Raw genomic sequence first — 144,179 nt, 5'->3', positions numbered from 1 at the left:
ATTTCATATGTTCATACCATAAAAATTATTTTCTAGGCCGGGCGGTGGTGGCGCATGCCTTTAATCCCAGCACTTGGGAGGCAGAGGCAGGCGGATCTCTATGAGTTCGAGGACAGCCTGGTCTCCAAAGCGAGTTCCAGGAAAGGTGCAAAGCTACACAGAGAAACCCTGTCTCGAAAAACAAAAAAACAAAAAACAAAAAAAAAATTATTTTCTATAAAAGTGTATTGTTGAGTATTTCCAGAAGAATGTTATACATTATTTACAAATGAATAGGAAATGATTAGTATTTATTTCATGTCTAAGTTCTCTCTACTTATTAAATTCTTCCTGAGCCCTGATAAATTAGAAGTGCGTAGAAAGCACATTAAATTACATCTTATTAATTTAGTGCTTCTGGGCTTATGTCAGCATTTTAATGATCTTATATATCTACAAAACTAAAACATGGCTAGATGACATTATTTCTTGGATTGCAAAACTATATTATAGTGAAAAAATGTTATTTTAGTGTCTATAATTCCTCACAAATCTAAGACCTGATTTATTAAGTTTGCATGTGATATGAATTTATTTTTAAATGTAAAGTACAATATTTAATTATAAATGCACAAAATGAATAATGAGAAATAACTGTAGTAGTTATTAAATATATATTAAATTATTAAAAATACACAGGCAATTTTGTATATAAATATATTTGTAAGTACTTTTTCCTTTTTAAATTTGTATCAATTGACATATAGAAATAGAAACTTGAAATATTTGGGAGTCCTATGTGATATTTTGATACATGGTCAAAACTCTCAACGCCTTTATTATTTTTTTTTTTTTTTTTTTTTTTTTTTTTTGGTTTTTCGAGACAGGGTTTCTCTGTGTAGCTTTGCGCCTTTCCTGGAACTCACTTGGTAGCCCAGGCTGGCCTCGAACTCACAGAGATCCGCCTGGCTCTGCCTCCCGAGTGCTGGGATTAAAGGCGTGCGCCACCACCGCCCGGCCTGCCTTTATTATTTAAAGTATGCAATGTCCCAAACCAAATTCAAATTCAAAATTAAAACAATTTTTGAGAGAAAATGAAGGAGAAAGAATGTGAAGTTGGGTGGATATGTGGATGGGAATAAGGGAGGAGTTGAGAGAGAGGCAAGAAAATATAATATTCTTGCAAGAATATATAATATATATAATAATATATAATGTCAAATACATTATATAAAATATTAATAAATAAAAAACTCAAAAGTATGTAATATATTATTTTTGTCACTCTTTCTTGTACTAACACACTGGAACCTTCTACTCTTATCTATCAACGTAGTACTGAATGATCAGCCTTTCCCCATTTCTCCATTTGCCGGTTAAATATTTTAATAGTCTTATACCCCAAATTTCATGCATTATATTAACAAAGTAAGTAACAGATTTTCTGGGGTAACTTGATTAAATTCTCTTTTGCACATCAACTTTATTTTTTTATTCATTTGACACAGGAAGGCTTCCTCTTTTGTGGCTTGAGTGTAACCTCCTGCTCTCTCTCCTCTTCCTGTCCTGGGTCACCTGTTAGCTTGCACACACTGATTCTAGAATCCAGTTCTGGTAAGTGGTGTGCTTTCTCAGGACCAACTATTTGAACAGTTTTATTTATTTATCCTTTTTCTGGTGCTGAGGATTAAACCCAGAGCCTCCTGAGTGTTAGACAAGTGTTCTGCTCTGGGCTAACTCCTCAGCTCTCAGCATTGACCATTTTTAGAGATCTCGATTGCAGGGAAGATAGACTATGACCTACAGCTTTCTCTGCCTTTCCAATAAAAGAATTTTGCACTTAATTGTACAAAATTCAGAATAGAGAAATAAAATGTCCAGTTTTTCTCTTGGCATGAATGAACAAGAGCTCTTAGGTAAGGAAAATTAATGTAGGGGATTTGAGACCCAGGTCCTGGAGGAATACTGAGACAAACCACATAAAGAAATAGCAGGAATTAGCTACAGTCCCCACTGCTGAAAATAAGTGGAAGAGATTAGGATAACCAGAGACTCAAACAGCAGACCACAAGGCAGGACACTGCCTGACTGCCATTGATATCACTGAGTGGAAGCAGGAAGTAGAAAAGGCTGAATGACAAAGTCAACTACAGTGCTGAGTATTGATGGCAGAGGAGAGTTAACCAGAGGGCAGAAGTCCTTCCTACTTTCTAGACTCCCTCTAGATTCTTCCCTTTGCTGAATCTAGTGGGAAGTTACTGGCCAGGAAGTCTTAGCTAAATACATCGAAACATTTCAGCTCCAGCTTCACAAGGCCCATTGTTGAGGGGCTAATTTGGAGCTCATTGAAAGATAAAACTTTAACACACTCACAATGTGTATTAATTCTATTATTTGAATTTCATGTCAAATTGAGATGAGAAATATAGAGATAGTGTTGCATGGACAAAAGAACCTCATATCTTGCAACCAATTAGCTAGTTTTTAATTTAATTTTGATCATTGGTTTTGGACAAATCTCTTGAAAATTGCCTAAACTTCACATTACTCATTGTGTTCTTTTATTTGATGACTGCCAATGTAGTTTAAGCTTCATGGGTTTATTTGATTCCACGATTTTTAGATGAGCAATCGAACACATTTTGGTTTTAGAACTGTGTAATATGCTTTAGAATTTACATGCAGAAACTTAGGAAATAGTCAAGGGTATTAAGCAATGTTGGATCAATCTGTTTGCTTCTAGACATGTAAGCTAAGAGGAAAGGTTTTCTTTAGTAGTAGCATATTGTAGAAAGAGTGTTTTCAGTAGAGTTCTTATAGCACATTGTAAGATGAGTGTTTTCATTCAAGTTGTTCTCATAGCACATTGTAGGGAGAAGCAGAATTGTTCTTTGTCTTGTGCAAAATTATTGCATTTTTACTGAAGTGGGAGAAAATATAATTACTTTTTGCCAGAACCAGAAGAACATTGTTAAGTATTGTTTTCATGATGCTTTTCTCCATGAGAGTTATGATATAGTTGGAAAAATAAACAGTAGTTATTATAAAACTCAGTATTGAAATTACTGAATAATTAGTCTAGCACATACACAGGGGATTGAGTGTTGGGTACATTAGCATCTGGAAATCTTGGCTTTATTCTTGGATGTTCAAATAACAATCAAAGTTGACATTAACAAAAATACTGGTTTCTGAAACAAAATAGAATGTAGTAAAGGAATAAAAAACATTGGAAGTTGTGACTATGGACACAGAACAGAGAGACCTGGAGGCTGACACTAAACTCCAACCCTGTGATTCTGGAATTTATTAAACAGAACAATGCGTGGAGCATTTGGAAGCAATCTGTGTGCTATATTATGCATTCGAGAGCTAGTTATTTAGATATTGTGGCTACTTTTGGTCACTGCACTTTTTAAAAGATGTAGAAAAACTGAAATTGATCAGGGAAGAATGAGAACAATGAAGGAGAGGTTAGATAATTGAGGCCTGGAGGAAGTTTAAAGAATCCCGACTCTAACACAGAGAAAAGCCCCGAGGAACAGTCTGGTTGCTATGATTGGATACATGCAGTGATTTTCTAATATTAGAACCAATTAATACTTTCCCCATTGGCAATGGTACCTAGAATAAAAAGGAATTTAATAAAAGAGCAGTTTATTTGTTTTTGATTCTGCCTTTCTTTGTTCTGTGATGGAAATGCTAGGAAGTATGTAATCCTTGGGAGAATAAATCTCTCTAGAAATTGGAAAGCACGTCCCCAGGTCTTTCCGAAGACTATTTTTTCTCCTTAGCAGCAAATGGGCTACACAGATATCATCTATGCTTGGCTGGTATTAGAAACCAGACACTTAGTTAATCATCTCTTACCAGGGTAAGCAATGAACTGGAAAGAAATAGTACCCAGGATCCTCAGAGTCTCAAGAAATCCAAGAAGATCCAGCTAAATCTCTACATAGGTCTATAAACAATGGTTCTAGGCTGCTAAGACACTGCTAGAAATATTTTGAAAAAGTATTCACAGAGTCTGGGCCATGGCTGCCAACAGCTGAGGCACATAATGACAAGTAGCTAGATTGCATAATCCCTGCAATGAGGATTTCAAAATGCCATCCTTCTTGGGAGGCACAAGGCTCAGTCACTTTCATGGCTATGGCTGTCCAGTTGTCAACAGAGACACCATGTGGTAGCGAGAAGCAATGGCAACCAAGATAGTGAAACCAACTGTTCCACCTACAAGACACCCAGGGGCCTCAGAAAATGGGGTTTTTCTTGTAATCAGGGTATTTTGTCCTGAACTAGAGATACGATTGCATTACAGCCCAAGTAGAAGAGTAGCCATGGAGAGGAGCCACTGCATTAAGAGTACATTTTTAAAGACAGAAGGATTGGCTTAAATTCAAAAACATAATAATCTACAAATTACTCATAAAAAAGCATTCCTAATATGCTTAGATTAGATCAAAGTGCCCAATTTTCAACTCCCGTGGCACTAGAAACCTCTACTTAGAATTAATCAGAACTGAATTTTGGGATTTATTGCTGGAAACTCTGTTTTCCCTCCAAAATGTGAATTTCACAAGAACACACATTTCTCACCTTGTTCCTTTATTGTAAACTCAGGCTAAAGTGGGAATATAGACATATTCAATAATTATCCATGGACCAAGGGCCAACCTCTAACCCATTTAACAAGAAAAATTAAACATAGTGTTCAAATACCTTCTCACAATGAAAATCCTATCCCAAAATATTATTACTAGCATATCTTTACAAACATTCAGAGAATTAATAAAAATAAGAACCAACACCAGTTAGACATAGTTCTGTCAGAAAACAGAAAAAGAGGTGTCTTAGTCAGGGTTCTCTACAGGAAAAGAAATGACAGAATGACTGTGGCCCAGCTTGTCTATCAATGGCATGGTATCTTCTACCCATGGAAGGTCCAAGAATCCAGTAACTGTTTAGTCCATGAGGCTGGATGTCTCAGGTGGTCTTCAGGAATGCTGAAATTCTGGACAAGTAGGCTTTTATGCCAGTGAAGAAATAAAACTTGCCAACATGAGTTTGGACAAAAAGCAGGCAAAGCAATCAAGCTTCCTCTTCCATGTCCTTTATACAGGCTGCCAGTGGAAGGTGTGGTCCAGATTAAATGCATATCTTTCCACCTCAGAAGATCTGGATTAAAGGTGTATCTTCTCACTTCAAAAGATTCTGATTCAAAGTGGGTCTTACCACTTCAACTAGTTTAATTAAGAAAAAAAAAAAATCACTCACTAGTGTACCCAGTATCTTGGATTTTAGTTAATTCCAGATGTAGTCAAGTTCACAACCAAGAACAGCCATCACAGCAGGCAAGGTTCCTGTTTTTATTAGGCTAATATTCAAATCTTGATTCCAAATCCTAGTAAGGAAATTACAAAGGAAGTTACAGACCACTCTTGGGCATAAATGCAATTCAGTATGTTTTTACAATTATATAAATTCTAATACCAGATGCAGTCTTTCCGTATGTAAAGTCAGCTTAACATTTACAAAAATAATTTATCACTGCAATGTACTACCTGAAAGGAGAAAAGGGAGTGAGGAAAAGTATTTGAACAAATTCAATACTTATCCATGATGAAAGTTCCAAAATATTAGGAATAAAGAAAAAGGTATCTGCTTAAAACAAAATAGATTCACATAAAATTAGCCTGTAATATTTGTAGACATGTTATAAAACCATAAAAAAATTTAAAGAGTTGTGAAAAATGACTTTCCCTTAAAAGCAGGAAGTTACAATTAATTAACTAATTGAAATTTAAAAATTCACTTTCAATGTACCACTCAATATTTTGCTTGAAGCCACTGAAGCTACAGTTATTAAAATAAGGCAAGAAAAATGACACATCAATCAGAAAAAATGGAAATAAACAAAACAATTATTCATAAATATAATAATCACAGGGCCAGAAAGCATCAAGAACTTACTATTATAATTAAATGGTGAATTTTTTAAGTATTTTGGATAGAAGTTCAATATACAGAAATTATTTGCATTCCAGAAACAAAACAACAAAAGTAAAATGAAAAAATAATAAATGATAATATTACATCATCATCAATAAACATCAAATATCTATATTAAAATCTATCAAAGCCTGTACACTAAATAAGTACAGGCATGATATATATTTATTGGATGGTACAGTGTTTGAAGTCACAATAATGAAAATAAGAGTCAATTTTCTCCTAACTTTGCATAGATTCTATGCAACCACAACAAAATCCCAATGATTCTATTTTCAATCTTAAATTGAAATTGGTGATAGGGTGTAGTGATGTACACCTTTAATCTCAGCATTTGGGAGGCTGAGGCAGAAAAACAGGCAAATATCTGTGATTTTGAGGTCAGGCTGGTATACATAGTGAGTTCTGGGGCTACGTACAGAGATCCTCACTAAAAAAAAAAAAAAAAAAAAAAAATTGATGAGCCAATTTAAAGCATATACAGAAGACTTCAATAAACACAAAAGCAGTACTGGTGAAGACAAATAAAACTAGAAACCAGATCCTCCTAATTACCAAGTACCATTCTAAAGATAGAGTAAGTAAATCAATGTAATGTCTATGCAAAGATAGCCTAGTTGGGACCTTGGAACAAGACAGGTCTAAAATCACCCCCTCCTCTGCTTATTGGATTGCAGTAAATGTTCTGAGGTACAAGAGTCCATTTGCCCTCAAAATAATGGACAGCTTATTCTCCCTTCTAACAATGTTGTTTGAAGCTGATCTGCAGTTCTCCTCCTCCTTTGTGCATCATTATAGTTGAACACAAGCGGTCACACCTACCTCTGAGTTAGCCTGCACCTGTCATGAGGATAGAAAGACACAGCCGCTCACTAGTTCTAGATAACTCTGGAAGGCTCCAAATCTATTCATGGAACCCATAGAAGCTTTTGTGGAGATAGGCATTCAGATTAACGTCTTCTCTGTCCAGTGCCCTTTCTTTTCAGTCTATTCTACACTGTGGAATCCTGAGTACTTTATAAACGTCTGGCAATTTCATCTTTGTCTCAGTGTCTGCTCCACATAAAAGCAAAATTGCAGCAGTTAGTGCCAGAAATCTGCAAAAAAAAACAGATGTTAGAATGTGTTTCTAGCGCCAAGTCATCTGTTATCTGAGGGAGGACAGCAGGTTACTGCAGCGTCAACCACATAGTAGTTCCATTTGCACCTGCAGGGCCAGAGGAGATGATCTTCAGTAGGGCAAAGTCGCAGGTGAATGATATGTGGCCCTTGACTTCATCTGTGCGTTCTTTCCCAGTCTTACCTACAGGAGGGTCATAAACACCTTGCAATTAATTAGAATCATCAGAACATCCACAAACATTTACAGTTTTGTTGGACTGTGTTAACTTTCTTGCACTGTTCCATGATACAATTCAAGAAGATCTGCACCCATAGATATCCCACAGAACAGAATTTATGCTTTTCAAGTGCTTTAAAGTCATTATGTTAATTAGAATGCATGCCAGAAGGGACTAATGGTTGGGGGCCTTGGTACCATCCATATATTCCAATAAAACTCACAAACATTGACATTTTAAAGGGTCAAGAGGGCCTTCATGCCTAGAAGTGAGAGAAAGACTATTGTTTTCCTTATCTCATATTATAAGCAAAGACAATCCTAGACAAGTCTATTTGAACTAAGGAGACATTATGTGTTAAACCTGGAAATGATTATGACCATTTTTTTTTACAATTGTGTTACCACACAATAATCTTCTACCGTGTGAGTAGAACCTAGAGGGTTCTTCAGAAAATCCAGTGTTCTTTAGATGTAGTCTGTGATTTTTCACCCTTAAGTTAGTTAATGCATCAGTAGTTAAAAAAATACAGTGAGGAGTTTGTGAGACGCCTCAGAGGGGACAATATCACATGAAGCCTCAAAGTTCTATAACAGAGCCATATCATTTCTATTGAATTAACTGAAGCCTTTTGAAGAGTAGTTCCTATCCTGGTGTATTAATGCTTATTAGCATTCTAGACAGGCCCTGGAGCATTGTAAGTGATTATGTGATTAAATAAAAAAAACTGCACATGATAAGCCAGATTCTTCCAAATCGGCCGTGAAATGAAGTCTGCTATGCTTACCAACAATCCTTTTGTGTCAGAACCAGTACATCTTGCAGACCAAGTATGGGCATATCTAAGAGCCCAAGCTTGTACTTAAGGGTTACCCTAGCTAGCTTGAACTGTCAATTTGACACAGCCTAAAGTTGCTTGAGAAGGGAGTCTGAACTGAGTGATTGTCCTGGTCAGATTGGTCTGTGGGTATGGCTGTTAGAGACTGCCTTAATATTAATTTATTTAGGATAGGCCAGACCACCACTACAGGTGGTACCATTCCCCAGGAAGGTGGTCCTAGACTATATAAAAAAGCTTTAAAAATGTGGGTCTGAAAGTGAACCGGAAAGCAGCATTCCTGCAAGGTTTCTGCTCTAAGTTTCTTCTGTGACTTCATTTGGTGATAGACTGTGACCTGAAGGTATAAGCCAAAAAATACTTTCTTCCTGTGAATTGCCTTTAGTGATGGTGTTTGTCACAAAACAGAATGAAGCTAGAACAATGATAAAGCTGAAAACTCTACGTATATCTATCACTTGTGTACACCTCTTTCTGCTCACACTCATTGCTAAATTGATGGTCCAGAGGAATTAAAAGTTTCAAGGCTTATTCTGGGGTGGGCTGGATTGGGATACGAAGGAAAATCATTCTAATGAGCAGAGCTTTGAGTACCTGCTCATCAACTTTATGTAACGGGGGAATTATCTAAAAGTGAGAAATGTATGAACTAATGGTCAGCAGCAAATTGCTTGTTCAGCTAGTCAGTAGTTTAGAAAGGAAAGGACTGGAAATTTGAGACAAGTCATTCTGGAGAAGCATTTGAGATGATCCCACAGAGATGGGCACCGTGTGTGAAATATCTCTGTAGCACATGTGAGTCTCTGTTAGAGAACACCCACGAAGAAAGAGGAAGCAAGCAAGTGGACAGGATTTTTCATCCAGTCAATTCTAGCCAGTTTCTGTCACCATTGTATCCCAGGGCTTCAAAGTACATTCATGAAAGAAACAGTCGTGGTGACTGAGTGATGGTGTTTGTCACAAAACAGAATGAAGCTAGAACTGCCCAGAGGTTTGGGCTCCATTTACCAGGATTAAATTACTCTTTCTATCAAATTGTTATTGGAAAAACAAATAAACAAACAGACAAAAAAAACCCAAAACAGAAGCTGCCCACCCTCTTCCAAGCCAACCAGCCTCAGCAGCACCAGTGACCACCAGAGCCATATGCCCACCCTGCATGCCCACCTGCACCAATTGGGAACAAGTAAGGCTCCAATCTCCAGACTGGTCAGCCTAGTTCTCTAGCCCTAGGCCCCATGGACACATTTTGTGCCCCTCCCCGCCAACCAGTGCAGCCCCAGAGACCTGGTAATAGTCTTTTCCCACCCCAATCCCCTCACCAACCATCCTCTGCAGTACTAGTGACCAACGGAGCCATACGCCCCCTCCTGGACCTAATTGGGAAGAAGAACAACCACAGGAGCCAGAGACCCCACCTGTACCAATTGGAAGAGTGACCTGGAGCTCCACCTGTTCAGATTAAAGGAAGAGATGGATAGACACCAGTGTAAGAACACATTTAACAACATAAAGAAAAATATGGTACCATCAGAACCTAGTAATCCTACAACAGCAAGACCTGAACATTCCAAAGCAGATGATCCAGAAGAAAATGACCTTAAAAACAACTTTCTGAAGATGATAGAGGCCCTAAAAGAGGAAATGAAACATTCCCTTAAAAAATGGAGGAAAAGATCAACAAAGAAATTGGAGGAAATCAAGAAATATCTTAAAGAAAATCAAGAAATCCAAGAAAGAACAGTCAAACAGGTGAAAGAAATAGTACAAGTCTTCAACATTGAAATAGAGGCAATAAAGAGAACACAAACTGAGAGACTTCAGGAAATGGAAAATCTGAGTAAATGAACAGAAACTACAGAGGCAAGTATAACCAACAGAATACAAAAAAAAATGCAAGAGAGAGTCTCAGGCATTGAGGATATGGTAGAGGAAATAGATTCATCGGTCAAAGAAAATGTTAAATCCAGTAAATTTTTAAGACAAAACATCCAGGAAATCTGGGAAACCATGAAAAGACCAAACCTAAGAATAATAGGTATAGAAGAAGGAGAAGAAATCCATCTCAAAGGCACAGAAAATATATTCAACAAAATTATAGAAGAAAACTTTCCCAACCTAAGGAAAGACATGCCTATGAAGGTACAGGAAGTGTACAGAACACCAAATAGACTGGGCCACAAAAAAGTCCCCTTGCCACATAATAGTCAAAACACTAAGCATACAGAATAAAGAAAGAATATTAAGAGCAGCAAAAGAAAAAGGTTAAGCAACATATAAAGGCAGACCTATCAGAATTACATCTGTTTTCTCAAGGGAAACACTGAAAGCCAGAAAGTCCTAGATAGACATTCTTCAGATACTAAGAGACTACAGATGCTAGCCCAGATTACTATACCCAGCAAAGATTTCAATCACCATAGATGGAGAAAACAAGATATTCCATGACAAAATCAGAATTAATTATATGTCTACAAATCCAGCCCTACAGAAAGTACTAGAAGGAAAACTCCAACCCAAGGAAGTTAGCTGCAACCATCAAAACACAGGCAATAGATAACCTCACACAAGCAAATCCCAGAGAAGGGAAGAACACACACACTACCACCAAAAAAATGACGAGAATTAATAATCACTGGCCATTAATATCCCTCAATATTAATAGATTTAATTTGCCTATAAAAAGACACAATCAAACAGAAAGGATACGAAAACAGGATCCATCCTTCTGCTGCATACAAGAAACATACCTCAACCTCAAAGACAGACATTACCTTAGAGTAAACGGTTGGGAAAAAAACTTTCCAATTAAATGGGCCTAGGAAATAAGCTGGTGTAGCTATCCTAATATCTAACAAAATAGACTTCAAACTGGAATCAATCAAAAGAGATGAAGAAGGGCATTTCATCTTCCTCACAGGAAAAATCCATCAAGATGAAGTCTCAATTTGGAACATTAATGCCCCAAATACAGAGGTGCCTACATTTGTAAAAGAAACATTACTAAAGCTCAAATCACACATCAAATCCCACACACTAATAGTGGGAGACTTCCACACCCCTCTCTCACCACTGGACAGGTCTGCCAGACAGAAACTTAATAGAGAAATAAGGGAATTAACATATGTTATGACTCAAATGGTCCTAACAGACATCTATACAACAGTTCACCCAAACACAAAAGAATATACATTCTTTTCAGCACCCCATGGAACCTTCTCCACAATTGACCACATACTCAATAACAAAATAAATCTCAACAGAAGCAAACAAACAAAGAGGAATAATCCTCTTTATCTTATCAGACCACCATGGCTTAAAATTAGATTTCAACAACAACACAAAATGCAGAAAGCCTACCAACTCATGGAAACTGAACAATGTCCAACTGAATCACCAATGGGTCGAGGAAGAAATAAAGAAAGAAATTAAAGACTTCCTAGAATTCAATGAAAAAGAATACACAACATACCCAAACTTATCAGACACTATGAAAGCAGTGCTAAGAAGAAAGTTCATAGGACTAAGTGCCTACATAAAGAAGTTGGAGAAATCTTACATTAGTGACTTTACAGCACACCTGAAAGCTCTAGAACAAAAGGAAGCAAACTCACCCAGGAGGAGTAGATGCCAGGAAATAATCAAACTGAGGGCTGAAATCAATAAAATAGAAACAAAGAGAACAATACAAAGTATCAATGAAACAAAGAGTTGGTTCTTTAAGAAAACCAACAAGATAGACAAACCCTTATCCAAACTAACCAAAAAGCAGAGAGAGACTATCCAAATTAACAAAATCAGAAATGAAAAGGGGGACATAATAACAGACACTGAGGAAATCCAGAGAATCATTAGGTCATACTTTGAAAACTTATACTCCACAATATTAGAAAATGCAAAAGAAATGGGCAATTTTTTGGATAGGTACCACATACCAAAATTAAATCAAGATCAGATTAATCCATTTAAATAGATGTATAGCCCCTAAGGAAATAGAAGCAGTCATCAAAAGTTTCCCAACTAAAAAAAGCCAAGGGCCAGATGGTTTCAGTGCAGAATTCTACCAGAATTTCAAAGAAGAGCTAATACCAATTCTCCTGAAATTGTTCCGAACAATAGAAACAGAAGGAGCATTGCCAAACTCTTTTTACGAGACTACACTTTGATACAACTAACTCTCTCAGGACTTGAAAATTAACCCAAAAAAATTTCTTTTCATGATTCCCTAAAGATGTTTTCCCCTCCCCAGAAAGCAGGAAGTAATTTTAAGTACACGACAACCACATTCTCAAGAGGTGGGTTGGGTGTTTTTTGTTGTTTAATGAGTTATGGATATTGTCATTGTTTACAATAGTTGGTTACAAGTTATTAAAGCTAAACAAAGAGATTAGATTCAGGGTTCTTGTTTTAAAAAGAGAAAAAGAGAAAAGAGGATATAGATAAGAAGTAGATCATTGAATCTACTCTGAAAAGAAGAAGGGGGAAATGTAGAAAAAGTAAGATAAAAGGTAGAATTTTAAAATGTGGTTGATATATTGTGCACCCCAATAAACTTATCTGGGGGTCAGAGAACAGAACAGCCACTATATTAAACATAGGTTTAGGCAGTGGTTGCACAAACCTTTTATCCTAGCACTCCAAAGGCAGAGATCTGTCTGGTTTCTGAGAGTTCAAAGCCACATTGGAAACAGCGAGGCATGGTGACACAGGCCTTTAATCCCAGGAAGTGATGGCAGGAAGCAGAAAGGTGTATAAGGCATAAGGACCAGGCACTGGAGCCTTTTTAAGCTTTTAGCTTATAGCAGCAGTGAAGTTGAGATCCATTCAGATAAGGATTCAGAGGATTTCAGACTAAGGAAACAAGATCAGCTGAGCAATTGGCAAGGTGAGGTTGGATGTGACTTGTTCTGTTTCTCTGATCATTCAGCATTCACCCTAATACCTGGCTCCGTGTTTGTTTTTATTAATAAGACCTTTTTAAGATTCGTGTTACAGCAGTCACCCTGATACCCAAGCCACATAAAGACACAACTAGGAAAGAGAATTACAGATCAATCTCCCTCATAACATTGATGCAAAAATTCTCAATAAAATACTAGCAAACTGTATCCAAGAACACATTAAAAAAAACATCCACCATGATCAAGTAGGCTTCATCCCAGAGATGCAGGGATGGTTCAACATACGAAAATCTGTCAATGTAATCCAGCATATAAACAAACTGAAAGGAAAAAAAAAAAACTACTTGATCTTTTCATTAGATGCTGAAAAAGCCTTTGACAAAATTCAATACCTCTTCATGATAAAGGTCTTGGAGAGATCAGGGATGCAAGGAACACACCTAAATATAATAAAGGCAATTTACAGCAAGTCAAGAGCCAACATCAAATTAAATGAAGAGAAACTCAAAGCGATTCCACTAAAATCAGGAATAAGACAAGGCTGTCCACTCTCTCCACACCTATTCAATATTGTACTCAAAGTTTTAGCTAGAGCAATAAGACAACAAAAGGAGATCAAGGGGATACAAATTGGACATGAAGAAGTCAAATTTTCACTATTTGCAGATGATATGATAGTATGCATAAGTGACCCCAAAAATTCTGCCAACAAACTTACAGCTGATAAACACCTTCAGTAATATGGCAGAATGCAAGATTAACTAAAAACAAAATCAGTGCCCTCCTATATACAAATGATAAATGGGCTGAGAAAGAAATCAGAGAAACATCACCCTTTACAATAGCCACAAATAACATAAAATATCTTGGGGTAACTGTAACCAAATGAGTGAAAGTCCTGTATGACAAGTCTTTGAAGAAAGGAATTGAAGAAGATATCAGAAAATGGAAAGATCTCTCATGTTCTTGGATAGTAGGATCAACATAGTAAAAATGCCAATATTACCAAAAGCAATCTACAGATTCAATGCAATCCCCATCAAAATCCCAATGCAATTCTTCACAGACCTTGAAAGAACAATACTCAACTTCATATAGAAAAACAAAAAAAACCTAGGATAGCCAAAACAATCCTATACAATAAAGGAACTTTTGGAGGCATCACTTTCCCTGGCTTCAAGCTCTACTATAGAGCTATAATAATAAAAACAGCTTGGTATTGGCATGAAAACAGAAACATTGATTAATGGAACCAATTCGAAGATGCTGACAGTAAGCCACACACCTATGAATACTTGATTTTTGACAAAAAAAAAGCCAAAAGTAAACAATGGAAAAAAGAAAGCATCTTCAACAAATGGTGCTGACACATCTGGATATCTACATGTAGAAGAATGTAAATAGTTCTATATCTACCACCATGCACAACACTCAGGTCCAAATGAGTCAAAGACCTGAACATAAATCCAGTTACTCTGAACCTCATAGAAGAGAAACAAGGAGGTAGCCTTGAACACATTGGCAAAGGAGACGACTTCCTAAATATAACACCAGTAGCACAGACACTGAAATAATAAACGGGACCTCTTGAGAACCTTCTGTAAGGTGAAGGATACTGTCAATAGGACAAAAAGACAGCCTACAGAATGGGAAAAGGTCTTTACCAACCCCACATCTGATAGGGGGTTAATCTCCAAAATACACAAAGAACTCAAGAAACTAGACAGCAAAATATCAAATAATCCAATTAAAAAATGAGCTACAGAGCTAAACAGAGAATTCTCAACAGAAGAATCTCAAATGGCTGAAAGACATTTAGGGAAATGTTCAACATCCTTAGCCATCAGGGAAGTACAAATCAAAACAACTCTGAGATACCATCTTATGCCTATCAAAATGGCTAAGATAAAAAACACAGATGACAGCTTATGTTGGAGAGGATGTGGAGAAAGGGGAGCACTCCTCCACTGCTGGTGGGAATGCAATCTTGTACAGCCACTCTGGAAATCAGTATGGCTCTTTCTCAGAAAACTGGGAATTTTCTCAAGACCCAGCAATACCACTCTCTGGCATATACCCAAAAGCTGCTCAATCACACCACAAGGACATTTGCTCAACGACGTTCATAGCAGCATTATTCATAATAGCCAGAACCTGGAAACAACCTAGATGCCCCTCAACTGAAGAATGGATAAAGAAAATATGGCACATTTACACAATGGAGTATTACACAGCTGAAAAAAAACAATGTCATCATGAAATTTGCAGGCAAATGGATGGAACTAGAAAATATCATCCTGAGTGAGGTAACCCAGACCCTGGAAGACAAACACAGTATGTACTCACTCATAAGTGGATATGAGATGCAAAGCAAAGTGTAACCAGGCTATACAATCCACAATCCCAGAGAAGTTAGGTAAAGAGGAGGACACTAAGAGAGACACACATGAATCATCCCAGGAAGGGGAAAGGGTTAAAATCTTCTGGGTAAACTGGGAGGAGGGAGTAGAGAGGAGGGGATGGGAGTTGGGAACATGAGGGCTCGAGATGACCAAGTTGGGGAGGAGATGGGGAGAGAGAGCAATGAAAGAGATACCTAGACAGATTGTACCATTAAGGGGATGGGGATAAACCTGCAGATAGAGAAAAACCCAGGAACTCATAAGATTGTCCCCAGCTAAGACTCATAGCAATGGTGGAGAGGGTGCTTGAACTAGCCTTCCTCTGCATTCAGGCTGGTGTCTACCCTAATTGTCATCATAGAACCTTTATCCAGTGACTGATTGAAGCAGATACAGAGACTCACAGCCACACACTTGGCAAAGATCCTGGAGTTCAGTTGAAGAGATGAAGGTACAAGGTCCTACTCTCCCACTAAGGGGTACTTCTCCAGTGATGCAACTATCCCTAACTAGGCCCAACCTCTCAAAGGTTCCTCTCTCTGTCTATAGTGCCACAGACTGCTGATTAAGCCTTCAACATGTGGGCTTTGGGAGCTATTTATCAAAACCTTAGCAGTTTAATATTACTATTATATTCTCACTCTAGTCAAGCAGTTAATCTACAAAGACTATCTCAGACATTTCATGTATTCAAAAACCCTACCTTTTTTCTCCCATATTCATACCTTAGGAAGCAACTATGCCTTAGGCTTCAAGAATCTAAGTGAGTCTTTATCTCTCAATTCAACTTGCAGACACAGCCATGTCATTCAACTTCCTGTAATGCTGAGTGACTGATTAACTCAAACCTCCTCCTCATGTTGTTCATCTTCTTCCACTTCCTTCTCTCTCTTCATCTGAGAATTGGATAGGTGAAGCTAGGTTATATAGGTAGCTGTGTGCCCAGGGAGATGAAATTGATTTGATGGACATTTATCTGGGATCAGAAAAATCTTCCTGTCTCTTTACAAATATACCCTACTATTCTTGTGATTGGAAAACACTGGCCTTCATTTTGGAGTTTAATCAGAAAAAGGACCACAGGGACTGCCATAGAAGATGGAATTTATTATAAGCAATAACATCTACAACAATTATTTTGACCTCTCATTTTGAATCTGAAGTTAGCAAAGTAAATGCCTTGGAAAGAAAAAGGAGATGTGGTAGGAGCTGAAGATCATACCGGCTGAGGATACATTAAGCCAACAAAGCCAATTAACGTACCAGCTATTGGTGTGAGCTGTCATAATGCAGGGCAGTCAGCATAGACCTTCAGAGCAGTGAGAGAAAGACAGTTGCTTCTATTGCCCTGTAGCCCTGACGCAAAATGAGTCTTCTTGCCCAGACTAGCTTGATATTTTGCAAGATAGGAATTTTCACAATATTAAGATTTTTATAAACTGAAGTACAAGTTTATCATGTCTCCTTGCCCATGAAGATGACAAAATTTTATCAATTTCTGAATGCACCGATGTCTGGGTGACTTACTGTGTCCTTGAAACCTAGCTGCAGCTTCTTGCACAAGTCCACAATGTATAGCAGCATACTATCACATGGAACAAAAGGAAAATTAGGGATATAGAACAAATACCCTTGAATTAAATGCTAAATCCTAGTGGCTACATGTCAATGTTCTTTCCTGATTTGTGGAGACAGAACTCCTGGATGAAGCCTTGAATTGGGCAGATGCTCATGTCCACCTCATTTCACAGTGCCTGCTGGATCTTCTCACAAGGCAGTTCTTACAATGTCTATTATTTTCTATGATTACTTCTAAAATGAGACTTGAGGCCTAGACCCCCTTAGGAGAATCATCATCTTCACAGGATGATGATGATGCAGGTTTGGGGGTTCAAGTTTTGGCTTTTAAGTGATTCAGTTCTAAGTTCTATGAATTTTTATTTGGAGCCAGTATTAAAAATAACGTAATTGAAAATATATTTAGAATGTTAAGCTGAAGCTCATTTATTTATTAACCTATCCTTTTCAGAGTAATTTTTAAATGTTACCCTTTTCACACAGGCACAACAGTATGTCTGATCCTGTATCCTGTGTCATTGATCACTTTATCCAGTCAGGATTCCTTCTGCTCTACCTCAGGAAAATTCACAGCATCTCGGAGGGTTTTTATATTTTGCTTTTAAGTAAATGAGATGCTCACTTTTGAACTAGCTAAAGTGAAGAAATATGTCCACATATATGTATTAAAAGAACTCTCAAGTTCCCATCCTCCCATCCACCCACTCCATTCCCAGTTTACCCAGGAGATAGATCTCTTCTATTTCCCCTTCCCAAGGAAATCCACGCATTCCTCTTTGGGCTGTCTTTGTTATCTAGCCTCTCTGGGCCTTAGGATTGTACATTGGTTGTCTTGTACTTTACTCCTAATATCCACTTATGAATGAGTACATACCATGTTTGTCTTTCTGGGTCTGGGTTACCTCACTCAGGATGATTTTTTCTAGTTCCATCTGTTAGCCTGCATATTTCATGAGTTTGTTGTTTTTTTACAGCTGAGTAAAACTCCATTTTGCAAATATACCATATTTTCCTTACCCATTCTTCAGTTGAGGGGCATCTAGGTTGTTTCCAGGTTCTGGCTATTATGAATAATGCTGCTATGAACATAGTTGAATAATGTCCTTGTGATTATGGTTGAGCATCCTTTGGGTATATGCCCAAGATTGGTATAGCTGGGTCTTGAGGTATATTGAGTCCCATTTTTTTCTGAGAAACCACTATGTTGATTTCTAAAGTGGCTATACAAGTTTGCACTCCCACCAGCAGTGGAGGAGTGTTCCCCTTACTCCACAGGAACTTAACTGAGCAGTTTAGATGGGGTAGGCACAGTGGGAAGGTTGGGAAAGGGGTGGAGGGGATGAGTAATGAGAGAGACTTCTTAATGGGAGGGGGGTATTTCAGGGTTAGGGAGAAACCTGGTGCCAGAGAAACTGCCAGGAATCCACAAGGATAACGCAGGTAAGACTCCTAGCAATAGTAGAGAGGGTGCCTGGATTGGCTGTCTACTGTAATCCGATTGGTGACTACCCTAATTGTTTCAGAGAGCCTTTATCCAGTAACTGAAGGAAGCAGATGCAGAGATCCACAGCCAAGCACTGGGCTGAGTTCCAGCAGTCCTCCTGAAGAAAAGGAGGACTTGTTAGAGACAGGGGGGTGGGGGGGTCAAAGTCATGACTGAGGAAGCCACAGAGACACCTGACCTGAACTCGTGGGATTACATGGACCCTGGACCAACTGTCAGGGAGCCTTCATGGGACCAACTTAGGCCCTCTGCATATGCGTGACAGTTGTGTAGCTTGGTCTGTTTGTAAGACTCCTAGCAATGTGATCAAGATCTGTCCCTGTCACTTATCTGAATTTTGGAAACCTGTTCCCCATGTTGGATTCCCTTGCTCAGCCTCCATGCAGGGGGAGGAGCTAGGTCCTACTCAATTTGATGTGCCATGCTTTGTTCAAGCCCATGGGAGACCTGCCCCTTTGGAGGAGGAGTGGATGGGAGTAGGGGAGGGGAGGGAAGGGGAGGAGAGGAGGAAGGGAAAACTGTGGTTGATTAGTAAAATAAAAGAAAAATGAAAAAAGAAAACTCTCAATTGTTATTTGTTATCTGGCTAAGCTAAAGTGCATGAATCAATAATGTTCCATTTATTTAGAAAATAATCTTTCTGATAAATTGGGAAAGTGAAGACATCTACTTCCTGCCTGTATTTCTATTCATCACTATAAAGAGAGCTAAATATATTTCTCCCCAAACATGGTAGTAAATCTCCTGTGTTTTATTCAGATGCTAACAATCCCAGTTTGTTTTAACCATTTTTAGAATGTGGCCTTTTCTGAATTTCTTCTAGAACATTCCCTATTTGGAGCTGGAATTTGTTACAATGCTTTGGTGCACATGAATAAGCCAGTAAATGTGCACTGTTGTACACTATGAATTGTAAATCTTTTTTCACTAGCCTAATGGGCCTGTGTTGCTTTCAGTTGTTTCCTAAGCAACACTGTACCTCACCTGACATCTGGGCTGAACATTCTGACTTGGTTTTCAAATAAATGCAATTAACTCAATCATTTGCACATATTTTTGTTAGAAATTACACTTAATAAAAACAGAATGGAGACATATGGAGAATTTTTGTTTTTTCTTGGAAAGTCTTTTGTTTTATAACATGTCCAAACAAAACAAACTTTCTTTGAGGTATAAACTTAAGGTTCTTTCGATATGTTCATTTTCTAAATACATCTCATATTACACATTAGAAAAGAAGTAATAAAGAAATATATTATCTTTATGATACTTAAACATATAACTCAGACATTATATAAGGAAGACTTCTGACATCACTGTTATAGATTTCTTCCGGACTTAAATAGACAGAGACAGTGTTGATTGATTCATTAACCACCTTAGTGATTCCTTTTCACAGTGTAGCAGTTTGAATTTAAAATGTCCCCACAGGTCTCTGTGTTAAGGTTGCCAATTTGTGGGCTACTGAGACATGGGAGGAACATTATGGGATAGAGTATGTAGAGAAGTTAGGTCTTTGGTATAACATAAATCTTAAAAGGTCTTATAAAAATAAAAAAAAAAAAAAACCCAGAGCCAGATACTGGGGTGAAAGCTGAAAGATCAGAGAAGCAGAATAGCCAGCCACTAGCTTACCTCCATGAAATCCTCAGCCTAAAGAGAGTGAGTTCCTGTTTCTTCAGGCCTTAGATACCTTTCTCTGTCCTGCCATATTACTTCCTGGGATTAAAGGCGTGTGTCACCACTGCCTGATTCTGTTTCTCTCATGTAACTCAGTGTGGCCTTGAGCTCACAGAGATCCAGAGGGATCTCTGTTTCCAGAGTGATAGGATTAAAGGTGTGTGCCACCACTGCCTGACCTCTATGTCTAATTTAGTGGCTGGCTATGTCCACTGATCCCCAGGCAAGCTTTATTGGGGTACACAGTATACCACCACACTTTGGGGCTTGCTTTCTATGGGGATATTGGAATCCTGACCCTCCTTGCTTACGGGCAACCATAAAGAGACTAGATCTCCTTCACCACATGCTCCCAAGACAAAGGACTGAGTTACTGCAGACCTAGTACAACAGGGCCAAGTGGGGTGCAGAGATGGCTCAGTGGGCAAGAGCACTTCCTTTAAAAGCAAGAGGACCTGAGTTCAAATTCCTAACACCCATGTGAAAGCCAAGCATCATCATGTCTATCAATAGCCCCTGTGTGGGAGACGGAGGCATACAGATCTAAGGATCTACTGGCCAGATAGCCCAACTGAAACAAGCAAGCTTCAAGTTGACTGAGTGACACTGTCTCAGAAGCTAAGGTGGCAAATAGAGAAAGACACTCGGCATCCTCTACAGGCCCCATATGGGCACATATGGATGTTCCCATAGGTACCCGCAGAGAGGCAGGGAATTGTTCTAAGAGGAGGTAAAAAGAGAAATTCCTAAGGTAGAAGTTCACTGAGGTGAGGTTTGGAAGGAAGTTTGAAGATGGGTAGGAATAAAGGGAAGGACTAGGGAAAGAGGTCAATATCATCATCAAGAGAAATGAGATAACTAAAGGAGAAAACAGATGTTCTGTTTTCTCCTTTAGTTATCTATAATCAACAAATAAACAGCAAATAAACAACAAGAACAAAAAACCCAACAAGAACAAATGGAGCTGAATGCTCTGTAACCAAGAGCCAATGTAAATCCCCACCTTTACTTGTTTACCATTGATGTTTTGTTACAGTAACAGAGAACCTGAAAATGTGTAGCCACACCAGCAGAAGCAGAAGTTCCTAGAACAATCCTGATTAGCATCAGCACAACTTTTCTGTTGTTGCCATTTTTTTTCTTTTCTTTTTCTCTTTTATTTTGGGGAGAGGACGGAATTGTGAAAAGAACAACTCTGTGATAGAGCCATTATCATTTGAGGAGTTGGAGATAAACCACAGCTAAGGCTTTGCACAGAACTTGTTAATTAGAAGGTTTACAATTGCAACACATTATATAATTATTTAAATTCACTTTGAAGCAATTTTAATAAAAGTAACAAAAGAAGGGATATTAAAGAATGAGCAAAATAAAAATGGCAGTGGTTTTAGAATCACAATTCTTACTGTGGGATTTACTCTCAATGAAAATCCATTATTCTGTTCACTTACTCTGTTATTGAAGTTCCTTTGTATTTGGAAATAAGTCAAAGTCCCCATATTGTTGTGTTAAGCTTAATAGTGATTGTTTTAGTTAGTATTATAGTGCTGTGAAGAGACACCATGACTAAGGCAACTTATAAAAGGAAGTATTTAATTTGAGTCCTCCTTACAGTTTTTGAGGGTAGGGAACCTGGCAGCAGGCAAGCCAGCATGGTGCTGGAACAGTAGCTGAGAGCTTACATCTCATCTAGAGGTAGCATGCAGAGATAGATGATAGATAGATAGATAGATAGATAGATAGATAGATAGATAGATAGATCCATAGGTAGAGATCGAGCTTGCCATGGGCCTTTGAAACCAGTGACACACCCTCTCCAATAAGGCCATATCTATTCCAACAAGGCCACACCTCCTAAGCATTCCCAAACAATTCCAGTATCTAGGGACCAAATGTTCAAACACATGCACCTATGGGGGTTATTCTCCTTCACACCACCACAGCAAGTCTGCTTATTTTTATTATTTGTTTTAGTTACTTTCATGTTGCTGCGAGAAAATACCCTGACAGGAACAAAGAGTTTATTCTGTCTCACAGTTTACGAGCATGGGAGTACAGTACATCATGGTGGAGCAGCAAGGTAGCAGGATCTGGAAGCAGCTGTTTACTTCATATCCAAATCAGGGAACAGAACAAGAGATCGATCTGTATCAGAAATAAATTTTGTCTTGGGGTCAGATAGGCTGATCTTGGTTCTATCAAGCTGCATTAAGGAAATCCATGGATGTTCATGGGACTTTCTGATCTCCACTTGACTTACACAGGACCCTGAAAGTGCCAGACCCCCTGTACATGCTGTCTTCTAGCTGTATCTCTGTACCTCTGTGTCTAGCTGCTCTACTAAACTATGTCATTTTTATCAATTCTATTTTCCTTTAGTGTTTTTTGCTTCCATGGATTTCCTCTAAAAATCCTTTACAGATACTGTCCTAGGAATAGTCTACATCAGGAGGACATGAAAAAGGAAAGGTTTAATTTTTAGTGCTGGCCTAAGAATACAGAAAGCTTGAGATAATGGTTTGCACCAGCAGTGTTAGAGGCACTCTGTGTGAACAAAGCTTCTGGGAGAAAGGCGACCATCCGCACCTGCTGTCAGGCCTTCACCATTCCCACTCTGATTTCTTGTTTTCACTCATCTCTCCCATTAGGTGACAGACAGCTTCCTCTGTTCTGACAATTGCCCTTTAGGGAACTCTCTCCATCACATTCATGACAATGCAGTTTATTATCTATATAAATTATTTTATGCCTTCTTATTTTAATATATTTTATCATTTAAAAAAATCTAAAATGTATTTTGTTCATTTTTCCACTCCCCTTGTAGCACAAATTATTAGAAGATCTTATTAATAAAAACAAACCCGGAGCCAGGTATTGAGGTGAACATTGAAAGATCAGAGAAACAGAGCAGGCCACAGCTAACCTCGCCTCGCCAGTTCCTCAGCTGATCTCGTTTCCTCAATCTGAAAGCCTCTGCGCCCTCTTCTGAATGGATTTCAGCTGAATTGCTGCTCAAAAGCCTAAAAGCTTAACCAGCTCTAGTTCCTGGTCCTCACGCCTTATATATTTTTCTGCTTCCTGCCATCACTTCCTGGGATTAAAGGTGTGTGTCACCATGCCTGGCAGTTTCCAGTGTGGCTTTGAACTCACAGAGATCCAGATGTATCTCTGCCTTTGGAATGCTAGGATTAAAGGTGTGTGTGCCACCATTTTCTGGCCTCTATATCTAGTGGCTGTTTTGTTCTCTGATCCCAGATATTATTAGGGTGCATAATATATTGGGGAACACATCCCCCAAGACCCTCCAGATTCTCTCCTCCTCCCTACCCACACAACTTTTTCTTTCTTAAAAAACAAGCAAAACTCAATACAACAAAAACTCTCCAAAGACTAGAAAATGAAATAACCCACATGAGGCCTGCCACAAGTGGCTGATATACTCAGTGTTACTTAACTGGAGAAAACTGATTTTCCTTATTTCAGCAGGTATAAATGATTGTTCAGTTGTTCACCTTTACAGTAGTGGCTAGGTTTTCATTCATTCATTCTTTAATCAATTCATTCACCTATATTTTTTCAACATTTGTCATTTATGCATAGTAGGGGCCTCTAGTAGGTAGCTATTCCAGCTTTGATCTGGAAGTTTCAACCCCCATTGAGGCTTCGGTAACTGTCATGCCTACAAGGCAGGGCAGAGAGAGGACCCTGAAGACCCGAGATCCGGATGCGCTGGTTCTCTTGGTTCCTGGACCCTGGACGCTGGAGGTAGACTGAGCAGAGTTCTCCAGAGAACACCGCCGGACTGTGCCACACCTTTCCCAGACCCTGTTACCTATTCCTTCACTTGTAAGTTACCCCACAAAATAAACCTCCCTTTTAACTACGTGGAGTGGCCTTAATAATTTCACCAATAGGGGTCATTGATTTTGTGAGTTGATTTTGTATCCGGCTACTTTGCTGAAGTGTTTATCAGCTGGAGGAGTTTCCTGGTTGAACTTTTGGGGTCACTTATGCATCATACTATCTATCACATCATGGGCAAATGATAATACTTGGAATTCTTTGTATCCAAATTATATCCCTTTGATTTCTGTCAGTTGTCTTATTCATCTAAGATTTCAAGTGCTATAATGAAATAAGAAGAGAGGGGAGAAATTTTCTTATTTCTGATTTTAGTGGAATTGCTTTGAGTTTCTTGACATTAAGTTGATGCTGGCTCTGGACTTACTGTAATCTGGCTTTATTATATTGAGGTATGTTCCTTGTATCCTTACTTTCTCAAGAAATTTTTAGTACGAAGGGATGTTACATTTTGTCAAAGGCATTTTCTTCATCTAATGAAATGATCATATGATTTTTGTCTTTCAGTTTGTTCTTATGGTGGGTTGCATTAATCAGTTTACATATGTTGAACCACCTCTGCATTCTCAGATGAAGTCTCTTTGATCATGGTGGATGATCTTTTTGATGTGTTTATGGATTCGACTTCCAAGCATTTTGTTGGTAATTTTTGCATCTATTTTCATAGGGGAAATTGTTTATAATTCTCGTTGGGTCTTTATGCAGTTTGGGTATCAGGGTAACTGCAGCCTTGTAAAATGAATTGGACAATATTCTTTCTGTTTCTATTTTGTGGAATAATTGAAAGTCTAGTAGAATTCTGTGCTAAAACAATCAAGCCCTGGGCCTTTTTTGGTTGGGAGCCTTTCAATGACTGCTTCTATTTTGTGAGGGTTTATAGGTCTATTTTAACTGTCCATTCTGAACTTGACTTAACTTTGGTTTGTGGTATGTATCAAGAAAATTATCCATTTCCTTTAGATTTTCCAATTTGACAGAGTACATTTTTTTAAAAGTATGTCCTTATGATTATCTGGATTTCTTCAGAGTGTGTTGTTATAGTCTCCTTTTCAACTCTAATTTTATTAATTTTGATCTTGTCTCTTCACATTTTACTTAATTTGGATAAGGGTTTCTAAAATCTTATTGATTTTCTCAAGGAATCAACTATTTCTTTCATTGATTCTTTGTATTGTTTTCTCTTTTTTATTTATTCTAGTCCTGAGTTTGATTATTTCCTGACTTCTAATCCTTTTGAAAAAGTCTTTTTTTTCTAGAGATTCCTGATATGGTATTAAGTTGCTAATATAAGATCTCTCTTTTTTTTTTTTTTTTTTTTGGTTTTTTTGAGACAAGGTTTCTCTGTGTAGCTTTGCGCCTTTCCTGGGACTCACTTGGTAACCCAGGCTGGCCTCAAACTCACAGAGATCTGCCTGCCTCTGCCTCCCAAGTGCTGGGATTAAAGGCGTGCGCCACCGCTGCCTGGCAAGATCTCTCATTTTTTATGTAGGCATTTAGTGCTATAAATTTACCTCTTAGAAATATCTTCATTGTGCCTATAAGTTTCAGTATACTGTGTGTTCATTTTCATTCAATTTTAGAAAGTCTTTAATTTCCATTGACCCATGTTTTTTTATTCAATTGGTTTATGACTTCAGTTAGCTCCAGCATTTCTCTTTTTAGTTTTTGTTTGGATGACCTGTCTATTGGCAAGAGTGGGGTATTGAAGTTTCCCACTATCAGTGTGTGATGGTCAATATATGACTTAAGTTGTTGTAGTGTTTCTTTTACAGACTTGGCTGCCTTAGTGTTTGGGGCATAGATATTAATAATTGAAATGTCCTCTTGCTGAATTTTTCTTTTGATGAGTATGCAGTCTTCTTCCCTATTTCTGCTGCTTAGTTTTGGTTTGAAGTCTAGTTTGTCAGATATTAAAATGGCTACATCATATTGTTTCTTAGGTTCATTTGCTTGGACTGCCTTTTTTCAGCATTTTCCCTAAGGTAATGTATATCCTTGATATTGAGGTGTGTTTCTTGTGTGCAGCAGAAAGATAGATCTTGTCTTTGCACCCACTCTGTTATTCTGTGTCTTTTTGTTTGGGAATTGAGTCTGTTGACATTGAGAGATGTCAATGACCAGTGACTGATGATTCTTGTTCTGTTGTTGTTGATGGAGGTGGTGGTGGTGATGGTGGTGTGTGTCTATGTGCTTCCCCTCCCTTCTTTTAACCTTGCTGGTCTGGGATTACTTATTTCCTGTGTTTTCTTGGATGTAGTTAACCCCTTTATGTTTGAGTTTACTTCTAGCATCTTTTGTAGCCTGGATTTGCATATAGATACTTCTTAAATACTTTTTTAATGGAATGTCTTATTTTCTCAATGATGATTGAAAGGTTTCCTCAGCATAGTATTCTAGGTAGCATTAGTGGTCTCTTAGTGTCTGCACCACATCTATTCAGGCCCTTCTGAATTTTAGAGTCTACCCTGTGAAGGCAGGTATAATTTGAATAGGTCTGCCTTTATATGTTACTCGATCCTCCATCTTTTTCTCTTGCAGCTTTTGATATTCTTTCTTTGTTCTGTATGGGTTTAGTGTTTTGATTATTATGTGCTAAGGGGACTTTCTTTTCTGGTCCTGTCTATTTGATGTTCTGTATGCTTCTTGTATTTTGATAGGCATCTCCTTCTTTGGGTTAGGAAAATTTGCTTCTATGATTTTTGTTGAAAATATAATATTTTATTTTATTTTATTGTAGTTTTGACCTATGTTTCTTCTCCTCCCTCTATTCCTATTATTCTTAGATTTTGGTCTTTACGTGGTGTCCCAGATTTCCTGAATGTTTTCTGCCAGGAGTTCTTTAGATTTAACATTTTCTTTGACCTATGTATCCATTTATTTTTATCATGTCTTCAATGCCTGAGATTCTCTTTTCCATCTCTTCTATTCAGTTGTTGAAGTTTGCCTCTGCAGTTCCTATTTCAGTTCCTAAATTTTTGATTTCCAGATTTCCCCACTTTTTATTTTTTTTAATTTATTCTATTTATTTCAGATCTTGAATGGTTTATTCATTTCCTTCTACTGTTTTTGTTTTTATAGATTTCTTTAAAGGATTTATTCATTCCTCTCTAAGGACCTCTATCATATTCATAAAGGCTCTTTTAAAGTCTTTTTCTTGTGCTTCAGCTGTATTGGAACCTTCAGAGTCTGCTGTGGTGGGGTTGTTTGGCACTAATGGAGGCATACTGTCCTAGCTGTTCTTATTGTGTTTTTATGCTAGCATCTAGGCATTAGGAATTCGGAAGATTGTAATTCAAGATACTGATATCCGTACTTGCCTTTGTTGGGTGGGTGTTTGCTCCTTCATTTCTATTCCTCCCTGTTTCTTAGGAGAGTGTGCATAGCAGGCCTTTTCTTTTGAGCCACCAACCAGCTCCAAAATCATGACACAGAGACTTAATATTAGTCAGGAACTCTTGGCCTTATCTTAAGCTCATTTCCTGATAGCTCTTATAACTTAACACGTTTTTCTTTATCTATATTTTTACCTTGGGGCTTTTTATCTTTCTTTCCTTTGTGTCCTACTCTGTCTAGATGCCTGGCTAGTTGGAACTGGGTGTCTCCCTCTTTTTCTCCCTAGTTCTCTCCTATCCTTTTTCTTTTCTATCCTCCTATTTATTCTCTCTGCCTGCCAGTCCCATCTATCCCTCTCATGCCCAGCTATTGGCCATTCAGCTTCTTATTAGACCAATCAGGTACCTTAGGCAGGCAAGGTGAAACAGCAAAGCATCTTTACATAATTAAACAAATGCAGCATAAACAAATGTAATGCATCTTTAAATAGCTAAAGTAATATTCTGCAGCATAAGCAAATGTAACACATCTTTGCCTACTTAAAGTAATATTCCATAATAAGAATGGTAGCTGTGTGTTACACGTTAAGAAAACCTTCTGTGGTCCTAATAGGTGTGTCCACAGGGTGTCCAGGTAAAATGTGTTTCTGGATTGACATAGTTAGGGTTTCTATTGCTGTGACAAAACACCATGACCAAAAAGAAAGTTGGGGAGAAAAGTGTTTATTTGATTTACACTTTCTTATTGTTCTTCATTGTTGAAGGAAGCCAGGACAGAAATGCAAACAGGGCAGATTCCTGGAGGCAGGAGCTGATGCAGAGGCCATGGAGGGGTGCTGCTTACTGGCTTTCTTCTCCTGACTTGCTCAACCTGTTTTCTTATAGAACCCAGGACCACCATCCCAGGGACAGCACAATGGGCTGCACCCTCCCCAACTGGCCACTAATTAAGAAGATGCCTTACAGCAGGATCTCATGGAGGAACTTCCTTAAATGAAACTCCTTCCTCTCTGATGACTCTGATGACTCTTTGTGTCAAGTTGACCCCAAACTAGCCAATACATGGATATTGAGATCTGAGACTTAGGAACGGGGATGGATTGGGGGCAGTAAAGCAGCTTCACAAGAGGATGGAAAGCAGGATATTTTGCCAGATTCTGCGTAATTGGTCCTTTTGAATGGGGCAGAAAGTGAGGAAAGGCCACAGAAAGAAGGTCTGCTATAGTGCTAGGGACGAGACTGTGAGATTTGACTTAGAGGAACGGAGGAAGAGGTAAAGATCTTCAGTTAGCCTACTTGCTTCCTTGTTCAGAGTGGCCTGCAGGATCTCAGGAAGTTCCTGTTGGAGTTGGGTGGTGGGGTAATGTAAGGAGTATGAAGCGGGAGGTTAGGAGGGTAAGATCTCTGTAGTTCACTCTAGATCAGGAAGGGAGAAGGGAGGCTCCAGCGGGTACTCTGCTGCAGAGTTTAGGATGAGATCATGGGGATTGAACTTTGAATAAAGAAGGAAGAGGTGAAGAGCTGCAGTTAGCATCCCTGCTTCCCTACCCATAGTGGTCTGTGGCTTCCCAGGCTGGGATAAAGCAAGGAGTTGGGGAAGGGGAGTAGAGGGGATGATCTGCAAACTAGGGGAGTCTCAGAGGAGTCCAGCCTCAAGTTCCCATTGTCTTTAATTTCATATGTCATAACTGTTTTAATGACTCAGACTGTAGGATTTTGTTACAGCACCAATAGGAAGCTAATTTCTTATCAAAATATCCCAGCCCCTTGGTAGCTGGTATTGTTTGCCCTGTAAATGCCAGTTAGTCATGTGGAAATGGAGAAGACAGTATTAGCAGAGGGAGCTGAATCAGACATAGAGCTTCAAGGTCAAAAGGCTTTTTATCCATTCCGTTCCTCTTTAAATTAATAGTAATTAGACTACTAATTTACTGCTAGTTTTCAAAAAAAATATAAAACATCAGTTTTATAAAGTGAACTGAGTATAAAAATGTACCCTTTTCTTGACTCTTTGAATTATCCCCATGGGTGGGAAAAATGAAATTAAAAACCAAATTTATTTTTTACTAATTGCTAAAAGGAATCTGTACATTGAAAAATGTCACCCCAGTAAATGAATTCTTTGCAGAATACATTTTTGTGGTATGCTCCCTACCTATTAACACTACACATTGTTCTTTTTGCTGTTTTTATTATTCTTCCCTGGCCCAACTGCCCAGCCTTCTCTAATTCAGTAGAGAAGAGAAATACTCAAGAAGTTGTTTTCTTTCTTTTCTTTTCTTTCTTTTTTTTAATTTCACAAGCACAGAAAGTATTTTGATGAATAGGACAAATTATCTTCCAGGAAGCTTATGTTAACAGGGATAAAAAAGTAAAAGAATAAACAAATAAGATAGCAGCTGCTGACCATGAAAGGATTGTGAAGGCACACGGTATACTGAAACGAGAAATGCCATGCAATCATGTGGACAGGGGAGCCTGCATCTCAGAGAAAATGTTCCAGGTGAAATTCCAGGATAGCATTTTTGCTGTCATAGAACTGACAAAGTATGTTCTCCATAGAATTCATGATTTCAAGGGTATGCAGGGGAGGATAGGTTTGGCTTGTTGGGAGGGAGTGAAGCCATTGGACCAAAGCATAACCTGTGAGGCAGCAAGTGGAGTATGAAAAATTTGTAAAGATGCTGGGAGAATCACATTCCTCACTTAGAATCCTTGCTGTATTTACAAGTAAAGATAGCAAGAACACACTTGTTATACCAGTCTGGAACTATATGAGAATTCTAGACTGTAATAGACATTTGAATTCAGGAACTTATGTCCTTCTGAAGAAAAGGGAAAGACAGCAGGGATGTTTGTGCACTCAGAGGTGACTGTGGGAAAGGTCACGTTCCCCACCCCCACCTCAATTTCTGATGTTGGAATTCTTCCCCACCCCATGTGATGGTATCAGAAAGTGGGCCTTTGGAAGGTGGCTAGGTCATGGTGGTAAAGCCCCTGTGGTACGCCTGTACTCAGAAAAGCCAGCTGATGTTCTCTCAGTCCTTTGAAGAGGCAGTGAAAAGAGAGTCATTTGCAAACCAGGAAGAAGGCCTTCGTCAGACATTACATCAGCTGGAACTCTGACCTTGGCCTTCACAGCTTTGGAACTGTAAAAAAAAAAAAAAAAAAAAAAAAAAAAAGAAATTGTTTAAGCTGCCCACTCTGTGGGATTCTGCTATAGCAGCCTGAACTAAGACATCTACATCTGGATGGCAACTGAAGTAACCAAAGCGGATGAAGAGAAGGGTCTGTACAGCGAGCTGAGCTGAAGGCCCAGGAACAGAAAGGACCCAAAGCTCTTAAGAGCTGAGAACAGCAATCAGTGAGACGAAAAACAAACAAACAAAACAGCCAAAGAAGGCAGAGTAGTTGGAAATGAAGAAGACTGTTAGAGTAAAGAACAATAATTTACATTATTGAGAAATAAGAGAAGTAAAAGAAAGGATGTGTGAGCCCCCGAGGTGCTGGCTAGAGCAGTCTGAATTGGAGGACACCCGATCATCTTCTATCCAAGAAATGTAGACCGATGAGTAAAAATGTGAAGATCAGGAAAGGCAGAATAAGATTTCTACTTTTAAATGATGATGTCCAAATGATGATGTCATTAGAAAGAGTGGGTATGAAGATCAATTCAGGGAGGGAAGTAATGTCTCTCAGTGCCTGAGACATGATGATGATATTTGAAGTACAAGGAAGGAAACCAAAGAGTTATTAGATGGTAGCAAACAAGCGCAGTTCATATGACAAATAAATTTATTCAGTGTACATCAGAAGATTTATAATCTCATGCCTTCTATTTTATCACCTGCTTTGATTAAGTAAGAAGAGGGATGTGTGGGAGTTTGGGAAAACTGTAGACTATATAAAATAACCATGAAAAACAAAGAGAAAAACAATAACATTGCTGAGCAAATATTGTGTTCCTCTGCAGCAACTCATTGGGACCTTAATGCTGTGCTACTAGCCTTTCTCCACAGTTTGAAAATGATGTAGCTGACCCCCTGCTATTGTAGCTGTTGCTGTGAGAATGTAACAGAGAGACAAGGCAGCGGGGGTTCCGACTATTGGAGAGCTATTCCTTTAATTGTCTGACCACAGTTTATACTCCTTTCTGTGCCAATGAAACTAAGCAAAACAAAACACACGCTCATGCCAGCCACCTTGTTATCTCTCTGAGTTTGGCTTGGCTCTTGTCTCCTTGCCCAACCACTTCTTCCTCACCACTTCCTTACTGAAACACTTCCTTCACACCATCCCTGGAGATTCTGATTCACTGAGGTCTCTGCTTTTCCTTGGCCTTACTCTTTCCCAACACTCTGCCTATGCTCAAATACATGTTGTCCTGTGAAGAATATTTCAACTCCACTGATGTTCTTCCTGTTCTAAGCTTTTGCTCCCCTACCAACCTACATTCTCAAATGGCTGTTATTGTAGGTCGGCCAATGAAACAAATCTAACCGTGTCTTCTGAAGACCCTTCTCTAATATATCCCAGTTTATCTTTAAAATAAACACCAGCTTGAATGACAGTATTAAAGATGGTCTCTACCAATGCCTCCAACATAATTTTCATTTTAAAAGCTAAAACATAATTGTATCATTTCCTCCCTTCTTTTCCTCTCTGTAACCTCTTCCATGCTCCTCCACTCCTTCTAAAATTAATGGCCTCTTTCTCTCTTTGTCTCTGTCTCTGTCTCTCTCTCCACATATATATATATATATGTGTGTGTGTGTGTGTGTGTGTGTGTGTGTGTGTATGCACATAAATATACAAATACAACCTGCTGAGTCCATTTAATGTTGTTAGTATGGATATGTTTTTAGGGATGACTGCTTAGTTTTGGACAATCTATTAGGGACTCAGCCCTGGGGAAGACAGTCCTTAGATGCCTATAGTTCTTTGCCTAGGAACAGGGCTGCATGAGATCTCCCCTTTCCACTGTAGCATGTGCTGTCATTGCTCAGGTCTTGTTTAGGTATTTTTGAGGTATCACGTTGTAGCTTCACTGTCCTTTTCTTATATCACTATTTGTGTTCTGGCAAAATAAAACTCTTTAGAGAAATATCAATGTACCACATACTCTACACCTGTCTTTACATTTGCTTTTGCAACTACTAGAATTTACCATTTTCCTTTTGGGTCATTCTGACCACTGACACTGAAGGAACAATATAAGCATAACAAGGCTTTCTCTCTTCCCAAAACTGATTAAGAACTTCTTCCCTGGGCTTGGGAAGCTGTGAACACTTGGTACATGAGCCTGTTGTGGTTATTATAGTTAATATAGCATACTATAATATCTAGTGGCACTCCATTAGAGAGCAGGTACTCAAGGAAGTAGACAGTATTGTGTTTGACTCATTCCAGCCTTAACAGGTGATTATGGCATTTCTTTGTGTTCCTTGTGCAGTCAATAGTATTTGTTTTTAAGGCAGGTCTTTTAAAATTATTGTGGAAATTGCTCCCTCCATTATTTAGGCCTAATTCTCATTGTCTCTCCTTTTAAGAATACCCTTCTCAGGCTAGGGATGCAGCTCATTATTATAGTGTTGCCTTGTCTGTTCAAGATCCTATGTTTAATTTCTAGCACCAAAAATGAAACAAAACAAAATTAAATTAAGGAATGTCTCCTGATCTTATTTATAGTAATATTTTAAGGTAGAAGATCCACCACCTGAATAAAGCTTCCTTTGGTGATTCCTTTCATGTTGATTATCCATTCATTTTTATCATTTATGTTCTCAAGAATCCTCTTATGTGGCCTGAAGGCATGTGCATGCACTTGTGTGTGTGTGTGTGTGTGTGTGTGTGTGTGTGTGTGTGTGTGTGTGTGTGTTAGTGATGGGAATGGAACCCATTGCCTGCCAACTACTCTTATCACTGAGCTGCACTCAACCCTGAAGCACTTTCTTATCTACAGCTGGGCACTTCTCCATCAGAACTTAAAGGTCATTTAGCAAGGGTGTCTTGTTTTACATTTTCTTGTAGAATCGATACAATTTAGTTCTCACTAGATAGCTCTCACTATTTCTCCAGAACACCTACAGAATTCAATAGTTTCTATTGCCTTTTGTGGCCTCTATTTAACTTACTCTTTTTCCTCATACTGTGTTAGTTGTAAGATGCCTAGACTCCATATCCCAGCTCCACAGAACCCATGGGTGCATGAGTATTGTTTACATGCCTTTTTTTTTCTGCTAGCACCTTGTTCGTACAGGTTGGTTTTTTTTCCCAGAGAGACATTTTCTGAATGACATTAATCATTTTTCATGGAATCCTGAATATATGGAATTATCTATCAATCATCTATCTATCAATCTATCTATCTATCTATCTATCTATCTATCTATCTATCTATCTATCTATCATCTGTCTACCTACCTAAAAAGCTATTTCTTGATCAAATGTTTTCAAATACTTGAGTCTTGGACTGCCCAGGCTGCTGTAACAAACAAACAAACAAAAAATGCCACAGACTGAGTGACTTAAACAAATATTTCTTCATAACATTTCTGGAGTTTGAAGTCCAATATGAAACTATTAGAAGAAACAATGTGAAAATGCTTCCTGTTAGTGTAGCAGTATTCTTGTTTCATAATGCCGTAGTAGAAGGAAGCAGGTGAGCTGTCTGGGATTCCTTCATTAGGGTACTGCCCAAGTCGTTAGTGTCCTCCTTCATGACCTAATTGTCATTCAAATTCCCTTTCTCCTAAGACCTTCTCATTTTTGATTAATAAGAATTTCAATATAGGTAGTTTTGAGAGGCATAAACATACGAAATAGTGACAAGTTTCTTTATGACATAAAATTGGTTTTGTATCGTATAAGCCTTAGAAAGAAAGCACAGACATTTTCTATTATTTCCTCCACAGCAAGCATATTAAGGGTTAATGTGGAATTTTAGAAAATGCTGAAGTACTACATTTTATCAGAATATTTGATTTTGCCCCATTTTTCTTGACTGAATTAGTTACTTTCTTGTTGTATTAACCAAGTACCTAGCAGGCAGTAAATTGAGGGAAGGAAGGCTTGTTTTGACTCACAGTTTGAGTGGATACAGTCCATCCAGGCAGAGAAAGCATATGGAAATAGAGGGCTTTGGCTAAAGCATACACTTTTGATATAATTTATATTGGAGTGAGTAGCTTTCACAAACTGAATATCCAATATATTTATTTGTTTCTAAGGTTCATTTTAGAAACAGTAATAATATGGCCATTAGAATCAACTAAGAAGTGTTCATTGGGGCTTACAGAGACTGGAGCTGCAATCATTCACAGAGCCTGCATGGGTCTGTGCTAGGTCCTCTTCATGCATGCTGTGGTTGTTTAGATTGGGGTTTTTGTGGGACTCCTAACAGTGGGAGTAGGGTGTCTCTGACTCTTTTGCCTGCTCTTGAGAACCTTTTCCTCCTCCCGGATTGCCTTGTCCAGCCTGGATGTGAGGGTTTGTGCCAAGTCGTATGGCATCTTGTTATGCCGTGGTCAGTTGATATCACTGGGAGGCCTGATCTTTTCTGAAGGGAAACATAAGGGCAGTGGATCTTGGGGAGAGGGAAAGGGTGGGGGACTCAGAGGAGTGGAGGGAAGGAAGGCTGCGGTAGGGATGCACTGTATAAGAGTAGAATAAAAGAAGGAAAACAAAAAGATCAAATGGAAAGAAAAATATGTCATTTACATAGGGGGTGGTGTTTCTTTTATTATTTTTACTCAGGATTTATGTCATAAGTCTAAGTTATCTAGTTACTGCATCATATCGTGAACATGCTATTGCACTGAGAACTCTAACAAAAATAATATAGTCCAGAAAATTATTTTAGGTTCATACAGAATCAACTACAGATTGCTCCTCCCTGTGGGTGGACCATGAGCACAGGCTGGTACATGGTAAGGTGGGCCATGTGATGGTTCTAAGCAATAACCTCAGTCAAAGTACACTACACATATTGAAAAGTAGGTCTCATTCATTTAAATCTCACTCATCTTGTTCATACAGCATCATAGTTAACATGGGGTTTATGTTGAGTGTGATTACTCTTCTGGGTATTATGTGATGATGTCAAATATAAAATATTTTAAGGACCCAGTTTCAAGAGTCAGATATATGTAGGTAGATACATCTTGCCCTAAATAATTTATTAGCGAAGAAACTTCAGAAATTGCATGATATCCTCTGACCTTCCTCTATAAACTACAACAGGATGATTATTGATCTCATAAAATTGTTGAAGATATAATAAATTGAAAGTACTGCATAATATCAAAGAGTAGCATGTTATATGCAACCCCAATCAATATAAAAGAAAATTTAATTTATATTATTTGCATTATCATTCCTGTTTTGGATCCAAAACATTTTAGCAAAAAAAATTGCTGACATAGTAGCTAATGTTTAAGATCAACCTGAAACTTGAGGTAACAGCCTGCTTGGGTTCGATTTTCTGATTATTTCAAACTTGTTTATGTCTAGACACTGAGCTGTTTTCCTTCCTTCATCCATATGCCACTGGAAACAAACAGATTTTGAGGGCATGCTGGGGATTAAACACAGGACCTCATACAGCAAAGCACAAGGACCACCACTGAGTGACACCTGTAGTCCCTGGAACCAGTGTCTTGATATTGTAAACAGAATTAAAACTGAACTAAAACTCTGACTTCCTTTCTTGCTCCATTACTTTGGGTATTTTGATTTCCATTTCCAGCACATGGTTTCTCACAAACATACAGTCTCAAAAATAACTTCATAGTATATCTTGAAGTTCTTAATGTACAACACTAAAGATACTTCTTGTACTTAGTATGGAATTTTAAAAAATGCACCTCTTGCTTGAAAACAAGCTTCAAAAATAATGATATGATGGGAGAATAGTTTAAGGACAATCTGCAGTGGCAGGAAAACATGTGGAAGTGATCTTGAATTATCAATTATTATTGACATTATTTTTGGAAGGCTGGCTACTCATTAGCTCTTGATGCAAGTCTTGCTTTTCTTTACAGTTTTTGAATAGAACCTAACAGAGGCCACTAGGCCCATTGCACCCATTGTCTTCTGTTGCAGTTTTCTCTGTTATATTTATACTTCTATTTTCTATTTTGAAAAATTTTAGAAAATGATGATTTATGAAAAACACATCTCAAGCAGCTGAATATGTTTTATTGCTGATATTTGAAGATTCCGATGTCAAATGGAATGGAACATTGATGAAAACTTCAAGAATGATGGTTATAATTCAGGCTATCATAGAATGAGTCAGGTGGAAGAGCAATAAAGAAATGAACTTGTACTTAATATTTTATTTGTGTTTGAGGTTACTTGAGAGGATAAGAACAAAAAGACCTTTCTTATAGACCAAAATATATTATAATAATTCTTCTCTTCTTCTAATATTTGATTTAAGATACTTATGACTCTATTTAAGTTACATGTTCAGGAAAGATTGATTGACATGTTTTAGGGCAGGTCTGTATACGTAGAGAGTATGTTTCCTACTGATAGTCTTGAGATAGGCCCACAAAATTTCTCCAGCTAGTTGTAAATAAAAGAATCAAAAAGCAGACATTTATATCTAACTGGGTTTTTTAATTCATAAATCAACCATTCTAGGAAGCAAACAGAAATAAGCATACATGGTGGGGGATATTGTTTTGTCTCTTCCGCTCTTTTTCAAATATTTAACCCCAATTAACATGTTTGGTTCCTGGAGCAATTCTCCAAATTATGTACTATCATTTGCATTTTCCTTGAGCAGTATCAGTAGATAAAAAGTGAGAGACGCTCTTGTTTTTATTGAGTTTACCACTCAACTAGAAGAGAGGACACACCAACAATAGTGCATTCTATAGGATGTCAGAATGTAGTAAATACCATGAGAAAGAAAAAGGAGGTCTAAAGTCATCAGAAATTCTTGGAAGGAGGAAAGTTTGAACTTTTAAATAACATTTGCTCAATCTCTATGCAGTCTTGCTATCTGAGAAAGAAGACAACTGCATTAAAGAGGTAATACATGGCTGTCTGGGGGAAGATCGTTTTGACCACAGGGAACAATTAGAGGCAAGAATCCCAGGTGGAACAAGAATGGACAAGATCAGAGCAGCTGAAAAGTGGGAGACGGAAGGGAACAGAGTCACAGAGGAGTGGGGAACATGAAAAAGATCTTGAAGATGATTGTATCCACTTTGGTTCATAATGTCCTGGGGTCACACTGCTGGGCTTTGAGTTAAGGAATAACATCATACAACATGAAACATATTCTGAAGGTTGTCACTCTGGATGCTATGCTGAGAAGATTTAGAAACAGGAGAACAGTGTTGTAGGACAGCTTGGGGATAGCTGATGGGGACTCATTCTAGGGTGGTTGTGGTAGATGTAGTCAAAGGAAGTTGGATTCCAGGATTTCTTCATTGATGGTAGATGTAAGAAAAAGAAATCTTGAACAGCTTCACAATTTTTGGTCCTGCAAACCCAGATGATAAGTTTCCATCAGTGGAGAAGAGAAAGGCTTCTTATGGATTAGTTTTGGAGAAACACAGTTCAGATTTTAAGTGTTGAGCTTGACATCTGCAGTGGTTAATAGTGATCGCCATCTTGACAGGCTCTTGACTCACCTAGGAGACAAATCTCTGGGCATGTTTATGCATGAGAGTATTTTTCGAACCAGGGTAACTGAAGTGAGAAAATAGAACTTAGCTGTGGGTGGCACCATTCCATGGCTGAGCTACCAACTAAATCGAATACAAAGAAATAAACAAGCTTGTGTCCACATTCATTGTTTTCTGCTTCTTGACTTTAGATGCAATATTACCATTCACCTCCCATTCCTGCTACCAGGCCTTCCCCACCATGATGGATTGTATCCCTAGAACTGTAAGCCAAAAAATTCTTTCTCTTAAGTTGTTTCTTGTGGAGAACTTATTCACAGCAATGAGAAAAATAATTACCACAACATACATATTACATATGAAAGGTTTGATGTTGAAAAAGCACTTGGATATGTAGTATCTGGAAGAAGTCTAGTCTGATGATGTAAATTTAGTAATCTATATGATATTTTAAAACATGTAGATGGATGAATAGACTGGAAATGGAAAAAAGAAACATCTAGAAAAGTAAGTCAACACTTGACAGATTACAGAAAATAAACTGCTTCATGACACTTTTTTAGAAGTTTCCTCTTTCGCGATATCACAGTCAACAACCATATGACCATAAGTTTGTCATATTCATAGAAAAATACTCAAAATTGTGAATGTAATTTTTCTCCTGCTTAATAGAGGCCCATTTAGATCATTAACTCTGTTCTCTAAACTTTGGGCACAAAACTCCACAAATCCAGCAAAACTCCTGAATACATTTTAGTGAATAGCCCCATTCTCCTTATAATAGTTAGATTTTTTGGAGTGCAGAATAAAGGAACAAAAAGCAGAAAAGAGACCAAAGTCTGACCTCAACAGATCAAACTGCATTTATTAGCACAGCAGCAAGGGGCATCAACTTTCCCCCACAAGAAGGGAAGTTGTGCAAAGGGCAGGCAACTGCTATGGGCTCTTATAGGAGTTTGCAGGGTGCTTGGGCATAGAGAGGGGTTGATAGGGCTGTGAAGGACAGACATGCAGGATAAGATAGTCTTGAGAAACCTGTGATTCCCCCCCCCCCCCTTTTTTTTTGGTAGGGAGAGGGTCTGCTTGCTTAGGCAAAGTAGTGTATATTGAGAACTACCTGTCTCAACAGTTCTCCCTGAGATATGGATGTGACTGACCCAACAGTCGAGGGGTGGCAGTAAGACTAACTGAGCAGCAGGACTTCTGGTTTTCTGCAGCTGGGTCATACTATCTATCATATTTTACACACACACACACACACACACACACACACACACACACACACATATTAGAGTCAATGATAGGAAACCTGGACTAGCTGTGGAGATTTTGAACACGGATGCTCTAAATGTGCCCATATAGTCATATGTGAGAGCTAAGTCTATTTCATTACTTCAGACTCTCCACGACGGGGTTACCAGGTTTTACTCAATTTCCACACTCACGTGGTTACATGAACACTAACTTCTTATTCCTTCTATATGGCCTATTCTCCAAATGTTACATGATAAAAATGTGTGCAATAACATAGTGTCCTTTTTTTGAGCCTGTAAAATGCATGGTCATATTTTGATACAATTTAAGGTGTGCTGTGTTTCATTTAGTGCCGTCTTTAAACAGGGCCCTTCTGACTTAGCGCTGTAAATAATGATCACTGCTCTTGTGAAGCCAAGTGCTTTTGTGAAGCTGAAAGAAGACGGCTGTGTGAAGGGAGTGCGACCGTCTCACAATGCGTTGCAGGCCAACACATGTAGTAGCGGACACATCTATACTTCCACACACACAATGCTAGGCTCTGCCCACTTGGACTCAAATCAGTTAGGCCCTCCTGTAGAGTTACCAATAGGTGGGCATGGTGGCACGGGTATAACTTTCCAGCAGTAGGCTGACACAAGGAAGTCCATCTGGGGTTTGAAGCCAGCCTGGCCCACAGAGGGAGACTCCTATTTCAACACTCACGCATGCACGCACGAACGCGTGCACACACACACACGAGCCAAAACAAACCTCACTTTTTATCCAGGAGCCTACATCAGGCACACAAAGCTGCTTCCTCACTATGGAAAGGAAAGCTAAAGTAGTTCAGTATCAAAAGGCAGGCACTAACTGGTACAGTCATGCAAAATCACTGGGAGTTTCTGGGAAATCCCTTCTAAGATCTGTAACCCCCAAGTTAAATCCCTTAGCCACCCGAGCTTCAGTTTCGCCCTCTACAAAACTGGAAAGGACATGCAACTGTCCAGGCACACTGAGGACCAACTGTGACAAGGTGAGCCCAGAGAACGAAGGGACCCTGTTCTGCACAATGTTAATTGTGCGAGCCATGTTAAGATCCGTGTTCCTTGAGCACTATACTGCTGTAATGAGTCTGCCCAGACGCAGCCTGCATAGGAAAGGTCAGGTTTCAGAAACTGGAATTATCCTTCTGACATTTAGAAGCCAGCAGAACAGGCAGATGATGAAACCACAGGAACCTTCCAGTTTGGTTCAGGAAGGCCAACTGCTGCCACAAGCAGACCCTTGAGCCCTGCCACCCTGTTTTACATCTTTTTCTCCCAACAGTCTGCCCCTGGGACCCCTGCGGTTCCCTAAAAGGGGACAAGTCTAACAGACTCCCTGCAATGGTGCCCCAGCAAGGGCCTCGACGTCCTCCCCGCCGCCCTCCCCTTGCTGTGGACTCTAGTCCCTCTTGGCTGCGACCCGCTCCTCCGCCCGCGGTCCCCGCAGATGTCCGCGGCGCGCCACGGCGCACGCTCGGGGGCGGAGCAGACGCGTCAGGCTCGGCGGCAGCGGCGTGGGCGGCGGCGGCGGGGACTCGCGGGACGCAGCTACCTCTGCGCCCGCCCGCGACCGGCGCCGCCGTCACCTCGGCGGAGGGCTGCGGGGCGCGGACGGTAAGGCCTGGCGGCGAGGTCCCCGCGCCATGGGCTCCGGGTCTGCGCACTGCGGCGAGGCGGAGCGGGGGCCCGGGGCGAGTTCCCAGGACGATGCAGAGTCCGATGCCCGCGGGGGACGGACCGAGGGCCCGGGATAGGGACACGCGGCGGCATGGGCCCCTGGGTGCTGTTGGGAGGCATCACCTGGCCCAGCATCGGCCGATCTAGAAAACCACCGAGTGTTGGGGACAGGGGCGCGGGAGCCTGGCTGTGGAGGCTGGCAGTGCTCCCGGAGGGCAGGGGCGAGCCAAAGGGGACAGCCCTACTGCGGTGCTGGGACTCTTCCCTGGGAATCGGTGGTGGATGCTAGTGAAAAACCTAGTAGCATGCCCTTTGGGCCTGCTATGGGGTGTAGAGGATAAATTTTGGGGTAAACCTGGTTGGGGGGGTGGTTAAAAACAGGACATTGGCAATGCAGACACAAGAGTGGGATGGGGATTGGGTGTTTGGGTCTCAGGTTGCAGAAAACAATTTTATGGTCTGAAAACGAAGCACACAAAAGTGATTTTAACTATTCTGCTGTCAGTAAATGCTTGATGGTTTTTGCATTTTATGTATTGGACTCTGGCAAGGATATTCTCCTATGGGCATGGGCAGAGATATTAAAATATAGGTAGGAAGATTATCTGAAGAGTGTGAGCACATTTCCAGTTTTCTTTCCGTACTAGTACCTAAAGAAAATCTTTTTTGGTGAAGAGTGTTACAAGAGTTCTCACATGAATGGGGAAACTAACAAGCCAACTTCTATTAAAGCATGGAATTTTCAGGGTAAAAAGCAGCATGCAGATTTAATGATATACATAAAACCAATGGATTTAGAGTGTGAAACTCTTTCATGCTAATCTTTCTTTATATCTGTCAGTTGTTTAATGCTTTGAATTAAATATTTGGCTGTTTTTGAAAAAAAAAACATACATTCAAAGATTCACGCAAAGTAGATTTAAAAAAAAATACATTGAATGTACTAGCCAAAGAGAATTATTTAAACAGTGTGTTAAACATCCTTACAGGCATCTGTCTGAACCTATATTTGAATACTCTCCAATTTAATACCAAATTTTAATTTCATATCACCCCAGAGTTAGAAAGTGTACAGTCTCCAATTACGTGCTATTGGAAACTTGTTTTCTCCATATGTTTGTTTGAACTGGGTTTTACTCTAATATTCTTCTCCATATGTTTGTTTCACCATAATAGTCAGGAGAGTTTACTGCTATGTGAAGAAAACTTAAATGGACAATGATGTAGGATTTGAGATGCAAATACGTTTGCCTGTTGGGTAGCCATGGTGAAGCTCCTTAAAGAGAAGTCCCAGACATGTCACAGGCTTCTTAAGAGTGAACGTCTTCCTGTTTTCTCTTGTAGATTGAGCTGCTGAAACTTCCACCTTCAAGATGAAGTTTTCATTGGCAGTCTCCTTTTTCATTTTCATGTCCTTGTGGGTTGAAGAAGCGTGTTCGAAAGAAAAATCTTCCAAGAAAGGGAAGGGGAAAAAGAAGCAGTACCTGTGCCCGTCGTACGTTCTGTTCTCATCTTATATCCTTCTGCAGAGCCGCGTTGCTGCTTCTGTTGACAGCCAGACTGGTTACTAAAACGCCCATCCACCACTCTTTCCACACCCAGGCAGGCACCCGTTGTGTCCTGCTAGCAAAATGCCAGAGTAGACAGGTTTGGAATGTCATGGTCCCTTCCCAGTGGTAAAGGAGGCCTGGTTCATACATCTTCATATATCATTTACAAAAGTAAAACAAGTTATTATAGCTTTCTTAGGCCAGATATGCAATTTTAATTGGATGATGAGAGTCTGTCTTTTGAGAAAAAAAAATGGTTCCAAAGGTAGATTTAAAAATAATCTGAAATGAAAATTTATTAAGAATCAGACAAACTATGATCTTGAGGTCTATTACATTCGTGTTGGTATATCACGATGGAAGTAAATTTGCATGGTAGACAACATTTCTTTTTCAGTATTTGTTTTTAAAGGATTTACAAAAGAACTTTAGTGTATCCCTCCAAAAGTGTGTAATAAAATATAGAATTACTTGTAAAGACAAAATCCAGGCTATAATCTCTCTAAAGTCAAAGTTTATCAGCTTGGGTTCTTTTCTGGGAGGGTTTAATATTACTGGTCAATAAAAACTGAAAATATCCAGCAGGTGAACACTATATAATGATTTCTACATATTATGATGTGTTTTTAGGTGATAATACAGCACATGTGATTACTTTGCTGTTATAGGCCATTTTTCAATTAAGATGGTTGAGATGTCGTATTGACCACAGACAACATTTTATTTCAGCATCATGACTTACATGTGAACCATTGCAGTTTTATAGATGTCTCTAAGGAACACAAAGTGTCTTTAGGAAGAAAAATTTTGTAAATCAAGGACCTTAGACTTCATGTGTTGCAGCTGATACTTGTACAGATGTGAGAGACCAAAAGTCTGAAGTCAGCATCATGGAGAATAAAGTCTAGCATTAAATACATTTCATGTTGTGTCAAGAGGCATCTCATAATTTTACCATTGACATCCCACCTATTTAACAGTATTATGTCAGGGTCAAATTATTATCTTATAGGATAACCTTGAATTATATGCATGCTTCTCCTTGACCTCTGTACCCTTGGGTATCTGCTGAGTGATGAAGAGGCAGACTTAGACCTATCCACCACTTGCTGACATCAGGAGTCCTCAGTGTTATGATTTTTGTATCTTAATCAAGAGATTAGACTTTGAGGGAGCTAGATGATGCCGGGACTTCTTCTCATGTGAAAGATGCATTTTCAAGTTCTAAATGTTCTTTGTTGATACAAGCTGGTAAATGCCTGTAGTCGTGGTGGCTGTGTGTGGTGGGGGTGGGGGGGGTCAGGCTATTGTGGATCATTCGTGTTTTCTTCTAAGTGATTTGGCTCAGGTACCTGCCTCTCCATCAAGACCCTGCCATACTTCCTGCATCAAAAGTCAAATTGTTTGAAGTTCACAACAGCAAGTCTTGTTGCCACCATTTCCTTGAAGTAGTATTTAGAGGACACGTGCTCTTCCCCCCCCCCCACAACTACACTATTAAATTACCCAACAAATATAAATGGTCAGTATAAGTGGTGTCTATTGGTATTAGGACAGATCATTTTAGTAAGGTAAGACGATAAAGTTTCTCTTGAAGAATGTGAGAATTATCAGGATTGAGAAGGTGCTGTCCATGTCTATTGAACCCCTTGTCACAATACTTCATATATAATGAGGTGGAAGTTGATCTTGGCTGGTTTCTACCATAGCCTTAAATTTATCATTTTATTTGTATAATTTTGAGACTAAGTATTTACTGGCGGTTTTAGTAATTCTGTCAAACATCTAGCTCATCAGTATGTAAGTAGGACAGAGCAGATGACTCAGCAGGTAAAGGTGTGTCCTGCTGAGCATAAGGACCCCAGTTAGCAGCTCTCTGGAACCCTTATGGTGGAAGGAGAGAACCAGTTTCCAGAGATGTACCCTGACGTCCACATGCATGCTGTGACACAAGCATACACACATGATCATAAAAATAAACACACAAATATATTAAAAGTAAGTGTGCCCTGGTGAATTACAATTGTATATTTTTGGTTGAATATATATATATATATATATATATATATATATATATATATATATATATATATATTTATAAATAAGTATATATAAATATATATATATATATATTTATAAATAAGCGTCTACTGGCATAGGAATACAATTCTATGATCCCAGCAGTTGACAGGAGGATTGAGAGTTCAAAGCCATCCTAGTTTCCACAGTGAGATCTAGCTTAAAAAACAAAACAAGTAAAATAAATAGAAAAAGAGCTTAAGAAATTCAGAAGTCATTTCTCTGGCTGGAATTTGTTACACTATATGAGAGTTCTCTGAAACCTCAGGCTAGAATCTCAGCCATAGTAATGTGCTTTAAAATAATCTTAGTGTATAGTTTAGCAATATGAACTGTTTATTTTGTGTCAATTTATTAGGTGTCTTGCTTAGCAGAGTGAGAATTAGAAATCTTAGAAATTGAGGATAGAAAATGAATACTTCTTAATATTGTCAGGTTCTTGCCTGGTGACCTTTGGTTTATTTAAACTCTTTTTTGAGAGTGGCATTGGTAAGCAATGGGGGCATATGTAGCTGGCTAGCATATTTGTAGTGAACAAGCATTAAATATTTCTACTTTTCCATCAGAACACTAGTTTTTCCCACTGGGAATCCCATTATGAGAATATACATTTTAAAATACAGGAGAGGCACTGGAGAGATACCTCACTGGGATTTTCTGTTCTGCCTGTGAGATTTCTCCTAAACTCATGTGTATAGCTGAGGTCACTTACTACTACTACCCAGGTCTTTGTTTCTAGTTCAGAGCTGTGTGGAGGGTAACACCCACTACATAATGTTACAAAGCTCAGCTCAACATGCTAAAATTTGCACTCAGAACTCCTCCACACCTCTCCTGATATACAGCTCGAATTTGCCAGCTAATGACCCCAGCAGCTCCTTTTCCATCCTAGGATGACTCTTAACCTGCTCTTCGTTTCTCAGATTCAGCAATCACTAAGACTCAGCAGCTCAGCAGCTCTTCTTTGCCACATCTGAAGTGTCTTCACTTTCACTTCTTTACAGACATTGTTTGAATTATCTTCCCTACAATCTGTAATACGGCTTGTTGTAATCTTTCCACTTCTTGGTTTTTGTTTTTGGTTTGTTTCTTGGCCATTCCTTCTCCACACTGACTCTAGAGTTTTGTTTTGTTTTTTGTTTATTTTGTTTTTTGTTTTTCCAGATCTTAGATCTAATTAAGTCATTCCAATATTGAGACACCTTGCAGGAACTCCATGGCTTTCTTGGTATGGCTGCCATTTCTTGTCTCTATGCAGAAGACCCTTGATGGCTAGAGTCTGACGTCTTCATCACTATCCTCTCCATCTCAGTCCCTGACCAAAGAGTGCACACAAGTCACCTCTCATTCACACCTGCCCTTTCCCATGACTACCAGTGTTCTTCTCAACAGTTAAAGCACCAGTGTTAGATAACTTCTACCTCTACCTTGATGCTGTTGCTCCAAACTCATGACAGTGACTATCACTTTTTCACTGTTGATTCTCAATCTATCTGCCTGAACAAATACTACTGCATGCATCCTTTCTCATTCAGCATTTTAAACTGACATTTCCATAATGACATCAAACTTAATCAAAATTTAAAACCATGATCTCTACTTTAAGAAGTGTGTGTGTGTGTGTGTGTGTGTGTGTGTGTGTGTGTGTGTGTGTGTGTGTGTGTTTGATGCTGTGAATCTAGCTAAGGGCCTCATCTATGCTAGGCTGGCACTGTGGTTGTTGGGAGGTATCCCAGCCTCTTTTCTCATTTTGACAATTTCGGTAATCACCTTCTCCATCTCCACAGCCCTCTACTTGTCTCCCATATTCATAACTCTTTCTGGAGATTATCAGCTATAACTGTGTTCTTCTCCAGCTCTTTGTAAATTCATGAAAGAACAATGTCTTACTCAACTCATTAAAAGATAACAACAGAATGCCTGGTGCAAAATATAGGTAAAGTGAAAATTTCTTCAGTAAGCACAGGGAAACCCAAATGTCTTTGCTTCTTACTGCCTCTGTTATGTCTGGATTTTACATCATTGATAGGGTCTCAGCATATGGACAACGAGATGTATTCACAACTAGGTTGATGGGTGGAACATTTTCACCCTAGGTTATGTTTGAATGTGGTAGAATTTTGACTTCATTATATTCAACATTTTATCAGTGGTTAAAAGAAAACTTTAAAGAAAAAGACTCATACAAACTGAAGTTTGTAATGTTGGAAATTTAATGAGGCAGAATTGGTATCCAGTATAATCCTGAATTAAGGGACTAAGACTCAGAAAGAAAAGAATTGCATATTGATACTATATGCAGAATTATAGATAGATAGATAGATAGATAGATAGATAGATAGATAGATAGATAGATAGATTGGTAGGGTGGGTAAAGAAGGCCTATCTTGCAGGAGGCTAGGAACCAGCAGGAGTAGGGAGGGCTAATAAGAATGTGTACTGTGGTGAATATGAATGGAGCATAATGATACATATATAGCAAATTATCATAATAAAACCCATTCACTTTTTATGATAACAACAACAAAATAAAAATAAAATGATAAACAGAGCCTGATGAGGTAGGTAAATGAGTTACCCTTGGTTCACCTACCATCTTTGTATGTATGGGTTAGATAGACTATTTGGAAAATGTTTGATGATATATATATATATATATATATATATATATATATATATAGTGTTATAGTTAACAGATATTTAAAGCAAAGTCCATAGGCATTTCTGCACTGTTCTACTCAATATTTCCAGGACAGAGAGAAACGATAGTAGAAGCAGTTAAGATCTTTTCATACTAGGAAGTGCTAAAGGAACTAAGATAATTGAATATTGTTTTCAAATGTTTGAAAAACCTGTGAGAGCCGGGCAGTGGTGGCGCACGCCTTTAATCCCAGCACTCGGGAGGCAGAGCCAGGCGGATCTCTGTGAGTTCGAGGCCAGCCTGGTCTCCAAAGCGAGTTCCAGGAGGGGCGCAAAGCTACACAGAGAAACCCTGTCTCGAAAAAAAAAACCAAAAAAAAAAAAAGAAAAACCTGTGAGGTAAATAAGAAACCAGACTTTATGGCTTGGTATCGGCTAAAAGCCAGTCTAATGAATACAAGCTTTAGGGAGTGAGATTTTGGCTCCCATGTAAGAACTTTCAATTAGAGATCAGATGAGATATAATTGACTGGAGAAGAGGTGGGGAAGTTGTTGTCATTAGAGCCATTCTGGCATGAGAAACTTGTTTGGCAAGCCTATGTTAACGGATTTCAAATTGGATATCTAGGTAGACCATATGTCGTTGTTTAAGGCCATTTCAACTTGTGAGATTTTTAAAATTCTGTAACCCTAACATTGTATTTAATTATCTAATAGCAATAGGAAATGGAGTCTTCATTCTGCAAATTTAAATTTTATCTTGGGCCAGTTTGATAGATCTGCCTTTAATTTTTGTGGATTGACTTGGAAAGTTCTAGTATATAAAATGCATATGACTCTATCTTGAGGTGAATTTAAAGACCTTAGTTTTCCTTTAAGCCAGGCTTGGTGGTGCACACTTTTAATCCCAGTATTCAGGAGAGAGAGACATAGGAATATCTCTGCGAGTTCAAAGCCAGCCAGATCTACATAAGGAATTCCAGTTCAGCCAGAAAGACAGGGAGACACTGTCTGAAAAAAAAACCCAAACCCAACAAACCAAACAAAACAAAACCAAAACACTATAATTTCCCTCTGAAATTATCAGTTTTTCATCAAATTATTATCAATTATTCATAATGTTTTTGTTGTTGTTTTAAAATCTCCTTTAAACCCAGAAAAATCTCTTTTCTGACATAATCAAGTAGGAAAAGATAAGTCAATCCACCATACCTCTGAGGAAATGACTGCAGGTATGACAAACGGACATGATGACAAACGGACATGATCAACACTTCCATAGTCATATGACTACGGCTTCATAGTTGCATATTCTAGAAACAAGAACAAGCGGAAATATGCTTAATAATCCCAAGAAGAACAAGAAAACAATTTAAAAACACAGAAGGACATTGTTGTCTGTCACAATTTTCGCTTGTAGGAGACAGGGTAACTCCTTTCCTCTGAGCTTGCCTGGGCTCTGTCCTGGTGTGCATCACTCTTTTTGCCATTGCCGAGCTAATGGTGCACATTCTCACGCTGAGGCCTCTGAATTTCAAGAATCTGGCAGCTGATAATAGTAAGTGTAACTAATGTGTTTATGAAGTATGTTAGAGAACTGTCTTGAACATGAGGCAGACAATCTGGTGTGGTTCTCAGATGAGATTCTTCATTTATTATTCATACATAAAAAAAATGGAGGACAGCTCACAGCAAACAAACCTATCAGTCAGCCTAGCTCTAAGAGACATAAGCAATATCTGGAGGCAGCATTCACTCATAGACAATGGGGAGAGGCAGCAGGAAGTGAGCTGAAGTTGGATTAGGCAGTGCAGAGCAAGCCACCATGCCCCTGTCCACTGGTGGGGGAAGGACAGTGAGTGGGTGTTGGCTCTGCAGCAGACACTTCCCGAGAACTATGTTCCTTGAGAGCACTGGATGCTAACTAGTCATGGCCTCAGTTAGGGTCAGTCAAGGTCAGTCAGGGTGATGGATGCTTAGAGCTCAACAGGAGATCCTGGTGGGAGACATGATCACTGGAAGGTCCCCTTGTTGCTAGAGTACATGGCTCAGGTATATTGAGGTTTTTTGGAGCCCAGCATCTACTAAGATGCTTGGAGCCTGGGTTTTTGTGGAACTTCTGAGCTCTACCTTGGCTTCTCAAACCTCTGCACATGATTGGCATAGGCTGCCCACCCCTACAGCATTCCTGGGTACACTCAGGTGCTTGCTTCTGCTATCAGCCAGTTCTGGAATCAGGACACTGAACAGGACTGCCACCATCTTGGGAAACACTCCATTTTTATTTTCAGATTTTTGATCTAAGTGTGCATTACACAATCTTGTTTTTCTTTCTTTCTCTTTTTTGCTCATACTATGTCTTCACTCTGAGGAGCTTCACAAGAAGCCTTTAGTGATTCAGGCAGCTCTTCTTGTGTGGATGTCCAATCATGTCAGCCTACATTTTCCCTATCTTCTAATAAGTTTCCTCAAACCCTTGGAACTCTAGTGTCAAAATCATGACATAAGCAACTCAGATTTTCTTTTGGTTCTGTGCACACACTGGAAAAGAATGGGAGTTATTTCTATAAATTTGTTCATAAACTAAAATACTTTGTATAAATATAAATGCACTTGATACCTTTTCTGAGAACTTCTGTCTCTTTTGACATGTAATGCTAGAACATATGCACTTCAGTTGTGTATACTGATGAGAAGTAAGATTATAATGACAAACAAAAGCCATGTTTGGGCAATTTAGTATGGTGCTCATTAGTCTCTATAGATTCTTTTATCTAGTTTTCATTAGTGGACTGGATGGCTCTTTACTTAGACCCAGCTTCTTGCCTCCTTGTAGAAAAGTTCAAGATGGAAAGGTTGGCCAAAGATGAGAGACTGATTGAAAAAAGGTAATTTACAAAGTAGATACACATGGAGATTGCCTGTGTTGTCATCATTGTATACCTGGACCAGGATTTTTTTTTCCAGTGTTCGATGATGTATTTTCATACTCCCTACTTTGCAATTTCTCTTTGATGGCACACTGTTATTTTGCAATCACTTGAATTAATGATCTTGTCTTTCCAAATAATTCTCCAGTTTTAAAAATTGGCATCCCCATTATTCCAGTTAGTCAGGCATGAAACTGAAATGGAACCCACCTCTTTCCTTTGGAATGACCTCCTCTATCATTGTGCTCAGATTTCTTTTCAATGCGTCTCCTATTCACATCATAGTCAACGGAGCTGTTGTGGTATTTTCCAATTTAGTCACCTTATTGTTATACATCTAAGCATACTGTTTTCATTTTCTTCTTGCTAGTCTTACATTCATTAACCCACAAGTTATTGTTCTTTCCCAATAATCCAGCATATTTCTTTTAACCCTAGATTTCAAGGGGCTCTTGAATTTATATTCCAAACTTTGACTACAGCTACTATCTTGTTATAGAAATCTTGATCTACCCCCTTTTCCTAACCTTTCCTTGCTATCATCATCATCATCATCATCATCATCATCATCATTTTACGTTTAGTTTAGAAACATAACTTTCCATTTATCCAGATTTTGCCGGTTCTTCAGGATTTAGCTGAGTAAATATTGCCTTGTCCTACCAGGCAGAATTTTTAAATACTTAGCAGTTTCAGTTGAGGGTGTGAGTTCTGTGAACTGACAGCATTCTATAGAAGTGTGATTAGGTAATGTCTTGGAAACTGAAATTCAACATTTAGAAGGAAAAAAGTGTTCACCTTCTGATTTTATCTCACATGTAATACTATCCTAAGTGCCTGTTACCATCATTTTCAAGAGGTAAAATTATGTGGAAGTTTGTTCAGAGGGTTCCAACTGGTACTTGCATGGTCATACATGTTTGTTGTATATTGTTGGATTAGATTTACTGCAGCTTGCTTTCTTTGATGAACAGAAGAAAAAATAACTTCTAAGTAAGGCCTTTTCTTATGAAATAAATTAGACCTCTTTTGTATAAGTCAAATTATCAAGCCAATACTAAGGAGAAAAGTGTAGAAGACATATATAAATTAAAGGATATTGTAGATGGGTCCAAGGAGAAAATGGATTTTTTTAGTAGGACTTTTTTTGGCACCACAGTGATTTTAAACTAGAAGAGGTACAACTAAAATATTTAAATTTATTTTCATAAGCCTGTGATTAGGGCTGATATTAAACTCTTTTCCTCTCCCAGAATCCTTTTTCTTTCACACATATATTTTGGCAGTTGACTAAATTGAATCCTTCATATGACAATATCTTTTACTTTTTTAGTTAAATCATGTGTGTGTTAAGAATCTATGTTGCAAACAGTTGAGAGGAGGTGGCCATATATAGTTTTAGAACATGGCTATTTCAAAGCTTTGTGTCTAACAGCTTATTTGTGCTTGATAGTACAGTAGAATCAAGTGAGTAAGTGCTTACATTGACAAATCAGAGTTAATCTTTTTACACAAACATGGTTTGATATAGGTAAGATAAATTCACTTTGCACCTCTCCTCACAAATGCTGGACAAGATATTGGGTCATAGCAAAATTAACATGGCATGAACATACACATGGTCCTTTTGAGAAATCATGTAGGTATGAAACGAAATTTCATAGAGCCTTCATTTGAATAACACTAAGCGAAATAATAAACTGCTAATAGAGCATGTTAGATACCAAATCAGCAGATGCTTGTCAAAGCCTCTTTGTTGACATGTCCTGTGCTGATTCATCTCATCTGTTGATGTGTTTTGGGATGTGCTGTATGGTCCTGAGGTCCTCTGGTACCCTCCATCAGCCTTCTCACTCTGTTTCTGACTTTCTCCAGTACTCAGCTTTTCCTCCCACTTGGTTCAGTTCCAGCATGACATTTTAATATTTGCTGTAGAGAAAAGAAATCAAGCTGTTTGGTAGAACCTCCCAATTATCTGTTCCTTCTTCACTCTGAGGCTTGTCTAGCAACATTCCTTTTTTGCCTCCTCAGCTCCTGACTTTGAAGAAAAAGTTCTCCTTGGTGAAGGCATTGTGAGATCCACCTTCTCTCTGGGAACAGTTCTTCCTTCATTTTATTTATCTCTTATTTCTTTTATGCTTAAGGATTTAAAAACATACTGAAGGGGCTCCTGCCTGAAAAAAAAATGGAGTGTACATATTACATTAACATTTCCATCTACTCATTACTGTATTTCCTGTACTAAAATGACCTGTTTTCTGAGCTTTACTTGGCTGTTTCCTTTTTTGTTGGGCTCCCTTTAGTTCCTCAAACCATATGTTATCTTAAGAAGCAAAACACCCTCAGTCCTTCATTTGTTAATGTGCACTCCCAACCCTACTCCATTTTTTGAAACAGATATTTTCTTCCTCTTAAAGAAATCTAGTCACTTCCTTGATATCATTATTACTTGGTAAGGACTACATGCTGTTCTCTACACCCCAGCAGACCCCCGTGTCCACCCACTTCATGGTTAGCTTCTAGAACTTCTACCTTCTGAGTCTTTTTCCCCCCTTCCTTTTTTCCCAACCTTTCTGACTAGAAGTCATCAGCTGCTTTTACTGACTCCTTAACCATTGGTATTGTCCTGGATAGTCATCCTTGGTTCTTACAGCTTCTTACTCATCAACAGTTTATCCATGGAAACTTCTGGTTGTGTATGCTTGCACAACCAGGAATTATTGTATGCACATCCTTTTCTTCAAGTTTATTTATTTTGTGACACCCAGGCATTAATTTTCCATTACCTACTGTACTGTGTTATACTGTAAATGCATTGGGCAGAGCTCAGTCATAGAGTATGTGTATGAGAGTCTGAATTTAATCCCTAGTACAACCAACAAAGAAACAAAAAATAAATTTTGTAAAAATGTAGGTATTAAATATTAACAAGAATAACTTACTTTATGAAATTTTTATGATAATAAGTATAGTTATGAAATTAGTGAGAAAAGTATTTTGGTTTGCATTGTTGTTTTAGTTTAGTGGCTGACTTCGTGGAAGACTCCTCATTTATACTCTGCCATGCACATTTGCATGAGGTTCACAGTGATATATTAATTTGTCTGAGGTATGTGCAGAAGGGATGACCACATGCAGATGTGAAATTGGAAAAGGGAAGAGTGCTTAGATAACTTTTCCAAATTCTGGATGTTCTCTAATGTCGTGCCAAAGTTAACAAATGATAGTTCCTTAAGAGAGGGTTTTTACGTGAAATCTAAAATCAGATCGGTGAACATTTTGTTCTGTTTCATTACAGTTCACTGCTCTGACATGCACGTTGAATGGACTCTTTTGTTCACAAGTGATTTTACAACAACATACAGAACAGCTAGAAGATACTCAGTTGCCTCCTTTGGAAGTCTTCCAGAGGTTGATTATGTCATTGCACAGCATCAAAAGGCACTTCCATTTAGTGTCACTCTTTGTTACTGGAGAGAGTATATAAATATTGGGAAGCACTCATAGGAGCTAATGTTTTTCTAATATTATGATTCATTTTTGAAAATGTGTTTTCATCAGCAACAAAACACAACCATTTTTGATCAAAGTTATATGATCTTTTTATTTACCTTTCCTAAGAAAATCCCAAATATTCACATCTGGATTACCATAGCTTTTTTTTTTTTTTTTTTTTTTTTTTTTTTTTTGTGTGTGTGTGTGTGTGTGTGTGTGTGTGGTATTAATGAATGATCTTCCACAAAAATAGGAATCTAATTTAGTCGGTAAGTCAAACTCCCCAAGAGCTTTTATTCCCGAAACAATTCAGTTTAGGTTATAGCAATAGTCCTGTGTGTGACTCCCCATCTTGTCAGGTACAATGTTAGGGTAATGCTGATTTAAGTTTTAAAAGTCAGTGAAGTTATGTTCCTCTTAGTAATCTTTAAAAACGTTGCTTAGGAACACTAACTTAAAATTTTGCCTCAATTGCTGTTATGTTGGTGATGTCTGTTATGTTTTGAAGGTTTGTGATGGTGTTACATATAATTTATGTAGGCTTATATATTGGTGGTGTGTGATATGTTTTGATTTTGTGGGGGCTTAGGTTTTGGTAGTGTGTTGTATTATATTTTGGTGTGTGGTGTATATGTTGGTAGTGTGTGGTCTCTTTTCATAGGGGGTGTGGTATGTTTTGATATATGGTATTATGTATTAGTTGTGAGGGTTTATGTATTGGCGGTGTGTGGTGGTGTGTATTGGGGATGTGTGGTGTTATGTATTGATAATGTGTGCCATGCTGTGGTGGTATGTGGTGTTATAAATTGGTGGTGTGCAGTGTTGTTTGTTGGGAGCATGGGGGTTGATGTATTGATGTGTAGTGCTATGATTTGGTGATGCATATTGTTATGTTTTGGTGGTATGTGATCCTATACATTGGTGGTTTGTGGTGCTGTGATTTGGTAGAGTGTGGTCTTAGGTTTTTCTAGTGTGTGGCGGTGAAGAATTCATTGGCATTACATTTAACTGTTTTTGTTTTGTTTTGTTTTGTTTTTGATTTGTGCTAATGCACAAGCAGTTTTATCCACCATTACTTTTCCACCATGAGCAAAATTGTCAATATGTAATAAGGTAAATACTGTGTTACTGGTTTTATGAAAACAGTTTTGACTGTTTTGTGGCCAATTTGCAAATAGACAAAGCAAGCTTTGAGAACTGTTATTCTAGTGTGCAGGCATCTGTGATGTTTGGAATAGGTACAGCTGTTCCTTTTTCTGCTGTGGCCAGCCTTTCTCTCCTCTGGCTTTGCTCTGCATTACCAGCATCTTGTGCTGGGATATACTACTCAGCTTCCCCTTCACTGTGGTATATTCTGTAAGTACTTCCTGAAGTTTGCCCTGCTTCTTTCCCTTAAACTGACACATCCCGTCTTATCTTACTATGTTCAACCGCATATTCTTCAGAGTCCCTAGCTTGTAACCTGCACAAAATTCAGTACTAAAGATACAATACTAATAATTCCAGGTCCCAGGTAAAACTATTCGAGTTAGTTTTGAAGAGAACAGATAACACTTAACTCAAGTGAAACAGTCCATTACCATTTTCCCTTATGTGCATTGTCCAGATCTGTAAAACCAAGCTTAATGAATTCCTTAGGGTTTTTGGAGTAAAACATTTTCTGCAACTTTTATATGAAATAAATTAACATCTCCTTCAGAGATGGGAACAGGATTCTTCATTATTGTTGTATAGGTATTGTTTATTTTAATTACTGGGTTTCCTTGAAGTCTTTAATGAACTTTGAAGTTCACTGAACTGTTTAAGAAGAATAACAGAATGTTAACTTGCTGAGAACACAATTTTACGAGCTTCCTCCTCCCAGACATGTGTTCTATTACATGAGAACCAGTTACTATAAGCTGAAGAGATGGCTCCATGGGTAAGAGCACTTACCACTCTTTCAGAGGATCCAGGCTTTGTTCTCAGCATCCACATTGGGCACCCCATAACCACCTGTCACTTTGATTCCAGGGAATCCAGTGTTTTCTTCAGGTCTCTGTAAGCATCTGGACCATGTGCCCCATACCCCTGCACACAGGCACACTCATATAGGCATTTTCTTTAGTGGGCTTTACATTGATGGGTACCCACATTGACTCATAGCTGGGATGAATAGATTTGGATACAGAAGGAGTTCTTTGGGGCTTCCTGTAGAAATTACCAGTTTGTGTTTAAAATATTGATCTGGACAAAGAACTTTAATTAACAAGTTGTTACATTTTAATATATATTGTTTATTTAAATGTTGGTTCATTTGAACGTTCTCAAATTCTTGCATTAAATTTTCTGCCAACTGTGAATATTAATTATGACCGTCATGACCGCATGTTATGTCCTGCCAGGATCCAGCATGCGAGAATGTCTGCTGGTTATTTGATACTGTGGAACACTTTGCTTGTGGCTGTTGCTTGGACACACCTTCCCAGAAGTTTAGGTTCTAAAGGCTTGGTCCCCAATGTGGTGATTTGAGGTGATGGTATTTTAAGAGATGTTGCCCGATGGAAGGTGATTGGGTCCTGGTATCCTCAAGGAAGGAAGGAAGACAAGTTTTGTAGAGTAAGTTAGCTTTCAGGACAGCAAGCTGCTAGAAGCAAGACTGCCCATGCTTGGCTGCCCTTGTGATGACTCCTGCTCTGCTTTTTGGCATGTTTGGCATTCTGCTCTTGAACCACACTACCTGAGAGATAAATGAATTTCCTTTCTTTATAAAGTACTCAGTTTCAGCTATGTTTGTAGTAAAAGAGTATATTAATATAATTACTTATATTTTATTTTAATTAAATATTAGCATTTATATGAACACAAATTATGTATTTAACATAAAGGAACATTTGTATTTTCTGTTAGAAATGCCATGGAAGGCAGTTAAAAGTTATAAAAAAATGAAAAGTGTATCAAAAAATAAAAATGGGACTATTAGTTATGGCTGAAACACTAAGGACTAGGGACAAACCAATAGATCTCAGACACTGCATAGCAATGGTAGGAGTCATATCTCTTCTGTAAGCAGTGAGGATAAATAAAGGAGACCTGGCTTGGTGGCTTTCACTCAGAATCTCTTCTTTGAGCTTTGTTAGGGCTGAGGAGACCAGGGGAGACAGTGTTCATGGAAGCCCTGAGTGCCATTGCATCTCTACAAAGTGACCATGGAGCTATAAGGAAAGTACATTCCCTTCTGTATGACACTGAGAGGGACATGGAGGAAGAACTGTGCCTACCTCTGGTGTTCTGGGGCCTCATGGTAGACCGTTATCAATTCTTGCTGAGAATTCTGAAGCAGTTGTGGCTGAGGCCTGGGGGCCATGGGATAGAGACAGGGACTGTGTGAACTGGGAAGGATTTCTGCTGGGAAAGGGAATATTGAATACTCACGTATGGATCATAGGAGGGAGAAGAGAGCTGAGAGAGCTGGAAAGAACATGGATTGGTGAGTTTAGAGAAAGAAACAAAAGCAGTTTTTTGGCCAAGAATTTAGGAGGGGGCTGGAGTCCAACAGCACCAATGTGATTTGTGGACTGGGGTCAAGCAAGAGCTGAAACTGGAGAACAGTGAAAGCCCTTTCTTGGTAGCTGATGCAGAAGAATTGCTCTGAGCTTGAGGTAAGCCTGGGCTGTATAGTGGGATCTTGCCACAAGAAAACAGCAAAGAAACAATTTTCAAAGAGAGAATCTGAGAAATCCCCAAAGTCTAGATTAGTAAGTCAGCGGCCAGCAAACCTGGCCATGGCAGAGGCAATGCTCTTCCCTCTCTCTGTCTCAGGGCCTGGCTGGGGAAGTTGGAAGTTTGGAGCTTTTCACCCAGCATCCAGTTGTGTTACCAGGACTAGACATGTTACATATGTAGTGTCAATTTTGAGTGATAGGACAGTGCCAGAAGGCAGTTTTCATTTTCTTCAGGGGACTGAAAATGTTAGAAAAGTTGCTGGAGATTCCATCACATGTGCTGGGAAGTACTAATATACAAAAATAATAAGATATGGTGTGGAGGGGTAGAGTTTCTTTTTAAGGATTCCTGTGGGTTGCAATTTATTCAGTCTAAAGTGACGTTTATATTTGTAAGCAATAATTCATAGAGACAGAAAGGGCTATCTTTCTTTTTCTGTATTGAAAAGAGATAGGTAATCCAGTGTTGAGAAGAACATCTGTATTTGCTTCCCTGTTCTGTAATGGGGTTTATACATCATTGTTCCCATAAGCCTGCAGGGGTTATAATGAAGATAGTAATTCAAAGGAAATAGCTTTCTTGTCTCTGTTAACAAACTATTTGCACATAGGATCTTACATAAGAGAAAGTGACAAAGTCATGGTAACAGAATCAGGTTAGGTGTTAGGGGTGGCCTTGGGTTTCTCTACTGGGTTCCTGACAGGAACAAAAGCCCCTTTATCTAAATGATTTGTGGTGTCCCTGAAGTGGCTTCTTCAAAGAGCTTTGAAGTTTAAATTATTTATTTCTCAATTTCCCTGCTTTAGTTCTTTTAAAAATTGGCTTGTAGTGGCAAAGAAAGTATTTCCTTTCAAAACTCAGTCCCATCAATTTTTAGAGAATAGTGGAATTAAAGTGGGGATTTGGGGGAGAAAGAAGATATGTGAATATATATCATGTATTTATATAAGAAGGGAAATGCTCTGCATATTTGCTCAAGTAAATCACATGTCCGTGACTTTCTTGTAGTTGAGAGTAAATTGTGAATGTCTGTCATTTTCCAAACAGCTGTTGTTTTCTTTTCCTTTCCACGGGACACAAAACAGGCTCCTGGGATTGTTCATCTCACAGCATCATTACTGATCTAGGTTCTTTATTATGTTGTCACAGTTCATTCCAGAGACAGGTCTTTTGTGAATTGGTTTTCTGCAGTTATCTTCTCTGTTTACAGAGAGACTCAGAGAGGCAGATACCTAGTATTTAGAGCTAACGTGCACTTGTCAACTGTAAGTCGTCAGGCCCCCAGACAGACAGCCAGGCCTGTTTCACCCATCAGAGAATGAAGCTATATATCAACTTTGTTTCTCCTCCCCTGCCCTTTCCTCTCCTCTCTATCCCTCCCTTCCTCCTGTCCCGTCCTCCCCTTCCATCCTTCCCTTTCCTCCCCTAAACTGAGATGGACAAGGTGCAGAGTGAGAGTCTTTGGAGCATTCAGTCCTTTCTTTATCTTCTTGTTTTTGAGACAGGTGCTGCTAAGCGCCTAGGCTGGGCTGAACTCACCATTATCTTGCTTCCTGCTCTCAATTACTAGGATAGCAAGCCTGTCACCATATTTGGCTTTTTTACTTTGCTTTTTTTTTCTGTCATAAGAGAGCAATCTTGCCTTTGATATACAGTTAGGAAATCTTAGAATGATATGTTGTATCACACCATAAAGCACAACAGATAATCATATGCAATTGGAAAAGAAACAATAAACACATATTACCTAGCATAAGAATTGAACAGTTACATTCTTGTATTTTTACTGCATAATACACATTGCATGTATATTACAAATATTAGCTTGCAAATTATATTAGTGACTCTATTTTCATATTTATATTTGTTTTATATGTTTAATCATTTTCTCGATGTGTATGTACATATAGCATATAAATGCAGGACCCCAGAGAGGGCATCTGATCCCCTGAAACTGCAGTCACAAACCATTGTGAGCCACCGTGTGAATATTCGGAACTGAACCTGAGTCCTCTGGAAGAGCAGCCCGTGCCATCTCTCCTGTTTCAGATTTTGATGGATTGTACAGTTTGGTGCCAAAATTTCTCTGATTGATCCTTTCACTGTTCTAGAGACCAGTTAAAATAGTCAGCAAAGCATCCAGATTGCTATGGTACAGTTCTGTGACATTTAGATATGTACAAGTCCCATTTTCTGGGAATTCTCCTGTCTTCTTCTCACCGAATGAGCACTGATGTTTCAGATATGTGCTTTTGCACCTGGCTTTATGTGGGTTCTGGTGAGTTCAGGTCTTCAAGCTTGTTCCTCTGAGCCACCCCTCTGGGACACTGTCATTTTATGAACAGAAAGACTCATTTTGTTAAATTCTTCTCTGGACCTAATCTCCTGTCATAGTATTTTATGGCTTTATATGGTTCAAGCAACTTGATGCATGTGTGCAGGGGGTAGAGAGTCAGAAATGAGTAAGCACTACATCGTGTTTCTGTCCTGGGAACGTCCCTTCTGGTTGTGCTGAAATAGAGTGTAAATTTCTATGAGCAGTAAGCGCCCCATTGTGCTGTAGAGAGTGAGAACTAAGCTTCTCTGAGTTTTGATGCCCCTTAGCCTGCTTCTTTCCATTGTCCCACCTTGAGCCCTTCTCGGGTTTAGTGCTCATTACTCCACTGCTTCCTTCCATAAGAGCTGCTCATCAGGTTTTATGAATGAGGGAGATAATGGGCTGCTGGTCATTATATACCCGGCATATTTCATTTGACACAGTGATCTCCAGTTCAATCTGAACTGCTGTAGCGGATGGGAATTCATTCTTTACTTATAGGTGACTAATAGGCTATCATGTGTACATATTACAGATACCATGTATATGTACATATACATATGACCTTTTATATATGTGCTTCATTTTTTATTCTTCCATTGAAAGTTACCTGGATGGATCCTGGACTTTGACTGCTGTACATAGTATAGCAATATAGATGGGGCTGCCAGTATCTCTTTGATAAAGTGATTTTATTTCCCTTGGGTATATATGTTGGAACTTCTGAACCATATGCTAAATATATTATTTTTAAAGGAATTTCTAAACTCTTTTCTATAATGTCTATAGTGAAATCTTTGTCAACACTGTATGAGTTCCCTACTAATCATGTTCTTGTAAGCATTTTAGTGTATTAACTTTTTGATACTAACCGCTGAAGAACTCTTTTTAAAAAAACAAAAGCTGATTTATTACTATTTCTTTCACTGTTGATGCCTCTGCCCTCTGCACAGTATTTCCCTCTACTCTCAGGTCAGGAGGATCCGTCTGTTTTGGTTTAGTTTTGTAGAAGCTTTGTTGTTTCATGGCACAATTTGCTCTGTGATCCTTCTTCTACCCTGCTTTGACTCAGGCAGCCTGCACTTCCAGCGTCTGTCTGTGAAATCATTGCCAAGAGCAATGTCATGAGGACTTTCTCCTGTGTTTTCTTTTGAAGTCTGAGATCGTATGCTTAAGCTTTTAATGAATTTTGATTGGATTTTTGTGTGAGCCAGAAGGAAAACATTCAGTGTCTTTCGTTTCCTTGTAGATGTCTGGCTTTGCTAACACCATTTGTTAAATGCAGTGTTTTCTGCTCACTGCGCATTCTTCCTCGCTGACTTACTGAAGATCACTTGGCCATTTATGCTGTATTTATTTCTGGTTCTCTTCAGTTGCATTGGCCTATAATATTTTAACTACTGAAATTTTGGTATGTATTTTAGGAGAAACACATAGACACACAAAAGAACACTCTCTAGCCACAGCAATGAGAATATTAAATAGAGCAGTTTCAGGTTGGTACATATCAAATTATTGAAGAGTTTCAAAAGGAGAAGCCTCTGGTAAAATGGATATGAAATATGAAATATTCTTTGAGGAGAATCAGACCTTGAAAACTCACCCATTAATCACTGTGCAAATTCTCATACTCTAGATAATGGCAGTGATAATCAGCCAGCTCTTCTTATAGACTATCTCCATGCAGTTGTCCTTAATCAGTTCCATTAATACACCTTTTGCTTTGTAATGTATTTTTTAAGTTAGGAAGTGTTATACTTTCTTAAACATGATCTTTCAAATGTTTGATTGTTTTCTTTCTATGATGCTGTCTTCTTTGCTAACAACATTAGATTGAGAGTGACTTAGATTCATAAAACATATCTCTGGGTGTGTCTGAGGGTGTTTTCAGAGAGGAGTCACTAAGTGAGGATGCTATTCTCTGTATGTGGGCAGTACAATCCCGTAGGTCAGGAGTCTTGAAGGAATAATTGGCAAGACAGGAAGGAAGGGGACTATTGCAGGATGTCCTCCATTTCTTGGCTTTCTTGGCAGCTCTCTATATCCACCCTCCATGCCATGGTCTTCTGAAACTTGTGAAGCCGTGAGCTCAGAGAAATCTTTCTTTCTTAAACTGTATCATTTAGATGTTTGCCCCAGCATCAGAGTCTTTATTGATTCCTCAGGAATTTTTGAATTGTTTGTGATGTATTCCTATAATAATTTTCATCAGGTTTTTTAGTTTTTTGGTTGTTTTAGAAATAGGATCTCATGTATTCTTGCTGTCCTCAAACTTGCTATTTAGTCAAGAATGACCAAGAATTTTAGATCCTCCTGTCTTCACCTCCCATATTTGAGAATTAGGGAGGTTATGACACTATGTCCTATTTATGCAGGGCTGGAAATTGAACCCAGAATGAGCTATCACCTAAGCCTCTGGCATGAAAATTTTGATAGGTGATTACTTTTCATTTTACATCCTTATGGGAAGTGTGGACATTTTAATTGTATTGTCTTTTCACCCATAAACTGGGCTATCTTTCTATTTGTTGGTGTCTTTGATACTTGAATTTCTTTACAATTGTTAATGTACAAATATTTCATTCCTTTGTCATGGATATTTCTAAATATCTTACTCTTTCTGATGCTGTTGTAAATACAGTAATTATCCAAATTTCTATTTTATAATTTATTATTTACACACACATGTATATATATATATATACATATTTATATGTATATAATATAAGTGATATTTATATGTCTATAATATAAGTGATTTGTTCAGTTAATACTGTTTCCTGCAGTGTTATGTTCTCAGTTCTAATAGGATATTTGTGCAAATACGTGACAATGTACAGATGCTAAGGAATTCTGCACATAGGACTGTGTTAACTGCAAACAGAGACATGCAATTCTGAATTTGGATCCATTTTACTCATCTAATGACTCTCTAGGACTTCTGGTAAATGTTGAGTAGATTTACTAAGAGAACATCTTGCTTTGTTCTTGATCTTAGTGTAACAGCTTCCATTTTTTTAACCATAAAATGTGATGTTAGATGTGAACTTTTCCTCTATGGCCTTTATTATAGAGAGATGATTTCCTTTCTGCTTCTAGTTTCTTGATTTTTTTTTTTAAATTCAGAAGTAATTTTAAATTATTTCAGATTACTTTTATGCACCTATTGCTATGATTCTATGGATTTTACCTACATTTCTGTTGATAATGAATGATGTATAACAGTAATATTCAAATGTTGAGCTGTCCTCACACCTTACACATAAATTCCAGTGGGCCATGGCATATGACCATGGAAGGTTCTATTGAATTGTTTTCCTAGTCTTTGTTAAGAATGCTTGCTTGTGAGGGACATTGGCTTGTAGTTTCTTATGTGTGTTGTCGGGTTTAGTATCAGGGTCATGTTGTCCTCATAAATTCCTTGGAAGTGCTCCCCCCTTTCAGTGTTTGGGCAGATTGTGACAAGTACTGGCTTTAATTTGTTTTTAGCTGTTCAGTAGAATTCTCCAGTGAAGTCATCTCTTCCTGGGATTTTTTTAAACCATTCTCTTTATTAGTTAAAGATCATGTTAAACTTTTATTTCTGTATGAGAAAATCTTGGAATGTTCTGAGTTAACCCATCTGTGGGGATCTAGTGGTTCATCAACATTTTTTATCAGCCTCCTCCCTGTCTTGATATCAATTGTAGTGTCTCTCCTTTCAAGTCAGACTTCTTTCTTTCTTTCTTTCTTTCTTTCTTTCTTTCTTTCTTTCTTTCTTTCTTTCTTTCTTTCTTTCTTTCTTTCTTTCTTTCTTTCTTTCTTTCTTTTCCAAGAAAGGGTTTCTCTGTGTAGCTTTGTGCCTTTCCTGGATCTCACTCTGTAGACCAGGCTAGCCTCGAACTCACAGAGATCTGCCTGGCTCTGCCTCCCGAGTGCTGGGATTAAACGTGTATGTTACCACTGTCCAGCTTATTTAGAATTTTGTTCGTTTATTTCTTTGCTATTCTAGAGTTGTGTCAATTTTGATTATATTTTCAAAGCACTGTTTTCATATTTTTCTATTCCTTGTTTCATTTTCTTCTCACTCTTGTTTTATTTTGTTCTTTTTCTCTATCAGATAATATGTATATTTTGATAGCACTTGTTCAAGTTTTATCATGTCCTTTTTAATGGGTCCCATGAATCTGTATTGGTATCTGTGTAGTAGAAACTACCTCTACCCTTCCTTGCTTTGTTTGCTGACGTCATGCAAGAGAGGTCCTTGTTTAGCCAAGCTTTTCACTGTTCTGCAGGTGCAAAACCTTCATGGTAGTGCAAAACCATGGTGTTTGTTCTCCATGCTTGCCAAGTATGTTAGGCCAGAAGCTAGTCCTTCAGCTCTTAGAAAAAATTGAAAGCTGAATCTGTGTCCTTCCCTCCTTGGAAGAATTGAGCTCGTGGTTATATTTGCTTGCTCTATGTTGAGTTAGGGGAGGTCTGGTGTTTTGTCCTAACTCTTGTTCAAATGACCACTTTCTAGTCTGTCACTTTCAGTGACTTAGGAACGCTGGATCAGTGCTATGAGGCAGATGACTTAACATCTAGTCCCTTGGGAGCTCCAGAAATTATTATGTTGTTAGGTGTGTGGTTCATATGTTCCCTACTGAGATCAAGGCCAAGTCTGAGCTTTATTGCTTATGCTTTTCTGGGTTATGGAGAGTGTTTGCATGCTAGTTCACAGGAATACTTTTCCCCTTGTATTTCAGAAGACACTACCCTATAGAGGGACCCATCAGTTTTCTAAGATAAAGTGCCAGACTCTCAGATACACGAATAGATCAGGACACTAGATACCTGACCTGGTCTAATTCCTTTGTTTCACAGGGAGATGATGATCCAAGAATTCCCTGCTGACCATGTCTGTGCTAGGATGAGAACTATGAAAGTATTTTTCTCATTTTCCTACTAGACACATTATGGATGGTTTCTCAGAGGTCTGAGCTACAGGAGAACCTCAACTAGTTGCAAAGTTTTTCTAGTTGCTATGAACTTGTATGTCAACATGGGGAAGAAGAACCAGGCTTTCTTTCTTTTCATTTTAGGTGGGCACAGTGGTGCATGCTTATCTTCCTAGTCTAAGAGTGGTTAGGTGGGGGGCTAAGGTAGAAGGATTGTGAGTTTGAGACTAACCTAGGCAACAGAGTGAGATACTCACCTCAAAAAACAAACAAACAAACAATTGAATAAAACCCAAAATTATCTCATGCTTTAAAAAATAAAGAAACAAACAAAAAAGCAGAGCTCTCTTTATTGGAAAGATATAAACAGTACCTATAAATAAGAGAAATAAAATATTTTTTTGCAGGAGCACTTGTTGTAAGTAGTTTCATGTTTTATGTTGAATATGATGCCTGTAACCATTTTACTTATCTGAAAAAGTGTACACTGTATTTCTACCTTATTATTGCACATTAGTATTTCATTATGGAGAACTGAAGAAACTGCTAATCCAAGAACAGTGATAATGCTGTCACATTTTAGGGCCTTTTCCTGAACATGATTATTTATAGTGTAGAAATCTGCAAGAATGGCCACCTGAGTTCAAATCTCTAAAACACACATTAAAAAAAAATACATGTGGTAACATGAACCTGTAATACCAAAGCTTGGAGCCGAAGACAGTAGTGTTGTGAGGCTTCGCTGTCAGGCACCCTAATCCATTGCTGATCTTTGGAATCAGTGAGAATCAATCTCTCACCTTCTCTGTGTCCCTCTTCCCCTTCCTCCCCTCCCCTACAATGTATAGTTGGAAAGTGATACCAGAAGATATCCAGTGTCAACATCTGATCTCCACACATGTAGGCATGCATGGTCATGTACCTCTGCACACATATGCATACACTACACACACACATACACACACACACACACACACACACACACACACACACACACACACGCACACGCACACACACACACACACACACACACACACACACACACACAAACACTACACACACATCTAATCCAGTCCTTTTCACTAAGCCCAGGGTTCTTTTGAGGTCTCTTCAAGTACTTCATAAAAAAATAGAAATATTTTCTCATCAGCAGGGTCCCTTCATTTTTTTGTTGATGATCAAATAGTATAGATAATCGTTTGGGCTAGATGGATAGCAAAAGCTACTGACATTTAAGCCTGATGTTCATAGGGAGACACAGAGGGCAGCTGCCTGCCAGGGGCTAAATTATCTCCTGGGTTTAAAGATGTATCTTACATTTGTTCTGAAGAAAACAAGGCTAATGTCTGAGAGCTGCCCTGTCAACTCTCCTTTTCTCGCCCTTGAAACATTTCTCATATGCTTTGAGACCATGTTTTTTATCCTGAGTAATTGTGGAATCATTTCTTGGTCTCCAACCTTAGGCAGTAGATGGCATGGGGGTTAGCTTAGTATCCTTTGCTTTAGGAAACGCCAAGTTCCCAGTGAAAGCTCTTCAGTTGTTTTACATTTAAAAACTTATTTTTCATTATTGTGTGTGCTCATGATGTGTCTGGGGACATGCATGCTGCATCACATGTGTAAAGGTCAGAGGGCAATTTTGTTGACTGAGTTATCTCCTTCCACCTCTGTGTGGATTCCAGGATTTGAACTCAAGTCACCAGGCTTGAGAAGCAAGTGCCTCTGTTCTCTGAGCCATCTCACTAATCCATTCCTTGTTCTTATGTTTTCATTTCTTACACTTAGCAAACTATCTGCATTTGTTCCTTTTCTTTTGCTTGGAGAAATCTTCCAGGTATGTGTGTGTCATTTTACAGCTGTGTTTTCCAGAGTGTGAAGTTGATAAGGTTATTGTGGAATGATAGGCACTTCCTTAGCAGCTGTTAGTGCTTTGATGCAGCAGAAGCCCATGGAAGAACAAGGTCCAATGGCACTTTCACACTCACTATCCTTTGAAGACCTTTTATAAGTGTGTTAATCACTGGGGTCAAGACATCATAACTCCCTGTTTTTAATTTCTGAATTACCCAATAGACTAGGATACTGACAAGTGGACTGTGACAGTGCTTCTCTGATGAGCGCTGACTAATCACAGCCTCATGTGGGTCCCCTCCTTCTTGGCACACTGTTCAAAGGCTACCAGGGAGGTCTCTGTCCTTCTTTTAATAACCTTTGACTTTTAAGCCGGGCGGTGGTGGTGCACACCTTTAATCCCAGCACTCGGGAGGCAGAGCCAGGCAGATCTCTGTGAGTTGGAGGCCAGCCTGGGCTACCAGGTGAGCTCCAGGAAAGGCACAAAGCTACTCAGAGAAACCCTGTCTCAAAAAACAAAAAAAAATTTTGACTTTTAATGCGTAATATTTTAATACTCTGGATGAAAATATTGGGAGATTATGAATATCATTGGGTCCCAGTACTTCAAGACATTTAGCAGTTTTGTAGACAACACCAGTTGTTTTTTTTTTTTTTTTTAATGTGGCTCAGAGTATCAATGTGATGTTGACAGTTTGTGATGTTGATTGTTGGTCTGGTCTAAAGATGCCAGAAATTAATATTGCCAATAGTTTATCAAAAGCTCCTCCATTGAAGTCAGTGAGCCCAGTTGATTATCGATGGCCCCTTTCTTCTCTGACTAAATCAGATGAATACGATGTCAGGAGATTTATCGACTGATTTTCGTCCTGACTTGACACAATTCCTGTAGAGAGGTCATGACTGTGAAGTTATAGGACTTGGTTTCTAGGTACATAGTCTTTTTTTTTTCTTTTCAGTAAGTCTTTAAACAGATGGATGAGAAATTTCCAACCATTCTGTAACTGGATGAGGCATGCTCCGTAAGGGTCAAGCTTTCTCCATTAACAAATACCAGCTGCTGGTGTTTTTCATTTCCATCTCTGGCACTTGTGAATTTCTTAACCCCTGCATTTCCTAGAAGCTTCACAGTTCTAAGGAAACACTAAATACTTTCTTAAACACCTATAGGTTTGCTCTTTAATTCTGAGCTTGAAGTCAGTTCTACAGTTGCTTAAACACAATGTAGGTGGTCGGTGCTTTTCATGAGAAATACCCCCACAGGCTCAGGCATTTGGACACTTGATCCCCAGCTGATACCACTGTTCGGGGAGGTGATGGGGAAGGTATGTCACTGGGGTGGAGTTGAAAAGTTTAAAGCCCCTTCCAGCACAGTCTCTTCTTCCTGGTGCGGTATCTCAGCTTCCAGTTCCTGTCACCATCCCTGCCTCTAGCTCCTGTGCCTCCCTGCTGTCTCTCTGGAATCATACGCCAAAATAAACTCCTTTATAAGCTGCCTTGGTCATGGTGTTTTATCAAAGTAACAGAATAGAAATGAATACAAGGTCCATGTGTATGATGACACCGCATGAAGAAATTTGTATTGACACTCTTCCACCATGTCTCTGTGTGGAGGCCACGTCTGAGCCTCTGCAGAGTGGGTGACTAGACCGTCATCCCCTGCACACTTGAATGGCTATGAACTGCATTTGGAAACCTTGCCCCATCTCACTTCTAGGGTCATGAAGAGGAAGGTACTGGTGCCCTGCTCAAGTGCATTCCTATTACTGCAGCTCCCCACCCTGGGAGGCTGAAGCTATCCATTCTCTGGGTGTGCTAATCACAGTGTAGTGCGAAGAAAAGGGAAGCTCTCTCAGTTGGTCTGGGAAGATCAAAGGAACACAGCAGGGCCTGGAGGATTGCTCTTCAGTGGCCCTCTCACCAAAACTCTCTCTCATTCACATCCGGGGAGACCACCTGGCTTCTCGGGCTCAGCTGCATCCTGTGAGCAGCAGTCCTGTGTCAGCCATAGCTCCAAAGATCCCCCTCTTGAGTCCACTTTTCCCTTTATGGCCACATGACTCCTATTTCACCATCCTAGCATCACTAAGACTTCTCAGTAGTTAGATGAATTATTTTACTCCATCTTCTCACCAAATGCTGTTCTGTCTCTCTCCATCTTGTCTCAGCCTCTCCGCTGAAACACAGGTCTCACTACATCCTGTGTGGACCCTTCGTTTCTCATCTTAACCTCTCTTGGTATCATCTGGCCAATTTATCCAACTCTGCTAATAAAATCTTTCTGTGTGAACGTTGTTGGAGCCACACACTTCTGGGCTTTTCTCAGTGTTGACTCACCGTCTCTCCTAAGGCATCTGTGGTGTGTGAAGCTGTTTGGATCCATGGTACAGTCCACACAGAATTACTGGACATGTTTATCGAAAACTAGTTTTGAATAACATTTTCATGTCAGAATGATGAGCGTGTATGTTTGATTCTCAAAATGCATAGCCAGTATACAGTAATGCGCACAGCACATAGCAAATACTCAAAAATCGCTAAATGGAATAAATAATAATTAAACGAGGAGAAATTTAGCATTTTAGTCCCTGTATATCTAAGATTTTATTGTTTTTCTTTAAGGAAGTATAATGTATATAGTGTTTTTATTTTTTCCTGCTGCTATTACAACCTATTTGAGACTCCTTAATATCTTAGAAAAGAAGATTTTATTTAACTCATAGTTTGGAAGCTAAAAGCCAAGGATTGGGCAGTCATTTTTATTTTCCCTGCAGTGATGGCCTATTTGACTGTGGTAGAGTGAGACAAACACCAGAAATTTTGGAACAGGGATTGGGGTGGGGTGGGGGTGCTCACTTGGTGAGGCAGGATGTAGCATGCTGACATATTTTGTTTTTCAGATCATTCCAGCCTGGCCATTAGGAGCCCTGTGTGATGACTTTCCAGAGCCCATCCTTGAACAGTTTTTTATCATTGTGAATTTATTATTTGTTTGTAAACACTTCCTCATTTTCAGTCCCTGCAACACACCCACCCCCTTTGAAGAACTCTCCCATCAATCTGTAAGAGAAAACGGCCTTCTTAAAATCCTGACCGCTATCACTGATGCCATTATTTGTAGTTGCAGTGTTGTCTTTGATATGCCTTTTTTCTTGTAAAGACAGGCAACTGTCTGCCTGCTCCTCGTCCTGGTGCTGGAAGGCATAATCCAAGCATAGGAGTTGGAATCCCTTGGTGCAGGAGGTTGGATGATCACATCTGATTCTGTCAGGGACATGTTCCATAGGTTCAAGACCCTGAACTATGCTTGTGTTCCATTTTCAGAAGTGCATAGCTTTCTTTCATCATTGTCGTGAGCATCTCACCCAACAAAGAGGAGAAACACCACAGCTTATTCCTCCCCGCGCTTCCTTCTTCCTTCACATGTGTGCTTTCGTGCTTGAGTTAGGTCATGTGCGGGCTCCTCACTCTGACAGTGCTCTCAGCCTGAGAAACCCTGTGCCACTGCTGCTGCATTTCTACACTGTGAAAAAACTAGGCAATCCTTTGGATATAGAATTGCGGCTTGAGGACAACTGAGGCAATATGCTCATGTGTATCTGTTTTAGACTGATCAGTTAGAGTTGTCATGTAATGATAAGATTATTTTACATTAGATGGGAGGGGAAGCCTCTGTTTAGAAAGAGATTTCTGTGTTTTTCTTTGTGTGCTGAAAAGCATTACATCATACAGCCATATAGCCTGACGCATTCTTTGCATAACTTTCCACGTCAGTAATGACATTGGTTCAAGTTTAGACAAGTGAACAATACAGAGTTGGTTGTAAAAAGGCTTATATGTTATGTTATATAAGAAAGCATTCCCTATTCATTTGATCACTTTGCCTGAGTGAGTTATTTCCATAATATCATATTTCTAAAGAAATAAATCTTGTTTTGCAATATACTGGAATTGTTGATAGACTGAAATACAATATTCACACGGATAAAACATTCAAAATCTTAACAATGTACTGCTGAAGCAGTTACTAATTGTGTTTCATTTAAAATTATTAATGACACACTTTGCAAATTATGTATATGTGTGTGTACATATATATGTGAATGTGTGTTTCTATATAAACAATCAAATATGCTGCATGCATATTTCATTTTGTCTTTTGGAGAAAGTAGCTGCAGCCATCTGATATACAGACACACACACACACACACACACACACACACACACAGAGAGAGAGAGAGAGAGAGAGAGAGAGAGAGAGAGAGAGAGAGAGACAGAGTACAATCTGTAAATCTGTAGCCTACTCTACTCTGACCTGGGACTTGTTGCTCAGTTTAGCTTCAAACTCAAGGTGATCCTTGTACCTCAACTTCCATACTGGTTGGATTACAAGTGTGAGCCTCTGTGCCTGGTTTGGGCTATTTATTTATCTATAAAACTAACTTCATGTGTAGATTTGTTTGGAAACTTTGTGTTTCATGGAGCAAAGCTCCCCTTGATTCTGAAATTGAAAGTGTGAGCACTTACAATATTAAAGTCAAATGTTGCCATTTGGCTTGGACGATGGCAATGAGAAGGTAGATAATATTCCACCTACACCATGCCAGGCTTTCCATGGCATGGGAAGTCAGCTAGGAAATGTGACCAAGCTTTACATTTTTAAGTATTTTACTACTGTTTTCATTATTATTTTCTGGAGCTGCTAATAAAAGTATCATCAAATTTGATTAACCTGTTAAATTGGGTCTCTCATCCATCACCAATGAAAAATAGCCTTCTCTTATATAAGTATCTTTTTTTCTTCAATCAAGCAATAATATGTTTGACAGTTGAGAGACTGAAATGGACATATGAGTCAGTTCTCCACTACCCATGTCTTATTGGAACATTGGTCTGAGCCAGTCAGGGCAGGTGGAAAGTGTTCAATCCTGCTTGCTTAGTGTTATTACAGGGAACTGCAGGTCAGAAGCCATGAGTCTCTTAGTAATCATGGTTTCTGTATTGTACCTACTTGGTACTCTATAAATAGATATAGACGAAAGCTACAACCTTGTCATCTAATGCTGCATTTATTAGTTTGTATTACCTGGAATATCATTGCATAGTTGAGACAAATTTTTAGAAAAGGAATAAAGGTCCAGGCAATTTTAAAGACAATGTAGGTTTAGATTGGTACAATTAGAAAGAGGATTTACAATGTGGAATGATGGAACTGATTCTGTATGAGTGAATAGAGGAAGGGCACAGTTTGATAGTGAGAGGGCTGGAATTTGGATTTAATTCACCCAGTTTATGAGGAAGGAAAAACAAAATGTCCTGAAAGTTCCAAACTATACAATTAGAGTTAATTGTCTTCATAACCTCTTTTCTTTGCTCGGAAGGAATGTAATTGTAAAGGATTTTATATCAAGAGACACAATAATAGCTGTCCTTAATTGATTCAATAAAGGTATATTTCATAATTAATTCCATTTTCCTTCCTTGAATGAGAAAATCGATAGACAGGATTGAACACTAATTTGCATCCTAATATCCAATTTCTCCTCATACTCTCATTCTCCTTAGAGTGTCTGATCTTTTGATAAGGGACGGCAATTGGCTCTAAGGAAGTTACAATTTTACTTGCAGTGAAATAGAAAATTTCATTACCAATGCTCAGATCCCTGGAGGTGTGATATTGGAGTTGATAAGGCCATGAGAAGCAATTTTAAAAAAATCTATGCAATCTCTTGCACTTTGGGAAATTTAACTAATTGCTTTTCATCTGTTGCTTAATATGTTGCACTCAGAATCATTTCTATCTGAAAGAACTGTCTATAACAACTCACAGTCATTTTAGCTCTTCCATACACTTGTGTTGTCTTATGTTTCATCTCTAGTGGCCTCCTTGTGTCACAGCAGAAATGGCTAGTAGGTGTTTAAGTTGTGATAAAAAAATCAAGCAAGTTGCATCAAAGTTTGCTTCACACAAATTAATGTCATTTATCACCACATCAGTACATATTAGACAATGACAGATGTTGTCTCTTTTTAATCTATCTTGTGGTCATTATGGAGTTCTATGTTTGTTACTGGGTTAATGACTGTCTGAAAAAACTTCATGGGTGGTACAACACAAAAAACAGAAAAAATATATTTCCCCTTGGCTACCAAGGAAGTTCCTTTTGTAAAATGTGCTCTTAAACTGTCCATGTGGTCATGACTCATTATTCAGAAGTAATAGCAAAATGGCATATAGTTAATAATTAGTTAACAGTAAAATACAAAAATATGGCAGTCTATTCTCTTCTAAATAAAGAGTGTATGACTAATATATACAGAAAATAAGCAGTAGTTTTGTGTTGGTGATTTGTTTGTTTCATTGATCTGACATTAGAAAGACTTCTTTTAACCCATTTCTACCCTGGATGACCATTAATTTTGAAGGGAAAAATGTTATTGTTACTTGAGAATAACATTTTATAAATAGCATGATTATCTTGTGGATACTTAACTAGTCTATAAATAGCATGTTTGTCTCTCTGGTCACATTAGCTTTCAACATTTACATTCCTCTTTGCTTCTGTACAAGCTAATGGTATGCATTGTTCAAAAAACCTGTTCTTTGCTATCTCACTGACTTGTGTGCATTTGATTGTAGACTGTGTTGCTTAAAGACAAGTAAGAAATCTGCTTAGTTCTATTGACTATGAGGTAAACTGGATAGTGGTTTTATGTTACTGCTCCATGCAGTTAGTAAAATTAATGCTAAGATATTTATTTTTTTCTTATTTTTATACAAATGACTTTGGCTCTGACAGCATTTGTAACTCTTTATTTACTTCTACTTGAAAAATCTTAGTGGAGTTGTGTGTTTGTCTTAAGGAAACCAAGCTTGTTCTCCTGAGGAAAATGGCCTCTTTCTCTTGCTATTTATTAATACTTACCAGCTTTTTCTCTGTCTTCTTTCATGTAGTCAGCAGTCACCAGAGGACCTTGCACGTGTGCCCCCCAACTCCACCAGCAATATCTTGAACAGGCTGCTGGTCAGTTATGATCCCAGGATAAGACCAAACTTCAAAGGTTTGTTGTCTCTCTGCCCTCCCAATCCCCTTCAATCTTTATAGTTTAAAACTTAGTTCTCTCTATATAGTACTGTGTTTATAATGTACAAAAGAATAAGATTTCAACATTTAAAAGTCCTGTTGTGTGCTTAGTGTCAGAGATATTTAATGCTTAAGATACATTTTAGTTATTAAGAAAAAAATTCATTCTAATAGTTTTATACAGTTACCAGTTGAAAAAGCGAAAAGGTATATCCTGTGAATTAATAGGCTGACCTCTGAGATGGATTTTATAAGTACTATATGTCCCTAATCTTAGTGATTTAAAGTTCAGGCTCTGGACATTGATGTGGTGTTCATTAATAGACATAATAGTTAATAATTTATAGAACAACCATTTACTCTGGAAAAAGGAGCAGTTCTGATTTTATATAAATTCTCTCTTTTATTAGTATTTCATATTTATAAAAAAATACTTTCTTCTTCTGCTGAAAAAAATGGCCAACTTGTTTTTAAAAATGCATTAACTTTATGAGTAAAAATTTCCAGAGCAAAAGCTATTATTTCAGCAAGATATTACCACTTGTCACAGTTTTTAAGGGAAAATACAGCCATTCTTAAAATAAAAACCTTTATGACATGGTTGCATTTTTCATTACCAAGTTTTCAAAAAAAAAATCTTCTTGATAAATTCAGAAACTCTGCGTGAAGCATGTCCTCTGGAAGACTGTAATCCTTATTGTTGGGAAAGGCCAGACATTAATGTACATCAGATTAGCATTATAAGGCTTGATATTTTTTTCCCCTTTGCAGAAAAAAAGGTCTGCAGCTGCTTCTAGTCAACTAGGGTTCTACAGCTATGTTGTAAAAACAGGGATTTTGTTCATTACCAGAGCCTATTCAGTCATTCTCCATAGCAGCCGCAGTCAGGGTTGTCACATGCCTACCATGCATTGATTCACACCTGTTTCTCATCAGCAGTGCTTACAAGGCTAAAGGCTAAATTCACATGTTCCCTTTGATAGGCACAATGAGTTAGAAAAGAAAGAAAATTGCAACATTATACTTCGGTTCTCACTCCATGAACTTTCAAATTATTTTCCAACAGGTCAGACAGAAATCTTTATAATGGCTCCTTTTTAAGTCTGATTAGCTTTGTACTTTCATGAAATAAAGTAGAAATATAGTAATTATCAGTAAAATTCTTTAAATACTGTTCTAGCAATTAATTTAAAGATTCAAAATGACTAGAAAATGCAAAAAAACAAACTTTTTTAAAAGTGAATTTTACAGAATAACTTAGTAAGTAGATCAATTAAGTTATGCACTTCTCAATTAAAACATATATTCCAGAGTTTGTGCAACTTAAAAGAGAAATATTTCTGAATAATGCATACCAATAAGTATAACTGAATTTAGGTGTTATTTGTGTTACAGCTTATATTCAGAAAGTTAAATCAATAGCAATTGTGAACATGTTGCATTAACAACAAAGATTTTTGCGTGTAAATGTACATTTCAAAATACAAAAATTAAATATGTATATCATATTATAACAATTCTCACCAAGGTTTTTGCAGCTGCTAAATTTATCCTTAATTTTTATTTATAGGCATTCCTGTTGATGTAGTAGTCAACATTTTTATTAATAGTTTTGGATCCATTCAAGAAACAACAATGGTAAGATAATAATTTCATACTTATAATTCTCAAGCTTTCAGTCAGAGGACAGTGTAAACCATTAAAACTGAAAAATAAGTAGTGACTGTGAAGAAAAATGCATGCAATCTAGCATGGAAAATTGCAAATTCCCAAGTTGTGTTAAGCAAGAGCTTTCAACACCTATGCGATTTTGCAATTCAAATTCAGCCTTGAAACTTTCAGGCTTTGGAAATATGTATTCACTCTGAAAAACTATACTGTCTGGGGAAAGGATTTATGTACCTAAAAACTCTCTCTCCCTCTGCCCGCCTCTCCCTTCCTCTCCCTCCTCTTCTCCCCTCCCTCTTCCTCTCCCCTATCTCTCCCTCTTTCTCCCTTCCCTCTCCACCTCTCTCTGTGGGTATGTCTGTGCACATGCATATGTCTGTGGGCTTCCTCAATTACTCTCCACCTTATTGTTGAGACAGGGTCTCCACTGAACCTGAAGCTCACTGGTTCAGCTAGATTGGCTGACCCGAAAGCCCCAGGCATCCTTCTGTGTCCATCTCCCCAGCACTGGGATTACAGATGTGGACTACTATGTCTGCCTTTTTGTGTGGGTTTTTCAGGATCTGAACTCACCTTTGCTTTCATGGCAAATGCTTTATAGAGTGAGTGAGCCATCTCCCCAGCCCCCAAGAAGCCATTCCAAAAACACCCCCGTTGATCCATTCTCCAGTTTGTATGAAGTAACGAAAACTGTTAGGATACATTCTTTCCTTTTAGTTTTTAGATATATCGGTTTTCAGATAATGTTTTAAGTTTCTGGGATGACTCTTGCTTTCTCTTTTATGCTCATTTTGAGAGAATTGGAATGACCATAGGGGAGAATTTATTTTCATAACACATACCTAAAATCTCTGGCAGAGTAACAAGTGCAGAGAAGGATGAAGAGGGATCATTGCCTGTGATCTTGAAGAAAACAAAAATTTGTAGTTTCTCTGAACTTTGAGTATTATAATTAAAGTCCCCTACACATGTCTTAAAAAGTCCTTCAACAAACAATGCCATCATGAAATTTGTAGGCAAATGGATGGAACTAGAAAAAAATCATCCTGAGTGAGGTAACCCAAACCCAGAAAGACAAACATGTACTCATGCATAAGTGGATACTATATATAAAGCAAAGGATAAACAGATTACAACCCACAACCCCAGAGAAGGTAGGTAAAGAGGAGGACCTTGAGAGGGACACGTATGGATTGCCCCAGGAAGGAGATATGGTTAAGATCTCCTGGGTGAACTGTGAGGGGGCCGTAGAGGGGAGGGTATGAGGGGGTAGGAACATGAGGGCTTGAGAAGGCTGAGTTAGGGAGGGACAGAGAGGGAGAACAATGAAAAAGATATCTTGACAGAATGAGACATTATGGGGTTAGGGAGAAATCTGGTGCTAGGGAAATCCCCAGGAACCCACAAGAATGTCCCCAGCTAAAACTCATAGCAGTGGTGGAGAGGGTGCTTGAACTGACCTTCCCCTGTACTCAGACCGGTGACTACCCTAATTGTTATCATAGAACCTACATCCATCAATTGATGGAAGCAGATGCAGAGACCCACAGCCAAGCTCCTGGAGTTCAGATGAAGAGAAGGAGGAGGGACTATAAGAGCAAGGGGGTGGGTGGACAAGATCATGGTGGGAAAAATCACAGAGACAGCTGACCCAAACTAGTGGGAACCCACAGAGTCTGGACTGACAGCTGGGGAGCCAGCATGGGACCACACTAGGTCCCTTGAATGAGGGTGACAGATGTGTGGCTTGATCTGTTTGTGAGTCCCCTGGCAATAGGACCAGGACTCATCCTGAGTACATAAACTGGCTGTTTTAGAACCCATTCGCTATGGTGCCATGCCTTACTCAGCCTTGATACAGGGGAAAGGGGCTTGGACCTGCCCCAACTTGATATGCCAGCCTGTGTTGACTACCCAAGGGAGGCCTTACCCCCTATGAGGAGTGGGTTGGGGGTTGGGGGGAGTGAAATAAGGAGTGGGAGAGCGAGGGGGAACAGTGGGTGGTATGTAAAATGAAAAAAAAATAAACTTTGAATAAACAAGTAAACTTTAAAAAAAATTCTTCAACAAAATCTACGGTATGTTTATGGTTTTAGACGAGCAGATGTTCTGGTAGCATCTTCCCCTTTTGACAAACAAAACACTGAAGTAATACGTAAGTGGGAGGAAAAAAAGTAACATTTTCCTTTGTTTTGTGTTATTGTTTTATTTTTTGAGATACTTATTTTTTTAAGTGATGCTAGTAGGTTTGATTATAATGGTAGTAGAACTGCTGCAATATCATATAATCTTCCAGATTATCTCAGGCTACATAAAGAATGATCTAAAGTAGTCACTCCTTTATTTTTAGCTGCAGAGATATTATATTTTTGTGTAATAGAACAACTGTGTGTTGTGTTTACTTTTTGACAGTTATAGTAACAATCATGATGGAATTGTTGTTGTTGAAGTACATATTTCAGCATATTTTAAGCTCCTGAGCAGTTGATAGTCATATGCATATATATTAGATACATACACGCACATACACACACACACACACACACACACACACACACAGAGAGAGAGAGAGAGAGAGAGAGAGAGAGAGAGAGAGAGAGAGAGAGAGAGAACTATTTAAAAGATTTTGAAACTGAATCCAAGTCTCACACTTAAGTGTCATAGAAACACATTCTAGGTCACTACAACCGTGTTTTATACTGCTCTAAAATATACTGTCATTTGTCACTTAGGAGAAAGGTTATAGTGCTCATTCATTTAAAAGATGTTTCATCCATACAAGCTCTTCATTTCACAAGAGTAAGAGAGTAAGAGATGGTTTTTGGAGGTGAAATTTTGAGGGTTCTGTTTGGTCTACTTGGTCTTTGCATTCCACTTTGTACTTTAGCGTTCTGCCTTGACCCATGGAGCTAATTCTAAAACTCTGCTCTCAAGAGTTTGCCTTCTCTTGGAAATATCCTGACTCTTCATGTTGCTTATCTCATCTCTAAAAACATGTCTATAAAGTCTGGAGGTAGATAATTAAATAGTCTTTTGTTCATCATTGATTTTTTTTTCATGTGCCATCACTCAGTAGGTGACATAACCCAACGTTTGACTGTGAGCCGCATCTATCAAGTGGAGTTGTTCTACATTGTCAGGGTTGTATTTTCCTCTTGGCAGTGTTGGCTTCTTAAGTACCTACAAAATTTTAGAGGTATGTCGTCTGAGGATGTAATATTTTATAGACTTACTCTTAGCTATTTGCTAAGTAGTGTTGCTTAACAGGAAAATATACACATACGTGCACACACACACACATGAAATTCTTCTAAGGAAAAAATGGAACTAGACAGAACCGCCCTTCATTTTTTTGTGATAAACAGTGCTCAAAAATGATAGAGCTGACTCTGGAGTCATAACAGAGGATGTTCATATATGGACAAGAGTGTCAGAGGTTGCTTATTAAAAGCAAGCTAATAGAAACAAATCTCTTCCCCAAACAAGAAGCTGGGAAGCAGAAAGATCAGCTCCATCAGTATGTTGGCTACATATGATGGTGTGATGCTGAGTATTGAAGTTCTCACCAATAGACTTGAACTTGAGCCTCTCAGGCCCCTGTTGTGTGATACCTTACAAACTGGAGAGAGGAAAACACAGAGTGACAGTGTTTTTACAAGCCTTCTAAAGTCCCAGTGGTGATCACCTTTTGCTTGTCCTACTTTTACAAATGGATAGAACATCTCCAAGTGCTAAAGAAGGTGCAATAACTTTGATGTGAACTCGCTGTTTTGTTAATTAATGGACTAAAACCTTCTCTTCAAGAATCTGCCAAAACAAAAGAAACCTTAACATTTTTGGAAGCCTAGTATTTCACTCACTTTAAGGCTTTTTTCAGGATAGACAGGCAGTTGCTTACTTAAATCTCAATGCAAGACATGGAGCTGGGGGCTGGATAGGACACTGATAGCCACTAGTCAAGTGGCAGACAGATGTGGGGTAGCTTCTGAAAGGAGAGGGGCAACTCTTCCCTCCAGTGCATGAAACTGGCATGGCAGCGTTTGTCATTTCTCTAAGCATTGTGTGTGGGTGGTGGCATTTTCCCAGGTTATTCATTCATTTATTTTTATTTTGGATGCTGCTGCCTAAACTGAAAGTTATTCCAACTTATTTGCAAATCATAGTTTCGTAGTAAAGGAAACACTGCCACCACATCAGTCTTCCCCATGCTGTCTCTCATCTCTGTGGATCTGTGCCCTTCCTGCCTGTTCTGGGGTCTCACTCTGTGGCTCTGTTGTTCTCACTTCCACTGTCTGACTAGCTTGCTTGCATTCTGCTACTTCCCGTTGGTATAAGCTATCATTACTGATGCCATAAGTGATAATTGCTGACATTAATACCAAGATCACACAAATTAACAAATGAATATTACCACACCAATATGAAATTGCCAGAAGGAATGATTCTTCTCTCACCACTTTCTGTGGTACTATTTGTGGCAAATGAAGTAAGAGCACTTAAGGCAATGAGAAGGTTGTCTACGGAACATCTGCTCTACAGTCACACTTAGTTGCTGATTTTTTCTGTTTGTTCCTACTGTTTACTTAAGACAATGGGTTTCCTTAAATGAAAAGTGAACCATTATCCACTGTGGAAAATTGGGTATCATAGTTGATTGTAATAGTCTATGCATGAGCACTCTGTCCAATCAGCAACACATAAGAGCTCCTTCATGGAAATAAAAGCCTGTTTATACAATCCATTTTCTTTCTTTAGGCCTCCTTTGTAATTATATTGAATTATTGCTATGCTGCAATTCATGATCCTGTCAGCCTTTCTATGCCTTTCTGCTGCATGACTTTCCCTTGTTTTAATAATAGACTTCAAATCATCCTGGGCAACACAGCTGTGCTTGTCAAGAAAAGGAAAATCATGTTTGGGATCGGCTTAAAGGGCTTATTTCTAATTCCTTCCAATTGCTCATCTTTGTTATTTGCTTTTATCTTTTCTTGTATGTATAGATTTAAAATCTATTTTTAAATCTATTCTTTAAAATTCATCTTACTGTACTATTCTTTATATTTTGTTATTGGTTTTCCAGCAGAGTTTTATTTTTTATTCGTATTAGACACATTTGTATCAATTTTTCTTTATTTTCATCTTGATCAATTTTGCTTTTCATCGTAGATATAAAATCAGAAATCATAAATGAGTTTTCCTGTTTCCTTCTTTTTAAAACAAAGATCTGTGTGTGTGTGTGTGTGTGTGTGTGTGTGTGTGTGTGTGTGTGTGTGTGTGCGCGCGCGCGCGCGTGCTACAACATGTCTTTGGAGGCCAGAAGAAATTATGAGGGAGTTGGCTTTTTCCTTTAACCATGTGGTTTCTAGGGATGGAATTGAGGTCAGAAGATGTGGCAACAAATGCCTTTCCCTGCTGAACCATTGTAGATGAATTTCTAAGTGGTCTTATTAAATAAAAAACACAGAGTCAAATATAGGGGTGAAAGCTTTAGAGATCAGGGAAATAGGAATAACATACAAATAAAATATCATCACATTTCATCCCAAATAAAATATTACCACAAACCATATTCCCACCCCCTCATTTCTTTTCATGTTCATAATCTTCAAGGTCTTACCCTATGGTATACCAATGTTGCCCATGTCCTAATCACAACAAAGAGGATATGATGATGTTCATGGAAAAGGAACTGTTACAGATACTGTACAATTCATGATCTTAAGAAAAGGAATGGGCAGGTTCATTGTAGTGATCCATGTGTATCTATAAGAGACATAATAAAAGAGAGACAGGAAGATCAGAGGCCTTTCAGCAGAACTGAAATAGAGGAAACATGGATTGGAATACCGTGTGGAAGGGCCATGACTTAAGAAATATTGGCAGCTACTAGAAGCTGAAAGAATGGGACAGAAATTATGTCCTCAATTCCTGTGAAGGAACCAGCCCTGTGGACAGAAAGCTAGAGTTTCACCTGGTTATTTTGGTCTTCTGTTTAAGATATTGAACTTATGATGTTTTATTTGACATTTTTGATTGTTTTGTTATGACAGAAAATAGGACACTAATACATATGTTTCTGAATGTTTGTAAATAATACTTTCATAGGCCTAAATCCTGCTGGAGGAAATGTGATTAAATAAAACTTACTCTTGGTCCTGCTAGAGGCTTATTCAATAATGTCTGACTTTATATGTGCCAAGTATCTCACTTGATTTATACTGAGTAATTTCTAAAATATCTCTTTAATGTAAATACTACTAAGAAGTTAAAAGGGTTTTTATTTAAATATAAATCTTTAAAATTATAGTATCTATTTGGCAAAGTTATTCTTTTAGTATAAAAAGGTTGAAAGAGTAAATTTGGTTTTCATGGGTACTTTCTTCTCTACCTCTTCTCCACAACTATACCGTTTATCATTGGTGATTAAACTCCATAGGTCAGAACACTGAATGCTTTAGGAATATGACTAGTATTGGTGAAATTATTAAGGCCACTCCACGTAGTTAAAAGGAGATTTATTTAATGGCGTAACTTACAAATTAAGGGATAGGTAGGTCCCATAGTCTGGGGAAGGTGTATCGCAGTCCAGTGGTGTTCTCTGGAGCTCTGCTTGGCCCACCTCCACTGTCCAGGGTCCCGGAACAGAAAGAGAGCGTTGGCCCATCCAGATCTCAGTCTCCAGGCTCCTCCATTGGCCTTCCTTGTAGGCGTAACAGTTGCCGAAGTCTCAATGGGGGTTGGAACTTCCAGATCAAAGCTGGAATGGCTACCCACTACAACTAGTGTAAGCTTGGTTTTCTCTTTCTAGTAACTCATCATTGTCAATGCATAGGAAGGAAAGTAAGTTTGACACTTGACACATGTTAAACTTTAGAATCTGTCAAACTATCAAAGGCATCATTTCTTCTCTCCTGTCATTAATAGAAGTATATTGAGCACTTCCTGAACACACAGTCCTAGCAAGTTTCTGCTTGCTCTCTTCCTGCTCTTCAGGCCCTTTCAAAACTCATACGTGTAAACTAAACACCAGACCTATAGCATTAAGATATGGGACCTTTGGGAGTTGAAAGGGACTTAAGGTGGAGCCCTCAATAAAGGAATTCAAATCCAATGAAGGGAACCAGAGTGAGCTTGTTTTCCCATTCCAGCTTGTGGATTGGACAGATCAAGAAATTGCTTTGAGGAACAGACCTTCATCTGACTTCCAAGCTCAGAACTGTGAACAATATATTTCTATTTGCTTAGAATTTGCATAAAGTATCATGCTCTTATAATAAGAATGGAGAAAGATGCTAACCTCATGGGGTTTGTAGTATTTTCATAACTGAACAACTATCATGGGAAACTTTTAGTCTCACAAAAGTCTGTATTTGGCATCATTGTGGCCATGTTTCTAAGCAATCGTTGACAGAACCTTAATTATAATGCTGCCAGATGCTGCAAGAGTTGGTCTTTTTACTTCCTTGCATACTAATTTTATTTTTTTATCACAATGTAAAGAAAGCAAATGCATTAATGGTTACTTATATGGAAAGCAGGTAAAAGTGTATCATGGAAGAGTTTTCATAATAATTTTAGGAAATAAAGATAAATAGTTCTTACTACTAAAATATCATTAATGAAACATAACTGGCTTTGTGTCTCATTGTGGAAAATTTTATTGCCTTAGAGAAACAGTTTAATTTGAGTGTTAATTGGTACTGAAAATTTGGAGAACATCCATTTTCCAAATAATGAATAACAGAGAATTATTTAGAATGAACAGTGAGTAGTATTTGTCACCAAGTACCTTACAATTAAGTCATTTCTCACTGATAAAGTAGTCTGTTTCTGATGAAATTTGTTTATCACAAAATAAGTGATAGAACTATAATTATTGTGATTGAGGGATTAAAAATGAAAGATTTCAAAGATAGTTGTCTTAATATAGAGCATTTGATGTGTCAATAACTAGTAATTATTTAGTTTTGCATTAAATATTAATCAAATGTTACCAACTAATGAATTATTATCTTTTAATGAGTGTCGAACCAAACTATTAATTTGAATCATAAAATTTAAAATGTTCTTAAAAGATATATGACCTTGATGCAGCTTGTTTTGAAACCCAATAATATATAGCTATATAGTTAATAGAAAAGTATCTTTCAAGTTCTTTCAAAATAAAACAATAAAATATAATAATAATAAATGATACATTGAGTGAGACAATGAAATAGAAAACTTCCAATTTGGGGAGTTGTCCATTGGAATATTATTTTAGTGAGTATCTGTTAAAGACAATACAGTAGCTAGGATAGTTTAGTTGGTGAAATGCTTGCCAAGGAAGCATGAGTACCTGAGTTTGACCTGAAAAACCCAGGGTTAAAAAGGCTGGACATAATTGCATGCCTTTGTAATCCCAGCACTGGGAGGTGGAGACACATGAATCTCTTGGGCTTGCTAGTTGGCCACTCTCATCTGCTTGGTGAGCTCCAGACCTATGGGAAACAGCCCTAAACAAAAACAAAAAGAAAAATACTGATGGAGTGATGGCTCCGAGGATCGATACTTGTGGCTGACCTTTGATTATTACATGCACACAGATACATATGTGCCCACACTCACAACTACACACTTATGCAAGACAAAAAAAGGATCATCAAAGAAATCTAAAGTTTATGTTCTATAGTGAACTTATCATAGTTGATCTTCAGGAAAGAAAGGTACAGGAGGTGCTAAGAAAATGTGTTAGCAGTGTGTTGACACTTGTCTCTTAGTAAGGAGTCATTAAGAGATTTAGACCAGTGAACACACTCTAGCACAAACTAAATTAATTACACTGGGCACAGAAGTTTTTCTGAAGCAGAGGAGACTAAGCTTAGAAGGCTAAGGAACGAGCTCTTGGTCAAAGTATTTATGGTACAGAATGGAGATTTGAATCAGGACCTTTGCATTTACAAATCTATGATCCTATAATCCTGGGCTTATCAATTAGAGTAACGTAATTTTTCCCATTGCACTAGGTTTCCACACCACTCCCAAATGTCCCCCAATTCCAGTTGTCTTTCCCACACTCTCTTCCTCCACTTTATCTCCCCCACACCTAATCTCCCCTCCCATCTCTACTTGCCACCACTCTGCCTGTAAAATCTATTCTATTTCTCCTTTCCAGGGAGATCCATGCATTCCTCTTAGATCCCTCCTCTTCATTTAACCTCTCTAGGTCTATGGATTGTAGTTTGATTATCATTTACTTAACGGCTAATATTCACTTATAAGTAAATACATGCCTTATTTATCTTTCTGAGTCTGAGTTACCTCACTCAGGAAGGTTTTTTTTCTTCTAATTTCATTCATTGGCCTGCAAATTTCATGAAATCAGTCTTTGTTTCTTTTTTAATAGCTGAGTGATTCTACATTGTGTAAATGTACCACATTTTGTTTATCTATTCTTCTGTTGAGGGACATTTAGGTTGTTTCCAGTTTCTGGCTATCATCAATAGAGTTGAATGAATGTGGTTGAAAAGTGTCTTTGTGGTAGGATGGAATGTTTTTTTACGTATATGCCAAAGAGTGTGATAGATGGATCTTGAGGTAGATAGAATCCTAGCTTTCTGAGGATCTGCCATATTGATTTCTAGAGTGGCTGCACAAGTTTGCACTCTCAGCAGCAATGGAGAAGTGTCCCTCTTGCTCCACATCCTTGCCAGCATGAGCCATCACTTATGTCCAAATTAGCCATTCTAACAGATGTAAAATGTAATCTCAAAGTAGTTTTGATTTGCATTTCCCTGGTGGCTAAGGATGTTAAACATTTCTTTAAGTGTTTCTTCACCATTTGTGTTTCCCCTATTAAGAATTTTCTGTTTAGATCTGTATCCCATTTTTTAAATTGGATAATTTGTTTTGTTGATATCTAGTTTTTTGAGTCTTAGTTTCTGTTCAGGAAGTTGTCTCCTGTGTCAAAGTGTTTCAAGGCTATTACCCACTTTTTCTTCTATCAGGTTCAGTATATCTGGTTTTATGTTGAGATATTTTATCCACTGGGACTCATGTTCTTATGTTAGAGTTGTTCTCCGTGGTCATTCCTCCATGTACAGGTGCTGCTGTCTCTATGTGGGTCCTTGCTTGGGCACAGGTGTAGACTGTTTCTTATGAAGTAACTTGATTGGTTGGTGTAGAATCTTTGTGATTACCTGTCTGATCTCAGGTGCTGATTTTATGGTCCTTGCATAGTCATAGGTGTACAGTGTCTCTTTAAATTCCCTTGGCTGGCAAGTGCAGACTCTTCTCTGTTTGGTCACTCCCCAGGGCAGACATGCAGATCCTATTTCTATGCAGTCTTTTAGTTTTCTGTGCATGAGGCTTGGTGTCTTCTAATAAGAGCATGCGCTTTTTGGTGCCACCCTTTCTGTATTGGTCTTTGTGTTGTTTGTGCTACACCTAGAAAGTTCAGGTCGTGGAATTGGCAGTGGGTGGTAGAACTATGGTCATCTTTCAGTCTCTAGATACTAGAAAGGGTTATGTCCAACTTTCCATTTGTATGCCTTTGATGCTTTTATGTTTAAGCATTTGCTGTTGTTCAATTTTCTTATAGGAAGCTGGTGAGTCATACTCTAGTCTGTGGTTCAGATGAGATTTCCAGTATGTGGAATTCTGTACACAGTTCTGACTCAGATTTATTTCTATTTAAGATTAATGTATCCTGCAGGTCACCCTCAGAGTAGTCCTGGATCCCCACAGTGGGCCAAGCAGAGAGCAGAGGTACCTTTTCTCCTACAGCCAACCCACTGTAGACTCAGCAAGGGTCTTTATAAAAATCCCTCTTCCCTCTCCCCTGATCAAGATTGGGAAGAGAGATTTTCCTGCCGCTTTGATGGTGTGTAGACCTCACAGTCCCTGTCTGAGCGCAGGCCTGCTCAGTGAAGCTGTTGGCGATGCTTCTGAGTCTTTATTTCGTTTTCCTTTGGTCTCTTCCTCTCCCAGTTGCTGTGGCTGCCATGGGAATTTGTTGCTTGCACTAGCCTCCAACGCTCTCCTCTACAAATTATCTGTTTCTGAGAGGCAAGACTGAATTTTCGGAGACTCTTCTCTGTTTTACGCTGTGCTTCAAACCATCTCCATTTGAACTGTCTACCTCCTCTTTGCGGGCTAAGGTGCCTTAAGGATCTTGCTCTCCTCCTGTTCAAAGCTTCCTGTCTTTCTTTAATACTTAAAGAGTGTTTCTGTGCATCATTCACCTCATATGCTAGCTGCTCTCCAACTGTCCCCACTTTGTTCTAGAGAGATTTTTATCAGTCGGTGTCTGGGTGTCACTCGCTACCTTCTGTTTCCAGATTGGTGTCATGTTTGAGAAGTCATTTGTGGAGAGCAAGCATTACATGATACCTCATTTTCCCTACAGAAGGATTCTTTTTTCAAAGTTTCTGATGCTTTGTGGAAATTTTCTCTGTATTCTACCAGTGTCTGATGATAAAAATGCTTTGAACTTGGTGTACTAATAAGCATCATACATGCATCTTGAATTGTTTAGAATTGTTGATTAGACTTTTGAAAAGAATTCAAGAAATAACAAGGAGAAACACTTTTAAAACTGTTCTAATTATTAACCTTAAAAGGTTAATTTTGCATGAGTTAGCCCTACAATTTTGGAAACTGGTAGAACTTTAAACTGTGCTTCCATAAGTACCAGTTGGTGTGTGGAAATTTCAGTATAATGCATAATAAATTTCTGAACTTCAACCCAAAATATTAGAGGCAGCTTATTTTGTAATTATGCAAAGTATGCTGAAGTTAATTAAAGGTTAGCATTGCTTTAATCCCTCCCAGATATTATCTTGAATGTTATTATGAAATATTGATATAGTATCCATAAAATTAATTAGCAGTAAGCAAATTGGCACACATATTCCACAAGGTAATTGTTTTACTGTACAGAATGCTAATGAGTTTTTTAAATTGCTGTCTCTTTATGTGTATGTACTAGCCTACTAAAATAGGAAAATCTAATATTAAAGTAAAATACAGCTTCTTTAATCTAGAAACATTCTAGGGAAGTTCTTGAAGCTGTACATGAAAGATGATGGAAGAGTCTCTATAAGTACAAGGTACTCTCTAAATGCTATTTTCTCTATTTTTTCATTCATTCTTACTTCTGGCAAATATTTGACCTATAAAATAGTAATAAAAATAGAGGAAAATAATTGAAGTTGCATCCAGGTGGTAGTGGCACACGCCTTTAATCCCAGCACTTGGGAGGCATAGCCAGGCAGATCTCTGTGAGTTTGAGGCCAGCCTGGGCTACCAAGTGAGTTCCAGGAAAGGCACAAAGCTACAGAGAGCAATACAATTGAAGTTGTATTGAGTGTTCATATGTCATACCATGGTAGCTCTACCAAGGTATGAGAAAGGAGATGTGAGTGCAGGTGGCTACAAGGTTACCTCTCAGTTCCCTGGCCTCCAGACAAAAGGCAAAACAAAATGAGACACACATTTCTTTCCAGTAAAAGGAAGCCTTGAAAGTCTCTGATGATTAGATGTATTTGTTTTTGTAATGTGCCCTCACTAAACATGCTTCCTGCACAGGAAATAACTATAAAATGATATGACAGTAGCATACCAATAAACAAATAAATCACTAAATAATAAAGAGAAGACGCCATCCGTGTTAGTTTCATAGTAGTGTCATTGACTGAACATGGAACTATAGTATTTCTTATATCGATCCTGCTTAAGAATGCATTGTCTGTAATAGTTCAGTGAATACATATTGAATTTATGAGTTTAAATATATAATGATGTGATGGTGTCCCTTTGCAAGGCACAGCAATTCAAGAATGTGATTAAAATCATCTTTGAATGTACTTTATAATGTCAAAGATTTGGGCAGATCATGTCAGAGATGGTAAAAAATTTGAAATGGAATATCTTTGAATGCTCAATATGATCTCAAGTTGAATCCCACCATGTGCTTAGGTAAAGTACAATGATCAAAATTTTATGAGAAATTGACTTAGTGTGAGATATATTGCTCTTGAAGAGGAAGTCATGAAGGACTGTGTGGAATAGATACAAAGATTTGTTAGGAGCATCGTTGTCTCTGGAAGCTTAGAGTTGTCACAGTTGTTACAGTAAATAATCATTTAATCTCAGTTAGACTTATGTATGTGTGCAGATACATGCATGTGTACGTGAGCAAGTGAATGTGTGTGCTCACATGTGCATGTGTGCCTGTGTGCTAATGTAGTAATGTAGCACATTGTACTGCCAGTCTTCGTATTCTGAATGACAAGGCTCCTTTACTCCATCTGGGTCAAAGTTCATTTGGTTACAAGAGTCTCCCTTTTCAGTACTGCTACTGTAGGTTCAGGTGTCTAGACAGGTGTAGACATGTTCATATAATCCTTAGCTGGCTTGACATGGTACTTCCTAGCAATTGGCATATGATTTTTAAGACTTAATTTACAGGTTGAATTTTGAAATCATTTTTTTCGGTGCCAATTCACATTGACATGGAACAGTGTGATATTTCAGTATGATTTTAGAACACACAGTGGTCATTTATGTGAAGCTGGCATACCTATTATGTCAGTTTGTTACAACTTTTTACAAACATCCAGTGCCAGTTGCTGATAGAGATGAGTTGACGACATGGTACCTCCCAAGCTGTAGCTAACCTACGTAAGTGCACAGTTAGTCAGTGTCTTACCCTTCTCCAAATACTGAACAGAATCTGAGTACAGAAACAACCTGATTAGAAGAGTAAAGTTCTTGTTCTTTTTTTTTTTTTCTTTTTTTCTGGAATGTAGCTGAAGATTTCCTGTGTCCTGGCCTGCCGGCAGTTGGGACAAATCTCTCCCACTCGCATCCGCCAAGTAAACACACAGAGGCTTACATTAAATAAAATGGCTCAGCCATTAGCTCAGGCCTACCACTGACGAGCTCCTACACTTAAACTCAGCCCATTTCTGTCAATCTATATGTTACCACATTTTCCGTGGCTTTATCTGTGTGCCATTACATCATGCTCCCTGGATGGTGGGCTGGTGTCTCCCTGACTCAGCCTTTCTCTTCCCAGAATTCTCCTTTTGTGCTTATCCCACCTATACTTCCTGCCTGGCTACTGGCCAATCAGCGTTTTATTAAACCAGTGTACAAAAGAATTATTCCACAGCACTGGAGTCCATGCTTACAGCCTATGCTTTAAAATATTTGTATATGTGTAAAGCATATATATATATATATATATATATATATATATATATATATATATAACTTGTAGAAACTTGTAGAGAGGCATTGGTTTTAGTTTTTAATAAAAAGTGGTCTATCACTTCTTTCTATTTTCTTAGCTGGATTTAGAATTTAAGTTTACTATTCAATTCATTATCCAAAAGGCTTTGGAAGGATAAAATATGAATTTTGGATTATGACTATAAAGAAGGTCTTGAAACCCATTATAACTTATGCCTTGAATACTGTTGTATACATCCTGAGTATAGTGGATGAAATGAAAGTCATCAACGGTGAATTTTAGTGTACACTGATGATCCACTTTGTGCCAGAACTTTATCTCCCCCACCCTTTTTCTTCTCTTTGTTTCCCTCTCTCATCTTTGAAATAGGGTCTCACTCTATAGCACTGGTTAGCCTGGAATTCATTATGTGACCTCCTCAACGTGCCTCTGCCTCCCAAGCTCTGAGATTACAAGTATACACCACCGTGTCTGCTCAGAGAGCCATATTCATTGGCAAATATAAAATACTTTAGGTGATCCCATATGGTTTCTTTGTTTATATATTTTTAGTATTAAATGCCAACAAAATTTGATTCTTACAATTTTGTGGAACTGAAGTTTCTGATCATGAACTAATAACTGACTAAAATATTTCACTATTTACATAAATGAAGGATAACATGACAGTACAAACTTTGTATCCATTTCGGTCTGTTTCAAATAGTCCAAATATCATTTTACTACGTGCCTCAGGCTCTATGATAGCTCACATGAGTGAATAGTTATGAATTGATTTCTCTAAACATCAGAAGAATATATATCAGTCCTCTGAATCTGAGTTCTGTTCATTCTTGTGCAAATGAGTTTTTGACCAAAAAATGCATATTATACAGGACATGTTCAGACTTTTGTTTCTTTTCACTATTCCATAAACTATACTTTATAACAACTCTTCATGTGGCATTTGCATAGTATTAAATGTTACAACTAATAGTTTAAATGTATATAAGATTGCATAGGCTATATGCAATTTTATATAGAGATTCTGACATCCACATGAAATCTTGGAACCAGTTGCTAGTATCAAGGCACAATGGTGTGTGTAGAGTTATTGTGTGTGTATATGCAGTCACATATGTTTGCCACTTTATTTTTTGCTTTTCTAGCTAACAGAAGACAAATAGAAATGTTTTTCCTCTGCTTCTTATCTATTCTTATTTTTACCCTACCTTGGGAGCAGGGAGAATAATTGAAATCTTTAGAATTTCTCATGTTTAGATAATGCTATCACCCAGCCAAGTGGAGTTATTCGTTTGCGACTAACAGTAAAATTACTTTTGTTGTTAAAATATCTATAAACATACACATATCATGCATTTATTTATTTATTTTTAAGCCACTAAATATATCAGCATGCAACATGCTTTTTTCCTCCAGGACTATAGAGTTAACATTTTCTTGAGGCAGAAATGGAACGACCCCAGGCTCAAGCTCCCTAGTGACTTCAGAGGTTCAGATGCACTGACAGTAGATCCCACAATGTACAAGTGCTTGTGGAAGCCTGACTTATTCTTTGCAAATGAAAAAAGTGCCAATTTTCATGATGTAACCCAAGAAAACATCCTATTGTTTATTTTTCGTGATGGAGACGTCCTTGTGAGCATGAGGTACCCTTTTATATTTACTTCCTGTAGATTTGTATTTTATTTTCAAATCAGTGTGCCACAGAAAAGTATATTCAGTGATTCCAATGTCTCTGCTTTTGACTTCAGGTTGTCTATTACTCTTTCATGCCCTTTGGACTTAACTCTGTTTCCCATGGATACACAACGCTGCAAGATGCAACTTGAGAGCTGTATGTAAATGAGGCCATATTTATTTTGGGAATGAAATACTTATATCTAGGCAATATATTGTATTATTGTGCTATATAACTGTGAAAGCCATAATGCTTTGGTCTTACTAATACCATACTAATTATGATAATATTGTAAAGACTAATCCTTCTGTTGTAGTTGGCTTTTTAGCAAGTTGATATTGGTCAGTTTACTTCTTATTCTGAAGGCTAGATTTATTTGGATAACTAATGCAGAATATATACACAAAATTATGGTCTTCTAACAAAAGAATTTCTCTGATGTTAATATTCTAATAGTTATAATATTAATAGTTTTCTAATTTTAGAAAACATTTTTGAAATACATGTAAGCCCAACCAAGTACATTTTCTGTGGAAGTACAGAAAAATTATTTTTTACAAATTGCATATTTTATGTTCCTATGATTGTATTTTTCAGTTTATAAAAGACATACTAAATGTTATTAATTGTAATTTCTATAAAAAATATTAATTTTCTATGATGATTGTCTTTAGAAAATAATAATTCATAAACCTTGAGAAATGAATAGTGATATCATAAGGAATCTTAACATGGATGCTTAAAAATTAAGCTATTTCTCTGAATAATAACTGTGTATGTTTGCTAGATGATATGTTATTTAGTGGTTATTTGTTGTTTTTTAAATGAACTAAAACAAATTCTAATTTTTAATATTTCTTTCTTTCTAACAATGAGATTATGTTTTTGTAAGTCTATGCAATGTTTTAGTACCATATATATGCATGCGCGCGCGCGCACACACACACACACACACACACACACATGTATATCAGAATTTAAATAAGTCCATATTTACTCAATGCACTCATTTGATACACTGTGTAGGATTTTAGAAACTGAAGGTGTTTGAAATCTAGTGGTAGGTTATTTTAGCATATAGTCCTGAGTTTTAGCTACATATCCTAAATCCAGGCCATGAACTCCTGGTTAGTTTAATGAAGCTATAATGATGTTCACTTGGAATACAGCCACTGCTCTTTCGTCATGGTGCAATTCCTTCAAGAAACATTGTAGTGATTTATTTAAAACCATACCTATTTTAAAACTTTAGGTTTGTTTTATTTTATTTGTTTTGAGTTTTTCTTTAAATTTTTGTTTTATTTTGGGGCAGGGAGAGTTTACAAGGGCAGAGGGTGGATGCAAGGGGACTGAGAGAAACATGAGATTGGAATGCATGATGTGAAATCCACAATGAATCAATAAAAGTTAAAAACAAAGTTTAGAGTGAAAAAACAAAACCTTTAGGTACATAGTGCTTGATTGTCAATGGACATACGCAGAGAGCTTGCATCTTATTTGTCAGATTTTTATTGATAGCAGTTATGAATGCTGACACAGAGAGGAGATCTTCTATACATGATGACCTAGGACTGCATCTGATGTTGATGATTATTTAACCTTATTCCTTCTGTATAATGATGACATGTTATTCTTGTGCTGAGATATTGTGCATGGCCATAGATTAAATTGCTGTGAATTTTAAATTACAATTCCATTACGATAGGTCATGCCTTTTTTTTCACCTTTTCTATGTTTAATATGGATTAGCAAAATAACAAGAAATCATTGATAAGCATATTTCAATCTAACATGCTCATGTATTTACTATAGTTGGTTATACAACTGATGATTTGAGATTCATCTGGCAGTCGGGAGATCCTGTTCAGCTGGAAAAAATTGCTTTACCTCAGTTTGATATTAAAAAGGAAGATATCGAATATGGCAACTGTACAAAATACTACAAAGGCACTGGTAAGCGATGTTTTAAAAAATAAAACTAACCCAGGTCTCAAAGTTTTGTTTTAGACTTAATATAAACTAAGGAACAAATAGAGGAGAGATGACCAAAAATAAGCTAATTGTAAGAAGTGTGTCTTCTTAACCACATGTCAAAACCTTTTCCACAACCACATTCACTTAAAAAGTTTGGCCTTATAATTATAGAATAGATCTGCTTTTCTTCATGTAATTCTGTTGGTAAGAAGTTAATAATATTAGAGTAATGAAATATTGTAATGAATATAGTCATGAAACAAACTTGTCTAGGTAATGATTTTCTTAGATGTTGCCAAGTTTTGACAAGATTTCCTTTGGCACTAAGCATTTAATATAGCGCAGTATAATCTATCTGTGTTCATCCATTGTCTTCTAAGCAGTTTTATTTACATGAAAATTTGTCTGTCTTGTTAATTTTAAAAATCACGTAACTTTGTGTACATAAGAAGCAATAAGAGTGTGAGATAATTGAACATCTGTGAATATTCCCTGTATAGTGTTATTTGTCTAGGTCATGCAATAACCAATTTTGAAAAGCAAAACATATTAACCTCAGTCATTAAATTACATTGAAATTTTGAAGGAAGTACAAAAGTCATTCCTTCACTCTCATAACATACAGTGTTCAGCCTTGGGATCTGCATTATCAGCTGTAGGTCACTGAGGAGGTTCGGTAGTATTAATACATTTCACTTAACAATATGGAATTAAACAATACAAAAACTTCATTGTGCCATTATTAGCAAAGATCAGTTCAACTTTTAAGCTGCCTACAATTCTGTATTGGAAAGCAAGTCATGACAGAAGTAGATAGGAGCTAAGTTATGGTTTTATAAGCATTTATATTATGTAAAAGTCTACTATTATGATATCAACAAGGGAAAATACATTAAAATGAGAGTGAACCTAGCAAGTTGCATATACACAGTCCTAAATATATGCAAGACTAGGAAATTCGGTGGTAAACATAATTTATTTTTTTGTTGTTGTTGACTGAATTTGTTGTTGAATATCAAATATATTCATAAGATTGTATACTTTTATGTGTAGAACTTAAAGTAAAATATAAGATATATCATAAATAAAATAGTAAATAGTTACTGCATTTAAATGTAAAAAAATGGAAAGTTCTTTATTTCTTAGAAGGAAATAAAGACATGTGCTACAAAGAAACACCTTAGAGCAGTGGTCCTCAACCTTCCTCATGCTTTGATCCTTTAACACAGTTCCTCATGTTGTAGTGACCCCCAATCATAAAATTGGTTTTGTTGCTACTTCATAGTTGCAATGCTTCTACTGTTATGAATTATAATATAAATATCTATGTTTTCTAACGGTCTTAGATGACCTCTGTGAAAGGGTCGTTTGACCCCCAAAGGGTTTCAAAACCTATAGGTTGAGATGTACTGATTTAGAGGATTGCTCTAGAGGTCCTATGATGGTCTTTGAGAGGTGTTTTTGTTTCTTTATTTTTTTTAATTTTATTTTATAATTTAATTTAATTTTACATATCAACCACAGATTCCCCTGTCCTCCCTCCTCCCACCCACCCCCTCCCTCCCCCAGACCTTACAAAATCCTATTAGCTACAGTAGACAGCATGAGGTTGTATCTAACATACTTTGGGCATTTACCACGTTTCAGATTCTTTATCAATATTTATATAAATCAGAAGAAAAACATATTAATGTTTGGATAATATTTGTGAAACTTGGTAAAATTCAATAGCTCAAAATACATGTGATACTAAACATGCATACTTGTATAAAAGTATGTATACATATATATGTATGTTTGCAGTCATGGCAAAACTTTAATTTGTAAAGACATTCTGACTTGGCATTAACTTTACTGAAATTACGTTGTTCCATGACTAACAGATAGTGAAGGTGAGGAATATGGGAACACAAAATGAAAATAGTTAAACAGGGCTCCTAAGTGAATGATGAAAGAAAATGACACAGGAAATAGAGAGTAAATTGAAATTTCCAAATGCACATTTATATCAATTAACTGCCCACCTGCCTCTCATAAATATAACAGACTAGAGAAAGATCAAAAAAGATCAAGAAATGTTTCTCATAAAAGTTTATGAAGCAAATCACTGTAATACCCAACGTGTATTTTACTGCTAGATGTATTGACAGCTCATGAGGTTCCCTGGTGAGTGCCTTTATGAAAGTACATGGTAGAACTATGCTTTAAAACACATGACATACGGCATTTAGTCAGGCAATCTTTAAACAGAGTGAGGTGGAATGTAAATTTTTTAAGTTATACTACTTTATAATGACTATATACTACTATATATACTATATATGTAATGACTAGAGAAGCTTCACATATATGTGTGTGTATATATATATATATGTATACATATATAATTTGTTTAGAGGTACATACATATGCATTTTCTTCTTTTCATATGCAGTAGGTGAATGAAAAAGTTACCTGTGTAATTTATACTGCTGCAAAGCAAGGTATTTTGAGCACTATATTTTAGGAAGCACTGTGAGCCTTTTTAATTCAATTACTTTTAAGTATGAAATATTTCTTGTTCTTATGAAAGTTTGTGTTTTTGAAGTATTGCAAATGATCATTAGGTAGAAGCATATGTTTTTGTTATTGGGGAGGAAGTTAAAATGGGTGATGGGATAGAGAAGAGGACATTTTATTCACTGTTCTCCCTCATCCTATGGAATCTGTGAACAATATACTATATAGCTTTTGTTTAATGAGACTAAAATTAAAAGTTGCATGTCTATTTCCGATGTATTAGTTAACATTTGCTTCTATTCCTACCCACTAATTGTTTTTGTTCCATATTGATGTTATCACCTTTCCAATCTCCCTGAGACAGCATTAGGTATAATCATAATATGAGCAGAATTATTTTCTCATGTAACTTAAGACGATTGTGAATATCCTTTTTAAGTCAAAATTTAAGGCTCTATTGTATGGAAATCCTGCCAAATAGATAGCAAGATTATTTTAGTGTGTGTAACATGCTTGTTTTTCCTAATTAAGGTGACTAGGTAAATATTTTTTAAGTGATAAGGCAGTGGGACATAAATTATCCTTCTATCCATAATTATTTTACTTATGGATTGTTCATTTGTTTCAACATTTGAAAATAATTATGCACAGTGTCAACTAAAAACAACTGGAGGGTTTTTAACCTATGGTGTTTATACATAATCTTACTTTTATTCAATGGTAAATGCCATTTTTATCTAAATAAAGTATTTTCATTGGGTGTGGAGGTGCATGCTTGTAATTCCAGAACACTCAGGCAGAAGGATCAAAAGTTTGAGGTTAGCTGGGCTGTATAGAGTGACTAGCTCAAAACAATTAAGCCTTTTAAACAACAAACATTATACATAAACTGTTAACCAAAAGCACAAAAATATTTGAAAAACAATCCTCCACATGGAAGTAGGTTTTCTTTTCAAATGGAGTATTGTCAGAACTCTCTCATCTTCCTCCCACAAGACAGCAAAAGCCATCCTCAGGCCAGGCTGCCAGTACTCATGAGTAAATTTTGGGACTAGTTAGTGTTTGGAAGTTCTAGAATGATATTCTGCATTTGTCCCAGCATAAGGAAATAAAAATCCTTTTCCCAGGTAGAAATTTGTGAGCTTTGGCATGCAGGAGGGAAGAGGGTAAAGAGATGCCATCTTCCCTGTGGTGATATTTTATTTGTATGTTAATAAATAAAGCTTGCCTGGAGATCAGGGGGGAAAAGGCCAGCCATTTTAAGTAAACAAGGAGTCAGGCAGCACACGCCCTTAATCCCTTAGCAGGTAGGATCTCTGTGTGTTCAAGGTCACACTAGGGAACAGAGCCAAGCGTGGTGACACACACCTTTAATCCCAGTACCAGCCATAGAGATAGACAAAAAGTGACAGAGCTGTGTAAGGAGAGGAAATGAGGTAGCTGGGCTAAAATAGCCAATGGGAAGGCAGAACAGCAAGGCAATAAAGGCGTGGGTAGACAGGAAGTAACTTGCATTTGGAAGCTTCAGAGTTGGTGAGGTAAGGTTGGCTGGTGTCTTTCCCTATTTCCCTGATCCAAGGCTTTCACCCCTATATTTGGCTCCATGTTTTTTATTTAATGAGACCATTTAGAAATTAATCTACACTTCACACTTCACAGCCCTTGTACAGTCACTAGAGGTTTTTATCCTTGGTCTCCCTTGGTCTCTGCTTACTTGAATGCTTACTTAAAGTTCTCAGGGTTACCTATGCCTCTGAGCTCTTGCAGACTGGCACCTTTTTCCAGAATGTGGCTCACATGTCTGAAAGTTAGGCTGACAAGATGGAATCTATGAGTGTTTCCTCTTAAAATTAACCTGCTACCTTGATTCAGGCCTCGTGTCTCACAGGTTAACGTTCTGTGCTAATGCCACTGTGGAGGGAAAGTTGAAGGGTCGCAGACTCTCACACAGATTTAAAGCCTAGACCTGCCACAGAGCAACATGTGAGCTCTGCTCCTCAGTATCATGGTGAGGTGATGGAGGTCAGGAAAGCATGTCCCACCCCCTTTATAAAATGTCACCAACTAAAGAAAAACCCTTTGCAGTGTTTACTTTCTGAAATTTCCAGGGGTAGATGTGTTCTGTGCCTTGCAGGTCTTTATGGCATGATTCCATGTGGGCATAACCCTCATACCTGTCGCTTCTCTGCCTTTGACAGGCTACTACACTTGCGTGGAGGTCATCTTCACCCTGCGAAGACAGGTTGGATTCTACATGATGGGTGTTTATGCACCAACCCTGCTGATTGTTGTCCTTTCCTGGCTCTCCTTCTGGATCAACCCTGATGCCAGTGCTGCCAGGGTGCCCCTGGGTAAGCCTCCCTGCTTCTCTGCCACCATGACAGTAGGGCCTGGCTGAGCATCCTACCCTGAAAATGTGAGGCTCCAAAAATTCCAAATTAGAAAATTACACACCTTTTCACTTCTGGGAGAGCATAGTAAAAATATCATGTATTAAAAATGAGTAAACTATCCTCAGGATTCCTGTTTAAGGTGTGCATGTATATAAAATATATATGAGTATTTTTGGACTTGGGTCCTATCCTTAAGACATCATATAAAATATATACAAATAATTCAAAGTGTAAAACCTCTGAAATTGGAAGCATTTGTGGTCAAAGCATTTCAAAAAAAGGGATACTAAACTGTGCCCTTATATGCTGAGTGCATTACCAACTACTTTGAACAGGGAGTTTAGAAGTGATGACTGCCTGTTATTTTGAGGGAGGCTTCCTTCAGTATTTGACACACACTGATCTATATTTTCTCAGTGTTTATGCAATTAAATTTTTATTTTCCTGTTCTGAGAATTTTTCAGGAGTTGATTTATTCTGTTTCCAGTAAGTACTTATTGACTGAATATATTCATGCACCACTAAAATATGAAATCTTCAGTAATGCCAAAGTTCAAAACAAATAATCATTTTGGTGGAAATTATTCTAAATAATGTGCATCTCAGGCTCAGAGGAGATGAAATCATGCACTACTTACTTCATATTTCATCAGTAATGGCTGCATGTGTGATGGTGTGTACCACATAACCTACATGTATAGCAGGCTTTCCCATATAGATCTGTGTAGATACACTATGATGTTCACACAATAACAAGGCCACTTGATGATACACTTTGTCCAAGTATATTTTCATCTTTAAATGGCATCTCAGTGTCATAAGACGGTCTATTATTAAGAAAGTCACTAGGTAGTGCCATTCAAGTGTTGTTTCTCTGTAGCTGGAGAGTTTCTCTCCAGGTCCCACCAAGCCCCCACAGTTCCACAGCCCACTTATAAAATAAACACACAGATGCTTATATTATTTAAACTGTTTGACCTAATGGCTCAGGCTTCTAGCCAGCTGTTCTTATATCTTAAATGAACCCATTTCTATTAATCTATAAGTTGCCACGTGGCTCGTGGCTTACTAGTATCTTAACATCTTCTCATGGTGGCAGCTTGCAGAGTCTCTCTGTCTCAGCCTTCCACTTTCCAGACCTCTCTTCTCTGCTTGTCCTGCCTATACCTCCTGTCTGACTACTGGCCAATCAGTGTTTTATTTATTAATCAATCATCCACAGCATTTCTCTTTCCTTTTAATTTTCATGTGCTACAAGTTTTTATTTTCAAGACGTGATAAAGAAACACAACTATCCAGTTATTTGAAAATAGTATTTGTTTAAAGATTCATAGGTATTTGCTCCAGCTAGAGGTAAAGGTCAGTGGTAAAGAACATGCCTTATGCCAGGCAGCAGTGACGCATGCCTTTAATCCCAGCACTTGGGAGGCAGAACCAGGCAGATCTCTGTGAGTTCGAGGCCAGTCTGGCCTACAGAGCGAGATCCAGGACAGACACCAAAACTACACAGAAAACCATGTCTCAAAAAACCAAAAAAAAAAAGAACATGCCTTGCATATGTGTAGTCTTGGGTTACATCCTAAGTAACCTCTGTTTCCCTTCACAAAACAGTGTTTTGTGAGAAAATAAGCAAGAACTCTTTCTGTAAGGAAAGTAGGTAAATGTCAAAATATAAACATTAGTGCCATCAGAGTTTGTCTAGGGATGTTTGAGAATTTTCCATTTTGTGTGCTTTATGAATCTCACCAGGACCTCATGACAGGAAAAGCTGTGGTATACATGGCCTTCCAAGTGATGACCTGCTACGTTTAGGTTTTGTTTTTCCTTCAAAAAGCTTTTGTGTATATCTCATTATGAAATTATTGAAGGGAATTAATGAAATACCAAGTTTTACACACACACATATGTATATCCTAGAGGCTATGTATATATAATATTTAATATATATATATATATATATATAATAAATATGCACTACATTTAGTATTAATATTAGTATTATATTTTTATATGTAATAGTATATATCTATATTCATTACAGCTACTAACTATATATTCTTATATGGCTGACAAGGCACTTTTGGATATTTAAATTTATCCAACATGTATTTGTTTTGTGGTGACTATTTGTTGGGTACCAAGAAGATGGTAATGTAGTCATAAAAATGAACAGCAATTGTTAGTAAGATAGATTAAAAACATCTTAGCTTTAATGCATTTATATTTCCTTGCAAGGAAGCAGACACTAAATAAGTATAGTGATTTAAGGGTGAGCAACATGTTTGTCAGATAAAAGCCTTTAGAAGAGGTAATTCTTTCTAAAGAAAGAAAGTGAAGGAATGAAATGAATTCATATTGTTACTAAGAGAGAGGAAAACATGGACTTGAGTCTTGATCATTAGGAATAGTAAGGCCTGACCCTTGGACACCTCTTAGTGCTCTCTGTTATTAAGGTTTTTTACCCAAATCAAACAGGAAGCTCTTGAAGGCTTTTTTATGATTAGACTCCAATTTTGATCAGTTATAACTTTAATCATTGCCTAATTTACTGTGGACTGACTGATGAGGGAAAGGTAGAAACAAGGAGAGCAGTTAAGAAGATGCTCATGGGGACAACTGACAGTCATTTAGGGCAATAAATGATAGCATTCTAGATTTTCATGTTAATATTCTACTTAGAGGTCAAAAACCATTGAGATCTATGCTAACTCCTTAACGTTCAACTCACAAATGTTTTGCCTGAAATAGTTAGACACCAATCAAATAATTGCTCCAAAAGGTGGTGAGGTTCTAAGCAAAACAATAACAAAAACAAACAAACAAAAACAACAAATACGTGAACTCACTGTGTCCGCTGTGGCTGATAGTATCTCTCTGATGACATCACTGGAGGTTTCTTTAGTCATAGTGTGTTCTGTGTCTATGCCAGCAAGTTATATTTCACCACATCACTCCTGATGATAGAAAGAGAGGAAGGAAGAGGAGGAAGAGTAATAAAGAGATGAGAAAGACACCTGTAATTGCACCAATTCATCTTTTGTGTTCCATGATTACCTAAATTGTCATACATTATATAAATTCAATTACCTTATGTTGATTACATGTGTGTTTATATATAATGCTGACTTTCCATCTGAAGTTAGTATTGGCTATAGCATTTCTTTAATATTCCTTTTCTGAGATTTTCTTTCTGAAATGAACAGGAAGGCTCTAGTCTTGTTCATGGGTGAAAATTCCTCCTACAAATAAAATCTCTCTTTATAAAAAAAAAAAGCTGCGAAATCAAACAACCAGTCTAATCACAATGCTTTGTCATTCCCTCAGAGACACTGTTGAATGATTCTTGATATCACTCAAATAAGGTTCACATTGTGCTTCCAAACCTTGACTTAAATTCACTTATTTTTAAAATGATATTATTTATAAACATTTTCCATCCACAATTACTGCTTCACATAGTACCATATATTTTTTTTTTCCAGTCTTAGATCTTTACAGACACCTAAGGGTTGCGTCCTGTCTATTGACAGTCATCAGAGAGCAGTTTTAGTGAATGACCAATGGTTGTAAAGCGTTTCACAGGTATTAACACATCTGATTCTCCTTCTGTTGCTAGGCATCTTCTCAGTGCTCAGTTTGGCCTCAGAGTGCACCACACTTGCAGCGGAGCTTCCCAAAGTGTCCTACGTGAAGGCGCTGGATGTGTGGCTCATTGCCTGTCTGCTCTTCGGGTTTGCTTCCCTGGTGGAGTATGCTGTTGTCCAGGTGATGTTGAACAATCCCAAGAGGGTTGAAGCTGAAAAGGCCAGAATTGCCAAGGCTGAGCAAGCAGATGGGAAAGGTGGAAATGCAGCAAAGAAGAATACTGTGAACGGCACGGGAACTCCTGTTCATATCAGCACTTTGCAGGTAAGACTGGAATGAACCATGGAAGTGGATCGCCCATCCTCTTCTGTGCCAGGAAAGAGACACTGTGAGAAAGAAACGGTGGGACTGGCATTTATTTTCTATAGATGAAAAGAAACTGAGTTCAGCATACGTTTTTGGAAGTGTTTACAGAAAACACATAAGACATGTCAAAGACGACCTAGGAAAATCTGGTATCTTAAAAATTTGAAAACTTTCCACTGAGTTTAAAATCACAGCTGCACTTTGGTGCTCATCCGTGAATGGGCAGAAGTTCCCAGAATGTATGCTTCCCTATTGGTCCTCATTTGATAAGCTTTAGTAAGAAGCCGCAGGACTTATGGGGCTGAACAGGCCTTTATCCAGCTGAGACTTGGAAGAGTCATGCTGTTGGCTGGTGACTCTCGTTTTCCCACTGAGTTAGGCAGCTTCCCATAGTTTGTCAGCTATAGCTAGATGACTGGCCCTCAGGGAATCTCTACACACTGTTAAGGGGCTCTGTCTAGCCCAGCCATCATGGCTAGAGAAGGACTGAATAGGCTTTCTCCCCTTAGCCCTGACTTGTCACATATCATGGGCTTAAGAGCAACTGGCTGCTTAACAAATCAACTGTGTGCACTCACCCACGGAGTCCTGCTTGATGTTCACTCTTTAGAAGAAAAGTCAGCCAGAAGGCCATTTATGTGGAGCAAAAGGCTATAGACTCTACAGGAGACCAATAGCTCTAGCCATCCCACAGCTGTGAACACTGCCTGTTCTGCTCGTGTTCTGGCCCCATAGGGCACTATGCGTTGACTCCCACTGCCCTCCTGCCTGGAATTCTAGAAAACATGCTACACATGGAATTTTTGGAGAGAATAGCAAACTAATTCTTCCTATTTTGCATATCTGTGGCTATTTTTGTTTTGCCCCTTTTTGTCTTTTTAAGTTGGTGCACTAATTTTCAAATCTTAAAACTCCAACGCTCTGCCTATCCATAGCTTCCACATTGAGAGAAGCTTCTTTATGCCATGTGACCTTTTTATGCTATATCACTGCTCCTGGAGGAGAAATGCTTCATCAAGGCAGTGTCATGACTTAAGTCCATCCTTTGCCATAACCTCCTCTTCTTCTCCATCAACCATGTCTGTAACATATGTGAAACAAGTTTCATGTAGATGGCAGAATTGTATAGACTTTACTCCACCAATCTCTTAAGTTTTAATTGGTTGTATTGAGCTGTTAAATTATTATAATGATTGGTACTTTGAGACCTCCATATTCATTTGTTTTTACTTCTTATTAATTTTTGTTCTGTTTTCTGCTTCCTACATTCACATGGGATACTGAGAAAGTTACAGAATTCCATCTTGAACTTTCTATATTTTATGTGTGTGCCTTTATAATGGCTTTAGATATTATATTATGGCTTTAATGGCTGATTAAGATATTATATTATGAAGATACAACTTATTATGACCTAAAGATTGCATCATCTTACTAGTTTGTTGTTCAAATTGGATAGTGTCTTCTTTAGAGTTTGTTGTTCACCAACCCTTTCCTCTGACTCTGCAGTTTCTTCTTTGCTAGTGTGCATGCATGTGTGCATGTGTGTGTGTGTGTGCATGTGTGTATGTGTGTGTATGTATGTGTGCATGTGTGGGTGTTTACTGTAGTCTTTCTTATACTCCAGTGGTCCAAAGTTATGTTTCATTGTTTTTTATTTCTATAGGGCTCCTTTATTCACTATTTTCGGTGGTGTGCTGGTAAACTCTGTTTTCTACCTTCTGAGAGTACTTGTTTTATTCTTGGTTCCTTATGGCTGTTCTCTTCGGTTATAGGACTATAGGGTAGCAGTTAGCTTCATTTAGCACATAACAAGTATGATGACACTTTCTTCTGCCCTTATGCTTTTCCAGGGGAACTAAACATTCCAATTCTTTTTCAAATAGGTAATGAAACTCATCTAGATTTCAATACGATTGCCTTCTTTAGAATTAAAAGGCAGTGTCTTTAGACCTCACCCTTCTTCGATTGATTCTTCATCTGTTCTTCCTTGCATTCTCCCATTTATCCAGCCATGGTTTGTATGGCTTTCCACGAACTTTTCAGGTTCAAACTTCCACTTGTTAAGTATGTATGTATTTTCTTGTGGAAATTCCTATTTCTTACTAAGATAGTCTAGGTTTTCACTGGCATATTGATAATAGCTCTCTGAAGTGGTTTTTATCATGGATGCTTTAGTATTATTCCTAATTTTTTAAGATTTGACATTTATCATTTTTTCTCGTTCAGTTTGAGATACTCCGTAGAATGGCTGCCAAATCCTAGACATTTCATATTATGACACTCTGAGTCATGTTTAAAGCTCTGTTTTAGTGGTTTTGCCTGTCCTAGCAAGGGCAGGGAGTGTCCTGACACATTATTGTCTTGAGGGAGTAGAAGTCTGGGTTCCACATCGGTAAGGGAAGGCTCATTTCTCCTACTGGGTAGAGATGGGGGCGGGGGGGTGTATGTGTGTGTCATGCTTGTTTTTTGTTTTTTTTTAGTCCATAGACACAGCATGTGGGAATCCTGTGACTGCTTGGCTTTCACTCACCACAGGCTTCTAAGGTATCACTCCTGTGTGGAGGAAAAGTATCTGTCAGGTTTAATATATGCTTGCTACTAGTCTGCACCTAAACAGGTAGTTCACTGTGTTACTGATGTTCAGAAAAGAAAAGTCCTGGCCATCAATGGATTTGTCTCCCACCATGTCTGTGGGAATGTAGACCTTCTTATTACAGAAAGATGGCAGCTCCCACATCTTTTGTTGGTGTGTCTAGAAAAGATCTTTCTGTGTCATTTGACTGGAATAGGTAATAGGTCATTGGCCCAATATTCTCTGCATCGTTGGGTAGTTCCTTCTTGGGCATTTCTTTAGACAGAGCAGGCTCCCTTGGAGGCTTTTTGTCTGAATATATATATGTGTGTGTGCGTGTGCGTGTGCGTGTGCGTGTGCGTGTGTGTGTGTGTGTGTGTGTGTGAGAGAGAGAGAGAGAGAGAGAGAGAGAGAGAGAGAGAGAGAGATACCACCACCTTCAGCTCCAAATCAGAATCATGTAAGGCAAAAGAAAATGAAAGAGTTTGTTACCATGTGTGACTCCCTGGGTTTAGAAGCTCAGGGTCTGGCCTCTGTCCTGAACCTTTATAGTGGTCCTTATCATGATAGTCTTCTTCCTTCTCCTCCTTTCCTCTTCCTCCTGCCCTCCCTTCTTCCTTCCTTCTTCCCTTATTAGCATTTCCTTCTTTAAGTATGTCTTCTCTTTTCCAGACCACTATTCATTTCTATGCCTCCAGCTGCTGCTTCTCTTAGTCTTTTGAAAAAAAAAAAAACAACCCAGGGTTTCTATGGAACTGAGTGGGAGGAAAAGAAGACGGAGTCTGCTCTCTTCCCTTCCTGGAACCAGAGGTTCATTGTGTTCTCCAAACCGTCTGTCTTTACTTCTTCTGCACCTCGCCTGACTCAGATGATTAAACATGGCTGTCAGTACACTACTGTGCTTTTCTTGCCTTTCCTCTCTTTCTTCACTTTTCATCTGTCACCCCACTGGTCTGTATTTTCCAGCGTGGCCCTGACGTTAGCCTGCTGAGAGCTGTGTTTAGAGGCCAAGGACACCATGAATGCTTTGACCCTTTTCTTACTTTCGTTATGCACTGAGAAAACCGTTTTTCAGAGAAATTGCAGTTCCCTTTCCCAGCATTTTACCTTAGTCTTTGCTGCCATCCAAGCTTCAGAAGCTCCTGGCACTGAGCAGAGTTAGGGGACTGTAGGATATGCTTCTGCACATTGAGATTTCCTTCAGGAAGACTAAAAAGCTCCTTTGCTCCTGCTGCATGCATTTATTTCTCAATTTCAGAAATGCAAACAGGGGCACTGGGACTCCCGCACTGTGGGGAGATATGCACATCGCATCTTGAAACCGCAGTGGACTGCTATTCAGTTGTCAGTTCTCTGCCAATGTCAAACGTCCTGCCATTCATCCCCCTGTCTGTGTTGAGCATCCTGCCATTGTCATCCCCCTGTCTGTGTTGAGTAACCTGACATTCCATTGTCATTCCTCTGTCTGTGTTGAGTAACCTGACATTCCATTGTCATCCCTCTGCCTGTGTTGAGTAACCTGCAATTCCATTGTCATCCCCCTGTCTGTGTTGAGCATCCTGCCATTCCATTGTCATCCCCCTGTCTGTGTTAAGCATCCTGCCATTCCATTGTTATCCCCCTGTCTATTTTGAGCATCCTGACATTCCATTGTCATCCCTCTGTCTGTGTTGAGCATCCTGACATTCCATTGTCATCCCTCTGTCAATAACATTGATTCCAAATAGGTTATTATTAATATTCCCACCAAGTTTACAATAGTTTATAACTTGGTAAGTTCGCAAATTTGGTACATATTAACACATGAAATAAAATATAAATAGAAAAAATATTAACTCTTACCTTTTGAACTCAGTACTTTTATGAAAAAATACATATGGAATTACGGCTTTAGATTCATAATCCACTTGTTTCAACATATTTTACTTTTCAAAACACAACAAATTTCCAAGTAATTTCAGTCAAATGATATGTCACTAATTTTTACTCTAAATAACAAGAGAAGCATAATAAAATTAGAATTATAGAAAACTTAAAGGTTACTTTAAAAAATAATAGTGTGCTTCCTAAGGAATAGTATGACTAATATCACAAAAACTCTAGTCCAGTTTTCAGTAGGAGAGTTTTTAGGAAAATAATTGTGACCCTTATGCAAAATCATGTTTTTATCTACAGACCTGGCTCCAGGCTCCTCTCCATAAAAGCAAAAAGTTGGTGCTATCTTAGCCAGTTTTCAATATTTTGGTAATTAATGTATCTTATATGTTTTTCTTTTCATTCAATAAAAACTGTAGCACACCTTCTGTTGTTACTACAATTCTTTTCCTAACACTTAGCACTTGCCATATGGAATGGTTTTATGAATAAAAGATAAAACAGGCCCCATGCCCACAATTTTCAATAATTTCATAAACAAAAGCTGATGAATGATCATGGGAGCAGTTTCTTTATGGTAAAGATGTGCTTTAAAAATTAGCATTGATTTTGATTCAGTAAAATCTGTCCAAATTGTTTCTTCTGAACATCTTTTTATCATCTATAGAAGATATCTTATCTTCAGTTCTAGAAGTTTATACAAAATTATTTGCTTTTACATGAAGCACAAGCAAAACCTTTGAGTTTAAATTTGCAAATATTACATTTTTATCAGCAGGTTTTTGTTGTTCTTCCTGGCAGCTTTATCTTTATGCGGCCTCATTTCTGTTATCAGCACTTTGCAGAAGTGACAGTGTATGCCATGAGAGTAAATGAGATTGTGGAAAGAAACAATGGAAAAGTGATGAATTCAGGGTTCGAACAGCCAAATTAGGAATGTGTTGGGTAGGATTACTATCTTACTTATGTGGTTCATTTCCTGACTTATGAAATCGTAGCTGTTGCAGGTGTCATTTTATTATAAAATCTTCTGTCTTGTCATATATGCATTTTGTTTAATAATGAGTTCAAAACAACAAAGAAAGTATGTGTAAAACCTCTAATTAATGGAACAAAAAGAGACCCTCCAACTAGTGGGTGAGCCATGATTTGTTGAAGGAACCTTGAGGATTCTTCATAGGAGGGAACCTGATCGTACTCCTTCAGCTGTGTCATCGTGAATCCCTTTTCTAGAGCACGTGTGGTACACATGCACTTGTCCTGAACATGAGAGACATGTAAAATGTCATAGAGTTTCCAATGAATTAAGTGTGGGAGAGTGGCAGCTTCTGGGAATCCTTTTTCATGTGATTGTTATAATACTGAAGTTACGCTTTCCTGGCTGATGTGCTTAGATATTTAAGCAATCTGGACTTTTTGTGGCTATGATTCAGAGGTTGACAGTCTCCCTGCAGGACAAAAGGCTCCATCATTTATTAATCAGCAATTCTGTTCAGAAAAAGGACAGCAAAGATGAAGGTACCAAATTAACACTTAGAGTAATATTTTCTGCACACACACACCCCATATTGGACCAAGGAAAGATTTTTATTTTTTGGTATTTAAATTGAGAAAAATCTTACAACCCCAATAGTAACCTAAATCAATGTTGATTCATGCTTTATTTCTAAGTATAAAATAATAAAAAAAGTTCATTCAATGGTATGAGCCTTGTTATTTGGGCAAAATATCAGAGCCTTCTGAAATGTTTAATAATTTCTGAAATGTTTAATGATTTCTGAAATGTTTAATTTATCTGGTGGAATCGTCAGTTGACTTTTATCCCTGTTAATGTGTAATATCAATTTTAAAATACCTTTTTGAAGAGATGTGGTATTTATAACTCTAAAAATTCTATTACACCATGTTTCATTTCTATGCTTAGGTTGGTGAGACCAGATGCAAAAAAGTTTGTACTTCCAAGTCTGATCTGAGATCCAATGACTTCAGCATTGTTGGAAGCTTACCAAGAGATTTTGAATTATCCAATTATGACTGCTATGGGAAACCCATTGAAGTCAACAATGGACTTGGGAAATCACAGGCTAAGAACAACAAGAAGCCTCCGCCTGCCAAGCCTGTCATCCCCACAGCAGCCAAGCGAATTGACCTTTATGCGAGAGCACTGTTTCCTTTCTGTTTCTTGTTCTTCAATGTCATATATTGGTCTATATATTTATGATAAACCATTTCCATTTGTATGAAATACAATACCATTTCATTGTGACCAATGCAATTCATAATTGCTGATCTATGAAAACTTTACATTTTCATAGCAATATATCGCATTTTGGATGCCAGTCAATTATAATAAAATACAGCACCTTACTTTTGAATGGCAGCATGATCTTGTAACGTCTCTGCTCCAATCATGAAATAGATAGGTAGATAGATGTATGTATATTGAGCATAGTGCTTTAGGAATCAATGAAAAATAAGCATACTACATAATCTACATAATGTGCTCTTCAGCTACTGTAACTCTGTAACTGCAAATACTTCAGATAACCCTGATGAAAACATGATGTGCACGCTGACTCCTGTTCTGGTGACCATTCTAATGTATGTAGTATCTTACATTCCCTTCCTTGTAACTTTCAAAGAAAGCCATCTTATTCTTAAATAATTTTCAATAGTATTATAACAGATTAAGCAAGATTGTATGACATATTGTTTAAAGTTTTTAAGAGAGGTAGATCAGTAACAGTTACGCAGGCTCATTGAGAAATTAAATAAAAAATATACATTTATAAAATCAGCTTATTTTTAAGTGTGCTTGTGTTGTCAAAATGCCAGATAATAGATCAGTAGGTGCTTTTGAATCAAAGAGAAATATGGGATAGTATAAATGCAGACTGAATTCTGGCATCTGACAAAATACATACAAATAAATGATAGATGTATTAATTAAATATTTTGGATAAAATAAATTATTTAATCCACCTTAAAATCTAAATCTATTTTCATGCCTTTCATTTGTTGATATGGAGAGCATTAAGCATAAGCCTTAAGAAAAGCTGCACACGTTTCTGATGTGAGCAGAGTGGTGACATGTGGTTCCACGTCGCTGTCAGACTCTAAGAGGAGCTGTGAACGTTAACTTGAACTGGAAACATTGTAATCAATGAAGGACTTAGCTTGTTTGTTTTATTAAGATGCTTCTGTATTTCAAGTATTAGCCAACTGTTTGGGGGATTCGTTTTTTTAATTTATATGAATGTACTTGGATATGTTAAAAAAACAATGATTTAGTAAATAGCGACTTTTATTTAAATTTTAGACTTTTACTTTTTCTTCTTGCTAAAAATCTAGACATTGTGGGCTGACTGACTTTATCTTGTTCCTACCTGAAAACAACCCCTAAGCCTTGTCTTCTAAGACCCTGTTCTCTAACAGTGTCACAGTGTAACTGTTTATTTCTGTCTCAGCTAAAAATTGGAGCTACTAGCAACTAATGTAATATAAACATAGGACCACAAAAGTATTTTACATTATTTGGAGCGCTTTTGTTCTTGTTAGTGGTTTGTATGGCCAATTCATAATATAATACATTAAAAAATATTATTTGTGCAATTACCATGTGCAATTCACTGTGATTTGATTCACTGAAGATTTTTAACTTAAAATATCCTCAATAGTTATGAACTTTTTAAATGGTATATAGACTAATCCTCTGTAGCCTTTCAGTACAATTTAGTTATGAAAGCATGACCATCTGAATAATTTTAAAATGTCATGAGTAAAACTGCTGATGAATTTCAGGATTCTACCAAGACCTAGAAAATATTACTTTAATGGGATGAAAATGGGGAAAAATACCTTGAACATCTCTCATTTTAAAAAATCTGCTTGTAATGATATTTTCTTACATTTGTTTTTATAAGTTGGTTTCATATTAGGACCTTTGATCTAGGGTTTTAGAAGACGTCTTATAGTGAAGGCAGTGTCATATAGAAATATATTGGTGAAAGTAGTGAAAATTATTTACTTCATGTATTTCAACATAATAGTCTCCTAATGTCAGACCATATCTTCAGTCTACAGTCTCTCTCCACTATTTATTTTGGAACTAAATATGTTGATGTTTTATAAATCACATACATCTGTTTAGGATAGGCACATGGCATTGCTTTCCTTGCCTTTTTCTCTTCTTCCCCTTCCCGGGGTCAATGTGGTGGGATCCCAACCAAGACCTGATTTTAGGTGTTTCCAACCTCTGTTTGACTTGAATATAAAAATATTTTAACATAATAGTATGCAAAATAAATGGTATTTAACCTCACATTATTGGATTTTTTACATTATATATAGGATTCTTTCCAGGTGCAGACACATTTATAGTCATGTATCTAAATTCTGCCTCCTCTTATTAGGGTGACTTTTTTAAAATGTGAAAATGAAGTTGCTCTTTTTCTAATACAAAACAGTATTACAATAGTTATTTGTGTATGGATATAGCTGTTTATGAGAGATGGAGTAAACACAAAGTGAACTTGCTGACTTAGAAAACAGATGTGTAAACTTTACTTTGCTTCCTCACAGGTTTCTGCTAAAAGATACTAATGCATATTTTCACCATAACTGGCTCATGCTAGTTACTACCCAATTTCATGTCGTTGACCTGTTTCTTTTAAACTTTTTTTTCACTTGACATCGTTTCAGAATGTTCCAAAGAACTTGAAAAATTACAGAGAATTCCTGTGTCCCCTTGATCTAAATTCTGCAAGTACTCTTTTCCCAAACATGCTTTATTTCTCTCCTGTCACTATGTGTGCATAAGAAGCTGCTTTTTTAAAACTTGAAAGGGGTAGCCGGGCGGTGGTGGCCATGCCTTTAATCCCAGCACTCGGGAGGCAGAACCAGGCGGATCTCTGTGAGTTCGAGGCCAGCCTGGACTACCAAGTGAGTTCCAGGAAAGGCGCAAAGCTACACAGAGAAACCCTGTCTCGAAAAACCAAAAAAAAAAAAAAAAAAAAAAAAAAACTTGAAAGGGCAGATAGGAAGTCCCTTTACCTATGCAACTTGTGTTTCCCAAATTTGCAGTGACTTTCCCGTTTACCACCACAGTGACAGAGTGAGTCCACACAGGAAGTGAACAAACACAGTCTTAAAGCTGCCTCTCCATTTCCTGTTATTCTCTCTCATGAGCCAATCCAGGATCATATGTTGCATTTAATTGCCATGACATCAACTTCTTTAACATGATTGGGAGCTGGTTTAACATGAGAGATGGTTAGTGTTTAAGAATGTTCTCTGGTCTCGCAAGAGGGCCCTAGCTCAGTTCTTAGCATTCGTGTGCAGGAGCTCACAACTGCTTGTAACCTCCCGCTCCAGAGACGGACACGCTCTTCTGGACTCTGCAGACTACCCATTGTGGAATTCACATTCACATACACATAAATAAAAATATTTTTGAAAAATGATTATGCTACTGTACATTCAGATATACGTAATGCCTTTTGTTAGGCCTCAGTGAACTAAACAGAACATTCTCATATAAAATTATCATAAAGTTATTTATACCCTAAGATCCAACCAAATAGATTTTGAGCATTTTCTCTCATGTTTGGATTTAATTGAAGTGCTAAATTCAGGAATCCACTTTTAGGTAAATGGTTAATTTAATGTTTTATTGTTTCTTTTAAGAAGACCAGCCTTGGATGTCATGTCTGCAAACATTCCTTTTAAGTCATATGTATTTCATTCAGATATAAGTGTTTTTCATTCATACAATTTCCTCTCTGGTGAATAATGAAGTTAAAATATTTTTCTCTGGAAGTGCAGTGCTCAAATTAAGTGGCTCTAAAACCCACTCAATTTATCATTATTTATATTGCTGAAGATTTCTGTTCATGTGCACAGTGGATATGAAATTTAAGTACCCAGGCCAAACATGGCAAATAGTTTGCCATCTTTTCTATAACCTTTACTAAATATGATCATGCCGAATGTTACTTTGCTTTAGAAAGTAAGGGTTATTCAAATCACTTTATCAAATTGATTGCATATTTATGTAGTATAACAATGATTTAGCACTCACTAGCTTGCTTTGTTTTACAAAAGAGCTAGTCTTAACCTTCTACAGGGTAAAATCAAGCTCTTGGAAAATGTCAGCCACATCATCAAAGGAATAAGAACATTTTAAAGACATTTGTGTGATTAACATTAATGAAAACACTATGCAAGTCACATTTAAGGTTAGTTATATTCCTCATATACATGCATGTATAAATTAGATCCTTATATTTTGATACAGTCAACATTTTCTCTGTAGATATTTATATGTTCATTACATATACATCTATCATTTTATTGTGTCTTTCATCAGCAAGACTATTGAAGAAATTCATAACTTTTGTTCGACTTTCATTTTTCTTGACTTATTTTTAAGAGTGTAAAATCAAGACTTTATGCTCTTAGATATTTTTAAGCTTCTCAGATCTCACATACTACACCCCACATGAGTTTTAAATCAATAAATATGTAGCTACTTTATTTTGCTAAGGGATTGTGTGAGTCCAAAACTGTGGAGTTGAATAAAGCAGCAGAGCTCACACTAAAAATGAATGCCATACAGCAAACAACAGTGTGAGAATTTCATATGCTAAATATCTAAATCACTGTAATGCATTTAAAAACATAAAGCATATTAACAAAGAAGCATAAGAAAGATCCAAGCCATTTGTGTAAGGAAAAGGGAGCTCTGAGGAATAATGGAGAAAGTGAGTGAAATGACTCAGCTGATAACATGTTTGCATCCAAGCCAGAAGCTCTGAGGAGGCTCTCTGAGACCCACACACCAGAAGGAGAGAACAGACTCCCACAAGTTGTCCTCTGATCTCCACACACATATTATGGCACACACACACACACACACACACACACACACACACACACACACACACATCAATAGTATAAAAAGAATGAATTAATGTGGCTAACTAAAGGTAGTTAAATAATTTATTATAGAATTTTTACGCTAGAAGCTAAGCCAAAGAATAATTACAAATTGCAATGTGCAGTAACAGTCCAGTCAAAAACCCATCAAGAACTGTTGGGAGGGCAGCAGGCGAGGTCTCTATCTAAAGCGTATTTCTTGACTAAAACCAGCATACGCTCTTGATCCTCTAACTTGAAACGATTTTCAGGAATTCTCAATTTTCAGTGGGAGGCAGTTGCAGTTCAATCAATCCTCCTCAGTGAGGGAAGAGCAAGACAGTAGAGCATTCCTCAGCCCAGTGGCTTACTTAAGACTCTAGATGTATCTACAGGTCCTCTGCCAATTACCTCCGAATGGAAATTTTATTGGTCAGTTACTATGCCTGACCCTAGGCCACCACCGAGGACAGGCATAGAAATACCTTGTGTGAAATCCCTGGCAAGATGAAGAGGCCAAATGCCTTAGCTTTGATACTCTCCACTATGGTCCCAAGAGGCCGTCTGCTAAGTTAAGAGTTGTAAGCATTGCTTTGCAGGAGAAAACTGGCATCCCACAACAACAAATTTATTTGCTCTTTGAAGACTACAAATGTGTGCCATACAGTTTATGGAAATTTCCTTCTATCCTCATATCTGCTAGCTTGACTCAGGCACTCCAGTGTTTAACATCAGTCCCAGTCAGAATCAGCCAGTTTGACAGCTGTGAAGATATCTTTAGTTTATTAACTGAGAGCATATTATATGGGACTCATTAAGAGGGAATAACCTAATAAATTCTGCTTTGGACTAATATAAAGCCTCTTTCTAAACACAGCTGCACTTTTCCTGTTCATTCATTCCTAGGCTCAAAAGCTCTTTCATTCGAAAATCACGAGTTTCCACTCAGTGTGCTAGCATCTTGGAAGTTTTGAAATTTTTAGGTGAATTAATTTCAATGTCCAGTATCAGATAGCAGAGTAGAGGAGAAAGTGATAGAACGAAGCTTTGACCTGAAATGCTGGCAGCTTGGGTTGCTGTCAATCTTGCAATTTTGTCAAAGAACCTCTCCTTCAATTACCCTATTTTTAAAGAGGGATAACAACTATGTATGAATCTCTAATAATAAGTACATTTGTATTTTTATGGTGGTTAAAAGCAAATATTTGGAAATAGCTGAGGTTACAACTTAGTTTAAAAAACTCCTTATAAAATTCATTGTTTGGCTAAAGTTTTGACAAAAGTTTCAGGTAAATTCTGCTCCTAAGAGACGTTGTTATCCCCAGTCATCCAAATCAGAGGAGACTATTACCATTTAAGGATAGGCGTGGCAGAAGGAACTATAAATTACACAATTAGATCTTCTTGGATGTTAGAATTTTAATCTGGATACCACAATTTTGAGTTGGGTTGTGTGTATGAAAAAATAATATCCTAATGTCAGAACTTCAGAGTGCACACACATTCCACCCCATTAAATGGAAGGTATGAGGAAATGAGAGGGCTTCTGAACATTACAAAGACTAAGGACACATTTCCCAGATCTATTAAACAAGCTGTACAAATTGAGCTCAATTTCTTGTATGTAATATATATATATATATATATATATATATATATATATATATATATGATAAGTAGTTCTTATAATGATCATCCTGGAAAACTATGATTCTGAACTTATTTCTGAAACATAAAAAGAATTTATAAATTATGTTCCATAGAATGGTAATGTTAATGTATTTTATTATATTCCAATGGTTTTAAATTACATAATCCTATTACTAAATAGAAAAGTAATTCTCAATCAATCAATATCTGAAATTAACATGATTCTGAGAAAATGATAATGTTTTATGTTCTGAACTCATCTTTAAGTGTCTGAGGCAAACTTCCAACTTATGAAATTACATTGACTCCCCTTAACACAATATGCTATATTACGACTACCATATCTATCCATTCACTGAAGAACTTCTTAAACTCTTGATAGATGGAAGTGTATGACTGGTACAAGCTGAGGTCAGTTAATATGCTAGCCCAGTGCAAGCTCTGTATACACTTTTAAGGAACAGTAGAAGAGGGTGCCATCACTCCAAGGGACCTGAGTAGTTTGAAAATCCAGTCATACAATACGTACAGGATCTTAAAAAAAAAAAAATCTTTCAAAGACTTCAATATTTTTAACAAAATTAAACTTAGGTGAAAATAATTTGAGATGAAATGACTAAAACAATTATGAAAAATAGGAAGGAGATCTAAATATGGAAAATTCTTAGTGAAAGATGGTATGAAGTGTATACTTGCTAAGTGGAAGTTAATCACTTCAAATGAGGAATTTTAAAAACAGCAAAGATAGATATTTTTTTCTTCACCAAAAACTATTGTGTTTTTAGCTTTTAAGAACATTTAAGTGTAAATTACGTTGTATACTTTTGGATGATAGCTCACTGTATTCCCCTGAATTATCCATGACACCATCTAGGATGTTGTCAACCAACACACAGATGCACACACATTTTTATAGAAGTATATATTTGTATATTATATATTTCAGATACTTACAGATTTACTAGATTGCTGCATACCTTTGTACGGGTATATATATATGTACACATACACAAATTACTACATTAGTGTTCTATTCACAAGCATGTGCTATAATTTTTCCTTTTTAAAGTTCTGCATGGTATACATTTTATGTATGTTCCATAACAGTTTCACATTATAGTTGCATTAGGAGCCTTTTGCCAGCTTGCCTATTAAAAGATCAAATAAAATAAGTGTGTGCTAATTGATATGAACCAGATGGCCCACAAAGAGAGTTAGTCTCAACAGATTGTTCCATTTACTTATTTGTATGTTTATTCATTTTAAAAAGCTGCCATTCTTGAATGTACCCCAGGCTCATTCTTCTGCACCTCATAAAATGAAGTGGACCCTCATCTCCCTCTATACACCCAAGCAACTCCCATTTCCTATATGCTGCACAGTTCTGGGAGGACTCCAACTCATTTTCATCTCCAGACTCCTAGTCTAGTTCTTTTAGACGTGCACAGAATTCCAGTAAATTTAACCCCTCCCACATAGCCCATGTCGCCCCTGTCCTCCAGGGTCTTGGGGACTCGGTGGAGTTTTCTAGGTTGTTTTCTTACAGTGTTTATTCCCAACTCTTTTCCCATTTTTGGAACTAGATCTTTTATTTCCCTCTTCCTATTTGTTTTCCTTAGTACCCTCTTAAATACTGTGTTTGTACAGTGTCCTACACTCCCAGCGTTGGTGTGTTCCACTGCCCTGTCTGCCTCCTTTGTGTATAGTCACACTTTCCACAGTTGTCTATGTTATACTTTAAACTATGGGATAGTTATCAAATGTGTGGAATTCAAGCTGGCTCTGCCTTTGTCTCTCACTGTGGACTCACTTGTGAGACTTGGAGCTTTGGTCTTATTTCCTAATAATGTTCCTGGATTCCTGCTCCACCAATGCAAACCCATTTTCTTTTGAAGATGGTACTATGCTATGGCTCCAGACATTGAGTGTGTGTATGAGAGGAAAAGAGAAGAAATGAGAGAGGAGTGGTGAAGAAGAGGAATGATATTACTTTATTTTGAGCATTTAGTAACATACCTATCACAGCAACAAATGATTTTTTTATGAAAAAAAATTACAGACAAACCACAAAAAATCTCTGAGGAGCAAATACAATCTTCAGAATAAGAAAAAAGACTACAAGAGACACCACACCTCTTTATTTTCAAAACACACTAAAAAGATGCAATAATCAAAACAATATCTACTGAAATGAACACAGACACATAGGCCAATGGACAGAAGAGGAGCTTAAAATTAAACCCTTGAATGTATTGTTGCTTGGCTTCTGGCAATGATATTAAGAAGAAAAAAAAGGAAATGAAAGAGCAATCTCTTCAATAGCTAGTATTGTGAAAATTGAATTTGTGTGTGAAAGAGAATGAAATTAGATATTTATTTCATAACATATATAAAAATCTACTCCAAAAAGATTTATGTTTTAAAATAAGAATGGGAACTGTGAAAGTTCTGGAAGCGAACATAAATAAAATGCTTTATGACACCTTTTCTGCACTATGAAGACTATTAATCCCAAAAAGTTGAGGAGAAAGACCACTGACTCAAATCATCATGGTCAAATTAATTAAAACAAGCAATTAATTGTAACAAGAATTTTTTCATGCACATGGCCTGCCTCCCCCCAAGATGTGATTTTGAGGTCAGCATTGATATGAGGAAGACAAGGTTTTTATAGCTCAGGGGTAGGGAGTTTCCAAATGAGGGAATTGAAGGGCAAAATAGGTGGGACTATAATAGCAGAACGTAAGCATAAGAAATTAATCATAATGACCTCCTGAAACAAAGACATGATTGCAAGGAGGTTTTAACAACAGGTAGTCATAACAAGATAGCCATATCAACCTTTTTGAAACAAAGGTAAGGTTCCAAGATGGTTATTAACTTCTTGAAACAAAGACATGATTACCATTCCTGGAACAGGTAGTACAGAACCATTTATATTTAATGTTACAGGTGAGGCATAGCCCAATTCTTGAGAAACAGATTTAATCATAAACAGGAGTGAACCTAGTTTGTCTTTATTATTAGATGGCTTTTAAGCCTAAAATGGAAGGCAGGCTGTTTCTTCAGGGCTAACACAGAGACCCACAACTGGAGAAGGTACAGAGAATGAGGGATTGCAGAGCACTCAGTCACAAATTGGACATCTATAGCCTCTCCCTTCCCTTAAAGTTCAGGAATCATTCCAGAAGGTGGGGGTGGAACAATCACAAGAGCAACAGGTGGTATATGGCTACAAGAACACAATTTTTTATGGACACAGCAAGTAGTCGGAAATTTGAATGCCAGCAGTTGTGACACCATGCATAAGACCTGCATAGGCTCAACCCAGACAACAATCCTAGCATGGAAGGGGAAGTGGGCATAAATGCTCACCTTTAGCTAAGGAAGTAAGAGTAATTCCTAAGTGTGTGGCCCCTGGTAGTGCAATTATGCTCTTGTAGAAGGCCACATATCCAAGAGTAGATGGGCAGTACAAACTGTACTTAATGGCTTTAGTTTATATTAAAAAGGACACAGTGTTGGGTGAGTAGGGATAGATCTGGGAGGAATTAGGGGAGAACAGTGAATGTGATTAAAAACAAACCCAGAAAATATTGTACTAAATCCTCAAATAATAAATAAAAAGAAGAAAAATGGTGCCTGCACCAAGTGAGAATATTTGTGTCATTTATTTTTGGATAGTTCATGGTTAATTAAAACAGTTAACTTTTATACACTGATTTAATTTTTCCCAAAAAATCTTATTGATTTTTTTTTATAGTCCAGTAATCTTTTGGGATAATCTCTTGGGGACTTATTTTCTCTATATTAGAACAATTCATGTTCAAATAAGGTAAATTTAACTTCTTTCAAATTTGAGTTCTTTACATTACTTCTCTTGCCTAATTGCTCTGGCCTAGAGAGTTTTTTTTTCTTTTCAATTTGTTTTTCCCTGTGTTTTCTAAAGAAGTACTCTGTTCTGTGGCACAGTGTTTCTGGCAAAATATCAGATATCAATGTAAATATTGTTTTTATAGGCCAATTGTTTTGTCTCACAATAAGATGTTATTTTTCTTTGATATTCTAAATTTTGACTGGATACATTTTTATTTAGCCAGTCATTTCTAACTGAATTTTCAAACTTGGTTTCATGATAATAACATACTGTTTTTATTATGGTAGCTCTGTAATAGAACTTGATTTCAGGGGTGGTGATACCTCCAGCAGTTCTTTTATTATGCTATATTGTTTTAGCTATCTCTGTGTGTGTGTGTGTGTGTGTGTGTGTGTGTGTGTGTTCCCATATGAAGCAGATTTTTTTTTTTTTTTAATTTCTGTGAAAACTTGTCCTGGAGCACTGAATCTGTAAATTGCCTTTTCATAAGTACAGGAAATCTTTCATCTTCTGGTGTCTTCTTTAGTTTCTTTCTTCAATGTCTTAAAGTATTTATTATACATGTCTTTCACTTGCTTGGCTAGAGTTATCCCAAGATATTTTATTATTCTTCTTGACCTATTGTGAAAGTACTATTTCTCTGATTTGTTTGACATTTGTATACAGGAGGGCTATCAATTTTTGTGTTAATAATATTATATCCAGCTCCTTTGCTGAAGGTATTTGTCCTCTGTAGGAGTTTTCTGCAGGGGGGTTTTAGTGCCTTTCATTTGTAAAGTCATATCACCTGCATATGAAAATACTTTCTTCTTTCTTTCCTATTGTATCACCTTGATTTCCTTTAGTTGTCTTATTGTTCTAGCTAAGATTTCAAGTAATATATCAAATACATATGGAGAGAGTAGACTACCTTGTCTTGTTCCTGAATTTTGAGGAGTGCTTAGAGTTTTTCTCCATTTTTTTTTTATGTTACCTGTTGGCTTCTTATAAATTGCCTATATTATGCTGAAGTATGACCTTGTATTCCTAATCTACCAAGACTTTTATCATGATAAATTGAGATGAACATGTGGCTTTTGTTGTTCAGTCTGTTTATGTGTGGTTGATGTGTATAAATTTAATCATCCCCGAATCTCTGTAATAAAGCCTACTTGATTTTGGTGGATATTTTTTTATGTGTTCTTTGATTCAGTTTGCAAGTATTTCTTCAAGGATGTTTGCATCTATGTACATGAGGAATATTTGTCTTTAATTTAATTTGATATTTTTGCAAGTAATTAGAAATCACAGAGGAGCAGGTATGACAATAGCAACCCCTTCTTGAAGCAGCTTTTACAGACATGTTCTTCCAATGAATTATTTGATTTGATGACTTATACATGCTGAAAGTAGTTTATTCAATATTAATTTTAGTTATTTTTCTCATTGCTATGACAAAATATCATAGAAAAGCAACTGAAGAAAGGAATGGCTTGTTTTGATTCATACTTTGAGGGTGTATTTCTTCATGATGGCTATGTTGGCAGTCAAAGTACAGAGAGGTGATTGCTAATTCTCCACTCATTTTCTCTGTTTTATTAGTCTGGAATCCCAGTCCATGCAATGGTGCTGCCTGAATTCAGGGTGAGCCTTCCAACACTGGTTAAGTCTCTCAGTAAACACATTCATAGATATACCCAGAGGTGTGTCTCCTGTGTGATCCTAAATCTCATCTAGTTGACAGGTAGGGTTGACCATCATAGTCATGAAACATTTCCCTTTCATACCACAAACCTTCAAGTTTCCCAGGTAGACTAGTTCTGCCTTGTGCAAGACATTCCAAAAGTAAGAACTCTTGATACTAAAATGTTTGCTAGGTTGCTTGTTGATTAGCATATTTACAAATAGATGTCACTCTTAGACTAGTCTGCATGCTCCCCACAAAGAGAGAGAATCTACCTATATCTACTGCTAATCTACAATTTCATAGTTCACCCCTTCACTTCAACTAAGGTCACCTTGATACATATTTATTTCAAACTGTTAGTAAGTTTTCATGTTTCATTTTATGGACTATTTTATAGTAAAAGTATAGCTTCCAAGCCATTTGACCTCTGAGACATGAACTCTTACATGTGTAGAAAGAATTCTTTCTACAGAGCATGTTGACTGAGGCCATATTCCTTTTTTTTCCCCCTTTGATTATTTTTTTTTACTAGCTCTATTAACTCCACCATCTGTAGTTATTTGAACTTCTTAAAAACAGCATGTATTGACAGAGGCATTTTTAGTAGTTCCAGGAAAAATGTATTTTTTTAAAAACTGGAAAATTCCTTATGGAAGTGGTTTGGAACATTTGTGTTTTTAAGTTTACCTCTCAAAATATTTCCCCCAAATGGAGACTATTGGCCATAATAAGTGTGATTTTTATTTCATTTTACTTATTGGTCTATGAGACTTTTGCTACCTATCATAGAAAAGCAACTTAAGGAAGGAAGGACTTGTTTTGATTCATAGTTTGAGGATACATTCCTTCATGATGGCTATGTCGGCAGTCGGAGTGCAAAGAGGCAGAGCTGTAGCAGATGAAAGGATTTTTGGAATGTCACATTTTCATACACCAGAAAATGACAGTACAATTTTCCATCTTTTCTTAGCAGAAGCCATGTTCTATAATACACATAGAAATCAGAACAATTATGGTAGTGACTAAGTGTTATTGTACAGTAAATTATGGGTTATATCTCACTATGACATAACTATATCCTATTAATTATAATTGAATTTCCTACAAGGCCTTGTGTCAAGGTAACAGACTGTAAATTTGCTGATCTCTTCATGCTGTGAGTAATATTGTAATGTTCTTTATAACCCATAGTATTAGAAAAATAATAGTTACTATTAGAAATGATAGTATCTTCTTTTTTAATTCATAGTGCTAAACCATTACAAAACAATACCAAAGGCAAACAGACCTGTAACATCTCAGAATATTTAACTTAGACTTACCATTATGTCTCCATAAATGTTCCTGTTACCTTTGCCATCTGGCATTCCAGAAGCTAATGTTTAAATACATCACATTATGTAAATATTATAAATTTACACATTATGTAAATATTATAGATCTCTATATTTGAGAATGCACTCTCCCACTACCACTTTTGATGTGTATGGAGTTCCACAAGAGCAATTACTGAGTATTTCAAACTGAAGACCTGTTGGATTTGACTACAAATATAAGTAGTCATGGTATTCTACAGTAGCTCTTTATGCCATCTTTTGTCAGCATTCTGCTGGAATCTAGGAGAACTTGTGTATCAACAGCAGTCCAACTCCAGACTTCCAAAGAGAGCAAATTCAGGGTTTCTCTCCCAACATAAAGTACTTAATACTAGATGTGAAAGAACTTGGGAAGAATGCTCTTCTCTGCTTCTTAAGCACTGTTAGGGAAATCCCTCTTGGAGAGAGCATAGTTGCACTATTCCCTCATGAAGACCATCAGTTAGGAATCATTTGCTCTCATTCACTTCTGTTGTTTCATTTAGTTCAATCATAATATCCTTATGTAGCTTAATTTTTCTATCCAGCCACAGGGCTGGCAATAACAGCAAGTCTGCTGACTTTTTCTTCACATGACTCCTAAGTAGATGTAGTAGGATATGACAGATTAAAAAAATCCGAGAATTGTCTGTCCCATTTGGTAATTTGGTAATTTGTGACACATTCCCATACCTACATTTAGTTTTCCTGATAAAATGAAATTGTGACTTGTATGGATGAACGTTTACAAATGCACACTTTCAAGTTTATTAATATTAATATTGTCTATTTTTATCATAGTCACATCCATTGGCATAGTTAGTTCTGGTGATTTGAATGAGAATGGCCCCCAAATGATAATATATTTAAATGCTTGTTTCCAGGTGGTGGGCTATTTTAGGAGGGATTAGCAGGTGCAGCCTTGTTGGAGAAAGTGTGTCACTGGTGGCAGAATTTGAGGTTTCAAAAGCCCATGTCAGGCCCAGTCTCACTCTCTGTCCATCTGGCTCCATCCGGCAGGTAAGATGTGAGCTCTCAGCTACTGTTCCAGTGCCATGCTTGTCTGTCAGCTGCCATATTCCCCACCATGATGATCATGGACTCACCCTCTGAAATGTGAGCCCCTGTTAAATTCTTTCTTTTATAAGCTGTCTTGCTCATGTTGTCTCTTCATGGCAATGGAAAAGCATGAAAACATACATTTAAGTACAGATATGAGAACATTTTAAACAGCAAACATTTAAATAATTATTAGTTGTAAAAGATATAAAGCTCTGTGTTTTTCCATCCCACACTTTCTTACCTCTTTGTGTGAAGAAATCGCTCCAGTTAAAGCCATTAGTCCTCACAGAGTTGATGCAAGATACAAATCAAATAAAATGTAAGCCAACCATTCTTATGACCCTGTTACTCATTTCAGTAATCAACATTAAAATAGGCACTAGAATTAAAATTTTACATTCTGGATGTCCAGGTGTTAATGCCAGCAAAGTATACCTTATTATTTATTAAAAGAAATATATACAGGTGAAACAGTAGAAAATTTGGTATTCTGAATTTTAATAATTTTCTCTAAGGTTTTTTTTTTAAATGGCTGCCAAGTGCTACTGGTTGTGCCCATTGTAATCCACTCTGCAGGTATCCATTCTCTGCCTGTTGACTTTGGCCATAACAGCTTATCTCATCAGGCATATTATCAAGTGTCAGTAACACTTCATTTAGGCCATGAGCACATGTCCTGACCATTTGTGCAGAAACTCATCAGCTAGCTAGGCATTTATTCTAATTTCCCAATCCACTGCACAGTTGTCAATAACGTTAAATTGGTGGGTATCTGCATGAACTAGATTATTTTTCCCTCTAAATTCTCATAAAGAATGCCATATCTGAATACTAAATATACAGAATCAATTGCTGTGGGCTTGTCCAGAGCCCATTTGTCTGGCCATATAACAAGACTTTGGTACAGCCCAAGTCTATTCCAAAACTCTTTAGAGGGTCTAAAATCTAATTCATGTTTTGTTTTTAATTAAATACTTCTCAGCTTTGCCTCCTTAATGCACTTGTCCATTTTTATTATCCTTTGCCATCTGCAAGGTATTTTGTGACAGATCCCCAAATTCATTGTGGGCTTGGTATTGAGAATTCCCACCAGTGATTGAGAACTTAATTTTTTTCAACTGAAGAAGAATTGGTTTCTCACAGCAAAGGAAGTAAGAACTCATTTCAAATGTGAAATTTGACTTATTGCAGGATTGTGTGCTGAAGGTAGACAGTGTTGCTGTTGTAGGATGTGCTGAAAAATTTGGGGGATTATACTCCAACTGGGAAATAGGTTGAACTTGTCCTCGGAGGCTAGACTTTCACATGGGATTCTATATCTCTCTTTCTCTGTCTCTTTGTCTCTGTCTCTGTATCTCTGTCTTTCTGTCTCTTACTCTGTGTGTGTATCTGTCTGTCTGTCTCTTTCTATCTCTTTCTAGCCTTTGTTAGCACCTTTTCTCAAACCAGGAATTTCACCCTTATCTCAGGACTAGAGTAATAACACCAGCAAACAATGGATGGATACCTCCGAAACTCTGAGCCAAAATGAACACTTCTGTTCTTTAATTGGTTCTACTTTATATCAAGCATGGCTGTAGAAAGTTACATAATACAAACAATTGGAAATAGGTACCAGAGTAGTGGGGCTGTTGCTGATAATAAATATGATCATGTGGGTCTTTAATTTTTGGATCTCACTTGTAGGAGATATTTGGAAGAGTTTGGAAACGTGAACTATAGAAAACTCTAAAGTACTGTAAACTCCTCTTAGTGACAATTCTGGTGTGAGCTCAGACAGAATACTTATGAGGTTTCAGATGGAAATAAGGACTGTACTGGGAAGTGGAGTACAAGTCATTTTTTTGTTACATTGGGGCAAAGAACTTGTTTGCATTTTTCTGCAACCTGAGACTTGTAACAGTATTAGATTAAAAGTGACAAACTAATTGACCTAGTGGGAAAAAATTTAAAACAGGCCATGACATGTTTATTCTGGACATCTTGAAGCAAATATGTAGCAAAAAGATTTGAAATGCTAGTCCTTTGATCAGAAAAGACTTTAAAGTAGGGACTAAAGAAGTCATGATTTTTGAATAATTTTTTTTTTTTTTTTTTTTGCCATTTAAAGAAAGTCAAGTACTTTCGTTGATAATGGGGAAAATACCTTGAAGGTGTCTCAGGAATTTTCCAGACTCCACACAACACAAGCTCATGGCTACCCAATAGTAAACCATATAGAATACTGTCCCTTGAGTTGAGAGTACTTCCAAGGTGTGCTGCTCACAGAGCCATCTGGGAAGTTGTTTATCCAGTATTTGTTTCACCATGCTCAACCACCCAGACACTCAAAGACCATTGTGGTCACAGTATAAGAGGACCCTGTTACCTCTTGAGCTCATGGCAGACCCGATTTAAGGCCTGCTTATCTTCCTTGGACATCCTCTGCTGTCCCTCACAGATGCAGCCTTGCCTCTCATTGGGCATATCTGATGTAGGCACGATGACTGGCAGATGGAAACCACCTAGAAAGAAGTGGCTCCATGTATTTGGTCCTGCTTGATTTTTGTTGTTTTCAGAGTTTACTACTGGGGCGTGTCCAGGCAGTTCTGAAGTCCCCACACATCGTAGCATTTTAAATTGCATGGAAGGCAAACAGTGTCTATCCTTTCTGAAACTCTATTTTTATCTCATTCATGTATAGTATCTATTCCAATTCAGCATTTTATTAAAGATAATCAAGTTATGAACTGACCTACAGGGCTGTCATAATGTCTAGTATGACATCATTGATTCTCTGGTTTCTCTGATCAGCATCGCCATATCTTGTTTCATGATTGGGAGGTTCAAATTAGCTACTTATTCCCAAAGGCTTGAGTCTTGCCAGCAAGGCTTCAGCATGCATCTTTCAATCTTTTAATTTGTACTCTTGGAATAAACTTTTTTTTTTATCTTTTCAACTACTGTTTATATATTGTTTAGCTAGCTACTAAATACAGCAATGCAAACAGCACTTGACCAGACAGTATCTGTGACCCCTTTATTAAAGTTCCTACTTCTGCCCTTCTTTGTCATTGTGATCTTGCATTGCTGTGGAGGATATTCCTCCTAGGCCTAGTTTCATTTCTGTAGTTTTCCACAGTCATGTGGCCTCCTTGAGGTCAGGGTTTGTGCTTGAGAAAGTAACAGTGTGGAAGCTTTCACACATCATCACATTCTTCCCCACATTACAATCTGAGAAATCTCCTGGTCATGTATGTTGTTGGCATGATTTGATAAGAGGTATTGCACATGCTATATGTACAGTTCCTGGATTACCTCAGATCTTTTTAACAGCATTTTGATCCTATATTTCAGGTGTCCTAAGATTTCCATGACACTTTCAGAGCTTGACCCTTGAACACTCGTGTGCTCTGAAGAAGAAGTGTATAGACTCCATGTATCTGACCCTAGGTAGCCTGAACCCAGGTGCTGATTTTGTGGAAGGACACAAGTTCAGTCAGTCTTGAGTCACATTGTTTAGATAGCTGAAGGTATTTTGTTGAATCTGGGATTTCTCCTGTAGTTACATCCTTTTGTGGCTTACTCATCTTTCCAATTTGACTTCTTCCATGGTGTTCCTGTTTTCAGGAGGTTCTCTGGAATTGGAACTCTTGGTCAGATTCGATTTCTAAGGTGATCTAAAACAGTGAATTATATGCAATTTCTCTCTTGACCTTCAGAAATTTCCATGCTTTAGAGCAGAAATAGAAAATGGGTAGCCTTGCCTACTGGCCATCATTCCTATTTCCAGAGCTGACATATCACCCCATTATATACTAATTGACACCTTTTCTGCTAGACTCAGACATGGCCACAGAATTCTTTCCTACTACATGTGCCAGAAGGCTGTTGATAATCCTGAGCTATTTTTTTTTTTATTAATTTATTTTGCAATACAATTTAGTTCTACATATCAGCCACGGATTCCCCTGTTCTCCCCCTCCCGTCCCCCTCACCTTCCCCCCAACCCCCCCCCCCCCCATTCCCATCTCCTCCAGGGCAAAGCCTTCCCCACAGACTGAGGTCAACCTGGTAGACTCAGTCCAGGTAGGTCTAGTCCCCTCCTCCCAGGCCGAGCCAAACAATCCTGCATAGGCCCCAGGTTTCAAACAGCCAACTCATGCAATGAGCACAAGATCTGGTCCCACTGCCTGGATGCCTCCCAAACAGATCAAGCCAATCAACTGTCTCATCCATTCAGAGGGCCTGATCCAGTGGGGACCCCTCAGCCATTGGTTCATAGTTCATGTCTGCTACTCACATCACCAGGGAGGCTACCTGGAAAACAGGACCCCAAGAAAGACACAGGGATCACCCAATGACAGAGAAATGGAATGAGATCTACATGAACAGCCTGGACATGAGTGGCGGTAATGAAAGGCGAGGGTTGAGGGAAAGAGAGCTTGGGGGAGCGGGAGATCCCAGCTGGATCAACAACAGAGAGGGAGAACAAGGAATAGGAGACCATGGTAAATAAAGACCACATGAGAATAGGAAGAAGCAAAGTGCTAGAGAGGCCCACAGAAATCCACAAAGATACCCACACAACAGACTGCTGGCAGTGGTCGAGAGACAGCCCGAACTGACCTACTCTGGTGATGGGATGGCCAAACACCCTAATTGTTGTGCTAGAAACCTCATCCAACTACTGAGGGATCTGGATGCAGAGATCCATGACTAGGCCCCGGGTGGATCTCTGGGAGTCCAATTAGCGAGAATGAGGAGGGTTTATATGAGCGAGAATTGTTGAGACCAAGGTTGGATAAAGCACAGGGACAAATAGCCAAATGAATGGAAACACATGAACTATGATCCTGAGCTATTTTAATCTCAATACAAAAGTAAAGAACAACAGATACCAAGTGCTTTCAGCACTCAACCTCTTAGCCTAACAAATCCAGGGAATTATAAATGATACCAAAGCCCCAATGCTTACTGTGCTATGTAGTCTCCTCATAAGTGATCACTGAGGTTTTCTTCCCAGTTTCAATTAAGGATGAATAAAGAGATCTCTTAGGTCAAAGTGAATGAACAGATCATTTTGTCATACGGATTATCACTAGAGTGCCTTGCTGTATTCAACACCTTCTGTGGTGTGAATGTCTCCCTGTTGAATTTTATGATCATTTAAGTTGAATTGGAGGTAAGAGTATTGATGATGTGACCCTTGTACTCTTTTGGAAAATTTCAAATTGACTTCTCAATGACTATTTTTTAAAATACCTGATAAAGAGATGTCTCAGTAGTTAAGAGCACTTGTTTCTCTTGCAGAGAACCTGAGTCCAGTTCCCAGCACCCACATGATGGCTTATAACATTGTTAATTAGTTCCACAGGAAACAGTTCTCTCTTCTGACCTCTATGGGCACCAGGCCATGTGTGGTACACAAACATAGATGCAGTAGAAACATTCATACACATAAAATGGTAAAACAAATAAATCTAAAAGACATGATGATTGGGTCATGAAATATGTGAACTTAATTCAGCTGTGAAGAAAAAAATGACATTATGAAATTTGTAAAAGGATAGATAGAAATGGAAAGAACATAAAAATAATAACCTAGGCTCAGAAAGACAATTACTGCGTTTTCTCCCTCACAGGCTGTGTGGACCCTCACTTCTAACTGTTAAACATGTATGTGCATATCCAGATGGGAGTAAATATGGATAAAGGCCCAGAAACATGAAACGGACTTATGTGTCTGCATAAAATAAAAAGCTTTTAAGGGAGTAAGGAAGGGGTTGGGAAAAACATTAGTACAAAAAAGAAGAGGGAATACCATTGGAGAAAAACGAATAGCAAGAAAAGGGGTGAAATCAGACAGGTGGAGGGGAGAACCAACCAAAACAGAATATGAAAACCCAATGTTGGACCCCAGTCCTTTGTAAGGTAATTTAAAAAACAGTATTTAAATATTCTAAAAAGTAATTCTCCTCTTTCCTTATGGCAACACCGTTTTTTATTTCTTCTGGTTCCTTATTACAAGATCCAAATACTTTTTAGCTTTTGTACTAATGTCTTATTGGTGATCCTCTATTTTTTTATTTAAAACAATTTTTTTCATTTTACATACCAACCACAGATCCCCCTCTCATTCCTTCTCCTGCTTCCTCCACCCCTGTCTAACCCCCACCCACCCACCCCTCAACCACTCTTTCCAAAGGGTAAGTTCTTGCACGGGGGAACAGCAAAGCCTGGTACATTCAGTTGAGGCAGAACCCAGCTCCCCACCCCCACTGCCTCAAGAGTGAGCAAGGTGTCTGACCATAGGTAGTAGGATCCAGAAAGCGAGCTCATGTACCAGGGATAGATCCTGATCACATTGCCAGGGGCTCCTCAGAGGGCTATTAAGTAAGTTTGCAGTATCAATAGATTTCCCCCACCACAATGTGAATAGCTTCAAACCCAGTCAGAAGGTAGTTAAATATCTTTATAACAGCCATACCACTATAATTCAAGTGGGCATATCTTTCATGGAAGTTTGGTATTATAGTTTGTAGGATTCATAGTAAGGTAGGACTAGTGACGCCAATGATTCCTACCTCCACCTCCACCACCACCACCACCCACAACATACTAACCAGTAGTTCATAGCACTTTCCAGAACTATGAAGGCTGTCCAGCAGGGGGGAGGCTTCCAGCTCAGTTTCACCTTGAATTCTGTATATCAAGCCACAGAAGTTTGTTAGCCACCTAATTGATGGCAAAGATGCCAAAAACATACACCAGTGAAAAGACAGCCTTTTCAACAAATGGCATTTTGAAAACTGGCTAGTCCAAGAAGAATGAAGCTAGATATCTATCTCTTATTCTGTATAAAGACTGATTTAAAATTAATCAAAGAACTTAATTTAAAACCTGAAACTCTGAAAATGTTTGGGACACATATTGAAAACACTCTAAGATGAAAGTGTATGAAGAGAGTTTCTAAAAAGGAATCCAATAGCACAGGACATAATACCAAGAATTGAAAATGGGACTGAATAAAATAAAAAATATTCCACACAGCAAAGGAAACAATTGAATAAAGATGCAGCCTACAGAATGGAAGAAAATCTTCACTGGCGTCTGAAAGAATATTAGTGTCTGAAATATATAAATAACTAAAGCAAACAAAAAACCCTAAAAACTGAAAAACAAAAACAAGAAAAACAAAACAAAACAGGCCTCAGGAAGATAGCTCAGCCAGTAAAATGCCTGCCACCTAAGTATAGCTAAAATAAACAAACAAAACCTTACACAAAAAAGCCTAACTGACCATGACACTAAATAAATGTATCTTATAGAGTATAAATCTGGATGCGACTGTGTTTCTCTGCAATCCTGGAGTCTGGGTGGTAGAGACAAGAGACTTCTTGGGCCAGCCAGTACAGCTGAATCTGCCAGTTTTGGGTGAGGTGAGAGAACCTGGTTCAAAAATATGGTACAGAATGACTAAAAAAGACACCTTTTGTGGAATGCTGACCTGAACGAATGCATGCACATTCACTCATGTACACACACATACACACACATGTATACACAAATAAAATCAAATGAAATGACCCGATAAATAACAGACTAATGAAATGAACATGTCACTTTCATAAAATGAAGAATGAGTATGTGAAAAAATATTTAACATCTGTACCTATCAGTGATATGCAGATTTAAGCACAGCCAAAATTGCTACCATCGATAAAACACAATAAAATTGCTGGAGAGGATGTTAGGATAAGAGAACACTGCACAGAACTCATAGAAATTCATATCGGTCCAGCCACTGTGGAAATCTGTATGGAGGTGTCTTAAAACACTAAAAATAAAGCTTTTGCATCACCTAGCTACCGCTCTAGGATAACACACCACAGAGACACCTGTACACTCATGTTTACTGCCCCACTATCCACAATAGTAAGGATGAATGTAGATGAATTGCTTTATGGTCTTAATAAAAATCCGGAGCCAGATATTGAGGTAAAAATCTGAGAGATCAGAAAAGCAGAAAGAAGCCAGCTGTGTTCTTACCACTTGGACATCCTCCACCAAAGACAGCTATTTCCTGTATACCTCCGCCTATGTGTCTTTCTGTTCTGCTGTCTCATTTCCTCTCTCTTCCCAGCTACTGTCACTTTCCAGCTCTGTCACTTCCTGTCTGTCTGTACAGACCTCCAGATCTTTATGGCTAGTACTGGGATTAAAGGTATGTACCACCATGCCTGGCTCTGTTCCCAGTGTGGCCTTGAACTCACAGAGATCCAGATGGATCTCTGCCTCCCAATAGGATTAAAGGCGTGTGCTACCATTGCCTGACCTCTATGTTTACTATAGTGGCTGGCATTTTCCTCTGATCCTCAGATAAACTTTATTAGGCTGCACAATATATTAGGGGACATAATACATCACCACAGATGTGGAACTAGCCTATGTATGTCTCAAAATATGGGTAGGCAAAGATGTGGTACACATACACAACAGAATTTCATTCCTATTCATATCTAATGGACTCTGTTGTTTGATGGAAAATGGATACAAGTTGAGATCCTAATATTAAGGAAAGTATGGGGATGACAGCAAAATGACTCAGAAGGTAAAGGTACTTGTTGCACACACAGGCATGGAGACTTGAGGTCACATGTGAAGGGAGAAGATACAACCAGTTCCACAAAGTTGTCTTCTGGAGTTCACATGTGCTCGGTGGCATATGTGTCCCCTGCCATAATGCACATACACATGTATAATAATAATAACATTTTAAAAAGTAGAAGTAAGTAAGCCAAACACTGAAAAATAGATATCACATTTTTCTTGTCTGTGCATTCTCAAATACCTTATAATGTACAAAACCATATGTGTGTGTGAACACGCATGCATGTGTGACATGAAAACAGAAGACAGATGGGTAAAGGAAGGAGACCAGCAGGAGAGAGAGGGGGTGGGTAGAAGAGGAGAGTGTGAATAAGGTCCAAGTATATGGTGTCCTTGAAAGAAATTTTATGAAACCCAGCATTACATACAGTGTACATGATCAAATTTAAAAAAACTGAAAAAGCACTGAATCTTAAAAGTGACTTTGACTTTTTAATGACTAAATATAGCAAATAAAAATGAAAACTGTCATGGAAAGAATAGCATAGTTCATGTACCTTCTGATAGGAGCAGACCCCTATGCCACAGAAGTGGTCTATAGAGAAATATATTTAAACTGTCCTCTATAGAGAAATCTACACTGCAAAAAAATTCTAGTTTAGCTCACTTTAGCCTTTTCCAGTACCTTGTCCTTTTCATTATTGGAAGTGAAGTGGTGATAAATATTTTCTGTCTGCACCACTAGAAACACTATTTGAAAAGTTGGGTCTTTCCAGTGTCAATGGCTTCTTTCACCCCACCCATCTGCCCTCATTAACTGGGAAAGTTTCTGAGAGAACAAGGGTTCTAAAGCTGTCCCTATAGAGTCTGCAATTATTTCCTGGGAGTCGGTGTGTCTCTGACTCTTTTTTCCTTCTATTGGGTTTCCTTGTCCCACCCTGATACGAGGGCTTGTGTCTTGTCTTGTTGTGTCTTGTTTGGCCTTGTTTGAATGTTGTCTCTTGCAGGCCTGCTCCTTTCTGAAGGGAAATGGAGGGTGATGAATCTGTTGGAGAGGGGAGGTGGCAGAGGGGAGCTGGAACGAGTGGATGGAGGGGAAACTGTGGTCAGGACTTATTGTATGAGTGAAGAATTTATTTTCAATTAAAAAAAAGTCTTCATTTGTATCTGTATAACTCTTAAGAGTTTTACACCTAATTGAAAATAATTTTTAATGACTTAGAATGCTATTTAATGACTATATTAAGATTTCCTAGAGTAACAGAACCAATATAATCCATATATAGTTGTAACAGGGGATTTATTAGATGGCTTCACATGATCAGAGGCTAGACAGTTAAAAAAAGTTGACATTTCATCTCATTTAATTTTCTATTAAAGGGGGTTTTAATGTATTTAGAGAAGCATTTTGGCTAAGAAGTTTTTATTGTTCTCTCTAATATTTCAAATTTAAAGGAGATTATTTAATATTCAGAAGAGTGCCTACCAAAACAGAGTTTTATTTACTTGTGGTAGTAGTGCTGTAATACTGATCAAAGGTACAATCATCAATAGAGGGTATGATTTCCACCCATAATTATAAGGGAGGTCACAGCACCCTCATTTTAGTAAATGACTGACTGCTCTCCCTTTCCCAAGGTGGTGAGAAATTCGATTTGGTTGGATTTTGAGGGACCTGTTTCTCACTTATGGTCACATAATAAACCTCAGAACTTAGTAATTCTCACAAAATGAGAGAAATATTCTGTAGCACTACCAAATTTTTTTAGAGAGTTTCATTTTCTGATTCATGTGCCCCTATGCAAGTAAAGGTCCATCTACTTAAGTCCAGGCCCCCTGTCATTCAGTCTCAAAGGCTGTTCCACCATTTGGTCTCTTGGCTTTCAAATCCCTCTGGGCATCTTCATGCCTTGTGAAGGATTTCATCCTTAAAACTCTCACAAATCAAACAAGCCAACAAATGAAGCCGACAAAACAGACTACTGACTTTCTCCCCAAAGTCAGTTTCTAAAAAATTAAATGTGTTCAACCTTAATATTCTACTAACTTGAGAAACATACTCTCTAGAAGAAATTTAGTTTAATACGATAATAATCTAGCAGCTTCACCCAAAGTCAACTTTTAAATGAAGTGTCACTGAAGGCTTGGACAAACGAGAACTGAAATCCTACCTCCAGCCTCCAACTGTGCATAGCAGTTCACATTAGAGAAGGAGCATGTGGCTGCTCTAAGGATTGCTGACCACCTTCTCTGTGGGATGCAGCTAGATGTTTCTCTGTTTCTTCACTTCTCTATCAAATGCCCCACTTATCCTGGAGATTGTCTACAAATTCAAATACCCTCCCTACGTTTTTCCTCCTTATTCTATTTTTTCTCTGGTTTTGCTTTGGACCCCAGCCCTAACAACTTTTTAATTTTCATTTTCCTGAGATGGGGGTCTACCTGGTGGGTATTGACTACTGGGCTCAAGTGTTTATCTTTCTTTAGTCTCTTATATTTGATTGGAGGACAATGGAATCCATCTGCCTTCAGAACACAAAGGACAGTCAAATATTTCAAAGAGGGTTCATACTAGAAAGAAAACAGTTCTCATACCTTCTTTATTAGAGTAAAATCACAACATAAATTGCATCTGTAAATTATCTTGCCACTAATGGTACCAGGACTTCCTTCCCCTCCTTGAACTGTGCTTTGTAATGCATTCCAGTGAAAGAGAATGTTAACAGCATTTCCAAATTAGGCTTCTGTGCGTTGTCTGATGGAAGTATTCTTTTCTAAAATTAATGATGAATTGCAGGATTGTGTGCATTTACAATTAACTTTTCATTAACATTGGATTTGGGGTGAGATTTGTTTTGTTTTGTTTTGTTTTGTTTTCTTCCTTCTTTAAGTAAGCTACTTTGATGCAATACAATGTACTTAAAGTAGAATTGTGACCCTGATGTCACCACTTAGAACGTTCTGTTAGTTGTAATTTTAAAGCATTCCTCACACATAATGTAAGGTAATAAGAGTCTCTCAGTAGTATACCAGCCATGGTATTGCTATTTTATCACTGAGAAACCAACACCAAAAAGGAACAAAGAAAAACAATGAAACAAAGAAAAACAACAAAACAATGAAAACAAACCCCCACATCTTTTTTATGATAGGGTAAAATGCTGTTTATGTTCTTTAATAGTCTTCCAAACATGGTGTACTTTAAAAATGGTATCAAACCATTATGTGTATTGTCACACAAAAGTCCCTATTGTTGAGGGGAATGCTGAGAAAGAATGCTGGGGGTTAAAAATTCTTCTATGGAACTCATTAGCATTACAGATGCAAATATATGTATAAATCATAAAACTGCTAGAGTGAGGTGGGTGTTCAGTACAATTTGGGGTTTATTTGGACCTCAAGCTACTTTGTGATTTGAGAGTCTCTTAGGATGTGTACATAGCAGCAGATGATGTAGTTTCAAGTGATTCACTGTGTCCAGACTGTTGAGGGCACAGCCTGGAAACAATAGACTATCACATTCACAGCAGACTTAAAGTCTTCTAAGATCTGAGAAGTGTTTTTCTGTATTATATTATGTAATTTCTCCTTTAGTACCCTTAGTATTGTTTAACTACCTGCTTAAGTATAAATACTATCTTTTTTTCCTCAGCATTCTTTTCTCAATCTCTCAATTTTCAAATAACACTCAGGGGTTTCGCTATTTCCTAGCTCCAGTGATGTTTCCCGAATAAGAACAATGAGTTTCTTTCCCATGCATGTGGGTACTATGTAAAAGTGGGCTGTGTGACCTAGATAGGCAAGTTAGGATAAACACTGGGACATCTGAAACACTGCAGAGGACATTTTCTCCAGCAGGAGAGAATACACCAGTTTCTACAAACATATGAGGAATTAATCACAGGCTTAGATTAATCCCGAGTGTAAGAAAATGAGGGTGGTTAGTTCAAGCCAATTCTGCCACAGCTTTGACATGGACAGCTTTGACATGGACAGCTTTAACATGGATAGCTTTGACTTGGACAACTTTGACATGGACAGCTTTGACATGGAGTTCTGTCTGTCAATGTGCTTTTGTAGTGTCAGGTAGGAGGTATTTTTCGGTGTTGTCAAGTTCAAATAAACTCTTTTTTGGGTTTATACTTAATAGTGTTTTTTTAGTTTTCATAATCTTATATACTTACATGACATACCCTCCTTGAAAATGGGTTTATTAAAATATGCCTGGGCCTGTGGAGTTATGTGATAGTATCTTAATATTCCAATTCCTTGCAGAGGCATCTGTTTGCTGATGCTGAAATAGAAAATAAATAACTTTTACAACGAAATTATACTGAAGGTTCTGGCAAAGGGCAGAGCAAATCCTGTGACTCAACCTTGGGTGTTAGACCTCTACCTTTCAGATGAGTAGCCAATGTCTGCTTACCCAGAGTTTCTGACCACCTTCTCTGTGGAAGCCAGACTTTCTGCTGTTCCACGTTCCTGTTGTCTGTATCAATTATCCTTGGCAGCCCTTCTAACTTCAAGTCTCCTTCTTGGTTTTGTTCTCCTCTACCTTCTCCTTGCCCCTTTTAGAGATGAGGCTCACTATGTTACCATTTGTTCTGGCTTCCAGGCTGGTGAGTGAGACTCCTGAACTCAAATGTTTTCCTACTTTAGTCCACTAAGTTTATAGACACAGATGAATAGCTCCTCCACCTTAGATGTTCTCTTCATGTATTTAAGCTTTTATTTTTTCTTATGTCTAGAAGTGCATCTTGGGACTTCCAAGGACTCCTCAGTGAGTTTTACTAAGTTAATATCGAATTCTTCCTTATTTTGTTCTTCTGTAATTTTGTGGAAAAGGGGAGTTGATTCTTTCTGCCATTTGAATCAAGCCACCTCTCTTTGGAACAGAAGTAATTTTGTAGAAGACATTAGTCCTTTTTTGAAACTTTCTCTTTCTTACTAGAATGTGAACTGTGTAAGAGCAAACATCTTTTCTCCATTACTTTGTATGTAAATATTCAATAAATGTTTGTTGAATAAAGTGAATATAAAAATAAAAATTTAAATTGAGTATATAAGGAACATAACTTGATTTAATGTCATAGGCAGTAGAATGATTTTATCCAAAAATTATATTAACTTATTTTTTTTTTTTACTGTATTCAGCATTATTGTTAGAGGGGAGGAAGAAGTGGTAAGTCAGTTAAGTGCTTGCCATAAAAATGAGGACCTGAGTTCAGGTCCCCAGAACTCACATAAAAAGCAGTGCATGGTAGCCTGCCCCTGTAAAGCCTGGAGGTGGGTCTCCGCAGCTCCCTGGGAAGCTAGTGTTGCTGAACTAATGAGCTCCAGGTTCAGGGAGAGACCCTGTCTCAGAAAATAAGGTAGAGAAGAGCATAGAAGGACGTCTGGTTTTAATTTCTGGTTTCTACACACACCTGCACACATACACAAATATACGTACATGCAAATACCACACACACACACACACACACACACACACACACACACACACACACACATATATATATATATATATATATATATATATATATATAAAACATTTATACCTAAGTGTAGAATCTTCATTCTTTACTCTTACTGTATTTGGCTTGAGTCTTTTATAAATCCTTAAGAAATATTTCCATTAAAAATGTATTCCTGGCAAAGCATGGTAGTGAAAACTTCTAATCCCAGCACTCAGAAGGCACAGACAGGTGACAGTCTCTGAGTTCCAGGCCAGCCTGGTCTACAGAGTGAATTTCAGGAAAGCCAGGGTTACACAGGTAAACCCCCTGTCTCAAACAAACAGACAAACAAACAGTTTCTGTGCAAATTATCCATTATATATTAATGCAGAAAATTCAACATACAGATATATTATGCATACTATTTGTCTGTCCTGAAAACAATAGGAATTGCTGGCAAATGGAAATTCGTCTTGTTTTTCCACATCACCAACCATGGGTGAGTTCTATCTGATTAGCTAGGACTGCTTGCCTATGAACAAAGCAATAAAGAAAGTCAGACAGACTTGTACTTTAGGTCACGAATGAAGGGTAACTGACCCAGAAAACTCTCTCTAAGCAACAGTCCAAGTGAATTGCTTAGGTCTTCCCAGTCTCTGGAGTCAAAATGAGAAATTTTATTTTCTTTTATTATTTTTTTCATTTCAGGGGACTGAATCCAAGACCCCATGCTTATGAGGCAAAGTTGCTTTATTGCAAAATTACAAAATATATTGCAATGTGTGTGTGTGTGTGTGTGTGTGTGTGTGTGTGTGTGTGTAAAAATGTTTGGTTATATTGCTTAGACATACACTACAAGACTGACATTTGGAAACAAAGCAAGAGAATATAGTGTTCATTTCCAATGGAATTCAGGGTAGCACTGTTTTTCACATCCCTTAGACCCTATGATTTTGGAAATGTATGGAGCTCACAGGTGTTGGGCCTATGGGAAGAAAATAAGAGAATGGATAAGGTATCCAGGAATTGATATAGGACATTGCCACCCCTCAACTGACAACATGGATCCATTTCAAAAGTAGCTTCTGATTTGCCTCTGGGCTTTGCTGTCTGCTGAGCTTTTCTCCAGTGATACCAAAGGGTTCTTCAAAATGATCTTTTATGCATAGAAAACAGGTATTACTCTATTCAGTGGACCATAAAATTAGACATGCACAGAAGTATTCCTGCAAAATAGAAATCATATATGCAGAACTGAAAATTACCATGTGTGTGACAAAAAGACATCACATGAGAAGATGGCCTAAGTGCATTTTTCTGTAGGCTTATTCTTTCTCATACACCCTACTCCACAGAATAGTTCCTGATCTTCTGATAGTTCAGGTTGGGATTTTGCACAGATGATCATATATGCACTATATTAGCACTAACAATGGTTCAAATTTGATGACATCTACAAAAATCTTGACTTGGCAATGAATGGGAAAGATATTTGCTTGTATCTTAATGGCGCATCATGCTTCTTAACATGAAATGAAAGAGAAAGGGAGCCTGAAACTGGAAACATTGCCACTGTTGTATAGGATGAAAGGTGTTTCAGCTATCAAGAAATGCAAAGAAGAGAACAGTAGTGTTGGAGGAGGGAGGGGGAGATGAAGGGAAGAAGAAGGGAGAGAATAAGAGAGGGATAGGGAAGGAGAAATGAAGGGAAGAAAAGAAGGGGAGGAAGAGTGGGAAGAATGAAGGATGGAAAGGAAGAAAGCTAGAGGGGAGTGACCAGGAGGGATGGTAAGGGAGGAAGGAGAGAGAGAGAGAGAGAGAGAGAGAGAGAGAGAGAGAGAGAGAGAGAGAGAGAGAGAGAGAGAATCTGTGGCCACCAGAAGTGCACACATTGCAAAGAGACTCACTAACCAGGTGACCAAGAGCATTCAAGAATGACTGCTAAGTTGCTTCAGTCCTGATGTTATTTTCTTCCTAAATCCACATACAAAATGACTTTGATATCACAAGTTGGCTGCATCAAAACCAAACTGGCAGTCTCTCAGCACTCACTTTGGCAATAGCAAAGACCAGGACTTTTCTGTGAAAGGCCGTGGGTGCTCTAGTGCCGTCTCATATCGTCTAAATGGGTGGGTTGAGCTTTCTTCCCACTGGGTAGACGAATTTTGCACCATGACTTGCCTTTACAACACTCAACACTCCTTGCAGTCTTCACCCTGGTAGCTGCAGAAGGTTTTGCTTGTTCACAAGATCCTTTGCTACTTTAATTTCCGTCAGCAGACACATTCATGATGAAGTCACTCATGCTACTCCCATGGCTGGCTCTGTCACATGAAACAATCAATTTTACAGAACTACCAACCTGACAATGCTTCTTTGCCTTGGGATAAAGCTCTTCTACATTGGTTTAATGAAATGCTGATTGGCCAGTAGCCAGACAGTAAGTATAAGTGGGGAAAGCAGATGAGAAGAAGGCTGGGAAGAGGAAGGGAGAGTCAAGAGTCACTGACCATACACAGAGGAAGCAAGATGACAAGGGAAAACTGAGAAGAGGTACCAAGCCACATGGCTAAACACAGATAAGAATTATGGGTTAAATTAAGTGTAAGAGCTAGTCAGTAATAAGCCTGAGCTAATGGCCAAGCAGTTATAAATAAGATTAAGCCTCTGAGTGATTATTTTATAAAATAAATGGGACTGTTGGTGAGAGATTTGTCCCGACTGCAGGCCAGGTGAGACACAGGAAAGTTCCAACTACACTTCTTTGTTTATACCATGCCAAACAACACCCTAAAACAATGAGCACTGACCTAAGGAAAGCAGGCTGACTATTTGATTAGTACCCATGTGACCTTTCTCTTACAAACTGAACATAACAGTTCTGGAATAAGGGAAGTGAGTGGCATATTCAATGTTATGTATGACTATCTACTTACTTGAAAAAATCCTGCTACTTGTCCCTAAAATTTGCAGTGAGTGCATTGACTAAGAAAAGAATGCTTCCACCATTGGCTTTATTCTAGATTCTATGTAAGCTGACTACCCTTATCCATTCTGTGCATTTTAAGTTTCTCTTGAACCAAGTTAATAGTGCCTTTGGCCGCTGGGTGACTGATTCTGATTGAGGGTGAGGCGGTGGTGACTATAAAATTTAAGAAGCCAGAAATTGGAAGCCAGAAAATTCAAAACCAACATGCCAGCACAAAACCAAATAAAACAGAAAGAAAACCACAGAAACACAACAAAGAGAAACAAGAGCTTAAATGCTACAGAAATAAAGGGACTTGGGCTGTACACACCAAAGAAGCCTGTTTAGCTTAGGTGCCAAGGAAATCATTGTGTATGTGTGAAGGAAGCAGTTTTCATAATAATTCTAAAATATACACTGTGATAAGAGCAAAGGAGATACACTGTTTTAATTTTGTGAGTTGCACAACCCAGTGTCATTGACTCAAGGCATAATGTTGCACAGCCAATCTCTAGAAAAGACTTACTTTGCAAAATTGAAACTATACAATTATTAAACAGAATATCCATTTTCCGCACACTGAGCTTCTGTGGTACACCATTCTATTCTGTGATTATACATGATAGACTATTGGAGAATGCCTCAAATTGATGGAAGAAGGCAGTATTTGTACTTTTGGTATAGATAATTTCACTTGACATGTGTCCTCAATATCTACCCATTCTTTTTGCATTTGGTATTCTTTTTTTTTCTTGTTAAAGGCATCATACCATACTGTTTCATTGTGTGTAAATGCCATTTTTATATAATCATCTGTCACTTGTTTTGTTTTTTCATAACTTCATAACTTGGCTATTATCAGGATAGCTACATTAAGTATATGGTGTTACTCTTTGAGATACTGACTCCATTTTTTGTTTTTTGGATATAGATTCAAAGCAGGGGGTTGCTCTATTTTAGTTTGCTGCGAAAGTTCCATACTACTTCTCATATGAGAAGCACCATTTATTTTCCTGCTAAAAGTATTCAGGGGTTCAATTTCTTCACATCACCACCCCTGTTCATTTCCTCCTCCTCCTCCTCCTCTTCTTCTCTATTTTCATGCACTTCGTTCTTGCTTTCACCTTCAGCCTTTGTGTGTTAAGTCTAAACTAAGTGTTTGGAGCATATGTAGTGTATACTTTAACACATTCAGCCACTCTGTACCTTTTCATTGATAAGCACAATATATTTACATTTAATGGTTTTTTTCCTAGGGAAGTTTGTGGTTTGTATTTTGTAATATTTTTACATTTTTACAGATTTTTTTAAATCTTTATTTTCCTCTGTGTTTACTTGGTTGATATTCTTTGACTAGTATCTCATTTTCTGCTGTGGAATATCTGCATTTTCTTTCTAGTTGCCATGAGAATTGTAAACAATTACCTAATGCATTATGTACATACTAAGATGATAACGATTAGAGTTACCCATAAATGCTGTACTTGTATCTCTCCCCATTTCATATTACTTGTATAAAAATTTTCATTGATCCTCTGAATCTATTAGCACATTTGTTACCTTTAGTATTTTACCTTTACACTTACGTTAAAAGTTACATCATGCCGGGCGGTGGTGGCGCACGCCTTTAATCCCAGCACTCGGAGGCAGAGCCAGGCGGATCTCTGTGAGTTCGAGGCCAGCCTGGGCTACCAAGTGAGTTCCAGGAAAAGGCGCAAAGCTACACAGAGAAACCCTGTCTCGAAAAACCAAAAAAAAAAAAAAAAAAAAAGTTACATCACTATCACAAGAATATTATGCATTTCTTTACATATTTACCTTTACCAATCAGCTTTATTCTCATTGCTATTTAGGGTCTATTTACATTTTATTATTCATCTTGTCTTTTTATTTATTTTTCTCTCATACAATACATCCCAACCACAGCCTCATCTTCTTCCACTTACTCCTCCCAGTCCCCTCCCACTTTCCTTCTCCCCCAGATCCACTGCCTCTGCTTTTCCCTTCAGAAAAGAACAGGTCTCCCAGTGATATCAACCAAACACAGCGTAAGATACAATAAGACAGAGGCACAAACCTTGAAGGCTGGATGAGCCAACCCAGTAGGAGGGAAAAGGTCACAGGAGCAGGTAAAAGAGTCAGAGACACCCTCACTCCACTGTCAGGAGTCCCACAAACACCCCAAGCTAAACAACCACATCGTATGTATGGAGGACTTTAGCTCAGACCCATGCATTCTCTGATTGTTCCTTCAGTTTCTATGAGTCCCTATGAGCCCTGCTTATTTGATTCTGTGGGCTGTGTTATCCTTGTGTCCTCCACTCCTCTGGCTCTTACAATCCTTTCTCCCTCTCTTCTTCAGGGTTCCCCAAACTCTGCCTAATGTTTGGGTGTGGGTCTCTGCATCTGCTCCCATTAGCTGCAAGAGGAAGCCACTCTGATGACAATTGGGCTAGGCACAGATCTATGAGTGCTACTGAGGCATTTTTTTCTTCAAAATTGAAGTATTCTTTTAACAATCTAAAAAGGTAAGTAATACTGCATCTCTCATTTTTTTTTTCAAGAAGAAAAATTCTCTTTTATGAGATATAGTCTTGCTGGGAACAACAGTGGCTAATTGTTTTTTCTTTCTTTCTTTCTTTCTTTCTTTCTTTCTTTCTTTCTTTCTTTCTTTCCTTCCTTCCTTCTTTTTGCTTTTATCGATTTGAGAATATCATACCATCCCTGCTGAAAAGTACACTGATGGTCTTGTAGAGTTCCCTTTACATAGCAGTTTTATTTTATTGTTTTGTTTTTGAAATTTCACTTTTTCCCTGGGTTTTGAAAATTTGGATATAACTTGCCTAGCTTCAAGGTTTCTGACTGTCACCTTTCACATTTTCTGATTCAGTTACAATTCTCATTTTCATAGTCTTCTAATCTCAGGCATTTTTACAACTGTTATTTTTAATCATTTGTCAAGTTACTTATGTTTTCCCTAGTATTTGGGTCCGTTTCTGCCATTTTAAAGTGTTACTTTGTTTGGATAATGCTTGGTTTTTCACTTCACTTTTCTTGCCCTTTTAAGTGATATTTGTGTATTTTTAAAACGTCTCTCTCAGGTTTCTCTGATTGTCTGTGTACGTGGGAAAAATCTCACCAATAAACCTGCCCCCAAATTTTCTAAGCTTTTTATCCTTTGTGTTACTACAAACTATTGACTTTGTTTGTAGAATTCACAAAGCTCTCATGTTCTTGGTCATCTGCTCATCTGTAGGTGAGATGGAAGCCAGTTCTTCCACAGCAACTGAAGAAGTTGGAATGCTGGATATATATTGACTCTCCAGCGGTGGAAGAATTCCTCCAGCCATTCTCCCAATGTTAAGTTCCAAAGTAGATTACACTGATTATCTTTGTTTGCTATTGTTCCAAAGACACAAACACATGCTAAGTCCATGTCAGTATTCCAAAACATAAGCTAGTCTCCTAATGACCACCTGGAGAAATCAGATTTGAGATCTAACTCCTCTCCTCCCAAGCAGGAAGTTAGAGCTAGGGTTTTACTTTGGATTCATTGGTACTGTGCTATACATGAGGCTATAGTAAGGAGTCTCAGATCTTCCTACCGATTTCAGTGTGGCTATTTTTATACCCATAAATACTTCTAAATTCTTCATAAAGGAAAATAATTTGTGTACTGTTCGATTGATCATTGAAGGTAACAAAGCTTTTTCTTGTATCTTCTGGCTAATATTATTCTTTGTGGTTATCATTTTAAAACTTCAATCATCTATAGACATAGAGTAAGTTGCAACTTAGTTTTATGTTACTTGATTTTAACCCTCACCTTATTTTTACATTAATGTTCTATGAAAAATACCACTTGAAATCTATCAAATGCTTTGTCAAGCATTCTAACCTCATTTTGATTGTCACATATTTAGTGAAAGTCCAAGTATTAGTTTTATAAAGATGTTTTAAGGAATAATAGTAGAATTAGAAACCTTGAAAGAAAATTTAATTAAAATTTTATGTACATTGATAATATTTGGAAACAAAATTGTTGGAAACCACGCTGAACTTTCTGGGAAAAATGAATAATCAAGGAAATAAACAATTATGATCTTTAGCATGAGCAAAGCTTTTATAAAACACCAAAAATTTCTTTAAAGGTATTCATGTGTATTACTTACTTTCATATTACAGGGA

General features: G+C 37.8%; 1 protein-coding gene across 2 annotated transcripts; it reads left to right on the top strand.

The window, feature by feature from the left end:
* The first annotated feature begins 40,845 nt into the window (after window positions 1–40,845).
* On the top strand, window positions 40,846–110,066 carry Glrb (glycine receptor beta). 2 transcript variants are annotated; one of them, XM_052730401.1, is made up of 10 exons: window positions 40,846–40,964; window positions 42,372–42,522; window positions 73,469–73,575; window positions 75,169–75,236; window positions 90,922–91,151; window positions 91,257–91,339; window positions 92,996–93,136; window positions 97,855–98,007; window positions 101,666–101,958; window positions 108,375–110,066. In XM_052730401.1, exons 2-10 carry the CDS (start codon window positions 42,401–42,403, stop codon window positions 108,669–108,671), a joined length of 1,494 nt encoding a protein of 497 aa, XP_052586361.1. In that variant the 5' UTR covers window positions 40,846–40,964; window positions 42,372–42,400; the 3' UTR covers window positions 108,672–110,066. The 2 variants fall into 2 exon arrangements, with proteins under 2 accessions (XP_052586361.1, XP_052586362.1); XM_052730402.1 differs by lacking the exons at window positions 40,846–40,964; window positions 42,372–42,522; window positions 73,469–73,575; window positions 75,169–75,236 and adding an exon at window positions 78,344–78,462.
* The last annotated feature ends 34,113 nt before the right edge of the window (window positions 110,067–144,179 follow it).

Source organism: Peromyscus californicus, unplaced genomic scaffold (assembly GCF_007827085.1).
Source record: "Peromyscus californicus insignis strain IS unplaced genomic scaffold, ASM782708v3 Scaffold_9__1_contigs__length_137607984, whole genome shotgun sequence".
Taxonomy (NCBI): domain Eukaryota; kingdom Metazoa; phylum Chordata; class Mammalia; order Rodentia; family Cricetidae; genus Peromyscus; species Peromyscus californicus.
Note: the sequence above shows the minus strand (reverse complement) of the source record. Positions and strands in the feature narration are given on the sequence as shown.

Coding starts and splice junctions, on each gene's coding strand:
- Glrb (XM_052730401.1), top strand. CDS start 42,401: ATGAAGTTTTCATTGGCAGTCTCCTTTTTCATTTTCATGTCCTTGTGG. Junction 42,523..73,468: donor AAGCAGTACCTGTGCCCGTC/GTACGTTCTGTT, acceptor TCTTTCATGTAG/TCAGCAGTCACCAGAGGACC. Junction 73,576..75,168: donor GATAAGACCAAACTTCAAAG/GTTTGTTGTCTC, acceptor TTTTATTTATAG/GCATTCCTGTTGATGTAGTA.